Consider the following 144179-nt stretch of genomic DNA (forward strand, 5'->3'; position numbering starts at 1 on the left):
CTCGAAAAGACTTGTTAAAGACTGCAACCAGTGTGTGACGCTAAGTAGGTGCGAGGTCAGGCCCAGCTAAGTGCTGGTGTGTTTCTGGTGTGTTTTCCACCCTTGGGCCAGCTCACAGGAAAGGGGCAGTGATTTTGGGGAGCCATGCCTCACTGAGACACTCTGTTGTGCTCTCCAGGCGAAGCGGGGGGAGGAAAAAGAGGGAGGAGGACGGAGAACGCAGGAGGAGGAGGAGGAGGAGGAGGAGGAGGAGGAGGAGGAGGAGAAGAGGTACAGGCACATTACCCAAGATGAATCACAGCATGGAAGCCACGCTCTGAGTGATACGTCAGGTTCTCGACCTGATGCTGTGTTTGTCCAGAGTGAATCCATCCTCTGGATGCTGCCTCGGACAATATGATCGACTACGGTGAGTAGAGCCGCCTCTTCACCAAAACTCTCTCTCTCTCTCTCTCTCTCTCTCTCTGAGCAGGATTATCAGAAGCATGTGTTTCTGAACTGGAATCCACACTCATGTGTGACTGCAGAGGATACATGACAGGGGAGCATGAGGGAGCGAGTTGTGTAACTATCAAAATGAGTTGCAGAGCCGGGGAGTTCAATGATGCACTTGTTGGCTCCGGGTGTGTGTGTGTGTGTGTGTGTGTGTGTGTGTGTGTGTGTGTGTGTGTGTGTGTGTGTGTGTGTGTGTGTGTGTGTGTGTGTGTGTGTGTGTGTGTGTGTGTGTGTGTGTGTGTGTGTGTGTGTGTGTGTGTGTGATAACTTAATACAGTTGCGGGGTGTGGATTCACAGTCACACATACAAAGGTCTTTCATGAAAACAAATTGCATAACATTGTGCATGTCCATTCCAAGAGGACCTTTGGAGCACAAATAGCTCCAGTGAGGCCAGCAGTGGAGAAGCAGAGTTTCCTCTCCACTCTCCCCACAGCCACACATAAACTTAGATACCACATGGCCATTCACAGCACGCAGTCGTCATTCCACACCGATCTATCACAGGCCCGAGCGCCACATCATTTCTGAAGAACTGGAGATGAGTTGTGTGTCGTCCCCTTCGGATACTACTAAGTATTTGTGTGCGTGTGACTGTGAGACATTTTTTTCCTTCAGGTGGCTCTCCTGGCGGTCCCCTGTAGGCCCTGCTCTGTCTCACAGGCTGGAAAAAAAATCCCCAGCGAGAATTCCTAACAACACACACGTTGTTCGGGCCGTGCACGGCCACCCCGCCCCCAGGTTTTCTCTCAATCAGGTTCTGTTAGGAGTCCCTCTTCTGCGAATGCTCCATGCAGAAAGGATGCTTTCTGTGGAAACACGCACACACACACACACACACACACAGGGCTGTTTCCATCACTTCAAGGGTCTTCACGTTGAATTTTCAAGTTCCTGCACACCTAACTTAACCTTTACTGAAACTACTAACGCTTACCGTAACCTGAAACTAACTAATGAGTTAAAGGATTTCAGCTCTCTCTCTCTCTCTCTCTCTCTCTCTCTCTCTCTCACGCACACACTTGCACACAAACATGTGTATGCACAATGTTTACTCAGTGTTAAACTAGCATTTCAGCTCACTTTTCCTCTCCTGCTGACCTCCCCTTTTCATCACGATTTATATACACCAGTGTTTCTGCTCTGTGCCATTACAGTAAGAGTGTGTGTCAGAAGGAAAGTTGGACTCACTTTGTATTTCTACTGACATCATACGAGCCCGTCAGCTTCTCCCAGGCTCTGAAAAAAAAAAAAAAAAAAAGAAGGATTTTTACAAATCCAAGTTTTGAATCTATGGAAGGATTTTCAAAACCATGTGTGTGTGAAACTTACAGACTTTTTCCACGTTAAAAAAAACAACAAAAAAAACCCTCACAGAGACCAGACAGTTCACATGCATGTCTTCAACTTGAAGCGTGCCAGACTAGGAAAACTTAATTATGACATTAGCATCGACTTTTTGGTTTGTTGTTTTCCTGCCTTCTGTGTCTATGGTAGGTTCGGTTAACCTCACTAAGCTCCTGGAAACATGTGCAAAGATTTAGAAGAGAGTTGAAATACTGGAACCACCATTGAACCATCCTCGTGGGAATTCCAATTTACAATACTGGAACATTTCACATGAAGATTTTGTGTGTGCCTAATGACTCACGACTGACAAGTATCTCCTCCATATTGTCACCACTAAGTAAATTCAAATAGCAAAAGCTCTATCATTGTGTTTGAGCGGGTATGAGATAGAAAAAGAATGCATGTGTAATAATAACAGTAATAGTGAAAAATTATCATTAAAGCACCAGTAATAGTGGGAAAAGTCACAAAAAATCACTATAGTACTGTAATGTTTAAAAAGTATCAATAAAGTACCAGTAAAAGTCAAAAAATTATCAATACAGTAGCAGTAATAACAAAAAAGTATCAGTAAAATAGCAGTAATCGTGAAAATGTAACAATACAATAGCAGTAACAATAAAAAAAGTATCAATAAAGTACCAGTAAAAGTGAAAACAATTATCAATACAGTAGCAGAAATAGTGAAAAGGTATCAATAATGGCTGGAAAAGGTTAGAAAACTTAAAGGCTCAAAGTTTCAAATTGGTAGAGGGAAAAAGCACCTGAATAGTGGTAGAAGTTTCTGACTTCAGAATGGTGAAGCGTCCTGGCGTCAGATTGGGAGAATATTTGAGTGTTCTTCACGAATATCCAATTCTCTTTGAATGAGAAATTTTTTAAAGATTTTTGAGGAAACTATTTGCCAAATCATTAGTAAAAAAATTTTTAATTAAAAATAAGAAGACATAGACCACTATTCCCAAATTGTGTGCACGTTTTGATGTGCTTACTGTGTATGTGCTCCAACTCCGGCGGAAGAAAAAGAAGATTAAAGAGAAGGGGAAGAAGTAAAAGACCTTTAAATTTGTGCATCCCTAATTTTTTTTCTCAGAATCCTGCTTCTGCACTGTTCTATGACCTAAAGTTATCCAAACAGTCATTCAGGTCTCTGTTTAGTCCAAACTGAAGAAGACAACCATCCTACACACACACACACACACACACACACACACACACCCACACACACCCACGCACGCACGCACACGCACACACACACACACACACACACACACACACACACACACACACACACACACACACACACACACACACACACACACACACACACACACACACACACACACACACACACACACACATTAGATGAGATTGATTTCCAGCTCATAGCTGTAAGTGTTCCAGCTGTTCTGGCTTCCATCCAGCTGCAGAGTGTGTATAGGTTTATGAAGAGAGAGGAAGGGAGGAGGAGTGGAGTCTGTGAGAGCTTCTAGGCCTCCAGCAGAGAGATCCATGTCTGTGTTTCCTGTCTATCAGGACAACACAACAGCAGACTAATGCGCCATAATTGCTAACACACTTCCAGGGTCAGAACCAGTGATTCACCAGAGAAGAAAAGCCTTTCTTCTCCACTCATTCAGTGGAATCTGTTGCTCATTACTAATTTATTTGTTATATTTTGAAATTCAATAGTCATCTGTTGGCCTGCTTTAACTCCATTCAGCATACTCATCAGTGCATATGATTTTATTTTTTAACTCCTTAATGAAAATAACCACTGCATCCTGATTAACTACTTTTTCCATGCAACCCATCTCTTTGAATAATCATACTTATTTCAGTGCATCAGTGAGAATCCAGCCCTTTGCTGCGCCCCTTACTCATTATATGAAGTTGCTGTATTCCACCTGCATGAGATTCACATCACAGAGAGGCATTTGTCAGCACTCGGGTTGCCACATCACTGCTGAGCAGAAACAGATATTACTGAGCTGCATGAGCACACAGACTCATTCACCATGCCCAAACCAAAAACAGAAGTCCCCGTTGAAATGACGTGCAAGTCGGAAATTGACAGTCCCCGTGTCCACTCTGGTTATTTGAACTACTTACATGCGCAGATTCTTTGGAACAATGCAATTATCTTGTACGTACTCTTTAAATGTATGTCTTGGGTGTAAAGTCAAATACACTTTTACCATTTCCAATTAATATTACGTTGCACATTAGGAGGGTAAACTTGCCAGAAGACCTAAATAAGACCCACAGACCTATGTGGCCCTTTAGCCCCTGTTTGATCGGCCCTCAGGTTGTCACTGGGGAATCCTGTATCAAATGACTGTTATTATTGGCTTTATTACATCTAAAATGGTCATTTTTTCCACATTATTGGCCATTTTTACATTATTGGTTGGTTCCAGCCGTTGTTACCTCACAAAATTCTTCCTTCCGTTTTCGTACAAAATTGGAGTGTGTGTCATGTGAACTCTGGACGACTCATTTGGATAATTGTCTCTCTCTTTTTAAATTCTGATGTTCTCTTTTTTATTTCATAGTTTTTTCCATGTTCCGAAAAATCAATCAATCAATCAATCAATCAATCAATCACCCAATCAACCAATCAATCAATCAATCAATCAATCAATCAATCAATGGAAAAAAGATGAAAAAATATCATTTTTATTTTCTAATGTAGTGAACTTGAAATTTAGAAATCATGTTTTCCAGACACATACTGGGATAAACTGAGAAAAAGTGATGCAGAGCAACAGTAGCTCATAAAAATATATATCTGCTTTATATCAAATGACAATTATTATTGAGCAAAACTCAAGGCAACTCAGCCCTCAAGAGGGAAAATTGGTTGCCCACTCAAGTGACAGCTGAAGTTCAGGTCTGTGTGAGTCACAGACTGTTTCTGTGTGATGGCTCGTCTCTTTAACATGTAGAGTTTGCACATTATCATCAAATGTCAAAGCTTCACCCTTCCTCTCCTCGTGTCAGGAATCAGTGAATGAAGATACAAATCCTGCAACACGTCGACCTGCACACTCAAAAATACAAAATTCCTGCAGGATGTACTTCTATAAGTAAACACACTGCTTACGATAAACTTGTCAAACAAGCAGAGTGTATCTGATTACTGAGCCTCTTGTCTATTTGCTCACAGGATTTTGCGACTTAATAGCAAAGCGCGACCAATACATCTGACCACATCATGATTATAAGAGGTTTTACCATTAGTGTTTTCTTTCACTCGTGGAATTTAAGGGAAATATTACAAGCCTCATTTTTTATCTATACATTAAGGGGCTGTTGGTGTTTCTTTCTACGACTTTAACTGGATGTCGGAACATGCAGTTAAAACTCCGGAGGCCGTGCTGGAGTATCTGTCGGCAAAACTGTAGCAGTCTGGTTGCTACGTACGACTGTGTGTGTGTGAGCGCTTCTAACTTATCTCTATCACTGAGCAGTGACGGACGCGCGCGGGACGCATGCACGAAGTTGGCGTTAATGAAAGAGAGAGGAAAGGAGGAGAGTTCTGACAAGAAAGTGCGTTCTGATTCCCCGGTTCCTTCACACAGAGATTGGGGTGGCTTTTGGAGCTCCCTTGCAGAGCTGATCTGTTACGATCAGCGGTTTAATCCGACTTGGCGTTACGGGGGAGCTCGCCGCATCGCCGTCTTAACCAATCTCCTTGCGATGGTCTCAGGTTCAGCGAGCAGTCTCCTCCTCTGGGTGTGGCGGAGTTGGTGGAGCCCCCTGTCGGTGAGGAGCAGGGGTGCAGCTTACGGGAGGGGTCCCTTGAGGGGGGGGACCCGTGACTAATGGTGATTCTCACCTTGCGGTCACCAGGTTTTCTTTGTTCTGAGGAACCCCCCCCCTGCCCCCCCGCTACTCAGGAGAGACTGATCAACGAACCTTTGGCCCAACAGAACTATAGAAAACATTCACATTGCTGCTGAAAAGAAATGACAGCACCTTGGATTCAATACCTGCTGGCAGCAGCTCTGAACTCAACCAGCGGCTTTTGAAAGCTGCTGATGAAAACATTCAGGAGAAACGTTGTCAGCTGTGAGCGGCTCTCTGAGCTCACTTCTCAGTGTCTCTGTTGGATGTCGGTCTGGGCTCTCACTTTCTTTCAAAGATACTCCGTCGTACATTTACTTCAAAGCTTGCTGCCATTGTTCGGTTGCAGACAGCCACAGCTGACTTTATCCTGCAGGATACACTGATCAACTTATGAATTCATTTCCTTCCCATGATGGCGTGTCCAAGCCTTCAGGAAGCAAAGCAGTGCATAAGTCATCAGTATGAGAGTCTCTGGTGCCACAAACCTTTCACAAACAATTTAATCTTAATTTCATCTGTGCAACAAAACAGCTTGAAAACTCAAGCAGCGTCTAATCACGATGCACCCTTCACAGCACATGATCAGATTTTATTGCTAAAAACTAGGAAATCTCATGAGCATCTTTCCCACTCCGCTGTTGTGTGAGGGTATCATGTGGCTGCTGTATCTTATTTGTGTGTTGAGTCACTTATATTCTTGTTCCACTGCTTGTACACACGTCACACAGTCACTCATGTTACAGCTTTTCAAGCTCCAGCCGTTCACCATTACCACTGACCATCATGATGAAACAGTCACAATCAGGGTTAAGTTTATTAGTAAGTAACAAGAAAGTTTATTATTCTCTATCAGTACGTTTAGAAACAGCCATCCTAAAATGTGTATATTTAACCTGTAGACACAGTATTTTGACAGAAAGAAAATCATGAAAAACAAAAAGTTTTCACCACACATTCCTAAACATTCAATTGTGTGAAAGTCAAAACATTCTTGGCCTCAGAAACTAGTATTGCCGGCTTTAAACAAAGCAACCTCGTACAGATGTTTGGTATTGTAGCTTTTTAGTCACTGATATAGGCTTGCTAACATTTTTAAACACAAAATTAAACATTTTGCTCGAGGCCTTTATCAAAATTACTGCTCATTTCACAAGATTAAAACTAGATTTACATGTGTGCTTTGCCAAACCCACTTACCCACTCACTCTTTAATTCTTCTTCTGAACATGAAAAGGATGGTTGTCCTGCTGAACGGTCTACCAGGAGTTCAGCTTTCAGATTAATGTCTTCAGATAGGATTTCTTTGTGAAAATGCAGAATGCAAATTTATTTACAATGACAAAGATAACTAATGTAAAAAATAATAACATTGGGTTAAAATTGAAAAAGGCTACTGAATGAAACTGGCGAAAGTGAAAAATAACAAAATATCTTAAGGTTCTCTGATTTGACATTTGTATTTTGAAACTGTCGCCATATTTTCTTCTTTCCGATTACGTACTACTGGGGTAGATCATACATATTGATATCCACCTTTACGTTGATGATATACAGGTATATCTTTCTTTTGACAGTGTTCATCATTGGTACAGATTTATAATATAATCACTGGACAAAACCACTTCAATATAGTTACAATCAAGCTGCAGCGTCACTTTTAACTGTTGAAGTGGTTCTTAAGCAAAGTTTGTACATGTTGATTTAAATTTACGAGACTTGTTATTTGACTCGCAAAATTCAACCCAAAGAACAATTTCAGTCATAATTTTCTTAAATGTTTGAGACAACCTTATAGAGATTTAAAGATTAGTAAACCTTCGCTCATGGTCACTTCAACTTTTCCTCTGTAAAATAATTTTTTTTTTTCATAACCAGTCACACTTGTGAACAACCTAATTGGTAGCGAGATGGACGTCTGACTGTACGTAATTAGCGCCACTCACTATTACCTCCTTTTACAGTCCCAGCATTTTTGAGATATGTAGCAAATGAATAAATGGCCATTTCATTTTCATTTCATTTCATTACAGGCCCAAATATTCTCTTCATTAACTCATGTGTAGAGCCTTTGGGGAAAATCCGCCAAATCAGAAAAACCCCTCTCACTTGAGCTTTCTTTATTGTTTGACTTATTGAGAGTAACATTTCAACCTGTTGTTCCAAAGACATATCCATTCCCAGGATGGGCGCTCCAACTCTAACAATAAAAGCTACTCTTGAACCACCTCAAAAATCGTAATTTTAGCTTTCTAACACTTCTTCGCTGTCTGCGCAGAACAGGTTTTTAAGGATTAAATTGGCCCTTAGGCACACCACTACATGTTTGTCATTATAAAAGATACAGAATTTACAAAAGCAGAGCGAGTCAGAATTTGATGAGATAAGGGAACAAGAGAGGAATTCAGCCAAAGCATCAGCACCCCTCTCACCATGTACCAAATAATAAGGTCATAGTTTTGCACAAATTAAACGTGGTGAAGCCAGTGACATAATAACTTGCCAACAGCATAATAAAATATTTGAGCCAATATCATCATGACATTTTGTCAATAATGTAATAAGTTGTTCCATTATTGGCTGTGTATCAAATGCTTTGAAAATAGAATAACTGCAGTCAGTAATGTAATAATACATAAATAAGACTACATTCCGTGGAAATAAAAGAGTTTGTTAAATTCCTTGTGCAGTTTTCTTGTCAAAAACAAGCATAGTGGATGTCGTAGTCCAGATATTCAGATATTGAGGGTACACATAGTGTGTGCTCTCTCTCATTTATGGTTGTTATTTTAATAGTTTATGACATTATTGGCAGGTTGTGCTATTGGCTTTATTGCATTTAGAAGTTATTGTCCATTATTACATTCTTGGTTGCAGCACACCTTCAGATCAGAAGCTCTCAGTGAGATGGAATGGAGACGGAGCGGGAACAGAAGGTGCTGAGATAATGACATCCAAAGGCCTTATGGGCATCAGTTAAAGAGCCTCTGCTCATTGTTTACTAAGTGTTCAAGGCAGATGTGAGAGGCCATCTACACCAGCATGTATAATGCATTTGAGGGTCTTCCAATAGTGCTCTCAGGAGTGTGAAGCTCGTACAGACCAGTCGGCCCGTTAATGGGACGGGCTAACATCATTATGTCTTCTCACACGGTGTGGACGGTGTGTACATGAACAAACATGAGCTCTCCTAATCCAAACTTCCAATTTGTGTGGTCTGCGTGCGTTGTACTATTAATTTTATAGTTCTTCGCATTTCTCTCTACAGCAATGTGGTCACACTGCTGTCATGGCCGCCGAGAAAAACTTTTTTTTTCTGTCCTCCAACGCTGAGAAAGAAAAGCTCTTTTATCTCCACCAGCTTCCACAGTTGCCTCAGCGGTTTTTCTCAGAACACTTACACACACGGATGCAGTCAGACTGTCCTAACTGAATTTTCTAATTGCCCTCCAGAGCGTCCCTCTCCATTAGGCTTCGGGCCGGCTGGGAGGAGTGTCTTGACTCCCGAGCTCCCGGCGCATGCACATAACATGCACACACTGACAGCCATGCCTCAGAGATACTCCCACCAGAGGAGGAAAGCCAGCACGGCGGCTGCTCGGAGGATGGAGAGGAGACGCAGGGATCAGGGGAAAAACAGTAGCAAGAACCCAACTGGCAGCCACAACCACCGCTCCAAGAAGCTGGCCATGCTCTCCAGGTAACAACAAAACACACTGCCTGACAACCCGGGTTATACAGGAGCCTCCACACACAGGATGTGAAGTTGTTTACCTTTTTATCAGCGGGAAAAGCTGTTACTTCCTTCGTAGGGCGACAAAAATACTTATTTCTAGAATGTTTCCTGCATTGTTTGACTTCCGATAAAAGATAACTTTTAATTACTTCTGTCCATTTCAGTGCCGCTACATATTATGCACACAAGTAAGGCTTCAATAGCTGTTGTCATGTCTCAGATTGGCTGAAGTTCACTCTCTCCCCCTCCTTCCAGGTCCCTGATCCTGTGTCACTCAAAGACTAATGACGACTATCCGGAGGAGACTCACGCTGGAGAGGTCTCTGAGGGGTGCAGGACGTGGGACTCCGGCTGGAACTCCAGACCCATTGCAGGGGACCACGCTCAGTACAGAGATACCCAGAATGGACAGTGGAGGACGGCCGTGCACTCCCCTGTGGAGAGAAGAGGAGCGAGTGAGGCAGACAACCAGCAGCTAACCAGCTCACTCAGGGAGAATAAAAGGAGCGTCAGGAGGTCCTTCAGCATCAAGGTACGATGGCGAGGATGCTTGTTCCATTGGTTGAGAACTCAGGCCAGCAGCATGTCACTATGGAAGGCAATGTTGGACCATGAAATAACAAAAGTGGAACTAATTAGGTGAATGACTCATTGCACACATCGGCTTCATTCTACCACAATCAGCGTTGGTGCCCTGGGCCCAATTTACACCAACTTTTTGGAAATGTTCCGACTTTGTCTCCATGGAAACGGGGAGAAACACAGCTCCTGCGCACCACAGCCGTAGTAAGTAAATCTGCACATGCGCGATTCGATGGACAATTACAACGTTTCCTCCAGAGTCTCATGACTCCCAGTCCATATTCTCCTGGGACTTGGTGGTTTAATAGTTGACAGTCACCGTAATAACAATCCAACTTGGTCGTATGTCCATTCAAATGTCTGTGTTCTCCCATTTTAACTGCAAATCTTTTCAGAAACAAAAACCTAAAAACAATTTATTCAGGGTCTTAATGAAAGAAGGCCTGAGATTCAATTCACAATTAGTTTGGTTTTTTTGGGTGGAGTTTGTAGGTTCTGCCTGTAGCAACTTGGGTTTTCTCCAGACATTTCCTTCAAAAGGAGAAGTTTGTCAATTTAATTGATGACTATGAATCAGCAACGCTTGGATAGTTTAACAGATGGATGGATGGATGGATGGGTCAGTTATTTTGTTTCCACCTGCTTGTACATTGATGAATAACAACTGGTAAAGGTGTTGTAACTGCTTTAAAAAATGTCACATGATTTTGTGCAGACTGAAAACAGCTCCTCATGAAAGGGTTTTTGGGACAAACTAATGGATTTATACGTAAATGATTGGAAAATCTGAACCAATTTGGTAATATAGTCAGGTTATTTATATTTTACACTTTGCAGTGACATCAAAATGTTCTGCCTACACTGGTTGGGGTGTTATTCCAAGAACAGAAGAACTTGTGACCACGTTGGACTTTTAACTGAATCACACTGTTGTGTCGACCTTTAGTCTGTGTATGTAAGTTGACTGCAAGGTTTTGGGGGAGTAAGAGGCCTCCCTCTGATGCTGCGACTGCAGGCAGCACTGACAACATGAGCTGTGACCTAAATGATGGAACTCTGGTTTGTTGCTTGTTTGGATTCACTGTGTGCAGAGACAGAACTTTGCTTTCCTTGTCCCCTGACTAGATGTTTTGCTGTTGAACTATTTCTCCCCAAGTCACTGAGCTTTGCATTTTTTATATTCAGTGACCGGAGTTGCTTGAAGCTTTTCAGATACACACTCGGATATTTGTGCTATATCCTCTTACAAAGTAGGTTCCTTGACTAAGGCAATGTTTTTGTAATAACATGAGTTAATGGCTGTGGTCCTCCTTGTGCAAGATGTTTTTGAAAAGCCATAGACAATAGTACAGCAAATGTATTTTTACTTCAATTGACACAGCAGTTCAGCCGGCTTTATAAGTGCACTTGAAAGGCTCTTGAGGCAGATGCTTCAGCTGCTCTCATGACCATTCATGTCTGCAAAAGTGAATCCATATGTTGTGGCATGCTTGAGTTTTTAGTCTTTAGTCAACTGTAGTTCTACTCGTAAGCATCACCGTTGGGAAATGCTCACTTTAGCTTTTGCATTTGTAGTTCTGTCTCTTTGACGCCCCTCCCCACTCTCCTCTATCACTTACCTTTTTGCATGACCTGATGGATAGATTCATTTTTGGTGTTTCACTGCAGCAGCGGTGGTTAGAAGGGGGGGCCTCATTAGGATGATTGGTTACAGTCTATTGACGATACGGACCAAATGTCAGTTGGGAGCCACAACAAAGTGGGGATTCTTGACATATTGTAGCTGCAAAGGAGTAAAAGGCTTGAAGGGTCTCCATCCATACGGTCATTGTGATGTACCAATCGCCCTCTCATTCAGCCCAATTCTGGCCCTCCTCCTTCAAGCTCCGGTCGCCCAGGCAACCACAGTACCTGAGAAACATCTTTTAAAGGCTGTCTGCTAGTTACTGGTTTTAGGTCGTTTTCAGATTTCTGTCAACATCAATAGGATCCAGACTGGAGAGCATTTGACCCCAATCAATAAAGTAACTCCTATTTAATATTACCCATGGGTAAACCAGTGTGTTTTTTCATTTAACTTAATGTATTTTAACAAAAACGACATCCTATATTTTTCTAAAATGGCTTCAATTTAGAAGTAAATTGTGAGGTAAACATAATAACAGTTCAATCCTATTGGTGTAGACTGAGACAAGCCCCGCCTTCTTTACATCATCACTCAGATTTATGTGACACTGCGCATTGCAATGACAACCACAGAAACTTTGCTTATTGATATCGCCATTTTTGTCATTAAAGTACTGTAATGGCAAAGATGAAACATATTGTCTGTATATGCAATGAAAGATGAGACTTCTTCTGTACAGAGAGTAAATTGCAAAAAGATTTTCTTCTCCCCCTGGTTTAACAATGGCCTGTTTCAGAAAACCTTTTCTCGCTGAGACAGAAAGTTTGAAAGAGCAATGTCAAAGAGAACTGCCTGTGCTGTTCGTTCACAGCACGAGAAGCTCATCTGCGCTCGAGCGACCCGTCAGAATTGAGTTGGGTCGGCATGAATTAAAATAGAATTGCGGAGATTGTTGCATTTGATGCTACAACAGCATGAATTCAAAGTGTTCGACCATAAAACGTGACTTTATTAGATAGAAGCAATGTTACAATTATCTTGATGCAACAAACACTATGCTTGGTTATCTTGAGTGTCCTGAACAGAACTGTTTTCTTTCTCTCCAGGAAAGGATGCTAGTCATTTTGTTTAATAACTTCATTCTTGTGTTGTTGTTACTCACTGCTGCCCCTCGCTTAATCATTATGTTTCCCACGGACTGAGAGGAGTGTGTCCCTCAGCATCTGGGTTACATTAACTTAATGAGTGGATCTGTTTAGCCTGGCAGTCACAGTGCTGATAGAAATATAGTGTCATCAAATACAAACCGGCTTAGCATCCAATTAATCTAGAATAACAAGAAAGAAAGTCACGTACTTGTTATCACTTTTTCTGTGCCCACATTGTGTTTAGACAACACAGCTATAGAATGTCAGTGAGAATTCAAAGGTGAGTGTTGTGGTCAGAATACAACTTAAAATGTGACTGTAAGAAAAGTCTTAATACCAGGAGCTGGATATCAGTCCCTGAAAATAATACAACACCACATTTTCAAACTTATCTACAGAAAAAAACTAAAACCATTGACCATCATCTTGTACTTTTTTTTTTTAACTGTTTGATTGCATTTATTTTCAGGATGGATTTAACTCAGTATGCAAACAAGAACTGATTAGTCAAGTTAAATGAAATAAAAATCTTCATGACTTTATATAAATTTTCTGTAACATATTCAAAATCATGACTGACCATGTTGAAAACGTCTGCAGTGAGATCTCATGCTCATGTGTTCTGGAGTGATCCCCTTTTTCCTTTCACAGGAAAATATTACATGAAGCCATTTAGGCTCCATTTACATGTCAATGTTTCAAGTGAGAACGCAATGTTTACGCGTTTTCATTCCAGAAAAGTTTACAGAGCAACATTTTGAAGACGATGTCCGCATGGAAATGGTAGAAACGCTGAAAAGGTGTTGGTTGTTTTTGTCATGAAATTAACACATGCAGCAGAGAACAATACGCTGTAAACATTAACAGGGAGAACACGGGCATTCGTATGGACAGACGACAAAGTTGGATTGCCATTCAGGGTGATTCCCAACTATTAAACTACCAAGTCTCTGGAGAATATGGACTGGGAGTCATGACACTCTGGAGGACACATTGTTGTTATTGTCCATGTATTCGTGCATATGCAGAAGAAATATCTACTACTGCTGCGGTGCGCAGGTGTTGGGAGTTTTTTTTTTTTAAAGTTGTGTTTTCAGTGACTCTGAGCACCGTTGTTGCGTAAACAAACACTCAAAATGCAATAAAAGTTTCCGCTTGAAGAAAATTGTGGTGGCCTAAAACAGTTATGAATGGATGTGCGTTGCAACTATTCAGGCTGACGTGGCTGAAAACAACAGATTAGGTTTTCCCAGCCACATTCTTACAAATGAATCAAATTGCAACTGAGAATGTTTGTTAAGCTCAACTGAAAACACATCTACTGTCCAAGAAGTCTTTAACTAGAAGAAAGCCCCTGTTACATATTGACAGTATATTCAAACACAGGATGGTCATGAAGGAATGGGGAATGTTTCAACCATCAGTGAGCCAAAATCAGAGCGACTCCTACAAAGCATGAAACACCTGACTACATGGATCTACACCATGTATTCAGGTGGTACTCACCATTGACTATGGGAAAAAGGCAGGAGAAGAACGTGGAAACGCCATGCTGCTTATTCTGCAAAATCAAACATTCTGCCAACTGTTCTAAATATTGTGTATTTATTCCCCCAGAGGGTGCGATGCAGCAGCTGGGGGATAGTGTCAATAACGTCACAATTCATGCATATTCATGTGGACACCTGAATTGATTTGGAATCTTAATGACAGTCCACATCCAGGATAACTCCTGTATATCATCAGTTATCCAGTAAAGACATGGCGTTCAGTATTTGTATCTACGTTTTATAAGGCTGAAATTGTTGTTTTTTTTAAAAGTCACTTCTACAAAAACAAAACCTTACACAGTCAACAGTTTATTAAAGTGTATTTCCTAATGGTGTCTTCTGGCACGGTGATCCACATGCTACCAGCGGGCCAGGGACACTGCGAGGAGTGTTTCTGCCCTGAATGAAATGATGATCACATGCCCCGTGTTGGTGTGTTGGTAGATTAAGAGCCGCTGCTGGTCTGAATGTCAAACGCTCACACAAAGACGGGGTTTGTTGAGCTGCGCCGCTTCTGCAGCTCCATCTCGCAGCACATTCTGCTGATGTCAAACAGGGCCGGGCTGTCTCACACTTCACCCTACATAAATGGAAAATGATAAAGGTTATGGAGTAGTTAAGAGAAACTCCTTTATGAGACAAAGCTCACAGGAGGGATGGGAGTGTGGATGCCTCGGCTCGGCGTACAGCCCCGTTTTGTCAAATGATCCTCCTGCAGGCGATGAACGCTCCTTCACCGTCAGACCAGACAAACCACAAAGAGAAAATATTAGTCAAAAATCTAACAGAGGACTCAATTCTCATGCCAAGGGAGCGAAACCAAAGTGATTCACTCGAAACTCACACCGTGTAAATGGAAGGAGCAGACACTTTTCCTATTACAGGTAACAAGCGCATGCTCATAGTACTTTTAAAGGTTTAAGGAGAAGAAAACTCACTGCTTACTTCACTCAAAGCTGGGTTTTAATTGATGCTGATTCAAGAAAGCAATGTGCCTGACCACAACCTCAACTTACAAGCAACTCCGCCAGAGCACAGGGGCATTTAAACAGAACTGGACTGAAATTAGTAACACTTACTGGAGCACTCTCTCCACTGAAAGGGAAGCCTCACCCACATTGTGATGGAAATACTTTGCATTTCGCATTATTGTGTTTCTAATTCAGCTCAATTAAACTAAGACAACGCCGTCATTCCAAGTAACTTTTACAGAGGAATTCCACTGGAGACAGAAAGGACAACTCCTGTATAACAGGAAGAAGGCATTACATTATTTTACTCCCCCTAACTTTGATTATGTCTTGAAACTTTGTCTATGAATTGCAAAAAACATACATACTGGTTTCTTAATACCAGTTTGCTGCAGCTCATCCTGAGAGGACGGCTGCCAGGACAACATTTCAAAACGTCCTAAAGCTCTTGATGCCTTCCAGTCTGAACATAAACGATGAACACCGACACACTTCCAGCTCTTCATGTATCATTCATGACACAATGAGCGGCGCTGCTCTCTCGACTGACAACCCCCAACAAATGTCATGGCCAGTGTCAGTGAGAACTTTACAGCTCAGCTATACCACTTTATGGACTCCAGCCCAGACTGCTAAACAACCCTGACTGAAAGTGAGCTCAACGGTAATTTAGTAGGGTCCATTTTTTTCCTCTGGGCCTAATTCATACCAGGTTGAACATCAATCACTCTTAATCACCTACAGGGCCGAGGCAATATCACTGACATGCCCTCCTGGCTTTAAACACAGGGGCTAAATCCTTCACAGTCAAATACAGATTTATGAATAAAGTCTTTAGAAAAAGTCCAATCAAGCCGTGTTTTCATAAAAAACTGTTTGTTGAAAAGCACCCAGATATTCAGCCTCGTCAATCACCAACTTTATTTGTTCCACATGTTAACATGTTGCCTTTATGGAAGTGGATTCTGCATTTTAAGATTGGCACTCATTATTGAGTCACTTGCTCCTAAGTTGCCATCCTAAAGAAATATAACATGGCCTCAAACATGCAGCCTCCACACACTGTGGCCCAGTTCATACAGTATTAGAAACTCTCTGCTGTTTTCTTTTTCAGCGGCTCTGACCTCAACCAGTTTGTGATACCCTTGTAAAGACTGCCTTCCACATCCAAGTATAGAAGCCCTCTTTATGTCTGCTCACAGTGTGCATGCGTTTTTAATCTGTTTGTGTAGGAGAGCAGTATCTGGAGGATGTGCGTAGCCACAGCGCCCACAGACGAGGTACGTGGACCACAAATGGCTGATAACAGCGTCCAGACGGAGGACAAAGACACTAATGTGGAGCCAGGGAGAAACGGAGGGAACCTGCACAGGTAATAAAGCACATTACCACAACTCTAAGTGCTGCACTTCCTGTAACGTCCTTGAAAAACTGAAAGGTATACTGCAGCAGACGTATAAAAATCATCTGATTAGGCCAAAGGGAAGTGTGCAGCAGCAGAGGGGAAAAAACATCCTATCAATGCTAATTAAGTGGTAATTCATTCTGCATGCAGCTGAACAGACATTCATTCCCAGCACAGCAGTATAACCGGTAATAATGTGAGTTGGGTCACACGTTGGGTTCACGCATGCCGATGTGCAGTGCTAACTTAGCGTGGTCTAAATACATTTCCTGCAGACAAATGGGCCTCGTTTACATCCTCAAGTGAAAATGCCAAACTGTGGTTTTGGTGGTCCGTTTACACGATATCTACAGAAAAGCTGAGAACACTTACCTCACATGTAATTATAAATTCTTAAGCCTGTGGACACTTGTTTCCACAAGGAAGCAAGACGTGTATCAATCAAAAAAGATATATTTATTGTGTTTATACTATTATAATGTATCATATAAAAGTCAATAAGTAAATATAACTTTGCATATGGTTATTTTTCTCATTTTTAATATAATGTATTTCTTCAGGATAAGTGAATCTTTTTAAATTTATTCACTAGTTATAGTAAAAAACACAAACTACAGTGAGATTCAGACCTTAAAACATAGTATTTTTGTATAATTTTGAACTTTTTTCAATTGGCAAAATAAAAACTGGATATTTAAAACTAAGGAAACCAATAAAAAAGATTTTTGATTGAGTGAAAACATTTTTTATTCAATAAGAGTTGAGTACTTGTTCTAATTGTCCACATTAAAACAAAAATCTGATACAAAAGTCTAAATCAATTTATCACATTATATACCAATATAATATATATAATATATAAAGAAGTTATGATCGACTACATGTATTCGATTATTATATACTATTCATGCATACCCTGTGCATTTTACATTATACACTACATATGTTATGCATCTTTCACACTGTCGTAAGATAAAGTATAAAAGTACAAAATTACAAGTATTAACGTAGTTACTTTAAAACCGCATGTAATTACAATGTTAAACGCAGGCCTTCTATTTAATTTACCTGTATAAAAAAGACAGATAAAAATATACTTTGTTTAAATAAATATTGATTTATAGGACTTTTCTTTGTTGATTGGGTAAATAAGTCAAGTCAAAAGCTTTGAATATGAAGTAGATTACATGACTGATAACCAAAAATATCAGTTATAATGAGGTATATATATATCTTAGTGTGTGTAATCCATTACTTATCACTTTTACTAGTTTAAAGAGGGACTTTTTTTGAAAAATTTGTGTAAAATATGTGGATTTTACAGTTTTTAATGTTTTCTCCTCAGACACTGCAGCTTCCTGAGTCCAGACAAGATGGCGCCCTTTAACGGGCAGATTTTAAGCAGTTGTGCTTGGATCGACGAGGACGGAGTGAGAAGTTCTCACATTAGAACTTTTAATGAGGTAAAGGCCACATTACACATTTATCTCCTTTTGATTTACTCTTTATACTGTGATCAGTCCAATGAAATCATATTTTTCTGTTTGAAACGTTCTGGTCTTCTGCATGAAATATGACAGTAAATGGATTTTACTTCCACACTACAGTCATGTCGTCTATTTGTCCACAATTTCAAAGCATTTTGAGCAATCTGACACGCCGACACGTTCAGTATGTACTTGAATCAGCGTTACACACCAAATGGTGGATGACTAAAGCTGGAGACCAAACAAGTTGTCATAGATTATATTGTTTGTGGATTACTCTAAAAAGGAAATGAATGCAATTCTCTTTCTGAACTGATGCAAAGTTTAAACGCAATGATCTCTTTTAATGACTGATTCATGCACAATCGAACTGTTCAAACTACTTTTCAGGAACTTTATTCATATAATTGCAGCAGCTTAAGCTCAAAAACCTGCCACAAGTTAAATTACTCAACGTCTGAATGATCGAAGAGCGGAAAAGTTTTCATTTAGTACTGTATATATTTGAAAAAATAATATTAATAATTGCAGGAGAGTCATAAGTGGCTGCCTTCTGTCTTTTATTTATTTTATTATTCAAATGATCTTGCAGATTCTCTACTTGACCCACTAGATCCCAAATTTAAACCTTTTCACATACTCCCAGTTTCAAAAAGTCACAGCAAACTGAGTTTGTGTAATTTGGTGACGTAAAATAACACAATTCAAATACAGTGATCAGCCACATTATTAAGACCACTTGTCTGATACTGTGTGATCACTCTTTTTTCACGTCTCTGAAATTTTCAAATGGATGGATTTCATTATCTCTCTATTAAAAGCAACATTAACTTAATTGACATACACTCGCCTGTCAGATCGACCACAACAGCCCAAATGGTTGGGAATCACCGTTTTAGAAGATAAACACTAAAAAAGAACTTTTCAGATGAAAGTTTTCCTGTGTGGCGATTTCTGAAGCTGAAAATAACAGCAACTATTTCAGTGTGGGTGCGACATTCTCAGCAAGACGCAGTCACATTCCCAACCATCCTACACACACACACACACACACACACACACACACACACACGCACGCTTGAGGTTCATTTAACAAAAGGGATTGAAAGTATTTAGAAGTCAACAAAAAGATTGAATCAGTAAAGTCAGAATTAAATCACATTTGTCCGCTGTATGGCACTCGTGGAATGTATGAAGTGATATTACAATAACAGCGAGTCTTTCCATGTGAAGAAGAAGAGTTTCTGACGTCACTGTTGATGCAGGAACAAGAAAAGGTTGGATTAGTTTTTACAGCTGGCTGTGGAAAGTTAGAAAAATTGAATTATTACGCGCTACTCCCGTCCTCCTCTCATGCTGTAGGTTCAGTCACACGTGTTCATTATTATCAATCTCACTCTGCCGTACATGTGGCACCGTGAAGCTCGCTGTGCTTCAAAGTGCCCAAGCTTTTTTTTCTTCTTCTTCCTGATTTGAGTATTTTACTTGCTATGCGAGCGACTGAGACACCTTATCATTGTGCCAAGTCCATTGGAGTCCCTTTGAAGGGCCAGTGGAAACGTGAATAGTAGAAAGCAGGAGAAAAGAAAAAGCTGTAGGAAAGAATGTGTAGCATGTGACCTGGAGGCTCAGCTGACTCTGCTGTCAAAACGGATTCATTTTCTTCTTTTTCTCAACTCAAAATAGCCCTCCGTAAGCATGAAACTGTTTGTTAACAGTTGTAAATATTCTATTATAATAAAGGCCTGCATGCATTACAAAAGATACACAGCAACGTCTGCTCGTTCGCTGACTTCATCTCCAAGTTGTACGGGGCTGATTTCAGATGTTAAACTGTGCTGCTTTACTGAATTTGATTATTACTTTGTATTTGGGAGACTATTTTCTACTATTATGTGTGCCACAATAAAATAGATTATGTATATGATATACGATATGATGTTACTGGATGAATGAATGAGCTTTATTTCAATTATAAGCTGGGGATTCAGTACAATAATACATAAAACATATAATCAAACGTAATAGATCCTTAGGAACTTTATTGTACTTACTGTACTGTATCTTGTTATAACCTTCTAGTTTTACAGTACAAATGAATTCTTTACACTGTTGTATAGTATACATCAGCATATATGTACAATATACTACTCACTGCACTCAATTGTACTGAACTTGTAATCTAGAAGCAGAAATAGGATATGAACCTTTTCTAATATTTTCTGTACTTGTGTTATTGTTTTTTTTTTTTTTACTTTAATTTTAGGACATTTCCTCATGTGAAGAGAATCTCCATCCAAACCGTATGACTACGAGCCCTCAGCATCCGGCTCTTTTCTGTCCCCCTCTATCTCTCCCTGGATATACTGATGAAGAACTCTTGGCCAATAACAATCACCTGAAGGTAACGACAGTTTAGGATCACACAGCAGTTTCTGCAAAACACATGTGTGTTTGTATTGTAGTTTTCAATGCACATAAATCTGTTTACCCTGATTCTGGTTCTGCCTCACAAAAAACGTCTTTATAATGTAAAACATTCCATTTAAAATTTTAAAGCAAATACTTGGTATAATGTTGAAGTATGCTATGTAGTAATACTTTTTAAAGTCCCAGGAAGTCTTCACTGTGTGCCTCACTGCACAGTTACCAATCCCAGAGGTGAATGAGGAGAGATGCTGGGACGCAGAAAAGACCGATCAGAGTCCAACCGACCAGACGGAGAGTGACAGAACGCGATCCAATTCAACCAGTGAGTGTCAAACAGGTTGACCACTGAAATGACCCATTTTCATCTGCCAAGACAAACGTTAACTCAACAGTATCTGATTTTAGGAAGAAAATCTGAAATTTGTCAACACAATATTGCTATATTGCTACATAATGCTTATTGCACATAGAGTTTTTAATCATACATAATGATCAGTTTTGCACTACAGTGACATGCAGTTTTCATTTTATAAGAAGAAGCAAATAACTAAAATGCAAGAAATGCAAAAAGGTTAGTGTCTAGAAAATATATAATAGAAGATCGTCAGCATAAAGAAACAGTAAAAACTCGGTTTCTCAGAGAAAAGTTAGGAAAGTCTGTAGTAGTGAACATGATAGAAAATAAAACTGATTGTTTATGACATATTGAAAGATGACAACGACATTTACCTTTTACCTTCATTTTTCTGTAAACCTATCAAAAGTTTGATCAGTATCAACTTTAGTGGAAGTTATTTGAGCTGCATGATTTAATAAAAAAATATATTTGCAATTTTAACAGACCACATTATGAACACAATTGCAATATATTAAGTAAATGAGTCTTTTTGCTACTTTTATCAAGGAAAACTAAGAGTAAGGCAAGGAAAGCTTATTTCTGTAGCATCATTCAGATACAAGGCCATTCACAGTGCTTTACAAGGAAATAATACATTAAAACGAGGTGATTAAGAATCTTAATCCTAATTTATTAAGGTTATTAAAACAAAGGGATTAAGAAGGGCATTATATTTTATTAGGATATATGAATATTTTAAGTGATGAATTTCATGATATTCACAATGCAAAACATACCAATAATAAGCAACATAAAAATACAAAACCAGAAGTTTCTACCATACTGTCTTCCAAATGATACTTTAAAATATAATTGTTCTTTCTTAGGGTAAAAGTAACCTCAGCAAAGTGCAAATACAGTTGCAATATTGTAAACTTAAAGGTATTTTTCCTGTTAGCCTTTTGTAAACCTGTTAAGAAGACTAAATACAAAAAACAAGAACATTTTACAGCACTGTAAAAAAAAAAGAATGAATTACAAATGCAGTGGCAATAGCGTAAACTTAGAGGCTATTCTGTAAACCTTGATCTGCCACTTTATAAAATATAACGCAAATAAATCATCAACGTCTCAAATTGTATTGAAATAAAATTGGGCATTTCTTTTGTAAAATACTTGTATGTTACTGATGTGGAAAACGAAGTAGAGAAGTGTGTCTGCGCTGTACCAGAGGTCTAAGGCTGCAGCTCTGTCCACTTTCAGCCTGTGAGGCAATGACTGATGTAAGAGGGAGACGGTGTGAAAGAAAATATGCTTCTAATCAAGTTTATTGTCTTCTGGGATGTGGGAGGCTCAGCACTGACATCCTCTTTACACCGGGAAACCACACGGCTTGTGGGAAATGTGAGAAATGTACATTCGCCATCTCACTTGTATAAAGGGGAACGGAAGAGTTTCTGTATTAAATCATTCTTAATGCAAGGTAGCAATTATCACTTTAGTTTCATACATTTGGATTAAGTTAGAATAATCAATTTAACCTTTTATCATCCTGAAATGACCAAACAAACAAAACTAGTGCTGGGTAATGAGAGGAAAATAAAGTTTCCTTAGATATCCCAAATTAAAAAAAACATCAATTGTCACTGCATAAAACTAGTACAATATTAGCCAAAGAAGTCCAATACTATCTGAGCCAGTTGTAGTACCTTTATTAAGAGTTCATTCATCTATATGTGATCTATTTTGTACATTTTTTATTTATATTTTATTCATACTTTTAATTATATGTATATACATACCCCCTTTTCACTGTACATATTTAATATCTAATACTTTGTCCCTACACTGTTGCACAACATAATAGTTCTTCTCCTTTGTTTAGATGAATGAAATAAACAATTTTTAGCTCGTGTAAATTTTCACTTTCTCTTTTTGCAGTGTTCAGTCAAAGCAGATGTGTTTTCTTTAAGTACTTTGTGATGATGAACTCTTGAAGTTCCTCTTTGATATATGTCTTGTTTGTGAGGTTATTTTCTATATAGGTCAATATATATAGTCTATTTCTATAAGCAGCAATTCCCTGTGTTGGACAGCCTAAATGTTAAATAATATTTCCGAAGCGTATTCTTCAACCCCTTTAACTCCAGGCATATTTTGTTTTGCCTCACGAGCGTTCTTCCTCTGGAGTGAACTCGGCCGTGCGCTCACTATCTGGGAGAGTAGCCACAGTCCCCGATGGTCTCCATTTGTGACCACGATGTCTGGTAGCTATTTAAGTCTGATACGGATCAACACTTCTTCATGGGAAGCCTTCAGAGAGCTTTGTGAGGAATGGTTCACATCAGTAGAAAACGAGAAATATTTGATGTTTTTACAAGTCAAACGAGTTCCTGACGTGGCTCAAATCACTGATTTCCCTTCAGGTTTACATAACTTCTTCTATTAGCTCGTCTTAGAATCATAAAAATCCATTTTTAACCACTTTCTCGAGCAGCAATTTCACTTTTTGATAGTGGAGTCCAATTTATGTCCATATTTGTGACTTGGATGTCAATAAAAACCAAATCATTACTCTGCTTTAGACTAAAAGTATCACGATCTATAAATAAAATAGTTTGAAAAATATATATTTTTTTAACATTTACAACACAACTAAATCAACACAATTGTGTTTAAGTTCTCTGAAAGCTCAAGGCTAAGAAGTAGTTCCTATACAGATGCAATACTGCAGTTGGCTGATCGTTGCAATTCTGGTTGTTTTTCCCACAACAGCATGACAACAGTTATTTACATCGGAGATGGAAATAATTACATCATTACCATTACTACAGAGACATCAAGTTTTAATATGAAAAACCACAAAATAAGCACATATTTAAAATGTAATCATTGCTATATAGAGGTGAGTATGTAGAAAATACAATAGTAGATTGTCAGCCTAAAGGAATGGTTCAAATTCTTTTTCTTCTCCAACATAACAGCAGAGTGAAAATAAATCTGACGAGCTGGCGCTGATAATGCTGTATTTACATCTAGGTGTTCATCCCTACTGGATTGGGGATCTGGACAGCATCATTATGAAGACCCCAGATCTTTACAGCAATCATCCTCATGGGAACGGCGGCCTGTATGGAAACAGGAAGTCTCTGTCCCAACAGCTGGAGTTCCCTCAATCCACAACACAGGTATCTGAAGAGGATTCCAGTATCAAAACTATTGTTGAGGCGTTCATTCATCCTAGTCTCTCCTCGCTGCTCATTCCTGATCGGATTAGTTTGGAATCAAATTGTCTCGCAGAAAACCAGGTATCACTTTTCCTTCCTGTGGACTAACCGGCGCAAATGTCTGAGGCACAGTGGCTGATGGGTGAAGCAGTGGGAGAGGTTGTTTTGTTTGTGCACAAATCAGTTGCATCAGCTGGGTGTCATTCACAAGAGAACCAGAGCTTCTGAATCCCTGAGAACAACCTTCAACAGAACAAGAGGTAGAGTGAATGTGTGTATGTGTGTGTTACAGCCTGCGCATCGTCCTTCTCGCTCTCTCAGCTCGGCCCAGTTGGTCAACTCCTGCAGCAATGTGCAAGCCTTCATCATCTGCAATATCGTGCTGATGAAGGGCCATGGAAAGGTAGGAATGATATATTATTTCCACCACTCCAGCAATAACTGCTTTAAAATCTTTAAATTCCTTCAGATAACATTTTTGAGTCTATTGCCAAATAGTGAGACCTACATTCTCAGACCACTGGGCACAGCGTGAAGCCCAAGATGCTTGTGCACGTTGATATGTCCAAGTGAAGTCTGGCAAAAGGTTCAATGGGTTCATTGGAACTTCAAGTAAACCAAAGAACGGTTGTCACCTTTTTGAGATATGAGTAGGTGGCTCGGGTCTCCTTTACATGACAAAGTTTCAAGTGAAAAAGTTTTTTCCATTTTGCATCCAGATGACAATGTTTTGAAAAACATGTCAGTTTACATGGAAACGCTGAAAACAGTGTAGTTTTCTTGTAAGGCCACTGTTCTTATGTAGTAAAACCGACTATGTGTGCTTTCAGAGAACAGTACGCCGTTAAACTGCCTCCCGTCACTGTTTTGTTGCACTCAGCATGTGAGAAAACAAAATGTGTCTCCACATGATCCAGATGATGGTGTAGTAAATGCTCACTTTATTGGAAAGGTGTGTTAAATTCAAGAGTGAACAGCACACACTGCATTCATTGTTATGAATGAATCTTTGTTGGGCATAGGCGGAACTCTTTACTACGACCATGTTGGGCATGTTCTGAAGCAGCGTTTCAGAAAACTGATGTGTGGAGTTTGACTTGCTAGTAAGATATTCAAGAATGCACAAGGAACCTGGTTCGACCACAACCCCAAAACCTTTAATCCTTTCACACTGGCTGGTTACGATACGGCACTGGATAATGGATTATTGAGCTGAAGCTAGATGAAGGAGGATCTTATCAGCCTCTATCCATCAATATTCTCTGGACGGGTTGCTTTTCCCTCACTGAGCTAACACAGAGGTACAACTTTCTGCATATCGGTTGCAGCACATTCAAACAACCACTTTTGACAAATGCAATGTTAAATGACTGTTTATTTGCCATTCGATGAGAAATCAACTATTCAATTTATTCAACTTGTTGCATTTATAGTCATTGAAATTATTTCAAGATTTTATTTTTTTAGTTATGTAACATTTAAAATCGGTTTATATATATATATATATATATAAACTAACATAATCGAATGTTTTCTAAAGTGTAAAACTGACAAAAGCTTTTGAAATCCAGTTGTGTCATGCTGCTTCACACTGGTGCTAGCGTCAGCCATTTCATGAACATTGGTGTGTTCTGTAATGTTTGTCTTATATTTAACAGTTTAAGAAAAACAAAACAATAGAAAGTTCCTACAATTGGTTGCTTGCCCGATAAAAGGCTAAATACGGCTTCAAGAAGTCCATTTGGTTTCAGTGTTCTTGCCTAAGTATGTTTTTCAACTGTTTTCAAATGTTCAAATGTTTTTTCTTCTCAGTGTTGACTTTATTTACACAGTAGTCATTATTCATTTCTTTTTGTAATTACACGTGGGCAATGTGCTGCTGTCTCCAGGGTTTGGGCTTCAGTATCGTTGGAGGGAAGGACAGCTTGTATGGACCAATGGGGATCTACGTCAAGACCATTTTCCCGGCAGGAGCAGCTGCTGCTGACGGACGGCTACAAGAGGGTGAGGGAGAACTAAGGCTTCGTTTACACGACGTTTGCACAGTTTTGTTTTGTTTTCAGAAGTGTTAGGTGTTTTACACTGAAACATTTTGAAAACGATGTCTGAATCTCTAAAAAAACAATGTGGTTTTCATGTAAGGCCACTAGGGGTTGCTGTTGGTTGTTTTGTAACGTTAACAATAGCATTGTTATTACGGTGACTGTCAACTATAAAACTACCAAGTCCCCAAAGAACATGGACTGGGAGTCATGACACTCGGGAGGAAATGCTGTTATTGTCCATCTATTCGTTTGTTATTGGTCAGCTACTGAGCATGTGCAGAAGAACTGTTTACTACAGCCGTAATGCGCGTGTGCAGTAGCAGCATTTCAGAAAAGTTGCAATTTCCCCTGTTTCCATGAGGAGATGGAGTCGGAGCGTTTTCAAAAAGTTGCCTTTTCAGTAACTCCGAGCACCGTTGTCTTTCAACGGAGACCCAAAATACTATAAAGGTTTTCTGTTTTCACTTGAAAACCTTCAGTTTCTCTAATTTCATGAAATCTTGACTTTTCTACAGGATTTTTCACAGAACAAACCACTGTATTGGATCTCTCGCTCTTTTCTTCTACGCTTGCGTTCAGACCAGGAATCTTTCAAGGATAGACTATTTCTAATCCACTCTCATTTACAGTTTAATAAATGGGTGTGCATGGTGTTGGTTGTGCATCAGGAGGCACTTTAATCTCCACAAAACTCTAATCCTCTTCCATCCAGCCACTTTTCAAGCTGTATGGAAACAACAGCAGCACATAATCCTACTATTTTAAAAGTACATACAATTTTTTTTTTTAAAGCTTCTTGTTTTTCTACTACAACCCTTTTCAGACCTTGTTTTTTTTTTTTTATCTGTGCAGGTGATGAGATCTTGGAGCTGAATGGAGAATCACTTCATGGGCTGACTCACGATGAAGCTTTGCACAAGTTCAAAGTAAGAAAACGACTGTGTGTGTTTTTCCCCACCAGGTTCAGAGTTTATGTCAGTGGTATACCATTTGGACGACAGGAAATAATTAAATAGTTTAGCTTTATAGATGGCCAAAGAGGAAAGCATTGTAGAATAATAATAGATACAAATTGGCAAAAGGTTTTACTCATGGAATATGTTATTTAAAAATCTTTTTTGTATGAAAAATATTTGATTCGAGATGGATTTTGAATTGTTCTTCACGCAGCAGATCAAGAAGGGCCTTCTGACCCTGGTGGTGCGAACCAGCCTGCGGGTGGGGGCCCTGTGCGGCCAGTCGCAGGCGGCCCCGCTGTGCAGGTCGCGCTCGCTCAGCTCAACCACAGCGATGGCCCGGATCAGCGCTGACATGGGAGACTACAACTACCTGAACGCGTGCAACAACAGGGTGAACATCCCGGGTCAGCTGGCAAAGCCCGGAGATCGCGTGGTGGTGGAGATCTGCCTGCAGAAAGGTGAGCCGTCTCAGGGGACTGGTTCCTAACCCAGGAGGAGGTCACACGGACCAACAAATCCTCGCTTTCATTCGGAAGGCTTCTGCTTTGATATGTCGATGAGGCCATTTGGTTCTTCAGTGGGTCATTTCTCTTCTCGTGTTTTTTTAACTTTTCATTTTATGTTGACTTTCAAGTGAAAAAGGAAAACGTTTTGTTGCGTTTTACAAAACAATAGTGCTCGGCGCCACTGGCAATGCAACTTTCTGAACAAACTTGAGTCGATTAAAAACATCAATAATAGCTACAACATTTCTAATGACATTTTGTGTGCCTGCTGCTCGCTGCTGACTAGTATCCTTTCCATTTTGTGCTTTTCACCAAAATCGCATCTGCCTTGGCCGGCCGACTTTTTGCAGTGTGTTGCAATTTTTGCAAAAACAGTTTGCCGAATTGTAAACAAAAGTCACAGCACTATATTACCTCTTCAAGAGGCAATAATAGATTCTATTTCCAGAAGCTTTTCAAGGCTCACAGAATGAATAAAACAAGAGACACATGATAGAATAAATACAATTAAAACAGTCTGGGTAAAATCAGGTAAGATAAAATGCAGCTCCCTATTAAATTTATAATTTCTCCCAAAAAGTTCCAATTACCACACCATTGTCTGCATAAGTGCAGACTCATTGCTTGCGGCAGGTTGGGGGGGGCTGTTAATGCAAACACTTTTTAAAACTTGAAGAGTAATGATCAGTGACGCTGGTTGTCATGGAAACAATGTGTGTGTGTGTTCTCCCAGAGGCGGGTGTGGGTCTGGGTATCGGACTGTGCTGTGTTCCCTCTGGAGACGGATGTCCGGGGATCTACATCCACACCCTCTCTCCTGGATCTGTGGCACACATGGACGGTCGACTCCGGTGAGGGAACAATGAACAGAGAGGCTACTTGGTGTCTGCCACCACCCACAGAATAGAATGTTACCTCTGAAATTGGGATCAAATAACAAATGAGATCATCCACATTGAATTCAATTAGGTTGCAGGGTTCTGCTTTTATATTTAGTTTAAGGTGGAAAGTTATCATAATTTTGTTTATTATTTACTAAACATGTTTATCTGAGCTCACTATGACCTTCTGCCTCAGCCAACGGAAACAACAGACAGTAGCAGTATGTTGCTTCGTTGGTTAACTTCCATAAAAACTATTTTAACTGTAATTTGTTGTATTCTTTAACAGTTTATCTCTGCAAACCTGCAGCTCTTGTGAGGCGTTTCCAGTGTTGGGTAGTCAGTTTCTATCAAATGTGGTCAAACTGCTGCAGAAGTCATTCAAAACTGGTTACTGCTCAGCCAACATGGCAACCTGCTGTTTTTTTTGCTGCAGAATTACTTCTGTGGTCGTTAAATTCGGCTTTACAAAGTAAAGCTAATGACTTTCACTTTCTCAATCAGCCGTCAGGGAACTTTCTTAAGTGAAACTTTCTGCCTTGATATTTTATTTTACTCAGTATTGTGCTGCTCTGTAGTCACACGCTGCTGCAGCCGGAGACGCTGCACATGCTGCTGCTCTGGGAAGGGAGTAAAAAATAAATAAATAAATAAAAAACGGAAGTAAACAAAACCAATTTTTTTCAACGAGTTAAACATTTCAAATCAAATAATTAAATTAACGAGTTATTTTTGACAGCACTGATATATATGTAGATAATATCTAGATAAAGCATCTTTTAGGAGGGTACATACATTTAGTTTAAATCTGTGAGTTAGCTGAGGTCACCTCTAACACCCCAAACAGGATCAAAGTTGGATAAAAGATGAATGAACATGTCTGTTTGGTTCATTTGTATGGATCATATAGTGTTTAAACTGTTTGTCTGAATGTGGGCAGAGTGATATTTTTAGAAAATAATGACAAAACAGTTCCAAGTCTCTACAATATCATCGGACCAGACCATATCAAAAAAATGTGACCATTAAAAAGTCGTTTTGTTTTTATGCTTCAGTCACGTAAAGGGGGTCAATATATGATATATTTGTATTCACAGCTTTGTTAATTGTAAATCTATTTTTCCAAGTCACATTTTAGCTGTATGCACTCACATTTGTCTAACCGATGTCTCTCTCTCTCTCTCTCTATCCCTCCACGTCGGCCCTCACTTCTAGGTGTGGAGATGAGATTATGGAGATCAATGACACTGTGGTGTACAGCATGGCGCTGAATGACGTCTACACGGTCCTGAGCCAGTGCACACCAGGTCCAGTCCACATCATCATCAGTCGCCACCCAGACCCCAAAGTAATCAGTGTCTCCACTTCACCGGTTCACTCAACATTTACGGGCTGTTTTAGCAGCGCGCAGCCAAAACCTCTGCTGACTCAGTGGGAATGTGGTCATCAGGGTCCAACTGTCGCTCAGCATGGACTTTGAACTCCTGGTCTCCTTTCTGTTTCTCTGTTAATGCTTATGAAAGGAAAACAGCTTTTGCCTTTTAATATGACCCCTCAATTAAACCTGTCTAAATAAAATTGACATTATATTGCTTCTTTGACATCTTATCTGAGTTTTCAGCACTTTGTGGGTCAGTCTGATTTACTCATTACGTTCCTCTGACTTCTGTTAGTAGGAGGGAGATGCTCTAAAATCTGGCGTTAGAAAGGGAACTGTAAATTAAAGACAAGCAGAAGAAGCAGCAAGAAAACAGCCGAGATAAAGGAACACATGCAGACAGAAACACATAATTATTATTAAGAGAAATGTTTTTATACTGCAGTCTTACATTTCTAATGTTGCTGCCAGAAGCTCTACAACCAATAATGTCATAATGAACAATAACATGAGATGTACTCATTATGTAATACGTCTTTTGCCTTTTTCAATGTAATAAATTCCATAATGAACTAACTATAACAGATTTTATCCAATATTGTAATAGGACTTTGCCAATAATCTTTTAAGTGTTCAAAATGTTCATATGATTGAAGTAACATTAAAGATCTCCTATTATGCAGCTTTTCAACTATTTCCCATGGGTCTCGTTGGTCCAAAAAGTCTGTATTCAAAGTTTATTGCCTCAAATCCAGCTTTTTCTTGATTGTCAGCCATTTGAATATTGGATCATGTGAGCTGCATTCAGAATCTGCTGTGTCTGTGTGAGCTGGACTGGCTTTGCCCACACATGGCCATTTTGGGAAGAGGAGAAAGTACTTCCTCTTGTGGTGCCATGTGCCAGAGCAGAGCTGCCTAATTGTGGGAGGGTCTAAGGGAGGGCCTACCTCTGATTGGAGCAGTTTTCAGTGACAGCATGTCATTTACTCTTAAAAAAATCTTTTCAAAAGACCACAGGAGTAACTGAAAATAGACATCTGGTCGTCGATGTCTGGAGATTTCAATGTAAATATAACAAAGAATCAAGACTTTTCATAATCTCTTGTTCTTTTTATCAGTAGAACTTGACCTGCCAACAAGGTTGTTATCTCTACTGTAAGATTGTAACGTTAACATTGTCCCTCACCTACACTTCCTGTCACAGGTATCAGAGCAGCAACTGAATGACGCGATCGCTGAAGCAGTGGAGAACAGCAAGCTGAGAAAAGACAAGAGCCAGTGGAGCATTGATGGTACAGAGATCCAGCCTCATACCAAACCACGTGACCGCACACAAAAGCCAGAGATGTGGACTTTAGTTTTCCATCATTACTTGTACTTTTGCGTTCCAGGTTTGAGGAGACTGGAGTCGTGCGCTCACAGCCGGCAGAGATGCGAACGCTGCCTGGAGCGAAGTTTCAGTCAGATGACCGTTCGGCGAGGGCAGAAGACCATCATGACCCGCTCCTGCAGCGACAACACCAACAACCGCTGCCTCAGCGTCCACACCCACCACACCCACCACAACAACCAGCAACATAACCCTTCAAGCCGAGTCCACAGCCTGGACACACCAAAGGTAAACACCTACGATGGATACATTTTTATAGATGTTTGTGTTGCGGAGTTCAAGTCTCTCATCAGCTTGTCTTCCACTGTAGTGTGTGACGGAGAAGGCATGGCCTGAAAACAGACTCTCTGTGCCCGTCTATCCAGATGAGGACTACAACATCCCGTACAACTCTCCCTCTGTCAGCCTCTCCAGTCCACACAACGTGAACCTGAACCACAGGGGCAACAAGGTACCACATCCATCCCTCCATCCATCCCTCCCTCCATCCATCCATCAGAACTATAGTTCTAATTTGCTAATTGTGATCACTTTCAAACACTTTGTCTCTTAAACTTGTGGCATTATTGTAGTGGTTATGGTCTGCATATAATTACATATATATAATAACTCAAATATTTAATACTGAAGTATATTTAAATCAGATGGACTCTTACTGACAACAACACAAGTTACTGGAGGAGAATCAGTTTAACATCCATCGTCCAGTCTTCACATACAGTAACCTCTGTTTATGGTCATTAAGAGACCCCTGACAGGAATGACTGTGTCCGTACAATAGGTCCAGGCACTTACTATGTTTTACTGTGTGCACATGACATATTTCTCATAGTTTATGCACAACATTCTCGTTAAAACCTTTCACCACTAATTAGAATCGGAATGATCCCTCCGGTCCTGTGACTCGCAGGATACATGCCAGAGAACGGGAAAACACTCATGATACTCAGACTTGTACATTCACTCGCTCCGAGTCGGCTTTTCCTGTGAATGGAATGGATTGGGGGCGTAAAAAGTGTCTGGCGGAGAAAACTGCAGTCCACACCGCCCTACACATGTGCGGTTTCAGATCATCCTAAGCTGCGACTGTTGTTTGTGTGTGTGTGTGTGTGTGTGTGTGTGTGTAGTCTACCTGCAGACTGCGGGCTGCGTCTCGTCGGCACTGCAGGCCTCAGGATGTGACCAGTGAGGAGGGCTATAACGGAGACTCCAGCGGCTCCAGCAGAGGGTCTCCAGTCAGAGACAAAGGACCAGACGCTCCGTCACACACCACCTGCCAGGTATCAGATGAGGACCTACTTCTTTCGATGTCGGCTCACTAGGTAGATGGTCACAAAGTGTGTAAAAAATAACCAAAATAAAAAGAGAGTCCAGCCAAAACTCTTCTTAGAATGGAAATATTAAGCATTTTAAAGCAAATTAAGACACACGTGCTTCAAACTGGTTTAAATCCACCTATAAAGTATTTAATTCATCAGAGCTCATCAGGTTTGATGATCCAGTTCATTTCGATATAGTTTATTCAATGCCACTTCCAAGTGGACCATCTCACTCTAATTAATATTTAAATGAATTAATAGCAAAAACAAGAACAAACAGTCCCAAATTAACAAGAAAGATAAGGGGAAATATTCCAGCAGAGCTCAGCTGAGAGGTAGGAAACAGTGAAGAGAGAAAAGACTTCAGGAAAACCACAAATAGCAAAATGATAATAATGCTATCATAATATATCAAAGGGTGACTTGATCAAGAGTCACAGATCTCCAGCAGTCTCAACCTAAAGTAGCATATCTCTGAAAATCACCAGGGATGACCTTTTATCATTTACTCTATTTGTTTTATCAATGTCACCAAAGTGTATTGTCTGTATATCAAGGTTAACAGAGAGAGAAAACACTCTGCACGACAATCTTTCCTTCCACTGTTCACCCCCTTTGCCGAGACATTTCAGAAGAAGCAGCAACGTTTCATCCATCACCTCTCAATGTGCTGAATACGTTTTCCTCTGAGCTCTAACCATCCTCTGAAGAAGTCATCACTCCTCTCACTGCTTGCAGCTCTTCAGCACCATTTTCAGGGCCTTGCGAAAGATCCTGAGGTTGCTCTTAAGAAACGTATGTGTGATGGTTTGATACTAAAAGCATGCTGTGTGGGTGTGTCCCTTTGTGTGCATATAATGGAAAACCGTCATTGCATACCCCTGGATTTGGACCAATTACACAGAATTTGTTAATCATTCTTCTTGTTTTTACACATTTTTGGTGTCTCTTTCTGTGGCCTCGTTTAGACGACAACATTTTCAAATAAAAGTAAAAGTTGCGTTTTCAGTGACTCCGAGCTCCGCTGTCGTGTAAACAAAAAAATGCAACAAAAGTTTTCTATTTTCAGTTGAAAATGGTGTCTCGTAAACGGGGCCTATGATCCTCACTTGATGCAAGAGAAACAGATCCACATCGAGACGAATGTACTCACTCACGTACGGCTCTACAGTGACAGCCAACACACAATTCAAACAATATGGCCTGAGCTACAACAATGATATTTATTAGTGTGAAAATGCAAGATTTCTGCATTCAATCAAAATGTACTACTTGGTACGAGACACAGCATGCATGGCCAGTTATTTTCTGAGTTTCATGAAGGGTGACAGTTGACTTTTCTGCTTTGCTTTGACTCCCGACTACATTTCTTTGACATGTTGTGTAGCTCTAAACTTTTGGCAAAGAGAATAATTCAGATCAGAAAAGGGTGTAACATGCTCCGTCCCCCCCGACCCAGTCACAGCACGACTGTTACATGGTTTGGCTTATGCTTAATAGGTCACTTATAATTCCTTCTGACGTCTGACATTTACAACTGCAGACTTGGAGAGTTTATATAAAGAGCTGCACTTTCCCACAAGAAGCTGTTCACATGTAGGACTCACGGCGACGACATCCAGCCCGCCTGAATGAAGCTCCTTTTTAAAGGTCTGAAGAGAAACAAGTTGTTTCTCCTTTTAACGAGTCCCGATGCAGAACCGGGGCGATCGTGGCTCAGCAGTAGAGTCGGTCGTCCAATAACTGGAGGGTTGGCGGTTTGAATCCCACTCTATCAAACAGTCATTGTCATTGTGTCCTTGGGCACTTTACCCACATTGCCTCGTATGAATGGTGCATGAATGTTTGTGGTGGTCGGAGGGGCCGTTGGCGCAAAATGTGGCTACAGCGTAGCTTAGCATCACTGGTGTGAATGAACAATGGTCTCTGTACGTGCTGTGAGTCAGCTCGAAAAAAGTGCTATATAAATCCAAGCCATTATTCTTATTAGAACCGTGTGGAAACCACTCGCCTCAGGTGTATGTAGCAGGTTAATGCTTACATCTGTTTGCAACCACAGTCAGTGTGAAGTCGTGTTGTAGTCAAGATCACCGAACCTGAGACCGATTCAAGACGAAGACTAGAGCTTCCCAAGACCAGGACTAGATCAAGACTTTAGTGAGGAGAGACCAGAGTAGAGCAGAGCAGCCCAAGACCAAGACTTGAGTTGCCAAGACCGTGTCAAAACCACAGCTCGAGCATCCCAAAACCAAGACAAGACCAAGATTCTAAGACCAAGTTAAGCCCAAGACCAGAGCAATACAAGACTAAACCTTTAAGGGCTGAGATTGAGTCGAGACCAAGCCCAAGACTTTAAGGAGCCAAGACCAAGACCAAAGCACCCAAGAGCAAGACAAGATCATGACTAGAGCATCCTAACACCCAAGACAAGACCAACATTTTAAGGGTCCGAATAAAGACCAAGACCTTGGTAAATGGAGTTCACTTTTATAGTCTGTGAACTCTTGACATCGTTAATCACATTCACCCATTTACACACGGATGGAAGCTGCAGCCATTCAGTGTCTTGCTCAACACTTCGACATCTGGACAGGAATCAAACCTGCAACCTTCCGTTGGGAGACGGCCGCTCTACGAACCGAGCCATGCCACCCCTGGTGTGAAATTCAGTAAAAGATGGATTTGCTTTTCCTCCTTTGTCTCCAGTCTTTGTCTCTACACAGTAAACTGAGTGGCAGGCAGGTCTCATCAGGCATAAATACACTTTAGAGTTTACAATCGAAATTTGATGTTGACTGACTTAGCAGAACAAAGGCATGTTAATATATATTTTTTTCCTATTAGGCATGTTTTTGCTCATATCTGTGCATGTGCATGAAATCCCTGCATGTTGAGTGATAATCTGCATCACCTTTCTTCAGGCGTTGTTACTAACCGACTCTGAGGGAGTGAAGAAAGTGATGTGGACGAATGTATGAGCGGAAGCAGAGGACATTATTTCACTTCTCTGTGGTTGCCGCTAGAGAAGTCGGTGTGATACAACACTTCCTGTTTGTGAGGCAGGAAGAGCAACTGAAAGAAGATTTAGAAGACGGTCGGACTCATCCAGACGCTGCAGGGCACACCAGCAACCGACTCCGCACAGGTAGGGCTTGAAATGTTATTAATTCAACATTTGAGCAGCAGAATAAAGCTTCAGAAGAGGCAGAGGTGCAGAGGTTCATCTGCAGGCTTGAGCTTTTGCTGTGGTTGGCAGGTTTTTTTTTTGGGGTGGAAACTTAGCTCACATTTCCTGTTACTGAGTCAGTGAGAAAATGATGATGCATTCAACTGGGGCAGGAATGGGTCTGCCAACCCCTCTGGTTCATCACACTAAAGTCATTAGGAAGCCTCAAACATAAAAACAAATGGTAAACTTCACGTTGAGTCGATTCTGATAAAGAAAAGTTTTCAAAATACTCTAAATTGTTCAACAGATATCAACTGATCTGCATCCAAGTCACAAATATGAACAATAACAGTGTGACTGGATTCAGGAGTTAACAAACTGGAAGTCCAATTAACAAAATAAGATGAGTCTACTGCCTCTGAAAATCTGAACTCTGAGGACTTTTTCTCTGGAACTGTTGATTTGTAGCACATGGAAGAGCTCAAAAGGACTGTGCCATGTGCATGCACTACCACAGTTGGACCAATGGGGCACACTCTCACACTTTGCTGTGCAGAATTATTACTTGAGTGGCAGCATTAAACAAAATTTGCAAAGTATGCAAATGACTTTCGCATTCTCCAAGACTTTTTTAAAGAAAACGTTCCTTTACATCACCTATCGTCACACATTATTCAGGTGCTGGGCGGCTCAGCTCGCTGCACAGACTGCTCACGTGACCAAAGGCTAGGGAGTGGGGAAAAAAAACTAAACGCAAGTAAAGAAAACTTATTTTTTTAAGTAAACAAAACTGCTTTAGGGTTTCTTCACGAGTTAAAAGTTTCAAATTAATCGCCAAAAAGTTCATTCTTGCGCCTGCCCTAGTGGCAAGGCACAAAGATTACTATCCTAGGCGGCTGTTTGATTTTATTAGTATTATTAATTTCTGAGAGATCTAGAATTTTCTAGTCCCACACCATTGGGAGCACGAATACAAAAAAGCACATCAGAACATGTGGAACATTTCGGGAATATGTCGCTATGTCTTTTGTTAAAGCTTCGGCTAGCCGTTTCCAGAGATCCTCGTCTGTTGACATTGAGACACTGAGATCAAGGCATGTCAGCGGCGAGAGGCAGGCACACAAACCTCTAGTTTACCCTCACATTCAAGAAAAAAAAAAACTAGTGGATCTGTGACTTTATGCGCAGTTGGAGTCATATGAATGAACAACTGTTTTATTTTATTTTATGTGTGAAGGTGATTCAGCAGCCGCGCTCTGCTCGCAGCCAAGGAGAGCCTTGAGGAGACAGGCTTGTATTAAACAACCCAGCCACGAGCCCCTCCAGGATCCTTGGGTTCGCCTCTCACACAGCTCCCTTGAAGAGCTGCCCGAGCTCAGCCGCAGACACACCGCGGAAAGCACGCAACCCTTCACCATCCGCTGCTTCCCCGCCGCCATGAGCGACGAGGAAATCTCCCCCGAGCTGAACGGCACGGCCACAGACGCGCCCTCAGAGCCCCTGTCCAGCCTGGCTCCCGACGACACATCTGAGACTCCCCCGGGTCCGAAGAAAGCCCCCCCGGTGGCACCCAAGCCCGCATGGTTTCGTCAGAGTCTGAGGAAAATCCGGGACGAGCAGGACCAGAGGAGGAACGTTAAGCCCTCGGAGCAGAGGCCCACGGCCGGCTGCAGTCGGAAGTTCGGAACAAGATCGGCTTCAACTGCTGCCAATCTGTCCATCAAACAAAAGATTCACTCCTTTGAGACTTTTTCCAGCCCAGAGAGTTCAGAGAAAGTTGTGCACAAGAGGCCCGCCGCTTCTTCTGCGTCTCTTTCATTGATGGAGAGGGAATCCAGGAGTATCGGTTCTGGAGATCACGAGAGGAGAAAACATGAATTACCCAGAGAGATCCAACTCATAGAGCAGACCTCTGCTAAACCTCGCACAGCCAACCATGAATCTTGTAGTCCAACAGCCAAATCCTGTAAAGATGAACTTCCTTCTATCAGGTCTCTCCCTGATCTTCCGACTTCTGACACCACCAGCACTGATCCGCACCGTGAGACCGAGGATTCTCACCCAGCTCCGGTCTTACAGGAGTCTGACCCTGAACTCGAGGCTCTCAGCAGATCTCCGGAGTCCCAGATCGTTCCTCCTGTGCCGCATTCGAAATATGATCAGCCTCCAGAAGAAACGGAGGTGGAAGCAGGACAGAGGAACACAAAGCTGCGAGGGTCCGCTCACAGTGCTGCTCCTCCCCCGGACATTAAGACCCCGAGAGGCCTGGAGGGGGAGAGCTTCGGGAAAATCATCGCCTTCAGTAATCAGGTATTTGTGTGCAGAAATCATCCTCTATTAATATGCTTTTGGGAAATATTCACACGAATCAATGGACACATCAGCAATTAGCCCACAAGATAAAAAGTTAGGAAATTCTTCGACATTAAATGATGTTAAATGGTAGATTAGTTTACAAACTGTCTCATCACCTTCAAGTGTTTTGCTACTATATATTGTAAAACTCTAATCTTCTGTTAGTTTTTAATAAATGTCTGGTAAGTCGTTATATACGGACTACAACTGTTGTAATCTTAATGGTTTTGAACTTAAAACCTGTTTCATCATAATTAATCGTGTTACCCAATCATTTGTTTTTAATATGATTTTCTCTTGAAACTAAAAGTGTTTAGAATAACTTAGTTGTTATTTAATTCAATTCACTCCAGTCCATTTTTTTCTATACTGCCATATATAACACGTCAAAGAAATACAGCACATTTAGATTATACATTCATTTCATCATTAAATCAAGCTTACATTGCACTTTCTCGCCTTTAAAATCACTTTCAATGTCACGTGGTTGTCTAAAAGTGGTTTGTTTGTTTGTTTATCAGGTGTCTCAGGCTCTGCTGCGCTCTCTTCCCTCCTCCGACTCTTCAGCCCCTCCGCTGGACCCCTCTGCAGGGGGTCTCACCCCCACTCAAGGGGCCGAGCCGGGCCTGGACCTCCTCCACGGGGGATTCTCCGTCAGGTGAGACTTAATCCGAGTGTCAGTTTCAAAGATGTATCGTGTTCCTTCACGAGGAAGTGAGCTCAGCAATAAAACCACAAAATTGAGATTCTGCTGCCATCACATGAGACTAACGTTTCACCTCACGTTTCCTTCTTCAAAACCCAGCCTGGCTGCACTCAGGGCCTGCGCCATCGAGCGAGTGGAGGAGGGGCGTCACCCGGACGCAGCGCCCACTTCTGCTCACTCAGTCGTCTCCGCCCTGCCCTCACAGGAAGTTCACAGCATGATCCAGGAAGTCAAAGTGCTCGATGAGAACACGCTGAAGGTTTCTGCAATTAACAATCAATGGAAAATAATTTCACTATTGGATTAACAGGTCAATATCACCACATTTAAACTAGATATTATTGAGACTGATGAGAAATAACAATCAACTGCATACATGTTGGGTTAAGAAAGCATTATATGTTAAAGACATATAATTGATTCTTTTCATTGAATTATTACTATTAATGCTTATATATTCCCGCATTCAGTTAGTTTGGCCCCCTGGTGGAGAAGATAAAAACTGTCGTGGCCTTCACAGTGATAAAAGCTTCCTCTCATGATGATAATGTGAATTTGAGAACGTGATAGAACATCCTGCTGAGGCATAAACTAACAAATAACACACTATACATGTCTTTTTTATTGAGGTACACTTTCCAGAGACTTGGTTTTACTTATTTCTTATTTCCCATGGGAAGTCTTTCTCCTCGCTGAGAAATGATTTGGATATTTTTGTTCTAAATAAATGTGTTCAAAAGCTTAAATGTAGTTTTAAATTGGTGTTATGGGTGCAACAGGTGGTAGAGGTATTCACTCATCTCACCTTCTCCGTGAACCCGTTGTACATAAACAGCTGTAACTTCTTTCTTTCTATATATATATATATATATATATATATATATATATAAATTTTTTTCCCCCACAGCAAATGGAGGACATCCACATGGTGATTCTGCACAAAGAAGAAGGCGAAGGCCTCGGCTTCAGCATCGCTGGAGGCTGCGACCTGGAGAACAAAGCTCCCACAGTAAGACTCTCTCCGTTTGGGTAGTTTGTGTTGTTTGGATGATCAAAAGGCTCAAATCACTTTTAGAGTTCACCCTTTTTTTCTTGCTGTTCAGGTTTGGTCTTTTGCATTGGAAAATAACAAAAACTTTTCTCATGCTGTCATTACGTCTGCCAACGTTCTCCAGGAGTAAAATACAGTGGTGTCATCTGCAAACAGAATAACTTGAGGGTGTCTGTCCAGGTCCACAAAGTCTTCCCCAGCGGTCTGGCGGCTCAGCAGGGGTCCATCCTCAAAGGGGACCAGGTTCTATCTGTGAACGGACAGACTCTGCTCGGCGTTGCGCACACCGCCGCTACCGCTGCCGTGCGACAGGCTCGTAGCCTGAAGCTCGCCGTGGTGGTGGTCTGGAGGAGGGCGGAGGAGTCGGGGATGGAGGCGGGAGAGGGGGCCCGGGGGCAGAGCCACGAGTCCGGACCGGCAGGTGAGTAACGAGGTTGATCATCTCCGGGGGGCCGAGCATCTCCAGATCGCCACTGCTTCTCTGACAGGACACCTCCATGTTCTCCGCCTTTTGTTGTGTTGCAGTGGAGCAGCGGGGGGCGCCGCTCACTGTTGAGCTGCAGAAAGGAGCCGGGGGGGTCGGCTTCACTCTGGAGGGAGGAAGAGGATCGATCCACGGAGACAGACCACTAGTCATCAACAGGCTCTTCCCAGGTACTGAAGATTTTAACACTGGGTGGCAGCACTGAGTCCTCATTCAGTGTCAGTTGTTGCCAAAAGCTTCAGAGCCCCTCAGATGTCTGATTCTCATGTAGGTGGTGTCAAGTGATCACTGCAGAGGCAGCTCATCAGCTGATGGAGCTTCATGTTGCCATGGCAACATGTTTGAACGCTACGTTTTTTACCAGGCTGGGCTGATCACAAGATCGGTGTCCAGAATTCAGAATCCACTTTGATGTGTCGTACACAAAGTCTCTTGAGTTTTCCTGCAGTTCTTTCTCGACACTTTACGTATGAGTAGTTGATCTTTGGCATGTTTTTAGGAAGTTATCAGATAAAATATCAAGGACCCATTAAGTCTGGGTTTGGTGGTTTCCTTTACCTTGTTTGATCGTAAGTGATATATTACAAGCCACAATACAGTCTTCTTTCAACTATGGGAGCATTCTCAGGTCAAAATTGTGAGTTAGTGGAGCATGTAAAGCGTTTATTTACCACTCAGAGTCCATCAGAGTGTTTGAATGAGAGGAGGCGCAAAGGTGGTGTCAGGCTTCGTTTACATAGACGTTTTCAAGTGAAAACAAAACTTTTTGAAAACTCTCCGACTCTTTACTAAACAGCACATGTGCACTCATCCGCAGTAAATAGTTTTTTCTGCACATGCTCAGTAGGCGGACAATCGGAACAATGTTTCCTCCCAGTCCCTCTTCTCCTGGGACTTGGTGGTTTTACAGTCGGCAGTCCCGTAATAACAATCCAACTTGTTCATCTGTCTCAACCACCAACTAATGGCCCAACATGCTTGTTGTGGTTTCTTCTTTTTGAACTGCAGCAATAGTTTTAGTGCATAATGTCGGGGGAACAGTTTGGTTATTTCCACGATGTCGCCAAACAAATCCAATAAGGAAGATGTGGAGAGCATTTTGGGGACTGTAAAGTACTCACACTGAACATACCTAATGTCCCTGTGTGTGTGTGTGTGTGTGTTTTGAGGTGGGGCGGCCGAGCTGGGCGGTCTGCAGTGTGGGGACGAGCTGCTCACGGTCCAGGGACTCAGCCTGCAGGACAACACTCGCTTCGAAGCCTGGAACATGATCAAGGCTTTACCTGAGGGTCGGGTCACAGTGGTCCTCAGGAGGAGGGACGCAGGCGCCGAGTGAGAACACAGCTGGAAGACGGTCGGGGGGGAAAAAGACGCCAAAAGAAGACGGGAAAGAAGAGCGTTGGTAGCATCGAGAGATGTTTTACAGTTTTACAGAATCAGTGTTTAGTATTTTTAAGATGTAAGCTGAGAGGGTCACTTCTTAGATTTTATTATATGAAGACAAAATGGAATAAGAGTTTTAATTAAGGTCGACACTTCCACTGATCCCGGTGCAGACACTCAGTAATGGTACGCTAAGTCCTGGGGATGGCGGCGCAGTGGTTGGCAGGGTGGGTTAGGACCAAGAGGACAGAGGTTTGAGTCTGGACCCTGTGCAGTTCGCATGTTCTCCCTGACGAGTGTCCCAGGCTGCATCCTGCAGGCGCCAGTCTTATCAAGCAAATAAATAAAGTATTAAGAGGAGCGGGGATTACTGTGTGTACAAATAATTAAAAGAATATTGTGGAAGAATGAAAACAAAAAAGGTGTGTACATTCCTTTTTTTTTTTTTCTTTATCACAGCTAACACAACATGGTCCCTCAGATTAAAGGCTGTAAAACACGCCGGACTTCTTTAACTATTTAAGCTCAAATATCAAGAACGTCTACAAAATTCACACAAACAAGCAGAAAAAGTGTTTAATTAATGAAACCCCGAAACAGCTGCTAGAATTTCCTTCCAAGTGCTGTCCTGGCTTTTTTTTTCTGTATTTAAATCGACCACTGCTTTATACAAAATACTGTACTGTGATTTAAGTATAGAAAACTTAAAGGTATTGCGATTTTGCACTTTTCTGGAAATCAAAAAGTCAGTTGAGTTTTCTTAATTACAATTTGTAATGTTTGATTTCTGTCTTTAGAAATGAGATTTCTTGAAGAGTTTCTCCCTCCGATTTGTGTTAAATACCAGCCACAATCCACCCCCTCCTCAGCTGGATTAAAGCCAAGTTACAGCAAACCTATAGAATAAATACATTTTAAAGTCCATTGTCAATCCCTGCTGTGACGTTTTAAGCATCGTAGTAATATTTAACGATTATATTTACACATCTACCTCAGAGATGTCTACGTTCCATTAATATAAACTGGGATTTTGTGCTAAAATTGTGCTTTTTAAATGGAATTTTTAATGAAAATATTGCCGCCTTATTCAAAAATTACACGTGTTTGTCAAAAGATGCAAACATTACTTTTATACTTTCACACTTACAAGCTGCAGCAGTTTACATGCGTGAGACAAACCCACTTGTGCAAAGGGAGAACATGCAAACTCCACTCAGACGTTTCAAAATTGAGCTCAAAGAGAAACTTACCGCGAACGTAGCTGCTATGCTTTCTGTTTTCGTTCAAACAAATTGATGCAAAAGCTTTTTGCGTGCAACTTCTGGAACAAAAAAAAATGCCGTTTTTTTTAATTATCCCCCAAAGAAGCATGAAACATGCAGCAGCAAAACATGTCAGCTGGTCTGAAAGTGTTTCTCTTCATGATCAGGCAATTTCTGGATACTTACATGAGGAAGTTTAAAAGTAGTTCAATCTAACAGAGGAAAGAAAGGAGATGTGATCCAGTTCTCTCTTTTCAACTTTCGCTGTATCACAAGTTAGTTTTCAGATCTGCAGTGTCATACTGTTCAATTCAATTTGCACAAATCCTAATGAGGAGAAAACCTGACAGTGTGCACAGGACATAGAAACAAACTTTAACTATATATTATATATAAAAAAAATATAAAAAACTTAGAAATGAGGGAATTCTTTGTCAGAGAAACACATCTATTTTTCTCATATTTATGCGACTGATCGAACACCGTCGAGCACTTTTCATGACTCAGCAGCTTCTGTTTTTACAAGAATCGCGTTTCGTATTTGTCCACAAAACACCGACATGATGAGAAAGTTAGTCCATGTGAAAGTGGAGCGGACTTTAAAGACGTGTTCATGTCAGGTCGTCTCAAAGGAACATTATAGAATTTTACACAGAAGGTGGAAAGTCGAGGTTTATAAATATGCATATACGAATCAAAGTATCAGTATTTCTCTAGTTTGTGTTTAAATTTGACATTTTCAGTCACGTTCAGCCTTTTTTCTAACGAAGGAAAACCAAAATGAACAGATTAAAGTAGGATCTCAAATTTAGAGGGTTTCTTTTTTATTCTGCTCATGTTAGAAAACGTTTTATTTTTATTTTTTTGCTTGACATTTTACTGTAACCATGAAGAATCTCTCTGTGAGCAAAGTAAATGTTCCCAGAGTTTATCTGCTGTAAAGACTTCAAACAGGAACTGAATAAAAAGGTTGACAACTGAGTGTGAATAAGTTATTTTCCATGCGGTTGGAGATCTTGAAATCAGAGGTCAAACCTCATCAAAATAGGTACATAACAAGCATCTTTAGCAGAATAATTTCACGAAAATTTGCCAATTTACCTTTAATTTAGTTAAAATGCAACAAATTACAAAAGAAAACAAAAGACTGAGAAGTTTAATTTATTCGTTTTAATGCTGGTGAAATACAAAATGATTGGGCGGTGAACAGTACGAGGAGGTAAACGTCTTCGAGAGGAGCAAACGAGTAAAAACATTGGACAGAAATCACTTTACATTTGTTCCGCGTGCCAGTCAATACTCAGTCTGAGCTCAGGACAGAAAGCAGCGTCCGGACGTTTGGAGGCAAAAAGGAAAGATAACTGAACAGGTTTGACCTGAACAAAATCAAAGAAGTGAATCAATACTGAACAATGCAGCAATGTGGAGAGAGCCTTCAACGTCAGTTTACAGTGAGAAGCTGCCCTCTAGTGGTAGAAACTCACTATAACACTAAACGTTGTCCTCTCATCGTGAGCAGGATTTCTGCTTTACTTGATTTACTATTCCCTGATCCATGTCAAGCGAATGTCCATTGTAGAGCTTTATTCAAGGATATTCAAGGACCTCACTTTATATATATATATCCAACAAATTATTTGAAACTGTCCAGAAAAGTGGAATTATATTTCGTCTTATCTGAGGTGTGTCAATAGTTTACAAATGTCTTTACTAGAAAAAATGAAGACAAGAGAACAAATGATCCAGTTTCAATTACAAATTTGAGCAGTTTTGAACCCGTTTCATGGACGTTTGGATTAGAATCCTTCTGACTTTTTGGGTTTTAAGCAGGGGGTGTCAGAAAAGTTACCACAGGGACAGCTGGCTTGTGGCGGCTAAGCGTTCATAGCGACGTCGCTTTTTGATCCTTCGATGTGGGCTCTTCATTGTGAAGCAGAATTCACCAAGCGTTGGATTGTTCACCACTAATAGGGAACGTGAGCTTGGGTTACACCGTCGTGAGACAGGTTAGTTTGACCCTACTGATGATGTGTTGTTGCAATAGTTAACCCTGCCCTGTGGAGTAGGGTAAAACCAACCTGTCTCACGACGGTCTAATCCCAGCTCACGTTCCCTTCTCTTGCTTCGACCCAAGAGCATGCACTGCCCTCTAGTGGATGTATGGATTAACAACCATAAGCACCATTTGAAATGCAAGCGTACAGTGATTATAGTGTCAATAAGAGTGTCATAAAGCTCATCCAAGATTCACTCACTAGTTTCTACCTCGGAGATCACGGCTTGTTTTCTGTCCTTCAGCTCAAAAACAACAACAAAAAACTAAACGCACACACACACACGCGCTCCAGTTCGACAGGCCACACAGGGAAACGTAAGAAACCAAACATGAGGTAAAAGAAGTTCCAGGTAAAGCAGGCAGGACAGTTTCTCCTAAAAGAAAAACTTGAAACTTATGGCTTCTCTGGAGAGAGTGCTCCTCCTGTCGGTCTCTACCCGCTGGCGTCACACCCGGACAGGACTGTGGCAGTTGTGAATTCACTTACATGTCATCTCTGCATATGATATCATCGCTATTATTATTATTATTATTATTATTTGGATTATACAAAGTTTTGTTTACATGAGCGACTGTTATATTGTTGAGGAATAAGATACAGCTTTTTCTTTCAAGTGCTCTCCAAGGTGACGAGGGGTGAAGAATTCCATCCCATCAAACCTAAAAGTTCTTTTTTCAAATGAGTTAATAAAACAAAACAGCGTTCCGTTATCACTGGAAATTAAATCACTTTTTTTCAGAGAACTTCAAATTCTTACAGTACATGGATTTTCCCTCATATAAACCTTTTAACTCCAGTATTATGTAAGAAACCTGAATGAAAACACAGCAAAATCAAAAGCATAAATACGGAATTTAAGTTCAGTATTTCCAAGACCACAAGTCACTTTTTCTTTATCTGTTCAGCTGTTCATGAAATTTAGGCTAAGAAGCCATTTAGATATCACAACATTCCATGTGTGACCACTAGATGCCACTGTATGACAGCAGAAAGCAGCTACAAGACTGCAGGAAAACCTCCGTTACTACCGGATTACATCGAATTCCCAGAAATAAATACATTGTCTTTGACAACATGTCAACTTGTATATACGTTTTTCCTTCTTCATGACGTATATTATGACAGATGTGACTTGTAGTCTGGAGAATACTGTATATTTGAAAGGGGAAACGTGGAAGCTACCTGCAGATTACCAGATCTTTATAGGAAAGAATTTGCCATCGAACAAATCTGACCAAATATGGGCAAACATGTTACTTAGCAACCAGATTTTTTAATTCCACCGAGTGTTTCTCTTTGGAAAAATTACATAAAAATTTAAAATCACATAAAAAAAAACCCAAAAAAAAAAAAACGTTGGGACACACTTCTGAATGTTTCAGCTTTTCAGGCTTAAGTGGTGTGTTGTGATTGTTTGAGTCTTAATGACTTTAAAGTAAAATAATAAAATATCAAACAACAAAAGAAATCAGTCAAAAAATACTTTTTTTTTTATATAAAGAAATCAAACTGATCTGATGGGAGTCGACATGTACTCAAGAGTTTTAAATCCTTAAATAATATCGACATTTAGACTTCAAATTAAAAGGTGGAAATCTCATTTAGACGTAGAATTTTAGTAAATTGAATTACGTTATGAATTTAAAGTTTTTACTATAAGTTTCAGCCATTTTTTAAATTTAAATTGATGATTAAGGCCTTTATTTATTATTTTTATTACATATTTGATGTCCTTTCTGGGTTTCTAAGCCGAAATACTTAAAAACAAAACTAGAAAAATCTTCAAATACATTAACTTATTTGGGATAAATATTCATTTGTAATTAATTATGGATTTTTAATTTTTTTTTGTTTTGTTTTCTGATTTTGTGAATATTTATATAAATGTCAATTTTCTTAAAACACATGTACAGGTACATGTTCAAAATACAAACTCAGATTCTTTTTTATTGATGAGATAAATATGTACTAACAACAGAAATTTCCAACTTTTTAGATACAATTTTTAGTTTCCACTGTGTCTCATGACTTCAACTCCACTATTATCTCAGGTAATCTGTCAAACGTCTGTTATTCTGTGGTAAATCTCATCACTTCTGAATAATACTCTTTAAATGTGAACGCTATCAAAGGCAGTTCATGACAATCTTTCAATAAAACACAGATTACTGACTAAGAAATCTCGTATGTGGAGGATTAAAAACGGGGAATTATGAACAAAAAAAGACTCGATGGTATAAACATCCACATTTGTGCTTTTCTACATTATTGGATTTAAATCAGGTTATCGGATCCGTTCTAATCCTGTTTTTTTTTTCCCTTCTTGATATTCAATTTTAATATGTTCAACGTTAAATATCTAATCACTTGACTTCACATGTTCACTTTGGTTCCTCTGTGAGTAATAAAACCTTAATTTATACACATTAATGCATTTAAGTGCTGTACGGTCTTTAGAAGGGTCCTTTACTTCCTCACTTCTGGACACCTTGTGGCTCTTTAAAAATGTATATTTTAAACAAGTCTACGGTCTTTAGTGTGAGTGAAGCTCGCACTGATTAAATTCAAGCATGCAAGAGTTTTTTTTTTTGTACAGAGACGAACAGACGTGGCAGTGAAATGTCTCCCGTTTCTTTTATATTTTAAGCTATTTTTAAAACTATTTGTGCACCGAGCGGCGATTTTTCTCCATAATCTGGCTCTACAGTACATGTGACGGCTGTTTTTAGTTCTACATTAAATCCCTTTTGCATTGAGGAAAAGCCAATAAAAGCACAGGAAAAAAAAACAACCTGGTTTCCACTTTTAGTGAAGCCAGAAAAGTCACTGTCATGATTATACCGAAAATAATAAAATCCCTTATTGACTCAGAGACTGCTAAAGAGAAAAAGCACCTGAACTGAGAAAGAAAAAGCTGCCTTTGTTTGCTGTGAAGAAGAAGAAGAAGAACAACAACAACAACAAAAAAAAGGCCATGGGAGTCATCCTGTGAATGTTTTCAGTGATGGAAGAGGACAGCAACCGTGTACGGATGAGTTCAACTATGGCATTTCAAGTACAACACGACTAAATATGAGGTGTGAGTCAGTACGAAGCGACCGGCTGGTACCAGCAGGGGGAAATTAATCCATGCAACATGCATGTTTACTGTACACACTGTGGGTCGCAGTGGGAGGAGGACGCCTCGACTTCCTGGGGGAAAAAAAAAAAAAAGAGGTGGGGGGATCCATCCTTTCAGCTCGTGTACAAATATAGATCTGACATCTATTTTTGAAGGAAAGAAAAGCTCCCGACCGCGGGAATGTGAAGGAAGTTTTAGTTTCAAAAAAAAAAAAAAAAAAAAAAGTAAAGGAAGTTTAGGATCGAATGCGAGCCCTCGTCCTCATCAAATATGGCTGCAGCGTCGTGGTGATAGTCCACCGCAGCGGCTCCCAACCCGAGGTCCGCCAACCCCCGCGAGGGGCTTTCAGGTAGCAGTTAGGTATTGGACATACTCAGGGTGTGATCGGTGGGAAAAAATAAAATAAAATCACTTTTTGACTGACTATACAGGTTTAATATGGGATTTGGCTCCTAAACTTAACTTAACCAACGTTTCATGATTTTTAAGAAATAATCGAGACAGTTATACTGCAAACTGTACGTGAAGAGAGAAAAGCCTAAAGTCTGGACGAATTTCATTCATGATAATTAACTACAGGAAAGGTCCTGTACGTGTGTTATGGAGCTAACGCTTCAGGTTTAGGGCCTCGCTTCCCTGTTTCCAAGTAAAAACAAAACCTTTGTTGCCTTTTTAAACGACAACGGTGCCTATTGTGCGACAACTTTTTGGAAACAATCCATCTCCATGGGAATGGGGGAAAAAATGCAAATTAAAAAAAAATTATAATAAAAAAAAACTACCTTTATCGCCATGGAAACGGGGGGAAAACGCAGCTTTTTTTTGGCACTGCTGCTGTGCACGTGTGGCTTCATTACAACAAACAGGAGGGCCAACTCGTAACCCAACAAGGCAGCGACACCGTTTTCAGGAGAGTTTCACGTTCACAGGTTAATGTTTTGAAAACTGAAATCAAAAACACAAAAACGATGCGCAACTACGCTCATCGAAAGTAAAGAAAACTGTACGGCAAGTGTAGCATTGTCGCGAACAATATCAAATAAGCAATTGTCAAATTGTTCGGTTTTCAAATTAAAGCTGACCTCCTCTGCTGACCGTGTTTACGTTGTAGAAAAAAAAAAAGCTGCTCGCGTTTGTCTTGTGAGGGTCAAACATACAGCCTTCTAACTTCTCTGTTATTGTTGGACATATTCAATCAGTGATGAAACATATTCGACTAACACGACCGCCGCTGTAGTTTAGAGCTCCACGTGACGCAGACTTGCCTGTTGGTGCAGATTGTGATGATTTCTCTTTAGCTATGGGTCAGGCGCCTCTTGGGGGTCAGACGAGTGCGAGTGACACTGCGTCTGGACGGACGAACACGGATTTTACCGAGTGAGGCTGCACGCTCGTCAAAGGTCTTTGAGGGACTTGACGGACTTGGCCAGGTTGCTGTAGAACTCCGCCATGCTGGAGGGGAAGAAGGAGTCGACCACGGAGCGGGGGAGCAGGCCGCCCAGGTCCGTCTGGAAGAAGCTGAACACCTGGGTCTTGTTGGGCTCTCTGGGAGATGGATGGGAAGAAAAGAGAATGACCTCGTGTTGCGGTTGCTGGGAAACAATGCAGTTCCTCAGTTGGCCACACGGTCGTAGCGTCAGTCAACTTCATTTTCTAAACGTTCTAAAATGTGCTCGCTATTTTACATGTGAAAACATGACAATTTCCATTTTTCATCTAATTTTTATTAGAAAATTTTCTTTTATCCTTATTTTTTTTAATAACATTTTTTCATCCTAATTTTTAATCCGTTTTTTTTTTATCCTATTCAATTAAAAAAACTTTTTTTTAATCCCAAACATTTTCATCCAATGTTTTAATTCAATTTTTTTTCCATCAACATTTTTCTATCCAACTTTTTAAAAAAAATTTTTTTAATTAGTAGATTTTTATCAGTTGTTTATCCTATTTTTTCCATTCAATTTTTTTCATCCCAATTTTTTCTTTGCCCATTCATAATGTTTTTTTTTTTTTTAATTTCCCCCTTGCAAATGTTTCAAAACAATTATTTTATGTTTATTTTTTCAATTCATTAACTCTTTCAAACCTGGTTAGCCCGAGTGCAGAAGTCAGAAGCACAAACATGAAGGTGAAATGACCAAACACAACAAAGCAAAGCCGCCGCTCCTCTCATGAACTGAAATCTGAAAGCAAACAAATTAACGTCTCAAGTATTATCGTTATCATGTTTACTCATCAAACGTGACTCGATACCGCAAATCGAATGCAGCGCTTTATGTTTCATGACTTGAGTTTGTTTATTAGGTCACAGTCTGTGATTCATTTGGTGAAAATTGGATGAAATGTGTAGAAATATAAGAAAACTCAACGAACAAGAAAACCAAAGAGATCTTCAGATTTATTCTTTTAAATAACGGCGCTCTTCTGTCAGTAGATTCAAATCTATCATTTAGTTCATCGTACCATGAGAGAGAATTAGTCACATTTAACTTCATATTTAAAATTTTGAATTTTCCACAGCATGAACTGGTAAAGCCAATAGTGCACGTTGACACAGTGATAATACATTTGGATTATATTGTGCAGCCCTGATAAGATCTAAGCTAAATACTTTCTACTTACAGGAGCCAGTTTAGATCAGATTTAAGTCCAGGAGGCTGCTGATTCACCACGTGAATAAGACGTCTATCCCATCTGCTGGACTAATTTTTGACAAGGAAACTGGACAAAACCTACAGACAAAGCTTCAGTTTCCAAGAAATTCAGTCTAATTTATGCATTATTATATTATTGGCTTCTCTTATTACAGTTTTGAATGGATTTTTTATTTTTATTTTTTTAATGCTCCAATCATTAGATTATAGGATAACGGCTCAAATATCCTTTTACACTACAGGTAAGTTATCACACCGTTTCCTTTATTCCATTTAAAATGATCACTTTTACAACATTGGTTGTCACTGGCACGAAAGAAGCTTTGACACAGGTTGGAGGCTTCAGGATGAGCGACGTGACAGCGGAGCGATTGAGATTTAACAGAACGCTCTCAGCAACCGTTGAAACTAAAGAAAAAAAGTGGTCGGGTTCAGTTGTGGCGTCTTCTCTCACCCTGAGATGGGCACACAGATGCAGCCACATGGGTGGTTGAAGCCTCTGACGTAGCCGGACTGAGGAGGACAGCTCTGGTGAGTCACATTGGAGGCTGAAAACAAACACACACACACACACCTGTTATTTTTTGCATATGAAATCAAGATGATAAACCTGCACAGCTTTCTGTCTTTCACACTAGGTTTCATTATTATAGTAGGTTTTTTTTAGAATTACATCAACAAGACATAAAATATGCAGCTTACTTCCAATTTTCATAAAAAAAAAATATATATATGGTACTCGTACTTGTGCGAAAACAGTATTTACTGCCACCGTAGTTCTGCACGTAGTTTTTACCGTTTACACTGAGCATGCATTTGGGAAAATGTTGGGTTTTCTGTGACTGACGGTTCACACTCTCTCACTCAAAATGTTGTAGTGTGAACAGGACCCCCAGGCAGCTTATAGCTGATCAGGTAGTCGTCTTCATTATCCACGAACCGATTCAGACCCGCAGCATTTATACACAGAAACACTTCAAAACAAAATCAAGACAGCTTAAACCCCAACTCGGCTAAATCAATTCCCACCCTACAGTGAACTCCCTGACATACAAGCAGCAGAGGAAGCGAGGGGGTCCGTTACCCACCATTGGATGAAATGGTGCCGTCTTCGTATTGCTTTACTAAAATGACATCTACAAAGTCTCGCGGAGCGATGATGCCCATAGCGGCTGAGGGCGTGACGGTTCGGCAGATCGAGACGTCCTGGAAGACAAAACGGCAGCGAATCACAGACTGAGTTCAGGAAAGGCCGACGAGGGAATCGGCGCTCGCTTAAAGCTGCATCAGGGGTCCCCGTCTCAAAATCTCCTGCTCCTTAACATGGGCTCTTTAAGTACTACGTCACTGTCATGAGATTTTACTAGCGATAAGCTTAATGATCCCACATGGTGGTGTCGTGGTTCATCACACAGCAAAGACGTCCATGGTTCAAATCTGACCTTAAATAAAACTAAATAAATATATAAATACTCTTGTAAAAGGAAGTAATTTGAAATGAAATAAAAAAAAATTTTTAAGGTGAGACCTGACCAAGAGATCAGTACAACACAAAAGAACACAAAGAAATAAAAAAAACTTAAATATAATTAAGACAATACAACTACGGCTTGAGGGAACTTCCTGTTGTAGAGTTTGCATGTTCCCCCTTGGCGAGCACAGGCTTTCGTCGGGTCTTAAACACGAGTGTGAGGTTAACTGATGACTGGAAATAGTGTGAATGTGAGCGCGTGTGAACCAACACAGGTTACTGTGGATTGTGGTGAGAAAACTTTAAATAAAAAAAAAAAACCCCGATGCAGCTTTAAAATCGAGCTTTAGCGAGATCATATAGGAATAAAAAAGAAAGAAAGAAAGAAAGAAAATGTAGGCACAATCTAAAAAAAAAAAAAGAATACATAATGATGGTGAGAAAAGATATTTGAATGGAAGGTTTGAACATGTGAGTGCAACATATCACACCTCTGTGATTTGCTCCAGCAGCTCAAACTTTTTGACGTTGTTGTCCCACTTGACTCGGAGCCCGTTGGGTACCGGCTTCAGACACTCCCACACTTTGTCAGGACTGCCGCATACAATCCCCTCCCCCTTATACCTGCCACAGTCACATCAAACAACACGGGAGCCCATTAATCGAGTTTGATCCGGCTGGAAATGAAATCAACGCATTCATCAGTGGCGACCGTGCACATGGATGGAATCTTACTGTGGTCAGTGACCTCGGAATTTCAGATCAAATAATCATGGATGACAGTTATGATGTACTTCCTTGTCTTTTAGATTTCCCAGCTTGTGGTTTAAGCGGCATGTCTCCACACTTTGAGAGTAAACTCGGTGAAGGGAGGAGGTGAGCCACTGCAGGAAGCGTGCCACAAGTGTGCAGGAAGTTAGTGAAAAGTGTGCAGGAAGTAGGCCAAAAGTGTGCAGGAAGTTAGTGAAAGGTGTGCAGGAAGTTAATGAAAAGTGTGCAGGAAGTAGGCCAAACGTGTGCAGGAAGTAGGCCAAAAGTGTGCAGGAAGTTAGTGAAAAGTGTGCAGGAAGTAGACCAAAAGTGTGCAGGAAGTTAGTGAAAAGTGTGCAGGAAGTTAATGAAAAGTGTGCAGGAAGTAGGCCAAAAGTGTGCAGGAAGTAGGCCAAAAGTGTGCAGGAAGTTAGTGAAAAGTGTGCAGGAAGTTAGTGAAAAGTGTGCAGGAAGTAGGCCAAAAGTGTGCAGGAAGTAGACCAAAAATGTGCAGGAAGTTAGTGAAAAGTGTGCAGGAAGTAGGCCAAAAGTGTGCAGGAAGTTAGTGAAAGGTGTGCAGGAAGTAGGCCAAAAGTGTGCAGGAAGTTAGTGAAAAGTGTGCAGGAAGTAGACCAAAAGTGTGCATGAAGTAGACCAAAAGTGTGCAGGAAGTTAGTGAAAAGTGTGCAGGAAGTAGGCCAAAAGTGTGCAGGAAGTTAGTGAAAAGTGTGCAGGAAATGGGCAAAAGGTGTGCTGGAAGCACGTCAACACTGTGCAGCACGTAGGCTAAATCTGTGCAGGAAATGAGTGAAAAGTGTGCAGGGATGTAGGATGAAAGTGTGCAGTAAATGAGCAAAACGTGTTAAATAGTGTGCGGGGAAATAGATTTAAAAAATGTGCAGGAAAGGAGTAAAACGTATCCCGTGGAAAAGAGTTAAAGGTGTGCAGGAGTTGGGCTCCAGCTGCACAAGAACGGGTCGAAAAGAGGAAAGGTTTTCTCACACATTCCCTGGGAATTCTGCTGAAGGGCGCCAAGACACCACCACGTCATTCTGTTGGAGAAAGGAGACAATTCGGAAGCGGTTACATTTGAAATGCTGCAGTGACCCGTCCAAGTACAAGCTCCATTTCTCTGAAACTCCACAAACATACATCACTCCACTCCAACTGGACAAGAAGTGGTGCAATAACTACAATAATCTATAAGAACGTATTTACTATGTAAAATACATCCACTCCCATATTCTGTACATGTCCACACTTATAGGCACCGTGTGCATATTCTTCTGTTATATTGTATTTTTTATCTGCTTTTTTAGTTCCTGCTATGTGTGCTTCTTTCTCTGTACTATCCTGCTGTACCACTGCAAATTTCTCCACATGCGAGATAAATAAAGGGATATCTTATCTTATCTTATAAAACAACAAAAAGAGCAAAAGTTGGGTTTTCAGGGTCTGTAATGACATCATAGATAAAACTTCACACAAAGCCAATAAAACACGGCAATGTGTGTGAAGGTATATGGCATATGTTCCTGTTATACGACACCAAACTGTCTCCTCATAACACCCTGAAGTGACCAGCTTTCCCACTGGGAAGTTTTCTGTCAGGAAGCTATCCGATACATTTTTTTCCTCGGAAGTAGGAATGTGGGAACGCACGGTCATCAACGCACGCTCAGTTCTAAAAAGTCCAAAAGAATGTTTAATGAGTTCAAACTCCAGACACTTATCAAGGCTAAACGGAGATAAAATGTGGAGGGGAAAAAAAGGTCTTAACACCTGTTTTACTAAACTACTGGTCAGAATTAGTGAAGTGCACCTTAAATCAAATCCCTTCACTGCTTCCTGTCAGGTACAGTTCATAATGTAGGCCACAACACGTGGCCCATTTCCAGGCAGAACTCCCAGAAGCACCAGAGAACTGCGCTACAGAAGAGGATCGGGGACATTCCAAAACCAAAGAGAATACATAGTCGAATACTTATGTTAATGTATACAGTCGTCTGTTTTTACTACAACTTTTCCCTCAGAATCCAGAAATTGAAATCTGGGGGGAAAAAAATGATAACGTCTTCATTCTGAAAATTCGGAGATAAAGGAAGAAAATCCGACAGTATTATGGGAATCCGGAGGGCAAAAGATGGAATAATAACTTTAACCTGAGTTAGAAATAGTAAGAAATCTAGTATTCTTTATTCCCAGAATTCTAAGACGACAACAGAAATCAGACTGTTTTGTGATATTCTGAGGAGAAAAAAAAGTGAGGATTATGAATCTAATGTGAATTGGGAAAAAGTGAGAATACTGGCTTTTTTTTTTGCAAGAATTCTCACATTTTTCTCCAGAATTCCTGGGAAAAACAGACAATATGCTGATTTGTATCGGACTGATAACAAGTAATGTTGGAAAAACTCGGTATTCCAATTTTACTCTCACCATATTCACCATAAACTTCACGTTTCGATGAGAATTAGAAATATTAATCCAAGGTGGGAAAAGGCAGAATGGTGATGAAAGAAAATTCCCACATTATTCCCAAACATTTGAAGAAACGTTCTAAGAAAACAAAGTGAGAAACGCTGCGTTATCCATAGGAATATACCGAATTTCCGACCTGAATCTCGGAGTTACGAGAAAAAAGTTGGGATTCTGGTGGAAGAAAATTGCCAATATTCCCACTTTCTTCTTGAACATCAGAAGACAGAATTTCAACCTAAATCCCAGAAATTGGAATCGGAAGTCGGAATTCTGAGGAAAGAAAATTGCCAGTATTCCCACGTCGTTGTCAGACGTCAGAGTAAATTAAATCAGAAATCTGACTCCCACCCGTAGAAACGTGTGGGTGGGAAAAGGCAAAATTCCGACGTAAATCTCCAGATTCCGAGAACGCACAAAAGTCGGAATTCCCAGAGGTTTTCGGGGCGGCCTGTATCCTCCATCCAGCTGAGGGGACAGATGTGATTTGATGACGCTGCAGACTGAGATTAAGAGTCAACATTTACCGATTTTTTGCAGACTTTCCAGCCGGACTCGTCCGTCTTGTAGCCCATCAGGCAGTCCGCCACGGTGCTCGCTTTATGCTCGTAATCCATGACGCTGTCCCGGTGAAGAAGTCCCCGGAGGCTGCCGCTCACCTGCTCGGGTGTCTCCCGCCGCCGGGGAGGAGAACGCGGGGCTGCTGGAGAGAGAAGCGACGCTGCGTTTGGATGAAAACGGGCAGACGGGACTCAGGTGAGGCGAAGCTAGCGTTAGCCACAATGAATGAACCGCAGCATCGCGGGGTAAAGTAGCGCCACCGGCGGAGGGAACACGTCGTCCAAGGCCGCTGTCAGTCGCCGCGGACACACACCGGGAATCCTCCGAGGCCTGGACACCGCGACAACCGGCACATTTCACACGACCGACGCGTTAAAACCCAGAAATAGTCCGACGAAGTCCCCGAAGTGCGAGCGGCACCGAGCACCGAGAGAAGTCACGCCACCGCGACAAGAAATCAACTTCCGCTCTGCGCTTTCAAAAGAAAATCGCCCCTCGCGGAAAATGAACGGTGAACCGTGTTAAAATGCCTTAATTCCGACTTTAGCCTGGGAATAATGAAATAATCACAAAAATCGGATTGTCCAGAGAGTCTGAGGCAAAAAGGGAGAATTCAGACTTTAATCTGACTTTTGGGGGTGAAAAAGGGAAGAAATCCAACTTTGTTAATAATCACGGAACTCTGACCATACTGAAATCCTGAGGGAAAATAGACACAATTCAGATCGTATTTGAGTCAGAAAAAGTAAGGAATCTAGGGAATTAAGTCAAGGCTCAAACTGTATCCTCACAAATCTGAGGGGGAAATGTCAGCATTATTATTTTAACCTGATTCAGAAAAAGCAGGATGTCTGGTAAAAAAAGAAGTCAGCACTGCTTTCCCACTTTATTCTCTACAATTGCTGGAGAAATAAAAACAGAATTTCAACTTGATTCTCAGAAGAAAATGGCAGAAATCCAATTGTATTCTGAGGAAATAAAAAGCACAATTCTGTCTTTAATCTTACTTGGATAAAAAAAATTTCAGAACTCAGGTGGAAAAAAGCCAGAATTCCCATTTTACTCTCCAGAGTTCTAGGGGGCAAAGGCAGAATTCCAAAATAATGAATAACATCAATAATGCATCACTGCACTTATCTTTTGGTTTTGGGTTGGAATTAGCAATGAACTGCTTGCTTGAAGAAAAAGGAACACTTAAATAACCTAAAGGATCACATTACTTTTATTTTGAAGCAAAAAGCATTGGCTCCATGACTATTTCCTGTAGTTGGTCCGCCCCTGCATACAGACCACCTGGGAAATGTAGTTTTAACTGAAGCTTCTGCCCACATGCTTCATTATGGCTGAAATATACCTTGTGTGATGATGTAAACTGTATATATCCTTCCAGCTCACGAGGTTACAGGAGGGGGAATAATCAAAATGGTTTTATTGTCAACAAAAAGGCGGTTTGAAATACATCACCACATACACAAACAAAAAATAAAATCACATTCATAAGTATACTTGTGCTTTCAATGCAATAAATACTCGTAGCATACACTATCTATACAATTCTGCCAGTGAAGCGCTTCAACAGTAAATACATACAGGAGGAATGTCAAACATTGGAGCAGACCAGGTCATTGGACTCAGCACTGTTTAGATCAAAGTTGGTTTTTGATTTCTTTTTGGCCATCTTTCCTTGCCTGGCCTCAGACTTGAGGTATCGTTCCTTGTTGTGGATGACTTGGATGTACTGGTCAGTGCTGCTGTTCTGCTGGTCGCTGCTGGAAGCCACGGAGGCCGAGTCCGACTCGGTCAGAGGGGTCTCCAGCTTTGCTCTGGCTTTAGGCTTCACGTAGGACTCCACGTGTCGGGTCCTGCCTGGGGACTGACTCTGTCCCGCTGGAGAATGGATGTGACGCTTGGCTCGCACGACGACAGGGTCAGCTGCTCTCCCACTCGCCTGGGACCGAGATTGCGGCCCGGTGTCACCCCAGTCCCTCTCTCCCTCGCCATCTTCCTCTTCGTCATCTTCTTGACCTCCATATCTTCCCCGAGCTGAGTGATCGTCTTTAGCTGAGGCCATGTGGCTTTCTACGCGGTCGCCGATGAAAAACTGTGTCGACTGGTGGAGGTCAGAGAGGGAATGGGGTCGGTGGGCTTTCGCCAGTGACACCCTCTTCCTCCCTCTCGCCTGACCTTCCTCCTCCTCCTCCTCCTCTTCGCTCAGATGCTGCTGTGACTGGTGGGAGCGGTGAGGGTGCGGCTGGTGGTGAGCGGGGCGCGCCGCGTAGCGTCTGATGTTGCGCGGGTACAGTTCCAGGATTTCTGCGGGCTCCTCCATGAGGTAATGGCGTGGGATCCGCGTGGCGGAGCGCAGCAACTTCTTCCTGGGCTCGTGCTCGTTGACGATCACGTATCGCGTGGTGTGACCACGCCGTCCCCCGTAACTCTGTGCCGTGATGATCCCAGCGGCCTCCAGGGGAAGGACGGATCGTATGGTCTTCCTGTACAATGGGTCAGAGTGGATGCTGTCAACACAGTGAGATGGGGGTTTGTATGCCATATGGTGGTAGGATTTGGATCTGCAGGCTCCACTGGGACCACCAAGAAACGGCGGAGGCCTGTTATGAAAGATGAAAATGAAAGCAGTTAGCTTCTGCTACTGTTGTTTTTCACGAGCTTCTCTGGTATATTAGGATTGCAGGCATTAATAATGAGAAATGTCTGCATCAACATACAACTTATGAGTCGGACAGAATGGAAGCAAACATTCATAGTGATTGGGAAGTGGGGGGAGAGATACATGGGGAAAAAATGAGAACTCTTTGTACCTCTGACCAAAAAATGGTCTAAATCAGGGGTGTCAAAGCTATGTACAGTCCAGTTTGATCACTATTGGCCTGAAATAGCAAATTAGAGCTTATTGAATTGTGCATGACAGTGCAAAAAAACAAATACGTCTTGACAAGGTTTCCATTGCTTTATCCAGAGAAAGGTGAGGGTAGGAAAAGACAAAATTCCTGCCTAAATGTCTGAGTTCTGAGAAAAAAACTCCTGTATTGCCAGTATTCTCATTTTGTTCTGTAGCATTCCGAGGAAAAAAGGCCTAACTCTTGTATCAACTAAAATACATTAGTAAAAAGTCCCACGTCATCTTCATAATCCTCATTTAATCAGAATTAGAAAAGAATCAATCAATCCAGTGTCCCTACTTTATTCTCAAACAACTAAGTAAACATTTTAAGAAAACCAAATCAGAAATGTGACTATACTGAAATTCTGAGGGGAAGAAATACAGAAGTCCAACTTTAATTTGAGTTATAAAATGTAGGGAATCGAGGAAAATAATTCAAGTCTCCAACTTTATCTTCAGAAATAAGAAGGGAAAAAAAGATCTGAGTTTCTAAAACATTCTGAATCCCCCGAGGATTAACTCGTAACAGTTATTTTATTTAAGTACAGATTTTTCTTTGTCAGTTGCAAAGTAATCCCAGCGAACATTTGCACCTTCCAAGTTTGACACCCCTGGTCTTAAACATGCCAACAAAACTGTATGATTCCCATACAGTCTGTATCCAGGAGGTTCAATTCAAACATTTCCATACCAGAAGCCATTCCAGTAACTTACAAGTAACCAGTTGTTTCCACAGAAAATAACTCTTTAAAAAAAAAAAAACCTGAAACAACATTTAGATTACTCTGCTTTGCTGACACACAGTTTGTTGTTGATACTGAGGCAAAACCTTTTTCTATTAGTTTACTCTTTGAAGCATTGAGGGTATATTCTCTTTTCAATGCTTAGCTTATGAACCATTGCTCATTTCAGCCTAATGCATTTGAATACATAGAACTATTTGAACAGGAAATACAGTGTATTTGCACTAATGAGTGTGCTCGTATTAAAATATAGTTTAGTCAGAAGTCTTGGTACGTTGCTATAATTAAGTAAAGGCTGCACTATTGACCTCATTTAAAGGTGAACAATACAAAGCGCTATAAAGTCACCATATAAGAAATAATCTATTCAAACGTATGAAAAAAATATGTTCATTCATAATTTGTTGACCAATGCAGACAAAAATGTGATAATCAGTTAGCCTAATATTGTAAGACCGTGTTTTAAAAATAATTTTTGGTTATACCTATCATCAAACATTCATGTGCTGTTATATTCCTCAATAGTCAATTAAGCTTCAAAACACACGTTACGGTTCAGTAGTATCATTAAATGTCGGTCTGATTTGCCCGGCTGATGTCACAGTGTGTGTGAGACCTGTTGGGGATGTGCTCCAGCCGGTGTTTTGGCAGGACGGTCACGGCTGGACTCCTCACAGAACCGGCCACGCTTCCTCTGCTCAGGTCGGGCCGGGACGCCGACTGGGCGATGGTACGGATGCTGTTTCCTCGGTGAACGGGGGACTGGAAGTTCGTGACGCTGCCGTTCCTGTGGGGCGACGGGCTGTGTGTGGACGTGTCCTGGCTGGTGACGTCGCTCTCCTGCTGGTCGGGTGTATTCTCGGCCGCGGCCTCGGGTGCTTGCAGCCTCGCTGTTGGAGGGACAAAGTCACAAGGTCAACACCCGGCATGAAATCATGGACAACAATGAGGAGGACAAATGAAACGTTACCTGCGGCCATCTGGAAGACTTTCTTCTTGTCATCTGTACGCTCCTAACACCCGTGAAGAAACAAATCCACCTTTAAATTTCTTAGGCGGGCCCTTCATTATTATTTAATTGCAGCCAATGTTAACTTCATTTAAATACAGTGTGTTTATAAACCACATTACAGCAAACTTGCCTTTGTTTAGATTGAGAGAGGCCCCCAGTGAGGACAAGTGTTGTACTTTTGAACAGTTAGTGAACAGAGAGCACTTATTAAGACTATTTTATGAACATACTTGTAAACAAAAACAAGCAGATGCTTCATTAGTTCCCTTCAAGAAAATGAATGTGCTTTGGGGCTGGTTTATTTGAAATGACAGTGAGTTTGAGTTTAGGGAAAACAAAAGATATATCAGGTATCAGGTATATATTCAAACAACACCTGCTTAGATTCGTTGAAAGAAACCTCAAAAAAAGAAGTGCAAAATAAATCGCTTTTTTTAGCACTTAAGATTTTCAGTCATGAATAAATATGAGCATTTTTAAACATTAACAAACCTGCACACATTTGCAAAATTCTCAGGGGGAGGGGGCGCCCTCTATTGTTTAGCCGCCACTGCCTGTAAGCCTTGTTTGAGAACCAATGCCTTAAATACTGATTTGAATAAATACTGACTTATAAATGGACAACAAAACTAATAAAATACTCATATTTAATTAAATACACGTTGAAAGTAAGTAACAACTAGTAACTATTCAACGCTCGGAAATGATATGACCTCCTTGTCCTGTCACCTGTTAGTGGATGAGGTCTTTTGGGCAGTGAACGTTTTGTTTTTAAAATAGATTGCGAGGCAGAAAAATATGCAACTGTATAGATTTGTGCATATCTGCTCAGGGTGAGCTCCTGTAGGGTGTAAGAATCTGCAACACAACACAACCTCAGAGGTCTCAAGAGTCCATAATTCCATACTAGAACTCACGGTCTGGAGCTGCATCCTCAGCTGGTTATTGGTGAATTTGAGGGATCTGGCGATGGCCTGGAGGTAGTATATCGACATGCTGAAACACACATCCGATACAGGAAGTCAAAATGGCCCAACGACAGGTGGATTATAGTGCTTGCGTCTGTGACGCGTGCGGCCTTACAACAGCAGCAGCAGCCCCGGCAGCACGACGACAGGGCTGGTGATGTAACTCATCACTTTGCTGAACCACAGCGGGAAGTCACTGGCCACGGTTTCAGAGATGATGTCGTAAATCTTCTCTTGGCCACTGAAAAAACCCCAAAACAACAACATTTAAACACACGCATTCATACACGTTCGTGCATTTAATTTCAGCAGGTTGGATTACTGAGACGGCGTGTTTACAGGTTTCAGTAGTAAAATCTGTCAGAATGATGCAGCTCATCCAGACTCCTCACGCCTCGCTTCTCCGGGCCGTTCAGAAAATATTGACGTTTTCATTTCCAAACTCGATAAACTCAATTCATCAACAGTACCTGAACCATGAAGTGTATAACAAAGATACAAACTAAGAAACACAAGTCGCAGACAATGAGGTAAACATGGTTATTACGTTCATACTCAAAGGGGATTTAAAATATAATTTAGAAGTAAAAAACTGTTTCTGTGGGTTTCTTTATCTTGTTTTTCTGAAGGCGTAGCATCAGATAATTGTGTCAAAATCATGTCAGAATCTGCATTTTTGTCTACATCGAACTGAAAGAGTTTAGCCTCTGATTTGTGTGGAAGGTAAAAAAAGACTGTAAGCAAGGAGCTCCATTGAAAGAAAATCCTAAAGCTGAATTTATAGAATAATAACTACATCTATGAGGTACAATGAAGCTCTACTGAAACTTTAAAGTGATCACTATTAACTTCTAAATCACTATAAAAATTTAAAAGGATTGTAAGTATACATATTATTTGCAGGGTCTGCTAATTTACACATTTTTGTTAATTTGATTTCGGATTTGTAGTCAGTGATTATAAAAAGTATGACATGTCTGTGTGACCTGGACTTTAATTCGCACATTTAGAACAGAGCGCATGATGTGTTGTAGTGATCTGAGCTAGTTGCTCTACCATAACTGCTACTGATCCTTGACTTCAAAAAAAAGGAAGAGGTTTCCTTGTCAAGACGTTTTAAAGCAGTCTAAAACGGGTTTACCTGAACGGTCCACAGTGCTGTGACGGTCGATATCTCACGATGGCAAAGATGGTGGGCAGCATACACAGAAAGAGCATGAAAAGCAGCATAGCCAGGTAGAAATTGTTTGATCTGAAACAGCAGAGCACAGATAATGTAGATGTTAAAACTGCATTAATATACAAGTTCATGCTTTAAACAATGTAAGGTACCATGCTTCGTCCAAGTCATATACAATTTATAGAATGTAAATTAAAACCTCAACTTGTAAACCTACGAAGCCAAAAAACAAATTTGTCAAACTCAGGGGGACAAATACAGGCAAGTTTGACTTCTAATGGGCCGAAAATATATACTGACAAAAATCAATTAACAATTAAATGAAGTTGACTCCAAGTTTTAGTGCAAGTACATTCTGAAAAAGTTAGCATTTATTGCAGTTTTCACAATTTCTACCAGTAACAGATGGAATTGAATGAGTACTCTTTGCAGTTCTCTTCATTTTTATTAAAACCTGTTAGAATAAGAACAAGATAATCTTTATTGTCGTTGTAACACAGGTACAACGAAATTCTTTTTGGCAGTTGATGCGAAAAGCGCACCAACCCACCGAGGCAGCCAGCGTCGCAGCGCCGCTTGTCACCTCTCATGCCGCGTGATTTCTGCACCGTTCAACATGCACGTTTCCTCAAACTCATCCTCACATCTTCCAACAATCGTTTCTACATTTCGATTACAACTGTGGGACACTCAGCAGTTACTTTTCGATTTCTACATTTCAACACTATTGGAGCTCAACCTGCACAAATGTGATATTCTGGTGGGCCGGGCTTTGGCTTCAAGTTGCATGTTTGACATCCCTGCCATAGATGAAATAGAAAAAATATTGCATTTTCTCTTCTGATAATAGTTTTTGCGCTAAAATCACAAGCATCCAATAGAAAACGACTTAACTAGATTCATTGAACTGTTTAGAAAGTGTACATAACAGACTTTTCTATATTTATTAATCCAGAAGGCCAGTAGTTATGAATGTCAGTGAGTATGACCGTGTGTGTTTTCCCTGTAATAGAATAATGACCTATTCAGGTATATACTACCCTTCAGTAAAGCGACAGATGATGAGTGGATGATTTCATTATCCTTGTCCAGTGAAGTCTTACTGTGAAATTGTCACGTTTTCTTTCCTTTTGCTGATTCAGCCTGACTTTTCTACATTGAACTAGTATTTTCCATGAAATAAATCACCTTAGTTTTAACATGTGACCGTTTGTAGCTTCTATTCTGATTAAATCATTGTTTTCATTGTTTATTTGTACTGTCAATTTGAATACTTTTAATACCTTTATGGATTTGTTGTTGTGCCCCAGCTTACAGAGTAACAATATGAAATATTGATCTCTGGAAAAAGGTCTCTCATTGACCTTTTTGCACGTGCACCATGAAGATCAGTGTGTGGTCTTTATGTATATAGTGTCTCTGACTCTACTAACATTAGTTTCCAGGTTTGCACTCAGTCAGTAGTTACTCAGGTGTTCATTTTATTAAGAGTTACTCAAGTGTCACAGTGAAATGTTTCATGTCTAACAACACAGTAGTAAAGAAAGAGGTTAAATAACACCTGGGTGAGGAGTTGAATTTATAGGCTCCATATTTCAAAGTCGAAGCTCCTGCATTCTGTCTTTAAGGTGGATCAGAGCTGCAGTGTCTGCTTTGTTCTTTAACACGAAAAGTTCTTCCCTTTTTGTTCTAATTAAACTGCTGCTGGACACAAGGAGACATTTCTCCTGAGCCAAGATGTTTCTCACTTCTGTTTTACATCCAAAGCAAACAATATAGACCTTTAACAAAGAAACACAGTGGATTTAATGTTTCAATTATACCAAGCACACAGTGTAAATCCTGCACTGCAAGTACATTTATTTAACTTGTCTAAGTTCAAGTATGACGTGGTAAAAGTCAATTATTAGCTTTTTTTTTTTTTTGCTTTTTTTTTTTTTTTTTTTTTTTTTTTAAGATGTCACCTTTCAAATATAAATGAACTTGAGAAATATTGGACAATTTCACGGGTTCAACCGTCTCTTTATAAGATTTGTCACCATTAGGAGTAAATTTTATATATATATATATATAAAAACTGTGTCTATCCGCATTCTGATATAATTAACATGCTAATATAAATTACAGGCAATTCTTGGACAACTCAACCATTGCTTTAAAGGCGCTTTCCTCATGAAAACATATTCATGAATGAAGTTCCTCTGACTGGTCTACCTTAATGGTGAAGAGACAAAAGTCCACCTACGAAAACATTGTCTGCATTTTTCTCGTTCAAGTGTACAGGTGCTCTGTAATTATGAGTCAGGGGTGTAAAAAAGGAGGCTTACTTATTGCTCCATTAACAACATGTCGCTATCAAACCCACTCTCCCCCAGCAGAACTGAATTTAATGGCTGTCACATGAAATGTCCTCTCGGTTGAATAGTGCTCTGTGTGTGTGTGTGTGTGTGTGTGTGTGTGTGTGTGTGTGTGTGTGTGTGTGTGTGTGTGTGTGTGTGTGTGTGTGTATGTGTGTGTGTGTGTGTGTGTGTGTGTGTGTGTGTGTGTGTGTGTGTGTGTGTGTGTGTGTGTGTGTGGCTGCTTGAATTTTCCACCACATCTGGGAGTGACTGATAAGGACTGAAAGAGGCGATCACAGCCGTGTTACATAAATCAGAGCTGGCTGAGCGCCTCGGGCTCATGTATATGCATGTATGTAAGTAAGATGCATGTACTTCTCTGTGGAACTACACATCGCAGCCGAGCTTGGAAAGGGGCTGGGAAACACAGCCAGTAAGAAACTGCTGCTGATGTGTAATAATGCAGTATAACCTTTATCAAATAGAGAATCACATGTATTAGAGAGGGCAGAGCACAAATTGTGAGAAACTGTACACATACAAACATGAGCTTCTACATATGGAGGGGAGAAAATGAGTGTGAACCCTTTGAAAGGTCAGTTTGTGCTGAAAGTACAAAATAAACAACAATAATACCATAATAGCGACTCTAATATTTTACTCTTCTAGTTGTGTCTTTAAATTTGCTCTTTATATCGAGGTTTTTAAATATGTAGAATACGTGTCTATATTTTTGCAAAACCAAACAATTACTACAGAAAATTAGAAGAATCTCAACATGAAGCCATTTTTATTTCTAAATTCTGGTGCAAAATACAATGAAATGTCCATAAAAACGTCTCCGAAAGCTGTTGCATTATGCATATTTTTATATTTTATTATCATTTTTATAAACTCACCCTGACAGCATGGCTGTGAGGCGACTACTTGTCTACTCACACTGATTTCAGGGTCTCAGTGTTGTTGCATTTGCTCCACTGAAATATATATATTTTTTTTTTGTATGGGATTGTATTTTGTTTTATACCATTGTTTTCACATGGTCAGAATGATTGAATAATAAATATAAGAAAAAAACACAAACAAACAAACTGTAATGATTTGTCAGATAAGTATCATCGGAGCGAAGTGGCTCAGTACTACAAATATGTAATTCATGCAATTGAAAAATAGAAAGATTTGAACTTTTCTTTGGCCACTGTACAAGAAAAGATTTGCACATTTTATCACGACTTTGGGTATAATGTCCACCTTTCTATTTTGGGGCGAACAAAACAATGATCAGAATTATTGTAACTATTGTGATTTCCTGATGTAGAATCACAAGAGCGTTTAGGTGAATCCTGCTGACAGGTCCCACCTCTGCCAGCAAATCACAGGACTACAAACACACCTTACACTTGTTTTTAGTCACTCATTAACCCAAAACATGTGACTTTGGGGAAAAACTAAAGAAAAAACATGCATGCACAGACGAATCCACGGAGAATCTCATCAGATCATCTCAGTGTGGGCCAAGGGTTCTGACCACCTTTAAAAAAAAAAAAAAAAAGATTAATATCAATGGGTCAACATTTCTCCCCTTGTGATTATCCAAATGTGGGACAACTCTGAATGAGCCTGCTCAGCCGTGACCTCTTCACGCTGCTCTTTTATTGATCATTTATTGTCCTTGACTGTCTGTCCAAACAATGTAAATGTGGTGGTGACATAAGCTTTCCTTGTTATTGTTACAGTGCCACACCTGCACAGTTTGAGGATTAACTTGGGCACTGGGTGCTGTGTAAACATCATATGGAGGTTATTTGAGTTTAGCAGGCAGTAAAAGTAAAAGAAAAAAAACTGAAATACCCGTGTGTGTATGTAGTGGCTTGTGGATGCATGTTTAGTCTTATAGTTCTTCTTTCTTTGGAGGATCTGAGAACTGGAAACACAACAGAAATAGGGCTCCAAGTACATTTTTGTGGTTCATAATATACCATGGTGTTCATGTATTTGGGGATTAAGTTTTTGGTGAAATTAAATCAAAGTCAGAGTTAAACCTTTAGTCGTGATGGACGGGTTTAATGAAATAGATCAATGAGAAAACAAAAATACTGGTGTGTGTGTGTGTGTGTGTGTGTGTGTGTGTGTCTGTGTGTCTGTGTGTCTGTGTGTCTGTGTGTCTGTGTGTGTGTGTGTGTGTGTGTGTGTGTGTGTGTGTGTGTGTGAGAGAGAGAGAGACCTGGAGGCTCTGAAGACCTGCTGATGGGGAACATTACAGGTGAGCACGGCCCAGCTCCTCAGGTACATCAATCCGATCAGCTTCAGCACGTTGAAGGCGGGAAGACATGGAGAGAAAAATGCTCCCATCCTGGCGGCGGAGGAAACAGAGAAACGTCTGTATCACACAAACACACACACACACACACACACACACACACACACACACACACACACACACACACACACACACACACCCATCCAACCACCGGGGTCACGCCTCATAAAAAAAGCATTCACTGGGTCCTGGTTTCACTTCATTATGTTTATTGCTGCAAGGCAACGGGTTGGAAATTGGTTGAGAAAATACTGTGAAGCCAGCCACAGAGGTGGAATAGAGAGACTCCAAAAGGCCACAGTCCTTTAAAACGGGGTCCTGGAGACCAGACAGACCATTAGCACAGGATCAGGTCCGGTGGTATTTAAAAAAAAAAAAAAAAAAAAAAGTTTGTCAGACTTACCAGATCATTCCTTGGTTATATATGAGATGCAAGACATTCTCCGCTATTTTGAATTCTCCATATTCAGGCTGAAAAATACAGAAAAATACATAAAAAAACATGACTTTTTTTTCCCCCCTTGTTCTGTTTGGGAGCTGAGGCAAACAGTGTCGGAACAGTTTTTTCTCTGGTAACAGGAAGAGAGCTGGAATCTCTCCCTGTTGCTGCCTTGAAAATGGCTACCACAACAAAGAAAAAGGGTCTAAAGGTTGTTATGGCACTATTTTGCCAGTCCGACATAAATTAAAATGAGTTTACCAGATGAATGGCTTAACTCACTTCATTTTTCATTAGTTACAATGCATTGGATGATCACTCTATGATATCATTGTGTTGAAAACATTAGAATGTCTTGAGGAGCATTTATAACAGATAGAAAGCAGATTGAACTAACATGTTAGTCTCTGACACATCTACTCTCCTGTGGATTCAGCCGCAACCAGATTAACAGGGTTACAACACAGAGCAACTTACAAACTTGCTTTCTAAATCCCAACAGCAGCAGTCGCTCAGGTAGCGAACCACCAGGCCTCTGATGAAGTCGATCAGCAGGATGCTGGCCACGGTGAAGATCATGTCAATGATGGACAGCTTCAGCATCTCCTGGACAAACACACACACCCAGGCGTCAAATCCATTTAGGGTGCTCATTTTCATTGTGATGGGCTCTTATCTGAAGAGTTAATGGAATTACATGAATTAATCAAATGAAGAGGGATCTATACAGTAAATAAGTACTGAAGTCAATGACTTGCATTTCACTTAATTTTGGGATATACCAGTTCATACTGGAGCTGTGTTTAGTTTCACTTCTTTTTAATCAATAACTGTGATAAAGTATTCATTTTCAGCATCTCTGAAATAATATGTAGGTCATGCGTGGTTGCTTTCAAGGTACTTTTTTGATGGTGCACTGAATAAAAACAGTAATGTAAAAGTATCAAGTCTAAATTTAGCCATTGTTCTTTGTCTATATTTGTCTATACTGATATATTGATTCATACTGTAATATCATTTTTTTTAAACCATTTTCTTTAGAGCTCCTTCCGCTGAATGAAACGCAGGACAAAATCTACAAAACTACAACAAGTGCTTGAGTCAGAGGTGGAAACCTGTCCGACGTAGGTCTCCCAGCACGGATCCTGCTGAGATCGGGTGTTCTTCTCAAACAGAGCCGTCTGGTTGGAGACCAAGCTGGAGCTGCTGCTGCTCCTGCTGCTGCCGCCACCGCTGCTGCTGTTGGTGGTGGCGTCCAGCACGGTGGTGATGGTGGCCATGGTGCTGTTGTGATGCCCGGACATAGAGATCTCCGACACCAGAGTGGAGAGGCTGTCCACCTCGGGCTGAGAGATGGTGGCCAGGAAGGAGCTGGAGTCAGTCCAGTTTGCTGGACTCGCTGGGACCTGGAGGAGATCAACACTACAGTCCAGCCATATCGGTGCTTTGTGATACCAGTTCAATGGATTATTTAACTAGTCTCACTCAAAAAAAAGGGGGTAACTGAGACTTTTGCTCCAACCTCACCTGCTGGAACGTCTTTGAATTGATATGTAAGGTGCAACATACAGTCACGTAATCTATATATGCCACACTTTCATGCCAAGAAGTCATTTTTGCTTGAATTCCAATATACAATACAGATGTGTTTCTATTCTGGGAGTTAAGCAATGATGAACTTAAATGTAGTAGCCTAGAAAGCTGTAAAATACCGAATGATTAAGGGTTACAGTTCAGACTCATGATGAGAGAAAGAGATTATCATTATTAATATTATTGGGTTTTTTTTTCTTGTTTTGTTGCTTTGGGTTTTTTGTTGCACATACATTAGGTTATTCCATAGAATTCAGAAGCCACTGGCTTCAGCCCATTCCTTTTCTTCGTCATTTAAAATGAACAGTATTTGTTGGTGTTTGGGTGTACTGTGTTGAAATATGACCACAAATAAACCATTAATATTTTCCACCTGCTATCTCTATCCAAAACTAACAATCCAGCAATAATATCTACATAAGTATCATATTTAAGTGGCCCAAGTCTTGATGCAGTTTATCATTTATAGTTTCTACACTGTTTAGTGAATGCTCCGTGTCTTCATGTGTGTCAACCTGGAAATGGGAGTAGTCAGAAGCATTGCAATGTGAAGGCAACGAAAGACCACATCCGTTGGCGCAGGCTCTTCAAAGTGTTGGAAGAATTGCTTATGCGATGCTGTTGCTTATTAAAGATGATGTGTTTTGTTTCGGCACCGTGTAGTCAGGTCTCTCTCACCAGTATCTAAGAAAACCTGGTCCAAGCCAAACTAACAGGATAACAGGATTTTCACAGACGAGGCAGAATCAGAGAAAATTAGGAAGGATTCAGAACTTCATGACACTTATCTTTGCCTGCACGGAGACTCAATTGTTGTCACTCCTCAGAAATAACTCTTCAGACAACTGCAACACAGCACTCAGATGAGGTTGTATTTGTGACTTGTCTCCTTGATGCAAGATTTTACTAAATGCTTTTTAAATCTTTTTCAATTGCTCTCAGTCTGATTTCTCTGAACGTCGTCTCCTTGAGGTTTTACTTTAGGAATCTTCCTGACACGGAGGCATCAAATACCGTCACAGATTACTCCCAGTAATGCAACAGAATGTCAAATAAGTGGATCCATGTGTAATTATGCTGGTAGCATTAATACCATTGTTTTCCTTTATGAGGACAGAATGAATCAGGATCTGACCAAAAATTATGTTGCATAGTTTTTTTTCTCTTCAGTCAGACAGGACAGCTATAATCACACAGGAGCAGTGTATTTGTTACTGAATTGTCACTTTCATTTCAACTTGGCAGGTTTGTTCTGATTATGATCATTTTCTTTGGTGACACCACCAGATGGCAGTGTAAGTATCCAGATTTGTATACAAGTTCCAGTTAGTATGGGTCCAGATAATCAAAAAATGTGATGTCCACTTATGTGGATGCCAGGTTGTAGGAAGATACTGAATCATCTCCACATTTCACCGGGGAGCCGTAAGCTCTGCCTGCTCTGATGCTGTCAACTCCAGAGAGTTTCAAGAAAGAAACTGAGCGATCGTTCTATAAAAGTGTAAAAGATTAACACAAAGTTTCAGCTTGTTTGGTTCAAAATGTTGGAATGATAGAGCTGCACGTCGCTGACTCTTCACTCACCGCAGAGCTCATACTGTTGACTTTGTCGAGCAGGGCAATGATGAGGCTGTACAGGTTCCCCAGGTACAAAACTAACACTCTGGAAAACAAAAAACACACAGTTAACGTGCGGCGGTACCGGCAGCTGCAGCCGGGGTGTGCTCAGAGTACCTGGCCAGCTGGAATCGAAGGGATGTGCGTGGGTGGTACATCTCCAGCTGAGCCACCAGCTCGAAGGCAGACGGAGCGATCATGGTGATGAGAGAAACCACCACACTCACCTGGACGACCAACAGCCAAGAGAAACACTAGTACAGGTTAACTGTATTGACAACAGAAAGTTTGAACTATCGGTATTACGAGACTCATTAAAAACATGATGTATAGACAGTCAACCTATTAAAGAGACGACAGAACGCTGAAAGAAACGAAGCTTCCGCTGATGCTCAGCGGTTGTCTTCAACAATCAGCCCGTTGCTTTGATGGGCTCCTTTGAACTGTATCACATGTTGGATAATCTAATCGCACTAACGAGGATGAAGACGACGTCAGCCCTGCTCCTCTACCTCGTTCTTCTCCCACAGCGTCAGCTCCGGCTTCTCCTGCTCCAGCTTCTGAGAGCGGTCCACCACAAAGTAGATGATGTAGATGCTGCCGGCGAGCGACAGCAGCACCAGGATGTTGGCCAAGATACGCAGACTGATGAGAACCGCCCTGAAGAAAGAGAAGCCGTCCTCATCAAATGATCAATGACGGTCTCCTGATACAGTATCAGTGTTTCTCATGTTGCGGCGTTTAAAGATGGATATATATATATATATATATTTGCAGATGTGCTCACTCTCATCCCTTGTGCAACTTGTGTTTTAAAAGCCAGAAAGAAACCACACAAAATAACGTGAACAATCTGAAAACAAGTTTTTTTGAATCGAGCAGGAAAACAGGAAATGTACTGCAGTGAGATCTGATGTAATCCAGTTTTATCCATCTTCATTATGGGCCAATAGCAGGGGGTGTCAAACACGTTTCAGTTCAGGGGCCACAAACAATTTCATCTTGAGTCGGCAGGACCAGTAAAATATTGCCATAATAACCTTTAATTCACACTTTAAAGGTTTCTTGGTTGTGGTGCAGAGTGTATGTGATGAAAATGTCTATATTTCCACAAAACCAATTAATCATTACTGAAAATGACTCCAATCTCAATATAAATCTAAATTTTAGTGACACCTTTCGGTGTAAAATACAGTGGAGGGTCAACAAAACGTCTCGTATTGAGGTTGCATTATGGGAGATTTTACAAGCTCACCTTGACAGCATGGCTTTGGGGATAGTATCTCACAGTAAGGGAGCTATTTTTCATGGTCGCATCACCGATATCTCAGCTCGGGTCTCGGTGTTGTGTTGCTCCTTGTTAAAATTTGAAATTTGTTAAAAAAAATGTTTACATTTTTATTAACATTTTTACAGTTTGCTCGGTGGTTTGGCTGGATTGGATCCTCTTAGTAACGGGCTTTATGTTTGACAGTCCTGCTCTTAAAATAACCTAATCTTCCTTCAAGACCAACATCAAAATTAAAACTTATTTAATACCTGACTTCTACATATGAATTTATTTTATTATATATAGTTTTGTTCTTGCAGATTTTCATATGCTAGTCATTTCATTACTATTTTTTTGGTATTTTCATTCACTTATTCATCTGAATCTCAAAAATCATCTTATATGTATTTCAATCAAGTGTAATTGCACTAAGTTTTAATAAAGATTTTTTTTTTTTAAATACTCAATGAGCCTTATCTTGTATCCAGTGTCTATTTTGCTATATTTCTTTAGTTGATATGACCAGCAAGAAAGGTGCTTTACAAAGGTTGAATGAAAATGAAACTTGTCATATTTTACATTGAGGAAATACACATCAAGTCTGGGAGAAAACACTGGAAAAAAAACCCAATAAATAAAAACAACAGGACATATCGAGAGCAGACACGTACAGACTTGTATCTTTCTTCTTTTCCTGTTCTTCCACGATGGCTTCCTGTGCAGAGGGAAAACACGAGACGAGATTATCGGTCAGTTATTTGAATAAAAACGTTCAGATTTTGACAAATGATAGAAATGATAGAAATATGTTCCCCCCTCTATCATGCTTGAGTGTCTTGCAGCTACATTATAATGCTGTACCAGCCAACAGAGTATGATTTATGCCCTTGACAGCCTCCTAATTCAATAACAGAAGTGCCACACTGGCAATCAGAGAAACCATTTATTACATTTATGGCTAATAACCAATTCCCGTTTCAACTACAGTTTTGGTGATTTGATTTGCTGGCTGCTTATTTTTAAAAGGTTTTACAGTCACTATCAATTAACGATTGTATTAGATTAAAAATCCTGGCAATAAAATGTACAAACATACATTTAGTGTTTAATTGAAGTTTTTGCTCTTGTCAAAACAACATACTTTTGGAATCATACGTGAAATTGAGCTCTGCAGCTACTAGAGGCAGAGCTTGAGATCAGCTGCGAGCCAGAGTTGGTTGTGTGTGTAGTTTATTGTGCGTCTCTGACCCTGATGTTGTTGACGATGGCGGCTCCTTTGCTCTCTGCAGCCTCCGGGTTTCCGATCAGGTAATCCCAGGCACAGAAAACCCTCCAGCAGAAGGTGAAGTTCTCGTCAGAAGCACTGGCCAGGCTGAGGCGGGAGTTCTTAGCCATTCTGCAGGAGGGCACATGATGAAATTTGACAATGTAGTATAAGACAAAGCTTGTTCATCTTGAATTTGGGAATGTATATTTTTTTTCGTATTTGGGTCTATCACCACACTTTCTCGTGAATATACTTGCACGGCGTGATAAAGTTACGTCGCTGCGGTGCTCGTGGTTCATGGTGAAAATGTGAAGCGACTTCAAAGTTGCACTGAGCTGCTTTAGGGATCATTTTCAAACAAAGCGTTTGCAGCTGTTCTGTCGATATCAGCAGCAAAAAAGAAGAGAAATTCAGCGTCGCTCGGCGCAACGCTTTCGCTTCTTCATATTTTTATTAACACAGTAAAAAGTTAACAGGTTACAGGTTTCCAATGTAAGCCCAGCAGGCCAGTAGCTGCCTGTCTTATAACACTGAAATCCTTTTTTTTTTTAAAAGATATTCTTGTGTAATTTGTTCATTTTAACAGGATAATTGAGTCCTATTGACATCAGGCTTCTAATGTTTCTACTTTATGAACACCTTATTGTTTTCACTCATGTCTGGAAAGATTGTTAAGAAAAACAATAAAACGAAAAAACAAAGCATGATTACTTTCGTAACAGAATGATGAAACTGTAAGCGAAGACGGCCATCCCAACCAGGAAGTAGGCAAGAGGTAACCGGTATCCCGCACTGCCGATTTTCCTCACTCTGCCATAGTAACCGTAGAACAACACCGAGTACTGTAGGTAGCCCTGTGGATGGTCGAGCACAATACATGTTCACTTTAATCACAAAGATGCAATAGAAATACAAAGTTTACCCAGGGAAAGGCTTGAAATCTAGAATTGTCCTTTTACCTAACCATGTACTCAGTTAAGCTCATTATTCTGAATATATGAGTGTGTTTATTGCCATATAAGCCACGATACAGTGGGCTGTGAGGAATCAAGATATGTGCGTTAAATAGCAAGAAAGTTGATTTAAAAGCAGCTGTGGAGACCCAAACTGCACATTAACTGGCCAGACATAACATTATGAGGTTTCTTTGTATTTTTACTCTGACATATGACCACTTGACCTGATTTAACTGCTGAGAGATTTCCATGTCTGCACGCGATCCACATCATTTATCAGATCAGACCCCTGTCTGATGGTAATCGGTGCTTTCAGTTCTGAACGGTGGTCAGTCTGGTCAACCTGGCCTCCAAAAGTAGCTTCTGTGGCCGTGTGAGCCACGACAGCTTGTCTTATCCGTTGGATTAGACATTTTTGTTTCCATGTGCATTGTTAAATGAACCTTTGCTCATTGATTTTCTTTTCTTGGTACTAAGACACTAACCACCACAGACTGGGAACAACCCAGAAGACCTGCAGTTTTTGAGGCTTAAGTCCTTGACACACATCAAATGTTGCGCCGCTGCCAAATTACCATGAAGTCAGTGTTATTTACTTCATCCATCAATAATCATAGTCTTATATCTGATTGGTTCAATCGAAAAGTCATCGTTTCCAGGAAGTGCAGAGTCAGCGTTTTACTTGAAACAACAATGATCTCTCCATTCAAGTAAATGCCCTTCATGTTAAAGGACTAATAAAGGTATGATATTCGGGACAAAGCCTATAACTGATAATTGCCCTTATGTGAAATGTCCTGTCGCTATGGGGATCTTAGAATGATGTCTGTTGCAGCCTCGAGCTTTAATCCAACTCTACACCTATGTAACGAGTGAAGAAGGAGAAGATTAAATTGCCCCTGCAGCCGAGGTCAAGGTGGCAATAAAGTAATGTTCAAATAATGGTCCATTGTATCTCTAAGTAATGTGCTATTGACAGAACAGTAAAAGGAAAAAGAGGCTTACCCCAAGAGACCAGATGGTGTCCAAGTCCTGGGCTGAAGCCAGATGCTCTTTGGGGATAGTTTTACTCCTCGTTGTTCCAAACGGAGCTCCTGCCAGCAGCTGCGGTGCACAAAAAAAAAAAACGCTCAATGCACTGTAATGGGAATACGTTAAATAAATTTGCTGTACATTCCCTTTGATTAAATTTTCACGTGGTTTGATTCAATTCAAAGCCGAAGCACAGGTCAATTTTAAGTCCTTAAACACAACTTTTCTTAATTTGCACCAACAAGTCAGAGTATTAACACCCGGAGCCTGTGGTGCATGACGTGCAATGTAATCAAAAGATTAAATGAATGAGCACGGTTTAGGTTTAGTTTTGTACCCTAAATAAAAAAAAAAGAGGAATAAGAAGAAATATGACAGAGTGGCGATAAAAAGTGTTATCGGATCCTACCATTGCATCTGCGGTCAAATAATTCACAGCGGGACTGAAACACAGGCATAAAATCTGACAGATCATCCATGATGTTTGATGGTGGATGATATGACTCACTAAGCAGAGGCGAGATGAAGAAGGGACGTGTGAGAGGAGGAGACCGGGGAAGGTTAGTTCTAACAAACCATGGAGGGAGGAAATAAATGGAATTGTAAGATCAGGGCAGAGGGGATGATGGGATAAGTCACGTCTGGGGAAATTGCTTGTGTCTGCGTGTCAGTGACGGACATAAATCCTCCAGTTTTTCTTTTTCTTTTTTTCCACTGTACTTGTCTACAATTTGCATTTTTTTTGGGGTTTGTAAATGTTTCTAGGATCTGTACTGATCAACACAGGCACAAAGGACTGACATGTGAGACATTAAAAAAAAACAAAAACAATATGACTGAAATATGACCAAATTTTGTAATTTCTCTTTGCTCGACTTCTGTCGTGCTCAATTCAGCTGTCGTTTACTAGAACCATGGTTTTTTTTAAACATGCTTGTGAAAGTAACAATGAAAGCAATGATCGGCAAATCACAAACGTCGTAATGGCTGACCTCCGGCAGGACGATGAAGGCTCCAGTCATGATGGTGAGGACGATGTTGATTCCAAATAACCAGCGGAGGAAGATGAAGTAGGAGGCAACGCCCGAGCCAAAGTGACCTGAGGAGGACGGAAAAAAACCAGAGAGCGGCTCTTTCGCATCTGTCAAGCTATTCTAACGTCTCTTATCAAACAACGACGTCAATCATCCACAGGACTGCTGGAAGACGACGGCTCCAGAGAGCGAAATGAAGTTTGATGAGTTAAGATTCTGAAAGAATGATTAGTTTTGTTTTGGCCAAATAATTTCACAAAATAAAACACTTCAAATAACAAAAAGGTGAAAAGCTTACAGTATTTCTGCCTATTATGTTTTGGCCAATCTGTTTTGATGGTAAGAGAAAAATAAATGTTTTTTAAATTTCCTCCCAAGAAGAAGCGTCGATAAAGGAGAAAAGAGCAGACAAAATCTCTGAACACTCTTCATCAATAATTGTTCATGTGCATCTTATCAATCAATCAATCGACTTTATTTGTATAGCACTTTTTTATACAATTAAAGTAATGCAAAGTGCTTAACATGATTTAAAAGCAGTGCAAAGATACAGTAGATAAAGTGAACACGCATGTGCACAAACACACACACATGCAGACATGCCTAGTTGTATGGAGACATGGCATCTTAGTGGAATGTTTTTAAATCAGAGACCTTTTTGGTGTTTCAAGCAGCATTGCAAATGTTTAATGGTCACGTTTAATAAAGACATACAGTATTACAATTGTGTGTTGTGTATTATGTTAATCACATTGTGTTGAACTTTGATGAAGAGGAGATAACATATGACAATACATGCCTAACAAAACGTTTTCTTTAGTTTTGCTGGAGATGCTGACAGTATGACTGATAGTGTTCATCATGAAACATAAGAACAATCAATCACAGACGGAAACGGCGTACATTTGGTGATTTGGAAAAAACTCACTTTCGATCTTCTTGATCCGAACTTCCCAGGGAACGAAGAGAACCACAACGTTGTACAGCACTCTGGAAAGTTTTTTCAGCAGCTGCAGAAAAGGATTTTCCGTTTTTTTTTCCTCATTAAAAATGAGAAATATTGTCAAAAAGTGCAACGTTATGGCTGTGATTGTCCTCAGAGCTAAAATGCATAGAAATAGTCACAAAACAAAAAGTAAATGAGGCGCCGTCATTCATGAGAAATGCTGAAAAACTAGGGGATAAAAATTGAATTTGCTAATTATAAATGTCTATAGCTACAGATTCAATAAATCGATTAAATAGATTTTTTGCCCAGCCCTACTTTTGTGCACGAAATTTGGCAATAAAATGTCACTGGAGCAATTTGAATAATAATTTGCAAGTTTTTTGGGCATTTCTGAGGGCACACAAAATTTACCAAAAGTTTGCATTTTCACTTGAAAATGTCACATAATCAGGACCCTAATAAGTATTACCAAGAACTCCATGTCCTACAAGAGAAACCTGGCTAGGTTAACTTCCTAACTTCCATAATTGAATGACAGATGTCAACACAAAATCTTCCAATTATTTGTTCATATTCTTAAAGTTCCATGAAAAAATGCTCCATACTGAACATTTAGATTGCCAGAGAAAGGAGAGTCTCAATGACATTGCCTTCTACATGCAAATTGTCTTCAAAAAAATTTGTCATTTGTCTAATTGTGAGGCGATACGAAGCGACCCCGCAGCTCTTCACAGAACTGAGTTGGTGATTATCAATCAAGATGAGGTCGGCTCAGTGATTCTGATTTTCAATTAAGTGGGAGCCAAACAGAAGAATTAATAACTCATCATCAGGCGGCTCACTAAAAGTCAATTTATTCTAATGGGGCCTGAGCTGCCTGAACACTTTAATTAAACAGAGCTATAACAACAGACCATAAATTCAGCCGTGCTGTTGCGCTACTGCTGCATAGCTATTCCCACACCGGCCATCCTCCTCACTGTGAATGTGAGAAACACAAAATGCACATGTCTGTTGCACTGCATGTAAGACTATGGCTCTACGACGTCAGGTTACACAGTAGAATAGAAATCCAGCATGTTTTATTACTCCGGCTCTGGTGATCAAGCCACTGCAGTGCAGTGAAATAACAGAGAGGCTCCTCTCAGCGTACACCTATCTTTCTGATGTTACGCACAGCTACTGTGGCGCTTCATCTTTATATATTTGATATTTCTGTCTCATTATTGTGAGTTTTGGGAGTGTTGATCACTTTGGTGCGATACATTGACACCTAAAGCTTCTCTTTCATCAGCCACTTTATGAACACCCACAGGAGAAGTGAATGACACTGGTTCTACTGGCACCTTGGCACAGCGAGACACACTGTACGACATCAACCTAATAAAGTTTGGGCCACGACATGAAGTTCGCCGTGTGCAGATTACAAGCTGAATCGCAGCCTACGACGAAATGACGTGAGTGCGCAAGAATAACACGTCGACGTGGGACCACCGGTTTTTGAGCCAAGACCAAAGATATTGCCACCATTCTTTCAAGGTTATTATTTATAATCACAATGAGTAGTTGGCATTAAAGGTTCTGCCGCCAACATCCTGATGCCAAGTTGGTCATAATGGTATGAATACTTGCTATATATGTACAAGCATAAAGTCTGACAGCTCAATGAACAACAAACTTTTATTTTTAAAAGTGCAGGATACTTGGTGATCAGTGTTTTCTACATGTTGATTAAAGCTTCTGAGGGTATGAGTGAGGATGAGTGTGTTCCTACATCGGCTCCAGCTGTCTGGTAACCTCTGGTCCTGGTCAGTCGGCCTTCGTACCTCAGAACAATCTCTCTGGCTTGCCTGTGACACACACACACACACACACACACACACACACACACACACACACACACACACACACACACACACACACACACACACACACACACACACACACACACACACACACACACACACACACACACACACACACACACACACACACACACACACACAGAGTCAATAGAAACGTTTGACGCATAGTGTAAACTTAAATCTTCAAATTGTATAAGTTCAATGAAATATTTAAAGACTATCCGTCCATGTAGCATTCAGGTTTTAAATGTCTTTAAATCTTTAAATCAGCAGTAGTAGAATCAACTGCTTGTTGATGCTTTGCACAATTGTCCACTGCTTTTTGACATGATCAATAATTAAAAAAATAGTAAATAAAAAATAATAATTCAAAAGAACTAACAACAACAACAACAGTGGTGTAGCAGTGCCTGAAGTAGAAGCAGGTAAATTTTGGCATTCTTTACGCAGCCCAGAAACACTTTTTTTTTTTTAGAATCAGAGGCAGGTAAGACAATTCTATTTCAGGGAAATCTGTCCATAATATTTGCTCACTGTCACATCATTTGGTTTGCTTCTTCATGACATTAACCAATTAAATCAGTGAATGGAGCGAGTACTAGCCAATTAGAAGAGTAAGGCAGGTTCATCATCTGAGAAAAAAATAGGCAGTCTGGCTCGTAGATACTGCTGAGTGGTGCATCATGGGTGATTTGGACATGAGTGGACAAGACGACGACTGGAAAGTAAGTAGGTATACACCATATACCTGCGTATACCGCTGGTCTACACCACTGCGACTGAGGGTTCATTAAGTTAACAGCAGCAGACAGGTCTTCTGAAAATGAGCCAACACAGCAGATACTGTTAATGTTGCTCACAAATGCTGTTTGTCATGAAGACTGGATTAGTTCAGTATATTAGTTTAGGAACAGTGCACTCTTCAAGACCAAAGAGATGTCTCCATCTCCAACTTCAGTTACAGTTGCTGAATTCGTAACAAAAATCATTTACTTGTATATTACAGCCGAAAGTAGAAACACCCCAGTGACACATTATTTAAAGCTTGATTCCATCCGTTGCTGTTCATGTATCTAATAATCGAACAAAGAATGAACGAGACTTGACAGCTCAGTGGAAAACAGGAAACTTCTCTCTGTTCAGATTCTAAGCAACTAAACTAAACGTGTATACATGAGCGTTAAACATGACGGACTTGCCTTGGGAAAGTTTTGCAGGACAGAAAACATTGAAACATTTTAAGAAGCTGATGCGCGTTTTTACCGTTTTGTGTGTCTGATCTGCTTTTGAATCATCTTGTGTGTTTTACAGTTTTACAACATGTTGCTGTCTTTGTAATTTACATTTTTATTGTTTCGCAGCATCAGCAGCACTCTCGTCCTTGTTATTCAGCCATTTAGGCCGGTGTACCATTTAAAGTGATAGACTGTATACAAGATGCAGCTGTAGCAGTCTCATAAATACAGGCGTGTCGAGCTACAGGCAGAATATATTTGTTCTGTTTTCACATGGGCGCCTGGTTTCTAGTTAATGTCCATTTGTGGCCAGTTAGTGCATTCTAAACAGTGGATAGTTTCACACTTTAATCTGAGCAGATAACAGTCTCGTTCTGCAAATCATAAACTAAACTAGCACATTCCTACCCCAGTCCCTCCAAAAGCAGCCACAGCAGACTGCCTCCATTAATTACAATTTATCGCTCAGAGAGGTTTCACACCTTTACAGTCTATAAGAAACCTGCTCATCCGTCCACCGCACCGGGAACAATTCAGAGACCGATCAACCAAGGCGAAGACACAAGTCAGACACGTTCACACATGACACACAACTTTCATAACTGCAAAATCAAGTTGATTGAGAGGTTTCAGACTCCAGAGTCCAAGCCGGCATGACGAAAACTTGTAAGTAAATGAAGCTCGGAGTCCCTGATTTGTGACCTGAAATGCAAGCTGTTGTTGCAGCGGGAAGAGTAATCAGTGATATTCTGCCTGAGATTAAAGAGGGTGTAGAAACGCAGACTTGCATCCCGTCCCTGATGATGGTAATAAAACCTCGGCGGTAATAAACTGCCCATATAAAGCCTGTTATCCGTGGCACATACTCAGCACATCTCTATCAGCTCCAGCTCTCTGTGCTCAGCTTCTTCTCGATCTGATAGCGCGCACGCACGCACGCACGCACGCACGCACGCACGCACGCGCACACGCGCACACGCACACGCACACGCACACACACACACACACACACACACACACACACCGTGTGTGCTTTTCATACTTCATTATTACATTTTTTTATTATGTGCTTAAAATGTTTACTTTTCTACTCTTAATATTAAAATTGTCATTTCGGTGTGGAATATGTACAAAAAAACTTTCCCAGCACATTAAACTGTGTAATTGTTTGTGACATATAAAGGACACACGTTAACTGTAATTTTGATGATTAATAATTAAGGCCTAATTAAGGCACATAAGTGAAACTAAGGCCAAATTTACACAACGTTTCAAGTAAAAAAACACATTGTTTTTGGTTCAAAGAAGTTTCAGGTTTACAGGGAAGGTTTTTGAACATGATGTCTGTTTACACACATACTGTATATGGAGGAAACACTGAAAATGATGTAGTTAGTATGCCAGGCTACCAGGTGGCACTATTGGTTGTTTTTGTAACGAAATCACAAACACAATACCCTATCAATATTAACAATGGGAAAACACAACTTTACTCCTTTTTTTTTTAATACTGTTCAGAAAATGTTGAGCTTTTCAGTTGAACACTCAGCAAGTAGAGCGCCCTCCACATTTACCAGTTTATTCAACTGCATTTATTTTTTAATTCAAGTTTAAAAAAATGAGTGCCAATTTTGGACTTGTTTTCAGAGTGCTGCTTGCTATTTCCTTTGCCTGAGTGCTGCAGATTCACAAACATTTGACTGTAAAGACGAAGAAAGAATGACACAATGATCAGCACGGGTAGTAGCTACCCCTAAAAAAATATTTTCAAGAAAGTCCATTCAAAAAGCCAGAGGAGCTTGATAAGGATTTGGACTGATGCTGGAGCTCAGAGCGTCAACCGACTTCAGACAAACATGGAATGAACCTAAAGTCCCACAGTCACAGTATCTGAGCCCTTATCAGCCGGAAGCAGCATCAGAAGAGGAAAAGAGGAGCTAAATCAAAGTCCTATATTCACATGGAAGTCAGTGCCGGCGATCACGGTCCCACAGTTGAAATTTACCTTCGCCGCGATATACAACTCAAAAGACTGAATACACTGCAGTAAATTCCATGTCTCCAAGGCCCGTGCATTCACGCTCCGCCTCGCTCCCCCTAGAACACGTTGATGTATTTCACCGCATTGCTTTAACATTATTTCATAGCTGTTGACAACAGGGCAGACGTCGGAACCGCACAATTAAAGAAAAAAACAACAACAATATTTCCGGCTGTGGTAATCCAAGCAATCCAAATGAGGTGACGGCTACTTAAGGAGCTTGAGCTTGGAAAAAAAATAAAGGGAGCTACTTAGACTAAATGAATGGGCTGCACACGTTTTGCAACATTTACACAGCTAAAAAAAAAATGAATATGCTTGTTTTCATATAAAAAGAAAAGAAAGAAAGTTGGATTGTTATTACAGTGAGTCTAAAACTTAAAACTTCCTCGTCCCAGAATATGGAGAGGCAGTCGAAGATCTGTTGTGTAAATGGACCAACAAGAATCAACAAAAATGTTCAGTTTTCCCTTGAAAACAAGTCTAAACAGTCAGCAGGTACAATTTGGTTGAACAACAGACTCCCTGCATTTCCAATATATATATATATATATATATATATAAAATTAGAAATGATTTAATTCGTTTTTTTCTTATTTTTTTGGTATAAAGGCCATGATTTGATTGAGTCAACATTCAATCGTAATTCATTTATTTATACCATTTTGAAGTTTCTCTCACGATATCCACGACGCATCAGCATCCAGAGCTTTAATCATAAGTCACACCCAGACTGTTTACAGGAATAAGTAAAGCAGCATTAAACTTGAACGGTTTAATGTAAGAGTTAAAAGTATTTTTTAAAAAAGGTGTACTTAAGGACTTTGAGCTTGCGTCTCATTGGCCAGGGTCGTGTCCGGATATTGGCGATGATCTCTTTCTGGTACTGAATGTTCTGGAACATCTCCTCCGGGTCGTTGCTCTCCGCTCGCTCATCCTCTTTGTCTTCATCATCTGAAAGGCTTCACAATGAGACACAATGGAAAAATGAAAAAGGAGGACTGTTGTTACTTTATGGAGTACTTAGATACATTGAAACACCTCAACAGCTTGATGGTTACATTGTATTCTACATACCAGCTTATCTACCTTTGTAAAAAAAGAGTCATATAAAGACAATTATATGGTTAATAAAACATCTACGGACACAACATAGACTTGGATAAAGATTTTCACTGAAATTAATTCAATTTCAGAAAAAACAGATTATCTTTCATTTCTAAATTTATTTGCAAAACTGTAATGTTAATTTTTTTTTTAGAGTAAAGTTAAACATAATCACCCTGGTAAGATTTGACTTAATTATATGGGGTCACTTCAACTTGTAATTTGTAAACTAAAATACTCTGGACGTTGTTATTTACTCACTGCTTCACCTTCTCTCCCTGAATGCGAAGCAGAAAGGATTGCTTCAGCAACCCGTCAGAATTGAGTTACATCGACATATATTATAGTAGAAACCTTTAGTTTGTTGCATTTCATGCTACAACAACATGATTTAAAAGTGCTTAACCACAGAACACACAAATACAGGTACAATGATTAAATGCTATAAGAGCAGGGGTGTCAAACATAAGGCCTGTGGGCTAAACTCGGCCTGCAAGAGGCTCCAATCCGACCAAACCACCAAGCAAAGTGTGAAAACCAAAGAAAATATAGATTTTTTTTTTTTTTTTACATAAACACATATCATAAGAGTAGTGGACACAACACAACACTGAGACCTGAGCTGAGATATCGGTGATGCTGCCATGAAAGACCTGGTTGTTATCAAACTGGCCTGAGAGCCATGGTGTCAGGGGGAGTTTGTAAAAACACCCATAATGCAACAGCTTTAGGAGAATGATTTCTTTTTTTTTGACATTTCACTGTGTTTTGCACCAGAAGGTTTCATTGAAATTGGTGTTGAGATTGTACGCATTTTTTGGTAATAATTGTTTGCTGTTGCGGAAATATAGACATTTCCATCATGTATACTCTGCAACACAACAACAAAACTTTATAACTTTAAATTTAAAGGATATTTTGGCACCAATTTACTGGTTTACTAGATAAACTTTGGCTGAATGTGGCGCCTGATTTCAAATGTGTTGGACACCCCTGATGTTCAATAACATAAGAATCTGCATCAACATTGCAACTTACTCTGTTCTAATGAGCTTATATTATGCTATAATGTCATTTTTCCAATATGAAACATCCTATATTTTGTTCCGATTTTTGACAAACCTGGTCTAGACCCATAAGTTTAAGAGTGCGATGATATCCGGTACGATAAGAGTTGGTACTTGATGTGAGACCAAAGCTTGTGTGGCAGCTTCCTGCGGCTCCTTCATGAGGCTGATGACAGAAGTGCTCGCAGACTCAAATGGATTTGTGGTGACCTCAGTCTTTACTGGCAGTGCCAGTAAATAAGACGACGATCCATTTATCCATGCATATATATTTTACCAGTAGCTGTCCAGATTCGTGCTGAAGCCACCTGACTGAGTGCAACAGCGGCAGTAATGGAACAATCCTGGAATTAAACATGTCAATCAATCTGCCCTCTGCTCATCACTGAATGGTGACGGGGAAATTCATTTTCAATTTTTGGTGGAACTCTTCTCACTTTGAGCATCAAATTTCAAAATAATGGACTTTGTTTTTAACATCTTCTTTCACCTCTTTTTAATAATTAATTAAATGTGGAATTTAAACGTTGTGCTTTAAATAGTGCACTTTAATATACACATTTTGTTTTTATTAAATGATATTAGTTATAAAAATCAACCACTTCATCTGATGCAAAATTCAGTCCTCTCCAGACACACATATGCAATCCAGTGTTCTTCCTTTATCGTTTCACTTTACTCAGGTTGGCTGCTCTTTTCTTTAAAAATTGACTTTAACTGTTTCACTGTTTATAAAATCTCTTCATGCATCAGTGAGTACATAAATCCAAATATTCAAAATCTCAAACTTAGACCTTCGAATTCATCACTGGCCTATATTAATTATTGTTCTTTTCATATTTTTCACCTTTTGCCATTTTAGACTTTTTTTTTTTTTTCATCATGGCTCTGATGGCATTTATGATTGTAATATAATTTGCCTACTTTGTGAAATTATTTTGTGGAAGGTTATGTTTTTGGTATTTCTGCTGTATGTGTAATGAACCTAGTGTAAATGCCCAATCTGCCCGATTTGTAACCACGTAAATGAATAGAAATGAAAAAGTGCTCATATTTCTGATGCAGCTGTAGAAATGAAAAAATATTAATGTGATACTAATGTTTTAAAGATTTCACATACAACTCACCTGTCTACTCTAAAATGTGATTTTATAATTTTATGACCCGATGTTAGTCTGTTTTAGTAGTTATTTTAATTAATTTTTGGGGTCTTTAAATACTAATTTCAAGTATGATTTCTTTTTTTTACAATGCTGATACGTTTAAATGTATCTATATGGTTGTATGTATTAAAATGACCTATATCTTTTACTCAACTTGCAATGATTTTAATTATGAAATTGACATATTCTATGATTTTTCATATTCATGTCATGCATGCTTTGTTCTCAATGGTTAATACAATTGCTCTGGATATTTGTTATTTGTTTGTGCAGATTTGTAGACGTACACGTTCAAATACTTTTTACTTCAAATCTTCTTTCAAAGCTTCTTTTTATAATTGTGAGAAATGTGCCATGTAAAGAAAGATTCCTTAATGAGACTTGAGCTTGAGGACCAACTCATTCCAGGCACTTCTATATCCAGTCCAGCTCCACTCCAAAGTTCAAATTCAGCGCTGGGAAGTGACATGTCAGCCTTCATACCTACAGTACATGTGTTTCTTCATGGTAAAGCTTTAATTAAAGACTTAAACTCAATCATGACTAAATGGATAATAAGGTGGACGGGACAGAATGTCCCTGGATAGAAGCGTAGTAACAGCACACAGGAAACTCTTTGTAGTTTTCTCTGGTGATTCGATTTCCTACATGACTAATTGTATAACCGACAGGAGGCCAATTAAAGCTCAGAGAGATGGCACCCTTAAAGTTGAGACTCAGACAAACCAAAAAGAGAAGCACAAAGGATTCCTGATAAAAGTACTCAAAGAACAGCAGAAGGAGAGGACTCACCCTTGCTGGTCCTGGTAAGATGAATAAATCCTTCTGGAGTTCTTCCTGATGCTCTTGTGCCTCTTGGCAGCAGACAGAGACCTGCTGCTCCCAACCAAAGGTTCAGACACTGTACTCATGCTCTCTGCAGGTCAGTGTGTGGGCAGACGCAGACCTGCTGCTCAGCCTGACTCCTACCAGTGAGTGTGAGTGTGTGTGTGTGTGGTGTGTGGTGTGTGTGTGTGGCTGGAGATACCTGCTGCTCTGGAGCTTCACACAGCAGCACAGAGTGGAACACACACACACACACACACACACACACATCTCACCAGTCCAATCACAGCTTGGACTGACTGCTTAAAGGGCTAGTAACACACACACACACACACACACACACACACACACACACACACACACACACACACACACACACACACACACACACACACACACACACACACACACACACACACACACACACACACACACACACACACACACACACTAATTAATTAATTTCCTGCAGACCTCCACCAGCTAACCTTAACCATATATTCTCCTTGCGTCACCTTGAGCTTAGCCAGAGAGCGTCAGGGAAGGCGCAGCAGTAGAAAACAAGCGTGGGGTCAGGGGGATGACTTTTCCAAAGAGAGAACTCAGCTTGGTCTGGACTCAACTCAAACTTATGGTCATCAGGGCCAACTATGATGGGACACTTGTTGTCTCCTCCTTACTTCAAACTCTGTCCTTGCTGTGGCTTCTCAGGTGGTTTGCACCAGGTATGAGCCAAAAACACATATTTTTACCTAGTACTGCAATTCTGATCTTTTTTTTTTTAGCATTGTGTTGTCTGGGAAGGTATTACTTGACTTCTCTCCTGCATCTAATCCTAAACCTTTCAGTGTTTTAATAAGGTATGGTGAGGCAGGTTCGTTGGCCCTTTTCACCAATGCTCTTTTGCCCATTCTCCCGTTTTCTGTGTTACTTTGGGTTCTTTTCCTCCCTTGTAGCTCATCTTTGGGCCAGTGGTTGCTTAGAGAAATGGATTTGAGAATGGAAGTTCACAGGTTCAAATTTCACTGCTGACATGTTAAGCCCGAAGGTCCCTGAGCAAGGCATTTGGCTCTAACTGCTCCTCAGGTGCTACAGTATACCATGGCAGTCACTGCTCCTTGCATAGTTATACTATGAATAGGATGGGTCACGTGCAGATAAGTAATTTCCTCAAGGGAATCAAGAAAGCTTCATGTTTGTTTTTTAGTATAATATTTTACCTGTCCTTTTAATTTCTTTATTTAATAAATCAAGCATAATTTTATACCAATCAACCTAACCCAATACACCCACATACCCACCCTCCCATATTCCAGTGCATTTCTCACAACATGTGTCTAGCCTATATGGATTGAACCCTACAACAACTTCCTTGGAGAGGGTATATAAGACCGACAGTTTGTTTTGAGGAATTCTTTGAGGTAAGGAGGTGGGGCAGCACTGCTGGTATTGTGGCGGCTGGTTGCAGGTTGGATTCCTATTTCCGCATGCTGACATGTACTTGAGCAAGACACTAAACCCCAAATGTTTCCCAATAGACTGATAGCCTCCATTGCTGCGTGTGAATGGACGGATGTGATCAATGATGTAAAGCGCTTCGGGACTGCTCACACAAAACGCCATAGAAATGAAGTCCATTTAAGAAAGTGTCCAAATATCATAGTGTTCATTGTGCAGGTGCCATGAAAAGCAACAAGAACTTCCCCCGCCTTTTCACAATACAGAGACTGATTCATATTTTTTGATCCAGCCATTAGAAGTCTGCGCGCCGTAATGGTGGGATGTGCCGTCTGTTCCTTTGGCTCCTGACTCTGCCCGGTTACCAGGAAAGCGGAGGGGGGAGAGGATTATGGGAAGGACCACAGACACTAAATGAGACATTGACGGCCAGACAGCTGTCTCATGTTTAATTGCTGTTTTACCGGACTCTGCGGACGACTTCTGGCCACTGTCGCTTTTTTCCCTGAACAGGAGTCGCATTTCACAACTCTGCATAGAAAACCTGGATGTTTAACTCAAACAAATATCTTGAGAGACTCAAACAGCAGCCGGAAGCTTGTAAATAAGAATTGCACCAAAAATATATGTCTGCTTGTTGTGTGGACTGACAGGTTGTAAGGGATCCGTGGAATATTAATTGAAGTTAAAAGATAGGCCCCGTTTACACGGTGTATCCGCAAAACTTTCTTCACTTTTGGGGGGTCCGTTTACACGACACCAGTTTGCGGATGCACTGTATCAAAACGCTGCCACTGCATATGCACACCTTGGCCATAGTGGTTCTGCACATGTGTCAGTTGATGAGCAATAACAACAACGTTTACCTCCAGTGTCATGACTGCCAGTCCATCTTCGCCTGGAACCTGGTACTTTTATAGTTGAGAAACACCAGTAAAAGCAATCAACTTTGTCATCTGTACAAATGTCCATGTACTCCCATTGTTAATGTTTATAGAGCATTGTACTCTACCTGCTCGTGGTCCTACAATAAAACAACATCAATTTCAGTATCTCTGTGTTTCCGTGTAAACGGGCATCGTTTTCAAAATGTTGCTGTGTAAACGAGAAACTTTTGTGAAACAACAACACAAAAACACTCATTCACCAGTAACATAAAGCTACTTATTGTGAAGTTAGTGCTGAAAAACGAGGCAGTTGTCCTGTATTCTATTACAAAATCCATCCATTTTGTATCCCATTCTATCCAGTCCAGGATTGCGGGACATTGGAGCTGATTCCAAGCAAACAATGGCCAAAGGTCATGGGCAGGTAGTCAAAGCATTACAGGGCCGACAACAAGAAACTGATTGCCCGAAGATTTGGTCCCACAGTTAGGCTCAATTGTGTGTTTTTTACACCAGGAGGAAACCCGAGTACCTGGAGGAAACATAACCATGCACAGGATGGACATGCACACTTGCACACACCACAGACCTAGCGGTCCTCTGACAGAGACACTAACTAGCAATCCCAATGAAAATGTTAGGGCCACAGCTTTTACTTTTATACAAGTCCTTTCACATGATTTCGGCAAACGTCTATTTTCCGAATTTACTTCACCAAAAGAACTACAGTATGATTTCAACACTCTCTGTTGAACTAAAATGTCTGGTCTCCTAAAAAGCATATGGTTTCACCTCTTCGGTGTGGTTAACAATAAGTATGGACAGTGTGGCAGTGTATGAGGCCAGTCTTGTAACCTGAGCTTTACTGTACAAATGACCTCATCATCCTCTGAGCATCAACCTGGGCAGACTGCGACCTTGCTGAGAGTTAGAGGTTGGACTACCAATCACACACAAACACACACGAGTGCCAGCAGGTGTTAATGATACTAGCCCAGGTTGTCGTCGTCCATACACTGCACTCCGTGTCTTTGATTTATACCAGTCATATAAGTTGTTCTCATTGTCTGAAATTCTGCAGATACTTTTGTGGTCACCTGTACAAAGATCATCCTCTTCCACAGTTGATTGAGTTGGGACAAACCTCTGCCGTGAATCGTGGAGCTTGTGTACACAACCTGTGAGCGACTCCCCAGAGACCAGAACAATCGTTTCAAAGTGCATTTGCTCATGACGATAATACGATGAACACTTAGCTTTTGTTGCCGTTAGAGCTTCAACCTCTTAGATTTTCTAAAATAGAATCATAATGGGTGGAAATGATTGAATTTATGGACACTTAGTTTTCTATTCTTTTGTGACCTGAGCTGAGATGTTTTGACAATGTAATGTTGCCAACATTACCGATTATTCTGATCGCACACATACAACTGACCTAACCTAACCCAAACCTATAAAGTTCAAACTTTGAAGAACCAAAATCTGGACTTGGGCGTCCTGGGTATTTAGAAATGTCTACAGGCAGAACAATCAGGGGCCTCATCCACACTACGGAAACATAAAAAGATAAAACGGGAAGCACAAAATATTTGACAAGATATTAAACAGGACAATGGGAGGAGGTAATGTCTGGATTAAGAGGGCAATGCATTGTAAACCGTATGAGAAAAGACACCATAAGAGACTAACACGACTCTATTTCTAATCATATTCACTGTATTTCCTTCAGTGAGGTATTTCTGCCACATCACTCAAAGAGGCGATTTCCTTTGGGCTTATGTTTGATCTTCAACACCATCTGACAATGTATTTTGCTCCTCATGTAGACGGATGTCCACAAGAGATTCTTTCTTAACGGTTCTAAGAACTGAAACAGGCATGATTATTTCATCTATACCAGCTTTACATAAACTTAAGAATCAAACCAGGAGTATCCTCGCTGTGAGGAATAATCTAAAACACCCCCCATGTATCTGTAGACTGTTGGCTGTGTATTATTATAACATGAACGTTAAAAGGGGCAATTTCTTAACTAGTGACTCTCAAAACTCCGGTCAATTTGAATAGAATATGACAGCAGTGTCTGACCCTGTTGTGGATTCTTGTTAGGTTTTCTTAGGAGCTTGATGATCATTAGATTCACTTGTGTTGAAGCAGAGGCCCTCCAGGACTGGACCTAATGTTTGTCTCTGACTCTGTGTTTTTGACAGTCTATGAGCTTTTCTACTAATCTATTTTCGCAAATCGAACACTTTTTCTTTGCCTCGTTCCCAGCCCTTGTTCTTTCTTCCTGTGTTGACCTTAGTTTTGTTCCACTGTTTTCTACTACGTTTTGGTTACCAACCTCGTCTTTCAATGAACTATGCCTTCACTAAGTGTCAGCTGGGGTTGGTGCCTACACTCCTTTACCATGAGCTGGATGAAGTGATACAGAAAAGGAAGATGGATTTTTTTTAAAGATCATTTTTAACCATTTTTACCAAATCATTTTCACAATAGCGACAAGAAATCACAAGCTGAAGTGGAGTCAGGAGGTGATCAGATGCTGAACCTTTAATGTATCTAAATCATATCAAACTGGAACAAACACACTGACCAACAGTTCAAAGCAGCTATTTGCAGTGTAAAACCTGATCAGTTCATTGAACTAAAAAAAAAAAAGTGAAACTAATTACATCAAAAATGTTAAGTGCCACAACTCAGAACATTTAAGTAGACGGAAATGATCATTTTCAAGAGGCACTGACTTCAACAGTCATTGATATTATGAGTTCTGTTACTTGAATTTTCTTTGTCAAATTAAGTCAAACGCATTCAGTGTGGGTTTAGATTTGGCAGCAGTAATAACTTCATTCCTGCCTTTTTAACCCCAACAACTTTAGATTGTTCAGTTTGGCTTTACAACTGTGGTGTTGTTAATGATCCAGAATAATAACAATAAATATTTATTTATTACAACATAATCTTATCTAAACTCTAATGTTAAATCAAGAATAAGAATAAGAATAATAGATTTTATTCGTAAACACACTTTACATTTGAACAATCTCAAAGTGCTACATAAAACAAGTAAAGTTTAAAATGTATGTAAAAATCAAACATTTATCATGTTTGAAATAAGTCAAGAAACAATGAATTTGAGGCCACATTCCTGAAACAAATAAAGATTAAGATCAAATAAAAAGCAACCACTGCAAAGCCAACTGTGAATATCTATTAGCTTGACATTAATGCAAATGCATCATTTATATCCGTGTCAACCTTCCCACTTTTAAGGGAGAGAACTAAATCTGAATAACGCTCCAGTGGAAAATGATCAGAGGCATATTACTGTCGAGCTGTGCAAAGCCATCTGCTTAGAAAAACAAATCAATAAAATGTACCAGTGAGCATCCTTCTGCGTGGACATTATTTCACAAGTCCTATTAATCAGCGGAGCTCTGCAGCATTATGGGGCTGCCTCCTGTTAGTGATGGCAGACACTGCAGTTCACCTGCCTCTGTCTGGACTAATGCAGCTAAAGGACGCCCTCTGGTTGTGATATCAAGTTCCTGCTGTTAGTAGAGAAATATGAAGTGGGTCCACAAATAACATCCAGTTAGTCCCAACCTTTTTTCTTCAGGGAACCAAATTATTAAGACTGTAAACCGAGGCGACACCACCACACTACTGTATAAAACAGAAGCTGAAGGAACCTCATAACACACTACAGAATGTGTGAAATCATTTCTTTATAATATTTGTAATAATGACTTCCTTTTTCTCTGAGGATAAACTCTTTGGGTTTACACCAGTGTTTGGTGGACTGGACCCACTTCGGTTTGCAGTTTCAAACTATTATTCACCAGTTTTTCACCACAAAATAATGAATTCAGCTCTAATTTTGTCCATTGCTTCAATGAAGCCGTATTCTATTCAACTCCCTTGGTGCACTTGCACCAGGAGCAACTAGTTTCATTTAGTACGAAAATACTGTTTAAGAGCCAAAGATGTTTGGTCCAGTATTATTTATTTGTTGATTTATTTATTTTTAAATCAATTTATTCATTTATCCATCAATCCATTTTCTTCTGCTTATCCGTTTCCGGGTCGCGGGGGTGCCAGTCTGAGCACCGTCACCCAGATCACATTGCACCGATTAAGAAAATTCCTGCAGGTGGTGAGCCCACGGGAAGGTGGCGCCCGGCGTGGGACATGAACCCACTTCCCTGAGATTGTTAGTCTCATGCTCTACCAACTGAGCTAGCCGGGGGACTTTACTTATTTATTTATAAAGGTACTCCAATTGAGACACATTTACAAGAGCGACCTCTTTTGGACAGAAGATAACATTTGGTTACAAGAATACAATCTAGAGTACAATACATACATGTAATAAATAAAAACATGCACTTTTTTTTTTTTTTTTTCTTCAAACTAACTTGTTTATCTTTTTCGGGGGATTTAACCAAGTATGGTAAGTTCCTGTTTTGTTGTTTCTTCCAAACTAACAAAGAACGCGCTCTATTTGTCACGACCCTGGTACCATGTGGTGATTAATATCTCAACAGGATTATTAAATATTTTTTGAGAAGTCCAATGAGAATTTGAGCCTATTAAGAGCTTTTTTTTTTTTTTTTAGAAGTAGTGAAAACACATACATATAATGACATTTTGTGTGTTTTTACGGCTGACTTTAAAAAGTCACAAATATAAAAAAAAAAAGACATTGCAAAAGTCTTTACCAGCATCTGAGTGGAAATTCCCCATTTCTAAATACTTAATGAATGTCCTATAAAAGGTGAAGAAGAAACAATTCATTGACGATCACTAATTGTCAGTGACCTTTGCAACAATAAGCTACAGCTGGGTAATGTGATACCACGGATCTATTTTGGAAATCCAGAGTGCCAGTGCCAACAGCATTATAATATCATCATATCACCTTCACAAGGTAAGTGGATTTTGGAGTGATTCTTCTCTCCTCGGGGGCCATGAGCTCAAACTGTGTTCACATAAAACTGTGTCATTTACAAGAAAGATGGATATTAATTTGTTTAGAGTAATATGTCAGGAGAGGATGATTTCATATCACTACAAATAGTAAAACCCAAAGAACCCAAAGTGAAGGGCAGATTGTGGCTCCAAGAATGAACCACAATGACTATTGTTGGCGGTTCGCTCACATGTCACTGTTATCATCAAGATCGGCATTAATTAGCAACTCTAGAGTCAGATAAAGGTGAAAAATCCTGCTTAAGTCTGGTTTCTTTTTCTTGTCTGTTTATCAGACAGAAGAGTTTATGATCGCAAAGCAAAAAAAAAGTACATGCATGTCTTCTTTTCTCCAATTTCCTATATGTGGGCTTTCTCGTCTCCAGCTTTTTTCCCTTTTTGTTAGAACATCTATACCACAGACCTCTTCAGGTTTGGAAAACCATCTGTAAAGATTTGTTTCCATCCATTTTGTATCAGCCCGTCAGGAGTCTTTCTCACTCTGACACTGATGCCTCTCTCTCTCCGCTCGCTCGCCCTGCTTGGTGAACTTGATTATTCAATATGGTTCCAGACCTCATTTTAGAAATCCATCGCTGATACTGATTGTTGTGAAGTAAAACAATATGTGACTAACAATTCCAACAGAAACAATCCTGTGTGGGGCCTTTGAATGTATTCAATCTCACTATCTGGATCCAGGACAAAGCGCTTACTTTAACTTTCACACAATCCAAAATCATGCATCTTAGGTGAGTTGGACTCTGTTTACTTTGTTGATATGACACAAATGGTAGTTTATTGCCACAACGCCGCCATGGACCTTTCTGCGTCAAGGTTGGATTGCAAAGTCATCGATTGCCATAACGTTAGGAGGCAGCGAATTTCTGCTGCTTCTGTCGTGACATCGCATGAAACTGGTTGGTGGAGTGTTTAATTTCTGGTAGGAGACGATGTGTCAACAAACCAAGTTTTATATTTTACCCCCAAATTTGCTCCCAATGGATGGATTGGGTGCCTTGCATGGCAGCCGCCTCCATTGGTGTGTGAAACGGGTGAATGTTACTAACGATGTAAAGCGCTTTGAGACGGCTCAATTTGTCTCCGTGGAGTTGGGTACTAAAATTAGACCTTTAGGTGAGGTTCTTTGTGTGTCTGTGTCAGGCCCCGTTATAGGCAACAACGGTGCTCAGAGCCACTGAAAATGCAACTTTAAAAAAAAAAAAAAAAACAGCCCCCAAGGTGGAACTTTTTGGAAATGTTCTGATTCCATTTCTGTGTAGACGACGGAAACCCTGCTACTGCACATGTGCACCACAGCCGTAATAAATAGTTCTTCTGCACATGTAAATGGTCAATAACAAACAACGTTTTCCTCCAGAGTGTCATGACTCCCAGTCTCTATTCGGCTGGGAGATGGTAGTTTTGTAGTTGACTGTCACCGTAATAACAATCCGACTTGGTGGTCTCTCCCTATGAATATCTGTGTGCTCTTATTGTTAATACCTACAGCGTGTGCAAGTGTGTGTGGTTTCATTATAAAAGCAATCAACAGCACCCACAAGTGGCCCAACATGAAAAATTCATGGTTTTCAACATTTCTGCTGTTGTCATGTATAAGGACATAATTTTCAAAACGTTGCCGTTTCAGCGTGAAACCATTTCTTCAATAAAAACACAAACATGATGCATTTTAATTTTAGACACTGCCGTATAAACGGAGCCTCAATCCTGTTGATGGATTACGCGTTTTTTTCCAGAGTGCACCCTGCTGGGTCAGCTGGGATAGGCCCGACCTACCTGCGACCCTAATTTGAGCGAGATAGAGTTGATGGATGGACATGAGGTCTCTGAGGCCCCGTTCACACGACAACGAATACGAGTGTATCTGCAAAATCTTTCTTCACTTTTGGGAGGTCCGTTTACACGATTTCTACTTTTTTCCCACAGTTATGACAGAATCCAGTTCACTGCTGTCCTTTTATGGATAGAAAATGGATGGAGAAAGGTTTTTAGAGTGCTCGGCCCTTGGACCATGCACCATCAATGGCTTGCTCAAAGAAAGATTGAAGTTACTGGAGACGGCTGCTCTTGCACCCCCCCACACACTCTGGGATATCTACAGTAAAGTGCCTCATGTTTAGCCTTATCGGATAGCAGACATCAGCGAAGAGTAATAAATGGAGACTCCCCTGCACCGTGTAACTCCAACAGAGTCTGCGAGCTGCTCTCCTGTTAGTAAGGCTTCATTATACTCACTATCGTCCAATTATACTGAGCCCGAGGCGGCGGGCCTGTGCTGTAGGCCTGCTCAAATTAAGATAAATTGGCTGTAAAAGATTTAACAAAACACGCCAGAGACAGACCAGACGGGGAGTACGACTCAGTCTGGACTTTCTCTGCAGTTCAGCTCTGCTGCTCCTCATTTCTCTGCGTCTGTCAGTAGTGAGAGGTGCGACCGTGACTAATGACTGATGTGTGAGCATGTGTATTTATTACGGCTGTGGGGACTTGGAATCTCCTCACACAGTCAAATGAAAGGGATTCCTCATCCTTGGAGAGACAAAAAAACAGGTTTGTTTAAGCGAAGTCAGTACAATATGTTTTAGTCAGGTTAACCCTTTATAGGACACTGACACAGTTAAAAAAAAAGGACAACAGGAGATGTTACAATACATGGTTTTGCACAATGTATAGTTTAAGAAATCTAGACCAGACAATCTCAGTGGATGTTTTTAAAAAGCTTTCACAACACTGTTGTCTCATCACCACATGGTACTAGTTGTCATGAGAGCAATTTCATGTTTGGTATTCTCTGTATTCCTGAATTGTTTTTCCTGTTTCCTGTGTGTTCCCTCTCTTCCCTTTTTTCTCTTATGTCTTGTGAGTCCACATGCGTGCTCCCTTTTTCTGATTACCTCTAAGTGTTTTCACTTGTCTCTTGTCAACCCCATCTTTCCAGTGGGTGGATACCAAAGTACTGAGGCCTCGTTTCCACAGCAACGTTGTTTTTTGCGTTTTTGTTTTAGAAAAGTTTCACGGTCGCACTGCAGTCATGCTGGAAACGATGTAGTTAGCGTGCCAGACCACGAGCTGTTTTTGTAATGAAACCACGCACATGCACACACTGAAGAATACGCCATAAACGATAACAATGGTGAGTACACGGACATTAGAGTAGAGCAGTTGTCTCCCAATGGGAAAGTTGTAGGTTTGATTTCCATCTCCTCCTGTCCACATGCCAAAGTGTCCTTGAGCAAGACACTGCTCCCAATGGATTGACAACGCCTTGCATGACTGCAGTCTCCACCGGTGCATGAATGTGTGTGTGAATGAGTGAATGTGATTAACGATGTAAAGTGCGTTACGACTGCTCACGCAGTTGAAGTCCATTTACTCAAGCATGAGCGGAACGGCTATTCACTACAGCTGTGGTGCACAGTCGCAGCGATTCAGAAAAGGGGCATTTTCCTCAATTTACTCCTCTGGAGACGGAGTCAAAGTAGTTTCAAAAGGTCCACCTTCGGAGCCGTTTTTAAAAAATTCCATCTTCCAGTGATTCTTTCCACCTGTGTTTTGTAGATGAACCCCAACGTGTAAAGGAAGTTTGCCATTTTCATGTGAAAATGTTGTATGACATGGGCTTTTGTTGAACTCAACCCTTTATTTCAATAATTGTTTGCATTTTTAAAATAAACTCTAAAGCCCTTGCTGTGTCAGTGCAATCTGAAACCTGCAGGAACTCTGCTTATGTTGAAAATAGATTAACTCAGTGGTATACAAATTGTGGGGCGTGCCAACCCACTGAGGGGTTCAGCAAACTTCAGAGGCACCACAGGAAACAAAATACAATCATCTGGTTCGCTAACTTTACTTGTGCTCGGGGCACAATGCATCAATTTATGGGCACGACGATTACACTGGACAGCTCGCTCAGTTGGTAGAGCATGAGACTCGCAGTCTCAAGGTAGTGGGTTCATGTCCCACGCTGGGCGCCACCTTCCCGTGGGCTCACCACGCGCAGGAAAGCTTCTTGATTGGTGCAATGTGATCAGGGTGACAGTGCTCAGACTGGCACCCCCGCGACCCGGAAACGGATAAGCGGGTGAAAATGAATGAATGATTACACTGGCAGTCATTTACAAGAAAGTGCTTGTTACTCAGTGGGAGACCATTCAGACTATATTACTCAGATACTTACATTTGGTCACCAAGCCAGTTCAGGTGCAGGTAAACCTCATGAAATCAACAGTTTATTGTCTGATATAGTAAAAACATAGATATAATGTTGAGATAATGACGTGGAAAGAGCTTTGTATGGTCTACAGTGATGTTATTTCAATTCTAAGTTTGATGCCTGTATATCTTATTCTTTTAAGATGGTAACCTGTTTTGCAGTTTCTGGACAGTGAAGGAATGATTGAGGAAAAAAAAGACAATAATAGACTATAAGTGTGAAAAAATTAGAACGTGTGAAAACACAAGGCTGAATGTAATGACATTTTTATACAATTCACAGTTTTTACTTTAAACACTTCAAGTGTTTGAGGAATAAAGTTTGCACTACAATTGATCTAAAATGACAAAAACAATATTTTCGCTCTGTGTTGTTTGTGTGGCTTGAGTTTAGGAAAAAGTCATGACACTCTGGAGGCTGCTATTTTTGTAATCACAGTTGCAGTGTTTTCAAAAAATTGCATTTTCCCTCGTTTACATGGACTTGGAGCGCTTTGAAAAAGTTCCATTTTGAGTGACTTTAAGCATCATCATCATGTAAGTGGACATCCAAAACGCAATGGAAGTTTTCTATTGAAAATGTTGTTATGTACACGGGCCCTAATCGGACCAAACTTCACAAGTCTGAAAAAAAAAAAAATAATACTTTCTCGGCCCGTTTACACGACAACGAATTAGAGTGTATCCACAAAACTTTCTTCGCTTTTGGGGAGGTCCGTTTACATGGCACCAGTTTGCGGATGCACTGTATCCGCAAAGTTTTTAATCCGGCTCCCAAAATGGAAAGATTCCTTCACGGAGCAAATCCCTCCTGCAGAGACTGCCCCGAGGCAACAGAGCCTGTTACTGCGCATGCACCTCCCTCCTGCTCATTCAGTTGTAAACAAACATGGCGGCCGCGTACTGGTACGACTCACGGTCCATATTCTAGTTTTATCGTCCAGATCAGTAATTTAATAGTTGAGACTCACCCCTGATAGCATCCGATGTGTCATCAGTCCATGCGGATGTCGGGTGCTTTCCATTTTCTTCATGTTTATAGTGTCTCGTTCTCTGCACACACGTTTGTGTAGTTTCATTACAAAATCAAGCAACTGCGCCCTCCAGTGGCCCGGCATACTAACTCCATCATTGTCTCTGTGTCCGCTGCTCCAGTGTAAACACACTCCTTTTGTTTTTTAGCGGATTAGGTGTTGTCACGTGAAACGTTGTCGTGTAAACAGGGCCTTAGTCATAAAGACTCTTCGCTCTTTGTCCAAGTTCATGTACTGAAGAAGCCAGTTGGATAAAGGGGCGAAACATCTACCGAGACATATGACCAGTTGACCTGACCTTGAAACTCTGGATTTCTTTCAGATGAGGATGCAGGAATGAGAATGAGAAAAAAACACATTTACTTGTTTGTGCTTGGCATCTTTAAGTTTTTCGGAGTAAAAAAAAAAATCCCCTAACTAAAGACGGTTGTTCCCTTGTCATGGCCTGTCAATGGTACCTTTGGCAGGAAGACACCAATCCCTCCAACTTCCTCCTTTGGAAGGCAGGAGATGCAATGGTATTTATATCAAAGTACTGACCGTACACTCACTGAGGAACTGCACTGCCTTTATCTCTTAAGAAAATACTTCATTCAGTTTTTCCCTTCATGTTTTGCCCTGGGTCTCACCACTAAATGGCAGCAGAGAGCTGAATATGGCAAGCTCTGCTTTCTACATCTTCTACACACATTGTAGACTCACATTTTATATATATGCTTTTTTTTAATAAACAAAGATTGTTAAATGGAACCCAGAAAAAGGAACTATTGCATCTATATTCTATCAAGAACAGAGTAAACTTGTAAATAACAAGGTGAAATCAAAGTTGCTGTGTTTGTATTTTTCTAATAGATTAAGAAGTCAGAGTAGCAAGCTGATTATGCTTCCAGAGGACGACATGTTCAAACAGACTGAAACGACTCCAGTCGCCTCGCTTGGAGACATGAAAGAGCCGAGTGAGTCGGAGGCGAGAGCCAGTGAACTCTCAGTAAACCCTGTTTCTTCATCTTCAGAAGGAATGACAGAACAATGAGGGAGGAGGAGGAGGAAGAGGAGGAAGAGGAGGAGAAGGTCTCACGTAAGACACACATCAGTGTCCCTCCACACTGTGACTGACTGATCTTCATCACAGTGAACCATCTTTTTAAGTATTTATACTTTTTTCTTTTTTTTTTAATAATCTAATAAGTGCATGACAAAAACTAAAAACAAAGAAATTGCGACCGCACAAGACATCAATGTGATGCCTTCAGAGAAAAAAAAAGAGAAGAACTGCTCTGTGTGTTGATTATAAGTTTAAAAGTCAAGTAAAAGTGGTGCTAAATAACAGTGACAGTCTCAGATTATAGTGTATTGAAGTACTGCTGCGCTTAAGTGCACTTTCATTGTGATTATACTGGCAATTTCAACTGTTTCTTCCTGTGTGTTGAGACTGCTTACAGTTGGGGAATTCCCATGCCAACAGACTGATGTCTGAGTGAAGGAGAGAGGATACACATCAAGCAGCTTGATTCGGCTGGCGGGCTCCTTCTCAATCCACTGTATGGTAACAGCGCCAAAGTCTTAGATAGAGAGTTCTCACAAGAATGAGATACAGGAATCGTTAAAATGTTTTTGGATTAAAAAGCTTCCAGATTAATCAGACACATCTTAACTTTTCCACTTAACAGAAGTTTCATCTTTTCATTATTTTCGTCTGTGTCTGTGGCTCATTTGGTAAAGTGTTATCTTTGAACCCCATAAGCTCATGGTTCGACCTTTCTTCCTGCCTCGTCCACGTGTTAAAGTGTCCTATAACAAGGGGAAGGACTCATAAGAAGCACAGGGGACAGGGGAGGTGCAGCAAGTGGCCAACATAGCCATGCTGTCGAGACAAAAATCCAAAAAGTCCAAACACAGAGAAAAGCCTGGAGCACAAGAGATGGGACACAACCATCCCTGAAACACAGACGAACCGTCAAACAAGGCACACAAGAAAAGCTCTAACATATATTAAACCCACCAGGTGAAGACAATCACACACTCAGACTGGTGAAACACATCAGGGCAGGGAGAAGCAATCAGACATGACAATAACAGAAGAAAATAAACGTGAACCATGACAACAATCTCACCATGACGTGAGACAGCTAACCACTACTCCATTGTGTAACCCCTTTTATTTATTTATCTATCTATCTATCTATCTATCTATCTATCTATCTATCTATCTATCTATCTATCTATCTATCTATCTATCTATCTATCTATCTATCTATCTATCTATCTATCTATCTATCTATCTATCTATCTATCTATCTATCTATCTATTGATTTGTTTGTTTATTTACTTACTTTCCTCATTAAGAAGTAAATATAGTGTTTCCTCAGTAATCTCCAACACATCACATGTTCTAGTGTAAATATGAATAAATTGTACGGTGACGAGGAGATGGCCTTAAGTCCAGATTCTCCTGGGACTTGGTAGTTTTATCGTTGACAGTCAGCATAATAATAATCAAGCTCGGTCGTCTGTCCATAGGAATATCCATGTACTCGTGTGTGTGTGTGTGTGGTTTCATTACAAAAAAATCAACGGCGCCAAGTCGTGGCCTGACATGCTAATTACATCTTTTCCAGCGTGTTTGTCGTTTCCATTTAACGGTTTTTAAAATGTTGCAGTGTCAACGGGAAACTTTTCTGAAACTAGATTGCAATAACCGTGTTTTCACTTGAAACGTTGTGTAAGTGGGGCCTGAATGTCGCTCTCACGGAAGTTCATATTCTGCAGTTGCTTTCCTTCACATCATTCCAAGGTAGAAACAATAATACTCACAGATTAGTGTATGTTGTGGATTTTCTGAGTTTCATGTGCAAAAGAGAGTTTGATTTTGATGGGATTTCTTGGTTGAATGAATGAATGAATGAACGAATGAACGAATGAATGAAAAAGATTAGTAAAAATGTGCTGATGTTCCATGGCGTGCATTCGATTCTAAATCCATTACAGTGTGTTCAAGAGCTTTGCTCCAGGACATTCAAAATAATACAAGTGTGGCACATTTTACTCAAATGTACTTTCTATAAATACATCCATGATTCATTTCTTCTTCCAAATGAGAGATTTCTCTCTGAGGAAGAGCAAACCAAATGTTATTCAGCCAGCAGCAGTCTGTGTGTAAAAACGCTGCTTCTCATATCTGCCATCAGCCTCAATCAACAAGCTGCGCCGGGACTCTTGATCTTTCAATTTGGCGTGACCTTTACAGGTTCTTTCTCTGAGTAGGAAGTTTGCTTTCCGCTGGCTGGTCTAGTTGTCTGTCTGTGAGGTGAAACACAAATTGCTTATGAAGGTAAACATAAGCTAAGGATATGGATGAATTGTAATAAAGGTTTGACTATGTTAGGGGTGGCTTGGCGGTGCAGTGGTTGGCACTGTCACCTCACAGTAAGAAGACCTGAGTCAGATTAGGGGCCTGAGTTTGTGTTCCCATGAGAGAGAAGACCAGATGAAATACACCATGTGACTTCATTCAGTTACACGATAGCAATGTGTTTGCTACGAATATACTCACAGATCCACAACACATTACACAAGAGATGTCAAACTCATTTTAGTTCAGGGGCCACATACAGCCAAAAGTCATGTTGAATGGGCCAGACGGGTAAAACAGAGCCACAGGAAGCTAAAGGAATGATGGATGAACTTAAGCATTTTAAAATTCTGCGTATATTCAGAGTGACGTACTGGATTTATAGCCCTTACATTTTGTGTGTCGTTCCTGTTTTGCTAGATTTTCTTCAAGGTCTCTCGTTTTCTTTGTTCTTCCACAATTATGAGATTTGTTGGTAATAAATATGTCCAATGAGGAACCGGGGACCTCTTGAGGATGCACTCTGGCGAGAACCCAGCGTCTGCTGAGATAGACTCGCTTCCCAGGAAGCCTGCTTGTTCTTCTAAACGTTTACGGACGAATCATGTCCAAAACAATAAATGGTTGTGAAATGTTGGAATAATAATAGAACACTGTGAATTGTCCTTTAGTTTTTAAACCTCACTAACAGCACGTTTCACCTCCCCCAATACTCCTGCTTTTTCATAAGCACACAGCGGGGAGAGGTACGTCCTTTTCATCCGCGTCCGTGTTTCTTTCTGAACATGAAGTGAAAGATGAGGAGTGGGCAGGAAAGAGCCAGCCAACTGTAGTGTGGATTAAGCCCCGAAAGCCGGCGTGCCAGTCACCGAGGCCCTGCCGTTCCAGCATGACGAGCTTAAAGTCAAAGCCCTCGAGCCAGCATATATCTATACCAGCAGAAGGTTCATCCTTTCAAAACGACAGCCCTCCTAAATTAGGCTGATGAGTGAAGTACCGGCTCAACGATTAATGCCACCTAATCTCATTAAACAACCTTAAAGCTAACAGTGAATATTATCAATCCCCCGCATATGTGATCAGATGAAAGGGATCGGCTGACATTTGTTTCCGTCTCTATCCACAGAGACACAAACCTGTTCCCGTCACCTTTCTCTGTCTTTTCTGAATGGTCAGAAACATGTCTTTTTAATTCATCTTTTGGATTAACAACCGAGGAATAGCGGGTGGCTTAACGAAAGTCTTCCTCAATTTGTATGAGTCATTAAAATATTCTGCTACAGTAGAGACCAAAGTGCAGCAGGATCATTAATTCTACTTGTCTCCCGACTGCTACCTTTGAACGGAATTCATAGTTTGCCGCTGAATCAATCCTACACAGCGGTCAGAGAGTGGAGTAGCGGTTACCTCACAGCAAGTAGACCCATGGTTGGTTCTGAGGCGGGGCTGCCAAACTCCGTTTACGCTCCGTTTTCAGTGAAAATGAAAAACCTTTGATTTGGTGACCGTTTATACAACAATGACACTTGGAGACAGCGAAAATGCAAATTTTGGAAAACGGCTCCCAAGGTGGAACTTTTTGGAAACGCTGGGAAACTAGGGAAAACACAACTTTTTCAAAATGCTCCTACTGCTCAGGCGCACCACAGACATAGTCACAAGTAGTCCTGCACATGCTCAGTAGATGGACAATAAGAAGAACGTTTCCTCCAGAGTGTCATGACACCCAGTCCATCTTCTCCTGGGACTTGGTAGTTTTATAGTTAGATCGATAGAAAACTTTATTCATCCTCAATTGGGGAAATTCAGAACAGTCACCATAATAACGATGCAACTTAATGCTTAACTTAAACTTTATACTCTCATTGTTAATGTTTGTGACGTCTTGTCCTCTCCATGTGTGTGGTTTTATCACAAAAACAAACAAACAAACAAACAAACAACACTCACTAGTGGATCAACAGGAAAATGACATAATTTTCAGTGGTTCTGCTGTTTCTGTGTAAATGGACAATTTTTTTTTTTAAATGTTGCCACGTAAACTCAATGTGTGAAGTTTGCATCTGGTCCTTTCTTTCCCTCTTTCTTCATCTCATGTGGCATTTTTTGAGACAGAGCCAAAGATGGGGAATCAGGATTTTGACGCTGCACGGGAGGTTTTATTCAGGATTGCAATAGGATACTCTCGTCAGCTGACTGAGCATAAAGCTGCTACTCAGAATAGAATAGCAACTTATAGCTGCCATTGATTCAGTTAACATAGTTTATACAGACAATAGTCATTAAAGTGAAAATATATTGATGTCAAAATATATTCCATATCACTCACGGTCCAAAAATGTGCATGTTGGATTAATCGATTACCTGTATTTGCAAGTACTTGTGTGTGTGATTCTCTCTCTCTCTCTCTCTCTCTCTCTCTCTCTCTCTCTCTCTCTATACGACGTTTCCGATTCCGATTCCATTTTCGATTCTGTTTAACGATTAAATTCTTTATCGATTTTGTTTTTAATTATTATTATTTTATTTTTTTAAGGGAGAATTAACAGGTAAATTACTCGGAGTGAGACGATTCCTGAGTATTTTTTTGAGGGGGATAAAAGTAGTTTTACAAAGTCTTCTGCACCAAAAGGAACAATTTTATTTTATACAAACATGAAATTTCAATTATAATTTTTCCCTTAAAAAAGAACAGTCAAATGTGTATTTGCCTTCACTGGAGTTTTTGATTGCCCAGACTAAGTTGAGGACTGTGCATTTTTAATGGGCTTGTGTCACTTTTGCCACAGCAAGTGATATTTAGGCCCCATGTACACAACAACACTAGAAGTGCTAACGCATCGTTTTTACATTTCCGTTTTAGAAGATGTTCTCTTCATAAAATGAATTGTTAGTGTTTTTTCCATGATGTGAAAGGGGTTAAACGTTAAGAGTTTCAGGCCCTGTTTACACGACAACATTTCACGTGACAACACCTAATCCGCTAAAAAAAAGAAAGGCTGCCAGTGGGGAATCCAAGATGGCCGACAATATGGCTGCTTCCGTGGGAACGCTGCCACGTTGTTCCGCCATTTTGTTCCGAATCACCACCACAGTGCTACTGTCGGTGGGAGGCGGTGTGGGTACCAGATCTGTCTGGTGTAGGTACCAGATCTGTCCGGTGTAGGTACCAGATCTGTCCGGGCAACTAGATCTGTCCGGGGCGGGGTTTGCGCATGCGCCTGAGCTACCAGAGTTCTCCAGGGCGGGGCTTGAACCCGCGCGCGGTGATGACGTTTCACATTATGATTGGATATGATGGCGTTTCGCATTTTTACTGGCTGCAAGTTTCTCCCATCACAATATGAAGCTAACATTAGCTTTCGCAGTTAGCTTCGTAGCTCCGTGAAAAGCTAACAAGGCTGTGTGAGGTGAACAGGACGCTACGAGTGGTTTTATGTCTCTGAATGTCCCGATGCAGCAGTGATCTGTCCGGTATAACTTAAGGAGAGTTTATGGAGAGTCTGGCGGTGCTTCGTCTGATTTTATGAAGTGTCCTTTTTTGCCCACTTAATGCTGTAAAGACCTGTGATGGGTGACAGTGACATTTAGTCTGTTTCTCATATCTCAAGCACGTGAAACAATAAACGGAGTGTTTTCTAAGACTGAAGATAAATATTGTGGCCACATGAATGAGAAGGAATGTACAGATATAATGTAGAGATAAGTGACTGTTTTCATTATATTACCAAATACATACACAATATTATAATATTGGACATAGCGACAAAGGTAGAATTCTTATGAAAAAGTTTATCCATCTATCGATCGATCGATCCAGCCTGTAATATAGTTTGTTTATATGTAGTTGCCGTAGATCATATTGTGTGTGACGTCATTGACAGGCGCAGGCACGAACTCCGCCCGGACCGATCTGGTAGCCTGACGGCATGCGCAAGCCCCGCCCCGGACAGATCTGGTACCTACACCGGGCTACCAGATCTGTCCGGGGAGGGGCTTGCGCATGCGGTCAGGCTACCAGATCGGTCCGGGGCGGAGTTCGTGCCTGTACCTGTCAATGACGTCACACACAATATGATTTACGGCAACTCCATATAAATAAAAATTACATTACGGGCTGGATCGATCGATTACGGAAGAGTTTTAGGGCCACTGAAGAAAAAAAAAATTCGAAGGCTAAAAAAACCCCCAAACCTTCGTGGACTCAGAAAAAGTTGAAAATCAAAGTCGAGATTGTTTTTTTTCACGGAGAGACGTCTATCCATCTCTCATCATTTCCCCATAGATGTGAATTCACATTAAATCACTTAATTCTGTCTATATCGGGTTGCTTACTGCTTATGGACATGTGATTTCACACAGGATGTCCTTGATTAATAAGAACACATTTAAATAAGTACACCGGGATCCGTGCCTTTGTCCTTCGTACTGGACGAACTTCACCGACGGAACAAGGCAGCAGGCTGCTCTGTCTCTTCTAGTCCTGATACTGATGATAACTGCACCGTGTTTATGAGCTAGATTCTGTCCTGAAGCATCTTTTCATCACTTCATTAAACCACCTGATATGCATTTTGAGGAAGCAGTCACAAGCGCTGGCATGTGGATGGACGGACTTTTCTTTTCCACCATGAAAAAAAAAAATCTCGACTTTGATTTTCGACTTTTTCTGGGACCACGAAGGTTGTTTTTTTTTTTTTTTGCCTCCAAATTTATTTTTTTCTTCAGTGGCCCTAAAACTCTTTCGTAATCGATCGATAGATAGATAGATAAATGTTTTCATAAGAATTCTACCTTTGTCGCTATGTCCAATATTATAATATTGTGTATGTATTTGGAAATATAATGAAAACAGTCACTTATCTGCACATTATATCCGTGCATTCCTTCTCATTCATGTGGCCACAATATTTATCTTCAGTCTTAGAAAACACTCCGTTTATTGTTTCACCTGCTTGAGATATGAGAAACAGACTAAATGTCTCTGTCGCCCATCACATGTCTTTACAGCATTAAGTGGGCAAAAAAAGGACAGTTCATAAAATCAGACGAAGCACCACCAGACACGTTCTGCCTCTAAACTCTCCTGAAGTTATACCAGACAGATCACTGCTGCATCGGGACATTCAGAGGCATAAAACCACTCGTAGCGTCCTGTTCACCTCACACACCCTTGTTGGCTTTTCACGGAGCTACGAGGCTAACTGTGAAAGCTAATGTTAGCTTCACACTGTGAAACTTGCAGCCAGTAAAAATGCGAAACGCCATCATAGCCAATCATAATGTGAAACGTCATCACCGTGCGCGGGTTCAAGCCCCGCCCCGGACAGCTCTGGTAGCTCAGGCGCATGCGCAAGCCCCGCCCCGGACAGATCTGGCAGCCCGGGCAGATCGGGTCATAGCCAAGTGGATTGAGGAAGGAGAAAAAAACCCCATCATATTCCACATTCAATTTATAAAAACTGCCGAGAAAAAAATTATTCACTCTCCTGATGAATGGGGAAGAATACTTAGAACCATAAAGTATAGCGAAGGAGCTCTTGAATTTCTTTAGATACCTGTATGTATCTTCTTATTCTAAACCAAATGCTGAATTACTTTGTCATTTATTACTTTGAGGGAATAGTGTATTACTGGAAAGGAATTATTGTATAAATATGTCTAAAAATGACGGTGATGCTGCTCTGTTTGTGCAGGACGTTGACGTCACCCTGTTTGACTCGAATGAGAGGAGTCCGGCAAAAGAGCTCAGCGCCGCGGAGCTCAATTTTCAGCTCGAAACGCTCCTGGAGGAAAAGGCAGATAATCAGGACATCATTGACTGGGTGGAGGTTCGTTTCAGTGTGATTTAGATCACGAGTATTCCCGGAGTTATCCGCTCTTCTAAAGCATTCGTTGGCTTGTCATGCTCCCTCACATGCTGTTCAATGGAGTCTCTAACCTTGATTAACAGTCCGATGACGGATTCGCTCTTTATACTGTACTGAAGTTACAAAAGTCAATAGTTGGTGCTCACATGTTATTTTGATCTGTTTGAGTTGATCAGACTTTTTTGAAATCAGATTTATAAAATGGCTCCTGACCGATGCATTAGGAACATTTCGGTTTAGTTCGGACATGCACTCAATAAAACAAAAAATAAAATAACACAAAGAAACAACAAAAATAACAGAGCAACGCAAGCAAAACAAAACGAAAAAAAACGTAACAGATAACTAATTAACTGATGGCCCGTCATATCTGAAAATCAACAGTCATTCGTACTCCTGTTTTCCTACTCTGCTCATGTGTGTGTGTGTGTGTGTGTGTTTGCGTGTAGACCAACCTAGTCAAGCAGAAGACGTCAAACCAGTTCACCAGGGTCTTGATGACTTGTGTCTGCCGGGCCACCATCATCTGTGAGTCACCTCCCCACCAATATGATTTTGATTTTGAGAAATTCACTCATACTGATCTCAGAGTGCAAACTCTTCCCTGGCAGGCAAGAAGCCTCACAAGCTGAGCAGAGCAGCAATGAAAGAAAGAGCCGGGCTGCTGCGGCACTTTCTTACCGATGACCAGAAGGAGCTGCAGGCGCTCTACGCTCTTCAGGCCCTCGTGGTGGAGCTCAACCCGCGTGCCAGTAAGTGGAACACATTTCAGTATTTCTGCCGTTTCTGTGTAAACAGACATAGTTTCTTTGATTTGTCTATATCTTTTTAAATGTTTGTGTCAGTGATGGACTGAGTCATGGTAAAGTTATCTTTAGTGTGATTTGCTTAACATGGGAACAGCAGCTCATTACATATCATATATCATATATTCCAGAGGAGTTACAACACAAACTCAGAGCAGCTGAATTCAAGCTGTGTTTTGATATTTCCATACGTCGACTTGTTGCATTATGATTAAACCGTCTCTACATTATGTAACCTCGGAGGTGTCTCTCTTCGCGTTTCAGATCTCTCGCGGATTTTCTTTCAATGGCTGTATGACCATGAAGTCATCGGGGAGGAGGCGTTCTTCTTGTGGGAGGCCAGCAGAGACCCCAAGGAGCAGCAGGGAAAAGACCTGGCTCTTAAGTCCCTCACCACATTCCTCGTCTGGCTCCATGAGTCAGATGACTGATTAAATGATTCGGATGCAACCCGGCTCACAGAGTTCCTTCTGTCTGCATGAACTGCATGAACAAAAAAAATAAATAAAAAATATACGTATATACGTATATATGTATTCTTCAACCGGGAGAGATTGGATTTTGGATTGAATGTTTGATCACTTTTTGTTTTTATTTAGTTTTTCCTGCAAAACTGAATGTTTATTTTCTTTTACAGATGGCTTCCCCCCATCTCGCCACGGCAACACATTTCAAGATGTTTTTTGCTTAGCAACAGATCTGGTGTGTGTGTGTGTGTGTGTGTGTGTGTGTGTGTGTGTGTGTGTGTGTGTGTGTGTGTGTGTGTGTGTGTGTGTGTGTGTGTGTGTGTGTGTGTGTGTGTGTGTGTGTGTGTAGACCAACCTAGTCAAGCAGAAGACGTCAAACGAGTTCATCAGAGTCTTGATGACTTGTGTCTGCCGGGCCACCATCATCTGTGAGTCACCTCCCCACCAGTATGATTTTGAGAAATTCACTCATACTGATCTCAGACTGCAAACTCTTCCCTGGCAGGCAAGAAGCCTTACAAGCTGAGCAGAGCGGTAATGAAAGAAAGAGCCGGGCTGCTGTGGCACTTTCTGACCGATGAGCAGAAGGAGCTGCAGGCGCTCTACGCTCTTCAGGCCCTCGTGGTGGAGCTCAAACCGCGTGCCAGTAAGTGGAACACATTTCAGTATTTCTGCCGTTTCTGTGTAAACAGACATAGTTTCTTTGATTTGTCTATATCTTTTTAAATGTTTGTGTCAGTGATGGACTGAGTCATGGTAAAGTTATCTTTAGTGTGATTTGCTTAACATGGGAACAGCAGCTCATTACATATCATATATCATATATTCCAGAGGAGTTACAACACAAACTCAGAGCAGCTGAATTCAAGCTGTGTTTTGATATTTCCATACGTCGACTTGTTGCATTATGATTAAACCGTCTCTACAATGTGTAACCTCGGAGGTGTCTCTCTTCGCGTTTCAGATCTCCTGCGGATGTTCTTTCAATGGCTGTATGACCACGAGGTCATCAGGGAGGAGGCGTTCTTCTTGTGGGAGACCAGCAGAGACCCCAATGAGCAGCAGGGCATAGACATTACCCTCACCACATTCCTAATCTGGCTCCACGAGTCAGACGACAGTGATTAAAGGATTCGGATGCAACCCGGCTCACGGAGTTCCTTCTGCATGAACAAAAAATAAAACAAAAATATACGTATATACGTATTCTTCAACCGAGAGAGATTGGATTTTGTATTGAATGCTCGATCACTGTGTGTGTGTGTGTGTGTGTGTGTGTGTGTGTGTGTGTGTGTGTGTGTGTGTGTGTGTGTGTGTGTGTGTGTGTGTGTGTGTGTGTGTGTGTGTGTGTGTGTGTGAGAGTATGTGTGTGTGTGGATGGGTGGGTGGGTGGGTGTATCAGCTAATAACCAACTTTGTTGTTTAACGGCTATAGTCAAAGACGTTTTAACAGGAAAGACTGCTGAAGCCCGATCGCCCGACCCGTTATGTCTTCAACCTTCACATCCAGCATGAGAATTCAGCTCCTCCAGCCGTCTGCAGTCAACCAGTAAATTACTGGCTGTTTGAAAAATGTGTCCATTGTTGCATTGCTATACGGATCGTTCATTTTAAGAATCTTCTTCATCTAACACACATCAAAGCAATCAAAAGCATTCGATGTCAGATAGAAAATTTACATTGTGTGTGTATAAGTAGAAGGAGAAAGGACAGACTAGATACAACAGCATCAGTAGGGTGATGGAAGAAAAAGCAATGCTTATATATATATATATATATATATATATATATATATATATATATATATATATATATATGTTTATTGTTTTAACCTTACAAAAAAGCCAAATTCAGAAATCACTGATCGGAACCCTTCAAAGTTATACGTGGTGTTTCACACGCCTGTTATTACAGTTACACCCCTAGTTATTTAAATCCTCCTCATTTGGAAACATTTAACTTATTGTCTTCCACTTCTTCTGTTAAATGTCTCCCAGTCAAATAGCTTGTACAATTCAAAATCCTGCTGTTAACGTCCAAAGCTTTCTTTATCTCACCAAGCTATTAAACACATACAGTGTCTACACGCTGAGTGTGTGTGACCTGCCCGACATAGTGAGCTCGTTGGTTCAGGGACAGGTTGTCTCGTGAATGACTGGAACATGTGCCACAAGCCATCGCACGCTCATCATTAAGTGTGATTGTTTAGCCCTTCATTTAAGAAAATGCCTCCATGTAACGTCCTGTACATTGTTGCTCAGTAAGTTCCAATTGACAGTGACTCTCTTGTCCTCCACAGATCCGTGCACAGGTCCACGCCCGCCTCCCCTCTCTGATGTAGAAGACGAGTGAGTGCAGAGTTGTCCACGTCTCACTGTGTAAAGCTCGTGGTTGTAATAAAAAATAACAAGTCTGAAAGGATTTCATCTTGGGTTTGTTTTAAAAAAAAATAAATAAATAAAATAAAATAAAATAAAAAATATATATATATATATAATGAGATTCAAACCTTCCACAATATTGAAGCTGCAGGAACAGCTGGTTGCTCTGCTTCACCCACTCCGAGTGGTTATCCTGGTGGCTAGTGCTCGCTGACCAGCTGGGACTCGCGTCTGAATTCTTCGTCTCTTGATGACGGCCCACCTTTCTACTATGTAGATACTGTTACACCTCAGTACTCTTAAAGATTATCATAGCTGCTCCGTGAGCTGTCATGCATGAATGGGGGGGGGGGGGGGGGGGGGGGGGGGATTATCCAGGGACTCTAAATATAAAGATGAGTACAAATCGATTGAATATTTTTCTTTTTCTTTAAATATTTGAAGCATAAATATGAAAATATTATGCAATGTGGACGATGCACCTAGTGACGTCCAGCTGGAACTCATTGACCTGCTGTCTAATGCGATACTGACAGAGCACTTTAAGTCATGGCCTGCTTTACAGAAAAGCGCCATGAACTTCACATTTTTAAGATTATAATTAAATGATTTTAATAAGTCGTGATCTAAAGTGGGCCGGTCTGAGATATGAAACTCCAGGGGTTAGAAATGAGTCCCACTCCAGCCCTGCCTTCAAGTTTATGAAATGGTTAGGATCTGAGGGGGGGGGTGGAGGTTTTACAGCCATGCTTCCCTTTGTCTTTGAAAACAGTGTCCAAAACATTCATTCTAGTGAAATATTTCAATGATCTTAGACATTGCATTTAAGGTTTTCATGGCTTTTAAGGTAAAATTCTGAAAGGTTGAATAAATCCAGTCACCCGGTGTCCCGCCAGTCTGACTTGAATGAAGCGGTGCAGAAGGTATGAAAAATGTATCAAACTTTATTTTATCAATTAAATACAAATAACCCAATCCTGACCGGGCTTTTTTTTTTTTTTTGTACAAAATGAACGACTTTCAGTATTTGCTCTAAAACAGATGGACATCGACACCTTTTTAACTGATGAGGAAAACTGGAAAAAAACAACAAAAAAATGCAGAACTGCAGTTTTTGTTATCAATATGTGACAGGGGTCACAGCCGACTTACTCTTGTTTAATGTTCTAAAACAAGCAAATACAGAATTTTTAAATGTACAGTCCTGTTAGCACTTTTCTTAATTTACAGTGAGGCTATTCATCGCTTTAACCGGACTGAACAATTTCATTAAGAGAGCATCTTGTATTAAATACTACAGGGTAGGTCTCTGTCTTTGCATATCCCAAATTTAGTGGACTGCCATCTGTGCAGAGCTCGTCCACGCGGTTGTGTTGGAGAGTAGTCCTTATGGAGGTGAGGCGGGAAACTACTGTTATTTTGCAACAAAAGGTCAAATAAGTGTGTTTTTCTTAGCCACACTCGTGTGTAGTACTGGAGTTTGCGACCTCTTTTCACAGAGTTTTATGTAAATGGGCATTTTCTTTCAGATTTTTATCCCATTGTGAAAAATGCATTTTATAAATCAAAGAAAGTAAATAGTCGATAGATAGTCGACTACCGTATATAGGATAGTATATGTTTGTTTGCTGAAAAACAGATGGAATTATTATTGCACCTGTTTTTACTGTATTTGAAATAAAAGTGCAAATTAGCTGAGCCTTTCTCAGCTGGCTCCCCACCCCTTTTATTTTGTGGCTTTATTACAAGATAAGTAATAAGCGTTGTAATCTCAATGTGTTGCTACCGTTTGTCTTTTTTTCTGCGACAGAGCATCTCACATGTTGTTTTTATTTTTGCCCTTTTCCCAAATTCAGATGTATTTGCTCCGATTAACATTGTCCACTTTCCAACATGTCCACTTTCATGGTGCCAATTTGTTTGTGTGTAGATGCTTTAGTTGAACTGGCAATATGCAATATATCTCCTTATAGACACAACACACATCAATAATTAAAGGATTAATCTAGTTGAACAAAAAAAGTGTTTCATCACTAAAGGATCTGTTGTAGACATACACCATCTATCAATTATCACCCACAGGGTAGAAGAAGTCAGTGCATGCATTGACTGCAGTAGCTATACAATTAGCGTAGTTCAGCGCTATCATTGAAAAATGTATTGATTTAATGAGCCATTCATTTTGGAAGCCTGTCATGACTCTGGCATGTTTACTGAAATAGGAAAACCTCGGAAAAAACTTAATGTAGATGTATTGATGGTGGAAGATCGTCGTAAATCATCCATCCATCAAACTTGTGTACTCAAATATAACTATAATTTTTCTATGCTATTTTGTACATTCAGGTCCACCTTGCCTGTTTTAATGCTTAACGCTTTCAGTGCTTCACAATGCAGTTGGTTTGATTTATGCCACCACGTGTGAGTAGTGTGCAACATTTCCCACTCACCTTTCTGACCATTATGACTTTCCCTCCCAGGCACTCACAGCATGTCCGCTGGCTTGACGGGGGTAAGTGCACTTATGCATTCAAAATGGCACATGTAAGTGTGAAAGTACATGATTTGAGAGCCAGTGTTATTCAGGTGGACCGGAGTCTGGATCAAACCGCCCTGTTAACCCAGTGTGAAATCACCTTCAAGGGAACTTGCTCTCGTTCACTAGCCGTTGCTTTTCCTCGGCTGTCACTGGCACCGCCATGGCCTTCACTAGGTAAGCGCATATGGGTTTATTTCTGCGACATAAACTCAAATATGACAGGAAGAAAAAAGTATTTTCCTTGTACGTCTAACTACTACCGTTAGATTTGTGATGCTTTTATCTCTTGATGTTTTACCGTGAGGTCTTTCAAAAAATGCATAATACAAGACTTCAGTATCCCACTGACCCTCCGAGTCAACAGCGCTGCCCTTCCCCCTCTTGGCCTTGCCATTCATTCTGTTTCGCCTTCAGAATAACACTGGCCAACCTCTCACACAGCATGGTCACTCCTCCCTCATCTGTCACCAATACCGACACCTCCCTCTGCTCCCACAGGGCGTTAGTCAGACTTCTGACCTTTCCGGTGCACCCTGGTGCCCGGATCTGGATAATAAGACACATCAGTCTTTGTTGTTCTTCGCTTCTCCCCCAGACCAAATGAGGCCAGGTCTACACACACACACACACACACACACACACACACACACACACACACACACACACACACACACACACACACACACACACACACACACACACACACACACACACACACACACACACACAATATTAAATGACCTAGATGACTAATCAACTTGTTTTTATAGCTCTTAGACTGTTTTAAACTGTTCCTGGTGACAAACTTCTCTCTCGACAGAAGAAAGGTTCGTCTACCAGTCTAAAAAAAGAACAAATTTAGAAAATCATATCAATCATAATGTACTGTCAAGTATTTAAAATTGCGTCCTTGAAAGACATTGCGTGCATTGTGAGCCATTAGAAGCAGTACACTCGGAGTCTGCATGTTGCATCCATGCGTCATGTATCATGTTCAGTGTATCCCATTAATTTCCTGCAGCTTTTAGCCCTCCGACTAAGTGGAAACAGTCCTTGCAAGGCCATTGTTGTTATCTTCTCAATCTGAGAAGGATAACAGCTTCAAAAAATGTACTACCCTGAGTGTGGGGAGCTCGCGTCGTTATCAGCAGCAGTCATTTGGTACAAGTTAACATAGAAATGCCCACGTTTCCACAAAAATGTTTTAAGTGAAAAAGCATTTTTTTGGATTGAATTTTTATGTTTTCTTTTCAGAAAAGTTTCGCTTTTAGATGGCAATGTTTTTGAGAATGTCTGTTTACATGGAAATGGCGAACATGCTTAAAACGATGTGGTATTCCTGTATTGTCACTAGTGGGTGCAGTTCTTATGTTAAAAAAAATAGATAAATAAAAGCCACTCCTATGTTTACGCTGTCTGAATATACAGATATGGACCATGTTTGAATGTGTGTGGGATGCAGTTGAAAGTTTACGTTGTTTTAAACATTCAGGAAAAACAGTTTGAAGTCCACGTCAACTTTAATAACAAACAAGAGCAATCAGAGATTGCCAATGGGAGACATGGACACAGGGAAATGACACATATTCCACATCAAACTGCCTTATTCAGTTTATTTAGTTTGGTGATCCCATGCATTTATTTCATATATTTGAAAGAACACAAGATAAGACAATATTGTTATCTTCCTCAACGTTATCATCCGAACTGTAGTTGAGAAGCCTGGCTTATTATGGAGTTTCACTCACTAACTCGTGGCTTGTGTCTGCTGGTAACAGACTGGTCCGCTGGTTGGATGGAGGGAGGCGTTGAAGACGATGGTGGTGCAGAATTGTGGCAGTTCATTCCTCTTTTAGCAAACACTGGACTAACACCGGTCATTTCACACACACCTACAGTACAGCACTGGAACGCAACAGAACAACAACATTCTACACTTCCGGAAAACCAAAACATGCAACAACTGTATTTCCCATTATGCACTTGTCATTTAAAGTGACAGGCTAAGCACGTAGGGATATATAGTGAAGTGAAAACCGACAAAGACAAATAAGCGCGGGTGATTTTATGACCTCCTTGTCGGAGGTAATGAGAAATACCTCCAGATTCACACCAGGCTTCATTTTGATTGGACCAAACCCTGTGTGGACGGAGAGCAATGGGCAGAACTGTGGGCAGCTGAAGGTAATTCGATCCAGAACTGAGCAGCGTTACGACATTCTCTCGATGTCTTTTTGTTGTCTGTTTGTTTTCATGCTGATGAGGTCAAGCCAGGTCAAGGTTTCAGGCTTCAAATGTGGAGCATAGAAGGAAGAAGAAAAACAGAGGTCTCTTCTGAACAGGGCAGACGTTTGGCCGAACCAACTAAGTGAGGATAAATCTTTTTAATGCAGAGGTGTATGAGTGAGGGACTAAACTGTCAAAGTTCAGGGCAACCACATGACGAGCAAACTATTCTATTGTCACGTCACTGGTGGGACTTATTCTGTTTGTGTCAATAATACCTGCGTTTAACCTTTGGCAGCTTCAATATTATATTCATTCATATGAATCCCAAAAATGTCCTTGACAAATATTTCTGTTCCAAGAATGAAATGGAGTTCCTAGCCTTGAATAGGATAGGATAGAATAGAATAGAATAGAATAGAATAGAATAGAATAGAATAGAATAGCCACAGTCAAACAGAGCATACATTAGCTGGTGCACAGTTGATGAAACTCTTGCAAAAGCTCACTATTGAAATGAAATGGATGAATGAAATGAAAAACAACGACCCATAAAATGTAAACAACATTTTTTTTTTAAAACAATAGTATTCGAACTAGTTAAAAAAAGAAAGAAATATATTTACAATTCCTATATACACACACATAAGTAAATATACACATATACACTCTTGCATATGTACACATCCACACACATTTATTGCCCAAGTGAAAAGTAGCAGCTGCATCTAGAGTGAGAAGTTCTGTAGTTCGACTCCTGGCTCGAGAGCCTTTCTCTGCAGAGTTTGCATGCTGTGACTGTGTGCATGACTTTTCCTGTTGGAAATCTGGTTCCCTTTTTGATTTGGGAAAACAGTGGCTGTGTGTGGTATCATTTCAATACTACCCCCCTTTTTTCTTTAACATGTCCTCATTTTCTAAACGATAACTATTGTACTTCATGTACATCATGAATCAGTACGTCTGCTTCACCACAGGGGGCAGGGCTGAGCACACTTCATTCACAAGTAAAGGTAGCACCATCCACACACTGCAGTTTACACTTCCATCAGTGTGGAGATTGTACAGTATGACAAGTCAGTGTTTATTTGATCAATTTTGAAAGAATATGCGCCCAACCGGCACAGAGCCTTAATGCACATCATGTCTGATCCTGTGTGATGTCTCTGCATTGGTTAGAATGTCTAAATATATCTATATAAATAAACACAACCCAGAAATTGCAATAATTCTAGCATTTATTCACCAGGAGTCTTTTTCTAATTGCTGCTGTCTAACCAGTCTGATTACACATGATTCTCCTGCCTTTAAAAAAAATCCCTCCATATTCTCAAGCTCCAGTGTTATCCAAATAATGACACCAGAGTGGTTGTTTATGCTGCTCTGAGCCGGGAGTCTGCTGTGGGACCACTAGGGGTTGCTGTAATACCGACTGCCACCATGTTATGAAACCTTTGTTCCCCTTTGTCTCACTGCAGCACTGCTGCAATGTAGACAGACAGGGGTGGGGACCCTCTCCTACTCTCACTGCTCTGTGTCTCCTCTGTGACTGTGTGTGTGTGTGTGTGTGTGTGTGTGTGTGTGTGTGTGTGTGTGTGTGTGTGTGTGTGTGTGTGTGTGTGTGTGTTTTTTTTTGTCTCACTGCAGCAGTCCTGTGCTGTAGACTTTTTTCTGGGGCGGGGTCTCTCTCTTTCTGTCTGCTTTCTCTCCCTCAATACACTTCTCCACACTACATCATCACTACATGTGCTGGTGTATTGTCAGGACACTTCGGGTAAATACCTGATAGGGCGCATGATGGAGAACAGCATGTGGAAGCATTTTATATCTCTGGATTTCATGATGAAAATGATTTCATTTAAGCAGTGACGGAACGGGTTTCTTTAAATCCACATATATTCACTTAAAAGATCAACTGAGTCAAACTCTGAGCAGTATCATTATTAATGTCATGTCTGGCTCCTCCATCTGCTCCCTGGCAGCGGGATTAAACAGATATCTGATGCTCATCATTGATGAAAGACACACACACACACACACACACACACACACACACACACACACACACACACACGCACACACACACACACACACACACTCACACATAGCTGAACAGAGTGGGAATGAAGCCCACGTGCCAGAGGAGAGGAACAATGCCAGACAGGTGCGGTTTAAGCATTCACAACATGAACACTGATAGGAAATATTGGCAGAGATGTATAAACAAGAACTCTCCCAGCTTACATTCAAAGCGTGTTCGCAGTGCACTCAGCTGTCTTCGCTGTGACCTCAGTTTAACCCTCCCGCTCTGTCTGGCTGCTCGACGCTTGATGCTTCAAAGCAAGGTGCAGCGGCGATGACGTGCGCGACACATCGCCGCGCTCCTGGACTGAAAGGAGAGGAAGAGGGGCGGGTGGGATGACAGAGTGGTATAAGTAAACACTGCGGCACCCCCAGGGCCCGCTCTGTCAGGGCAGGTTAGAGTGCAGATCTATTTAGCAAAGAGCCATGAGACGGCCCGGCTAATTGCCGCTCATTATCCCCCTGAAGTAACTTTACTGGGGAGAGGACTGGACCCACTGACCCACTTAGACTGGGAGGAGTGGCTGACATCACTCACAGGCTTAAGACGCTGAGGAGAAGCAGAATATCACTGGACTCTGGGGGGTGTGTGGGGGATTGACCGATGAGAAACCAGTGCAGGTCTTAACTACCATCTATCTTCACCAGCAATACACTTTTTTTCTCTCAGTTGCTAACAATGAGGCCTCCGCCGTAAATAGTTATTCTGCACATGTGCGAGTAGATGGACACGAACAACAATGTCTATGTCATGACTCCCAGTTCATATTCTCCTGCGAGTTTGAGAACCCCCAATATAAAAAGTGGAGCAGCTTTATGGAGAGATCTGGGCTGGGGGAGTTCAATGGTCTGCCTTTTCATAAAAAGATTTTTACTATTTAGATACTCAGATGGGAGGCTATGATACATGATACCAAAACACGTTTTAGTCATTTAATTTATTGGAATTGTAAAGAAAACACATTGAAAGTGGTAGAAACACAAGTGTTGTAACTGTTGCAGAATATACAGTATGTGAAGACGTACCAGCTTCTCTCATTTTAAGCCGTAGAAGAGTTCCACTTTTATTTCCCTCAGATCTCAAAAACTGGTTCACAAATTACATTTATGTTTGGATAGATCAGGTGATTCATGAGATAATTAACATTTAGCAATTATCACGTCATATTCTTTTTTAAATTTAAAGGTGGCTTTACACTGTAAAAGATAAACAAGCTTGTCAATATTTCTGATTGTGGCTTAAACCATGCTCAGCTGCTATGAGCAGCCAATAGAAAGCATAGGGCAATGATGAAAACCAGTGACAATTCCAACAAGACGTGTTATAATCAAATAATCTCATCATCAGCCACAAGTGGCTACACTCCTGTTGTATACAGGAATCAGATCTACTCGGCAGAAACAAAAAGAGAATTGAATTATCGTCCTCCCAGAAGAACCAGCCGTTCAGATAATTGGTCGATGACAAGTCCTCCGAGGGTTAAATGTCACAGGATCAAACTGCATGGACGTGTTCTTTCAGCAGAGATCACAGCTCCTGAGACTGGAGAGACATCATTAAGAAGGAACCAGAGACCCTGCTCAGGAAAGTACCCACATGTTTTTTTTTCTCTTTTTAAACCTTTTATAATCTTGTTTTCATAAGTATTTTCTCCCCCCGACTGTCTGTAGAACAACAAACACACTGAAAAACAGGTTTGACCAGCAAGTAGCAAAAAAGGTCAAAGGTGAAGCCAACTGATATAATATATGATAGAGTATATACATCTGCAAAAAAAATGCTCTTGTTACGCTCACATATCATATCAATAGTCATGATTCACCAGTTTGTGTACTTATATGTCAGAAAGAAGTTTACATCGTCTTTAAGACTGTGACAGTCATAACCGTGATCACTTTGGGTGTATACATCCACTGCCAATAGCAACTTCATTGGCGGGTGGAGACATATAGCCATTAGGATGTAATTACACTTTTGTGTTACCTCATTCCACTTGACAGAATACCTGAAGTGTGCTCGTCATAACAAATAAACCAGTTCACGTGCATGCAATCGTGGAAAATCTGGATATTGCAGGGAAAGATGTAGAAATAAGTCCATCTCCTGTTAGACCCGACTGGCATGATCGAATGCATTCATCCACAATATTAATACACTACCCTAACCCTTTAGCAAACATTACTTGCAGATATATGGTTGTAACTTCTTGTTGATATTGAAAAGTTTTCGAATGGGAGCGAAATATTCAGTCCTGAATCCCGATCGGGTGTCGGTGACAGCTCAAAGTGCTCTAAGTACATAGAAAACAAGTGTCTCGCAGTAGTGAGTGGCTATGAAGTCAATCGTTTATCCATGACACACTTCCACTGATCAATAAGCAGAACAGCGTATCAGAGCACTGGTAAACCAATGAGAGGAAGACTCTCAAAGGTACAATGAGTTGTTCTTTGCTTAAATGGTTAAATTTTTCTCTTCCTCAAATGTTAAAGAGATCTGTTTTCTTTTCTTTTTTTTGGACAAGGCTTTTAGTTTTGACTAAACCAGCACCAACTATACTAGTACATTAGTTCAGGGGGTGGCTGACGATGACGAGGGGAGGCCCAAATGGACCGTCACAGGACGAGAAGCAAAGGCAGCCTCTCATCAAAGCGTGGAGACTTTAAAAAGAAAGGTGCGGGCGCAGTGCTGATAGGGCGTGCACCCCTTTCTCTCTTTCGCCGTCTGCTTTGTTTGTTGTAGCCGACATGAATTAGCTTAATTAGAAACTGGGAGCCTGGTAAAGATGTAAAGCCACGGTAACAGCTGGATGTGCTAATTACTCAGCATTGATCAAACATCGGCATCCCAGACATTCTGTGTCTGTCACTCTCACTGGATGAACAGCAGGCAGCGTGAAACACACCAAGTGTGTTTTCATTATTCAAAAGTTATTGACATGTCATTACTGGGAAACTGGGAATTATACTCTTCAGATGCGTCTTTGAACCCCACAATTAAAACTGGCCACACCAGTCTGGTCTGGTGATGTATTTGAAAACACACAGAAAATATTTGGGGAAATGGACCTTTACAGAATCAATGACGAAGAACACAAAGAATTAAATTGCATCTGCCGCTTGTTTGTCGTGGCTCTCCTCCTCCATGTACTCTTCCTGCATTTTGACAGTCACTTGTCCTTCTTCTTCATGTTCATAGGAACTTGACAGACATGTGATATCCCCCACACTGCTGCTGCTCCAGCATTCACAAAAGCGACAGCATGTATGAGTGTGCAACCTCAGCTCACCCCCAGCAACAGCTGGAGATATCTGTAGACATCTGGTGAACACCCCGCCTACACTGATTAGGTAATAAAAAATTGAAATTGAAACAAAATGATAAATATGTGAAAAATTGAATTTAGATTAAAAAAAGTCTGCTATCTTCTGCCATCTGAGCCGAAGTTTATCCATTAAAATAGGCCAAATGTATTCACTGAAACTAACACAGTGGGCGATCCGATAAAACCGAACTAAGTTTAAAGGTACAATACTCTTTCTCAATGTAAATCTTTACAACCTGAAATAATTGGAGGAGTGCTGTTAAATTCAAGAGTGAAGCGCACACACCACATTCCTACTTACAGTATGAATGAATTCTTCTTGCACATAGGTGAAAGGATTTATTACGGTCGGAGCGTTTTCAAAACGTTCTGTTTTCCGTTTCTCAAAGCACCGCTGTCGTGTGAATGGACACCCAAAGCACAAAAAGTTTTCCGTTTTCACTTGAAAACATTGTGTAAACAGAGTTCCAAGTTTCCTCCAACAGCCAAAAGATAAGGTGGCGCCACTAATTTTCCCGACGGCAGGTGAGTGATTCTACGTCTGTCTGTGTTAGTACAGTGATCCACGAGTAATCTCTCCACGGTGGAATTGACTGAAGCTTCTGGGAACCCAAAGTGTGTGAATAGAAGACGGATGGATGGAGGAATTCACCTGATCTACCCTGAACATTCCCAATGTCCTTATTTGACATGTCAGAAAGTAGCGGCTTAGAGCAAAAATGGCCAGTTTAGGATGAGAAAGAAAAACAGTTTCACTTCGCTCGTTTTTTGGAACAGCATGAAACACTATTTGTGTTGCAGTGACAACAGCTTAAGAAATCAATAATTCACAATTTGAGTTAATTTGTATCAATTTTAAAATCCATTAGCTTGAAGGTGGCCCGAGATATTGACAGAAGTGTCAAAAATTGTCCTCCCTCTGTCCTTTGTATTTTCCTCTTGTCCTTGTGCTTTGCTTTGGGAATGGGGGCCGCTGTATCGTCGGCGACGTGTCATCAAGACGCTCTGGGACTGTCCCTGTCAACCACAACCTGTGCTGCACTGGTATCCACTTCACTGTCATGCTGTCAACGACGCACGGACACAACATGCCTAGTCAACATCGGGATCTTTGTTTCAGGACGTGTTTTTCTCACTAAGTTCGCATGGGAGTTTATCATTTCACACACGTACCCCTCTCAGCAGTGTGTTGGGGTTTGTGGGGTTATCTACCGAGTGATCCAACCTTTATGTGCAGGGACGTTGCCTCTTCCCTGTGTTGTGCAGGAAATCCCTCCCAGATAAAGCATGACAAAGGAGGCTTCTCTGGAGCTTTCAACATGCAGTCGGAGTATTTCGAGGAGTGGATAACCGGTGAAAACAAACGTGTCTGTGTGAGTTTTCTACAATCAGTCCCAAACACCTGCCAACAGAAAAATTTGCATCATGCATGCCTACGACCTGCGGTTGCCCATGAGTTGTGGCATTAATGGTGCCTCACTATTTAAAGACAAGTTTAAGTAATTGCACATAAATTGCTTTATCCAATCCAAGGAGGAAGCGATCCCAGCTAACACTGGGTAAAGGCATGAACAGGTCAGCGGATCATCACAGGGCATTAGAGTCACCAATAAACCTCAAATAGAATTGGTTTTTTTTTAAACTGAGGAAGGAACATATATGTACATGGAATACCAATGCAAGGTAGAACACCCAAACTGCACATTAAAAGCTCTGGCCTGGGAGTTTGAAAAACTGAAAAGTACTGAAAGTACCATACCCAACTGTTCCCATTTTTTGTACCAAGCACATCGGTACGGGTTCCATAAGGAGGAGCAGAACAGGTATAAAAGAATCTCTTTTTTATGATGAGCTTTCTGATTGACTACATTTTACAGTAATAACATACCAAATAATATTGACAACTATAGTTGAAACCCTATTAGATGAAGTGCTGAGATTATTTTTTATAAATTTGACACGGCAAAACTGGACTTGGAAACTCCCAAAAGCTTGAGAGATAGTCACTGATTCAAAAATTCTAGATTAAACAGAATCACAGCAGAGACTGAAGTGCTTAGAAGTTGCTAACCAGAAAACCAAATTTCCCACAACTTTAAGCGAAATCCAAAAGAACGTTGACGACAAGACAGCGCAATGCCATGACTCATCGCTGCCCCCTAATGCACAAGACTAGGATTAGTTGAGTCTTACACATTGCACCATTAAGGTAATTTAGGTAATCCAGCACAAACAAGAGGACCGCAGGCAACCAAGCCTTGCAAAACATTAAAAGAAATTAAAAATACAACTAGGGACGCTTTCCACCACATCACAGTCAGTCAATAATGAGTTAGCCGAGCAAATTTAAGAAAACATTCTTGAAGCATGAAAACTGGCCTCATCCAGGGTCCTGTTAAAAAACCTTGTGTGTTGTGTTTCACATTTCAGTCGCATGTAGAACAAACAAATACTTCCTTAATATTACATGTAGGTAAGAGTTGCTCTGCTTCTTAATGTAAGTTTAAGTGTAATCTATATTTCGGATACAGGTTACCCACAGAATGGACTATTCATCTGGCCAGACCGCCCCAGGCAAACTTTATGTAAGTATGTCGCTCTGCACCATTCACAGCAACACAAACCAGTCTTTGTGCTTCTCACCCTTTAAGTCCTGACACAGCAAATTAAAACATGGAGACACACACACACACACACACACACACACACACACACACACACACACACACACACACACACACACACACACACACATACACACTTGCTCCCACACCCAGTCTAATGCACTCTACAAAAATCAACATGGGCTGGATGTTGGCAAATCATCAGGAGCGGCACCCAGTTTCTACCTTTGAGTGTAAAAGCCAGCGTGACCTCGCTCCCAAACACAAACAGTGGGCTCATGCAGGGCCTTGGCTGCCAGCGAGGAGGTCTCGTCTTGATCTAAGAGTCAGGAACCGCCGGCTGAGAAAGCCACATCCTCAGCGAACAAGTAAAGAGCAGTAGTTGATATTGACCACATTTCCAGGACTCTGTTTGTTTTAGTGCGGCTGATTTTTGTGCATCGTGGTAGGTTTATCACTTTTAAAGTGACTTTGTATCCATGAGAAGATTTTGAAATGTCTCTTGATTTAAAAATGAATGTAGTAAACAAACAGATTTAAAATCATATAAGAAGCTTATAAGCAGCATAAAATATTCTCCCCTAATGCAATCAAGGTATTTATTGTGAAAACACTACATCAACTTTACAGTGAAGCAGCTTTGATCACTGTGATATAGATTCCACCCCTCGCCCTGGAATAAAGATCATTTTGAAAAAGGGGAAAACATCAACCCGATGTGGAGTGGATCCCTCTCATACCTCCTGCTTACATTTAGAAATGTTCCTCTTCACCTTCGATGAAGTTGTAAACAGAAAACAGCTACATTGTTGACTAAAATATGATACGACAGTAGCTGCATTTACACGGTGACTTTTTTTGTCAATCTGATTAAATTCATTGTGATTTAGTTGTGTTTGGTTTTGTTAACTAAAGTGGCTGCAGTGGGGTAAAAACTGTGTTTGAGTCTGTTTGTTCTTGTTTTTATTGCCCTGTAACGTTTTCCTGATGGTAGCAGTCCAAGCAGAGAATTTCCAGGGTGGGAGCCGGCCCTGATTATATTGTGGGCTTTTTTGAGGCAGCGAGAACCGTTCAGTTCTTCTAGAGTTTGGAGAGGGCAGCCGGCAATTTTTCTGAGTGGTTCTGATGACTCTCTGGAGCGTTTTCCTCTGGTCAGCTGTGCAGCTGCTGCACCACACACTAATGCAGTACGTTAGGATGCTGCTCGACCTTCTTGAGCAGCCGAGTGGCGTTCACACTCCAGGTCAGGTCCTCCTCGATGTGGACTCCCAGGAAACGCAACGTCGGGCCTTTCTATTTGGAGCTCCCACGTTCTTCCTGTGTCTGCGTGGGTTTTCTCCAGGTGATCTTGTCCAGATCGTGTCCAGTTTTAAGCGGTCAAATAATCCAGCTTTCACATGGGTCTCGTTGGTCCCAAGAAATTGTATTTAAATTTCTTTTGCCCCAAATCCAGCTTTTAGTTGATTTTCACCCATTTGAATATTGGGTCATATGAGCTGCATTCAGAATCTGCTGTGTCTGTGTGAGCTGGACTGGCTCTGCCCACACATGCTCGTCTTGGGAAGAGGAGGAAGTACTTCCTCTTGTGGTGCCATGTGCCAGAGCAGAGCTGCCTAATTGTGGGAGGGTCTAAGAGAGGACCTACCTTGATTGGGATTGGCTGAACCCCCGATGACGCTATATAGGGTTTAATTTCTTTTTTTTTCGAGAAGAGAAAAGATTGAGGGGGAGAGAGGGGTGGGGGTGGGGGTGGGGGTGGGGGGATAACATACCCCTTGTTAGTGCTACATATATTATTTGCAGTTATCACACTGATCCAAATACTTTCCAACTGTTATTAGATGAAACCAGCCTGGGCAGCTCTATCTAGACACTAACATAGGGTTTGATTTCTGATTCGCTCGTCCTTTAGAAAAAAATGAAACAAGCCAGGGAGAGAGATGACAGATTTTCTTCACTTCTGGTCTGGGGCGTCATTCCCAGGTATAAAGACGCAAATGTCGAGTCTACCAGATTGTTTATTGTTTATTGCAAGTCTGGGATGGGCTCTTTGTTGTCATTGATTTGGAAATGCGCACACAATCCCCAGAAGTAATTTAACGCAAAGCCGATTTGCCATTTACATGGACTATGATCAAATCAAAAACTGGACTACACCACCCCCTACGATACCAGAGTACTTTTAAGCAGATGGTGCAAATATGATCATACTGACGTGTTTATATGGTGCTATTTTACTTAAGTCGTCATTTAATCAAATTAATCAATGTATGCACAGCTAGTGGGGGAAATACATCGATCAAGCCATCTCCGATAGGCGAGAGGGCGAACCACTGCTCCACCGTGTGGCCCAGTGACAGAAATATTAAATAAAAATGTAAATTTCTTGTTTTGCTTTCCAACCAGTAGATACAGTTAAATATGCAGAAAAAAAAAAATTAAAGCAGCAACATCAGTGAATCACTGCATGAATAAATATTAGTAATCTGTGCAGCATCTGTTGTCCACAGAGATAATAAATCCCTGCAGCTGTCCATAAACAACCATCACTTACCTCCGATATCATTTTGTCCTGTCGAACTTTCTTTCAAGTGAAGATTTCCCATATTTCAAGTCTTTTTTGAGAAACATTTCAAAATATATGATGTGCAATGTCACAATTTATTGAGGGATTTGTGGCGTTGTGGATACTACGTTATGTATTTGCTTTAATACCACTCCTGTTGGTGAACACTGGTGTGAAATTGATAACACAATTGGAATTACTGTAGCATCAAGGGACTTGTTAGTTTGGTAGGACATGAGAAGTGTTGGAGAGCTGCAGTACAAAGACCTCCACAGTTCGAAGACATGCTTGTTAGGTTAATTGGCGTCTCTAAAGTGCTGGTAGGTGTGAGCGTGATTGTCTGTCTCTGTTTGCCCTGTGATGGATCGGAGACTCGTCCAGGTTGTACCCTGTCTTTCATCCGCCGTAAGCTGAGATTGGCTCCAGCCCCTAACTTGGAGTGAACGTCCGTAGTAAATTGGACAATGAAACAAAGCCTCCCGCCGCCCCGTCCTACTAAAAGCTTTGAGTACGACTTGCAGGGGCTTCAGTGTTTGGACATATCTGTAATGTGCCGTGAGGAAACGCTTCCATCGAGCCAGTGCAGCTTGACTGATTACACCGTGGTTCACTGAACTGACCCCACTTCGAGGATAAACAGGGGAGGCATGAAAGCGTGGAAGATTTTAAAAATGCTAGATCCCTGAAGTAGAGCAGCCTCGAATCCTCCAGGTGCAAGGTCACGACATGTCTCACACAGTGTTTAGAAAAAGACACACATTTTTCGCAATGCACCATCAAAAGTCCTCCATTATCACTGTTCATTTGCTTTTATGTTCTTGTGGTCATTTCTTTCTCTAACCCAATGCTGATGAAATGTCTTTTTCCAGCGCAGGCGCTGCATGCTTGCACAGCTTTAGGTGGGACTCAAGCCGCGTTTCTGGATATTGAATTAAATGCTTTGCCAGGCTTCTCCACAAGCATCTGCAAAACAACACCATGAGGGAATTCTATGATGCTCGGAACCTGGGAACTTATTTTACTCTTTGCACAATGTTTTTTTTTTTTTTTGCTTGGATGTAAATTCAATCTGAAGACCCGACACCACTTCTGAGAGTCGGTCAGCATCCTGGATTGAGAATGCCCTGAAGTTTTTGTCTATTCCCTCTCAAAGAGCAAGCCGGAGGATAAATCCCAGTGGATATGTAGTCTGTGACAGATAGCAATATTGATGCCTCGACATGAGCTGCTGTCTTGTCTGGTGGTTAATGAGGCTGGCAAATCCCCAACTCCACAGCGCTGCATTGTCCTCGGTGCAGGCTGCTCTTACAGGGGTGTCCTCCACTGACCCCGAAACAGCTTTCGGGAGGATGGAGAACTCTGCCTTCTTACAAGATTAATAAAGATGATGAAATCAAACTCTTGTGTCATGAAACTGATTAGAATAATGCGTGCTTGATTAATGGCCGTGGGACTGCTATAAATGACCTTATCGTCTCAGAGCGCTTTATTATGAGACAAAGTCTACCTGACAGCTGATGAAGAACCACAGTTTAGTTCAGACCCGGCCAGCTTTCTCTTCAAATATCCCTAACTGGACTGCATGTGATCAATGAAAATGATGAAGGATATGAAAATATGTGAAAATGAAAGATAAAATACAGCTTTATTTCTCCATTTTGTGCAGTTCCTGCTTGTAGCAGTACATTTTTTCATTCTCACTGAGGTGAAAGTCACCGATCACTACTCGGAGACAAAACATGAGACAAGACTGATGCAATGCAGAAACAGGAGCTTGTTGAAACCATGTAACTCGCTGCTTTTTCATGACAGGTATTCACATTGAGCAGAATTGAGTAAAACTAATGGGTTGGCCCTCCACAGGTAGTCCAGCTTTTGATGTGGCTCCTCAGGAAAATGATTTGCTGGTATCGTTGGAGTGCCAGTGGGGAAAGTGCTTCAGTCTCTTATTCATTCACACAATAAAGACAACCAGTCCAATACAGACACTTGTGAAAGTAAGATTTAAAGTTAAAATAGGGGTGACGAGTAAAATAGGGGACAACTCTGTCACTGAAGTAAAAAAAAACACAAAAAAACACAGTTAGTTTATTAGCTGACATAAAGAAAATAATAAGATTTTACACCATGTTTTTTGTTTAAAGCGTTTTTAACATTTAATGTTGCGTTTACACATAAATGACCTAAATTATATGATTCAGGGAGGAGGCGCCAGGCGCCGTTACGGACAGTCGCGACCTGTTGTCATGCTTTACAATTAATAGCAACAAACAGTGGCGCACACACACACACACACACACACACACACACACACACACACACACACACACACACACACACACACACACACACACACACACACACACACACACACACACACACACACTGTATTGGTATTTTGTACAAATGAGATATTTTAGTATTAAAAGCTCTTAGTTTAGACATTTGTCTTAAATTCCAAATACATACGATGACATATGAAAACGCATTGGTTTTGTGTTTTCATTTGAGAAAAAAATTCACATTTACATGCAAACAGAAGAAAAGTTGATGTTTCCTCCATTTACATGGAGACTGAGTCAGAGCGTTTTGAAAAATTTCCACCTCGGGAGCCATTTTCAAAAAGTAGTGTTTTCAGTGGCCCGAGGACCTTTGTCAGAGCCGCACCCAAAACGCCATAAATGTTTTCACTTGAAAATATTGTCGTGTGAGATAAATGATAATATGAAAGCATCAGATCAAAATGTAACATTTTGAAAACAATTGTAATTGTAATGCCATTTAATAAGTACTCTTATCGGTACTCGGCATTAGCAAGTAGTTAAAGGTTAGGATTTCTGTTGTTTCCATGTAAACGGATATTGTTTTCAAAACGTTGCTGTGTAAACACAAACTTTTTTTTTGATACAGTGTAGTACTCTTTTTAGTAGAAATCCATCCATAGTATTTGGGATAGAAAAGAAAAGAATAGAATGGATCATTTTCAAGATGTTCAATAATGACTAAAATGACTTGAGGCGTTAGATAAACAGGTGATAGAAAGACATTTTTCAAATATATATTTTCACATTTATGGAGCCCAGTGAAAAATATTAATATTTTTTCATGGGAAACAAACAAACAAATAAATAAATAGTAAATGGTGTATAAAAAGACATTAAGTATATTTTTGGTTCATTAAAAATGTGTGAAAAATGTGTAAAAGTTCATGAGAGGGTTTTAAAATGCTCAAATGTATTAAATTTTGTTTATTTCGTAAAATAAATGTTCTATCTGTGTCTGAGGTCACCCTGCAGCTTACTTGATGTCGATTGGCTAATGAGGTGCAGGTGAGCATGTGACGCGCATGCCTGAGCAGGTGTCAGTGATTGACATGCCGGTGTGAGACGCAGCAGAGGAGAAGGTGACGGAACACGGAGATGCAGATGGCCTACAGAGTTTTTTTTTTTAAAAAAGGTTTTGCACTAAAGTGAGTGTAACAACTTGTGTTGATGGATCACTAGCAGTGCAACCTGCAAGAGGACATACTTCTGGAACTCGAGCACAACGTTTCAAGGCGGTTTTTGGAGGGAATGAACTGCTGGTTACTGGAGTGAGCAGAGGCACAGTTCGTCCTTGCCCGGACTGTTTGACTCCTTGTTGGATCATTTTCAACCAGAAAACAAGACGCATCCCTGGACGCTCCGAGTTCCTCTGGCTACCTGCTGGACATCACACCTTCACCCGCATCCTACTTTCTTTTTCTAACTCAGAGGCTGATGGAAGAGTACTTTTTTTTTTTTTTTTTTTGCACCACACCTCTCCAAAAAGGTACTTATTGGTTTCTTTGTGGCTCATTTGGTTTGACTTAGTAGTTTTGTGAACTTGTTTTAAAGGTGAAAATAATTTTTGAGCTTTTCAATCCAGTCCAAATATTTAGTACGGTCCATTTTTCCGCTTACGACATACCAACTGTAAAGATTGCAAATGCATTGCAAATTGCTGAATAAGCTGCCATATTGGAACTATACGTCCTCTTTATCTATCTGGATCTATTCGTCTATGTACTCCAGGTTCAGTGGACCACTGGCTCTATGCAGAACATGGGGGAGGTCTTTTCAAAGTGCAGCAGCTCTGACAGACTAATTAGGAGGTTCAGTCTCTCCTGTGACGCCATGTGCACTGCCCGCTATCCAGTAGAAACACATCCTGGGATACAGAGCAGGCTGTGCAAAAAGAAATCCCACTAATACTTCAGCCGGCACATGTGGTCTTTCAGGTTGTGGTTAGTAGTGTATAAAAAAAAAAAAAATCTGCCGTCTCTGAGAAATATCTTGAAGCGTAATTAATTGGTGAGCTCACATCCACTAGAACCTCGTGACACCTGCATCTTATTCACCCCCACTGTGTCCTCTGTCTCTGGGACCCTGTCGGACATTTCCAGGAGAAAGAAAACTGGTTGCTGGAAGAGAGAAGAGGGTGAAGCAGTTGCACACACTGCTTTATGTCGGGATAAAGTGTGTTATCCAGATGTAAATTCAACAAATAGACCATATGGGTTTTATTTCTGCAGCTATTTTCTTTTGTATACATCCAGACAACAAATCCAAGAAATGACTGATCTGGGCTTTCATGTTGTTGTTGGAGCTCCGCTCTGAGGATGATGGGGGCACATCGGTGTACTTTGTGAGTCATGGGAAGGGGGGGGGAAGAGCACAGCGGCTGATTTGTATACAAAGTACCACAAGTTGGTACTGCTGCCCTCCAACATCTCAAGGGGTGGCAATTATCCAAAAAACAGAACAAAGCGGAGAAGTTGGAACAGAAACTGAAGCACATTTATTAAACATCCATCCATCTTCTTTTTCCAAATTATACTTTATTTCAGCCAACGATGGATGAAGGGAGGATATATTATGGACACGTCCATCACATTAAAGGGGTCATATTATGCAAAATTCCCTTTGTAATGGTTTTCCAACGGTAATATGCATCCCCATACCTACAATGATGCCCCGGAAGTGAAAGTCTGACATCTCTCTCTCCCTGGCTTGTTTAAATTTTTATAAAGTGTGTTGCTCCAACGAGCGAATAAGAAATCAAACCCTAAATCGTATTTGGGGATTTAGCCAAGCCCAATCAATGTAGGCCCTCCCTTTGACTCCTCCCACAATTAGGCAGCTCTGCTCTGGCACATGGCACCACTTCCTCCTCTTCCCAACATTGGGCATGTGTGGGCGGAGCCAGTCCAGCTCACACAGACACAGCAGATTCTGAATGCAGCTCATATGATCCAATACTCAAATGGGTGAAAAGCTGGATTTGGACCAACGAGACCCATGGGAAATAGTTGAAAAGCTGTATAATATGACCCCTTTAAAAACACTGGTCTATAAGTTTCATGAAGACCAGGTTTTGAATCATATCTTGCGGGAACCAGTCGTTATGAGAGCTCCTCTTGGGCACTAAGTTGACAGTAGTGTTGACCAACAGGGTGTGTGTGTGTGTGTGGGCACAAGTGAGTGATAGAAACACATTAGGTGGTAGTATTATGGCAAAGTCAAAAAACACACACCTTGAACCAAACTTGGAATAGCTTTGTTCACAATGGCTTCTAGATTCAGATTAAAGGTTTTTCCTTGTCGGTGACTCAACAATCCCCCCCCCCCCCCCCCCACCCCCAATGGTTACAGTCTCCGTGTTTTTACTGTGTATACAGTTTGAAGTCCCAATACAGGGAGTGACGCCAACAAATTACCCTGCATAACACTTCGCATGAACGACAACATGCAAACTTGACACAGAAAGGAATAACACTTTGCAACTTATTATCAAGGTTTATACTTTATTAGGAAGATTCTGAAGGCGTTCACAATGTTATGGCTGTTTGGTGTATTTGCAAGTGACAATAGTCATTTCAGTCAAAGTCTGAGATGACAGCAGGCAGCGAGCAGTAAACCCCAAGAGCATCAGGGACCACAGGGATGGATAATGAGCTGACGGTGTAACCCCCCCCCACCATGGGTCTCTGTTCCCGTCAGCTGACTGTTGGCTGGTGTGGTGCCGTGCATGACTCACATTTTCTGCCTTCTGTAATGCAAGGCTTCATTTATGGGCTCCACTATTGATTATTTTCCCCATTTGCCAGTGCATGTGCTGAAAGCTTTTGTGCTGGACTCCTCTTGGTCGAGTTTCAAAACACATACACACATTCACTGCAGGTCATGCATTAAGTAGAAAACACACACACAGGCTGCTTCTCTGGTAGATGGCTGTGGTTTCATTTAGTAGAGCAGTCATCTCTCAATAGGAACGTTGCAGGTTAAATTCCCTGTCCCCTGCCTGTTGACCTGTCAAAGTGCCCTTGAGCATGACACTGCTCCCAATCGATGGATTCAGCAAGTTGCATGAATGCCACCTCTATTGGTGTGAGAATGGGTGAAAGTCATTAAAGGTATATAACGCTCCCGGACTGTTCAGACAGTCCGAAAGTGATATATAAGTGAAATTCATTCACCATTTATGAGGTTTTTACAAAACAGTGAATCCAAAGCAAAAAATAATTGAATGCTTTGACTCAGTTGGGCTGAGAAAATGCATCATTTTACATAAAACACAACCCTCACATTTATAGCTCATACCACTTTTATTTCAAGAGCCACATGGAGCCGATTTTGGGAGAAGTTGTCCCAATCAACCACAATAACCTGTATAAACACCCAACTCCAAGGTTTTAGCTTAGTTGATATGCAAACAATACAAGCACATCCGGAAAATTTTCACATTTAATAGTTTTTTTTTCTAAAATCGGTCGTTCGTCTTTCACTGTTTCACATTGCAATGCTTCCTTTTATGCATTGTTTCATTTGCACAAATCTTTCTCTCTGCAACGAGCTAGCTATATCACTTTTATTGACGGTGTGTTAAATTCAATTTCTCTCGACACTATTTTACACTTTAAATCCAGAAAGAACCCTCTCATGGGTTCTTTTTGCCTTCATGACGCATCTTTTCTACCTGTGTTTTGTCTTTTGTTTTTAAACAGCTTTTGTAACCAATGAATGGAACTATATCAGCATCACATTAGCCTGCACACCAGCAGTACCACAAAAGTACCACATTACCTCATAAGCTGCAATAAAACGGATCAGGAGAGAATTTTAGGCTCAATGAATTTCCCGCTATGTATGACAGGGGAGCGGCTAGACACCGCTGTCAAAAACTTCTGGCATCTCCTCCAGAAAGCCAAATTCCCAAGCATGTGGTGGTGGGGCAATTGGATGATACCATTTTAGGTTTTGATAAAATGTTTATAGTTAAAAGGAAATTCATTCCTGTGCTGATTATAGTACTTGATTTTCTTGAGTTTTGGGCTCCTGTAACATATCTTGTTAAATTGTGGTCTATAGATTTTTGTGTAAATTTTTGTTTATCATCCAGTTGCTTTGTTTTTGCATTTTCACATCAATAAATCCCGTTCTTCAATCTCAAGTTAATAAATTAATTTCAAAGAGCTTGGTTCATTGAGATGCTACCAATTGAAGCAATTCAATTAAGTTGTTCCGACTATTTTCTTTTTTCAGTGCATATACAGCAGCAATGTTTAAGAAAAGTTACTCCATAGAAAAAACATAACGTACACCTTGGAAGTCCCGGCCTAAAAATGGCACCAAGCACCATTGTGTAACCGGACATTGAAAACGCAGCGGAAGTTTTTCTGTTTTCACTTGATAAACCTTGTGTAAATAAGGCCTGAGGCTCTAACTCCAATCTTGGATGAAGTGTGTTAAATAGTATGCTCACGCAAAAATTGTATACTTTCAGCTTTTCTGCATTTTGAGCATCATTTTCTAAGAATAACACCATGGATCATATCGCATGCAAACGGGAAGATTTAAATTAGGGTCTCGTGCGCTTCGAACTGCGTTTTCATACGGACGATCAGCTGGAAAGGGTTTTGGTTTACTTGTGGTCACTATGGAATAATCTGCTGGAGTGCCACAATAACAGCAGCATCTCTGCTGGAAGCTGCGCCACCATTTTCATATTTGGTAACAACAAACAAAAAAAGAAATGTTTTCAGATTTAATAAATCAAATTGCCCTTTGGACATGAACCTGTTGGCATAAAATCCTCCCAGTGTTTTACGTAATCTGGAAAACGTGCCCAATATTCCATATTCATGATGAAAACACGCTTAACTGAATAGTTTAACTCTGTTTGCCCTTCCAGTGTGTGAGTGCAACATCGTGTCTGCGCCTGTGTTTAGACGCACAGGCCTTCTGATCAGACCCTGTTTGTCTTGAGAACTGATAGCCTCTTGTCAATACATGTCTTAAGAGAAGCGCTGTTAGGGTTCGTGCATATTGGACTAGAAGCTGACACAGACACAGTAGGGGAATGAAGGGTTTTTAATTGGAATATGGGGAGTCTGGAGAGGGAGAGCAGAGAGCAGATAACAGCTTGAAGGGGCTGGGATCCAGTGGATGGCTGCAGGAGTGAAGCGTGGCGTGGCTGGAGCTGACGCCAGGTGAGGCTGAGTGGCAGGAGATCCAAAATGGTGAGGAAACAAGTCAGGAAAATAATACATGGTTTTTCAGATTGTACAGGTTTTAGCATTAAAAAACGAAGGGATTGTTTAAGAGTATTTGTTTGTAGGCTATGATTCATTTTACTAGTCTGAGATGAGCTCTGGTTGTACTTGTATTCTGAACTAAAATGAGTTTGACACCCCTGTTTCAAAAAACAAACAAAATCAGATTTAAATTGTCATTGGTTATTTGGATTATATAATAAAGAATGATGTCTAAGGAGCAATGTGCCGCTTTCGAAGTGAACCAAATGATCCATTAAAGCGCTGTAAGAAAATTACTTTTTGAAATGGCTTTGTCTACACAAATAAGGCACACTGGAGATAATATCTTTGCCTCAGCCTCAACGTCCCTCCTTTCTAAATTTGGAAGGCCTTTATGCAGTTTCTGTCCAACTTGCAATCATGTTGAGGTTTTTTTATTGTGGGGGGGCAGTTGGGAAGTCATGACAAAACTGCTCTTTTGTCTTGTGCCAGTAAATGTTAGAAAATCATTCTGCTGAGCAATTTGTGTCTTGCTTTACTCCAAGTCAACTCTAACCTCCAATTCTGAGAATACAAGCACCTCCCAGGAGTCCCGGGATGTATAGGAAAACCATAGCTGACCACTGCCTGGTGTTTATGGATAACTCACCAAGCTTCTGCACACACAAAGTGGGTGGATAAGTAGCTTGGAAATCTCTGAGGTTAAATGCTGCAGGTGGAATGATCTCTGGTAAAACTACCTGAAATTGATGCTTTCTAGCTCCAGGAATTAAAGTGTACAATCAAGTAGCTGCTGTGCGCGTGGTCTGCAATGTATTTCTTGCTTGTTTTATTAATTGTACTGTTAAAATGCTGATTTATGCTCTACACGTGACTCCTTCTATACCTCTCCTTGACGCTTATGGATACAGACCACTAGGGGACTGTCACTGGTAGCCGTGGGGTAAGTGTTGAGATTAAAAGCCAAAAACAAATGTTCAGAGTGGCTCTGTGACATCTCAATCTGTTTATTGGCCTTGTAAACCTCTGCAATGCTCTCCTTTGTGTAAATAATTTATGTTTCCTTTCAAGCTTTCACTGGAATTCTGGAAATTGCCATTGTTTTTGACGATCTACTCATGCATGTGCAGAAACGATGTTGACTGACTGTAGTGTGCATTTGAAAATGAAATGTAAACGGGACCTCCACCTCAAACCAGCTGTTGGGGTTCCTTGCGTTCTTGTCAGTAAAGGGGGAGAGTTTGGCTGCTCATCACTGTTCATTGTGAAAAATGGGACTTGGAGCTTGACCAGGCAAGACTGAGGTTTAGAACAGGTGGACCGGGCGGAGGAAGCTGTGTGTGACCAACTGCTGGCTCTCTACAGTGATCAGTGTAACCTGGATGAAGAGTGAATGAAGTGTGGAAACCCATATGATGCCCTGCCAATTCAGAGTTCATAGTTTATACTGCCCAGTTGCGCCTCATGCAGAGAGAGTCTGCCAGCTTGCTTCTTCAATGTGCTTTGCTCCCGACCAGAGTTGGATGGATCCGTGTGCCGGTTTGCACTGACATGAATCAGAGATGGAAGACTGACATGCACGACTTGAGATTTCGCGATAAAGGCTTAACAGGGCTTTATTCAGAGAGGTCAAACAGGCTGGCAGGAGAAACGTCGGCCATGGAGAAGTAAGAGTGAGAAACCAGAAAACAAAGCTTACAAATACAAAGACCGTTTCAAAGAGACAACTTCGACCATGCTCATAACAAATATGTGTAAACGATCCAGAAAAACATCTCTGAAACATTCTATTCTGTTCACCCAGAACTCTTCTCAGCATGTTTTGTGGCCTCAGCTTACCTATCAGCATGTATATTAAACAACCGTGATTTCTTTAGGCAGATCCAAGACCAACACAGTCTAGGGACAAGAGGTAAAGTTGGAAAAGGCTAAGCTGCCCAGCACTAATACACAGATCACTAATCCAAATCAAACAATCAATCAAAGGCAGGGAGGAGACAAAACACATTTGGTAACACTGGGAAAACATGCCGGAAAGCCACAAACATGCAGGAATAAGCAAAAACAACTTTGCGAAGGGAAAAGCAAAACAAGGGGTGTCTACAGAATTGAAGGGTAGCAAAACCAATGACTGTGAGTAATGGAAAGTATTTGTGGATGATCGGATGAGTGGCAGACGCCCCACAATAGCTCACGAGGGAGTCGAGTTTGTTTTCTTGGTAATTGACTTTGAAAGGAATTTTCTCATTTTGCTGTTTACATTGCATTTCCTCTAAAAGCGCTCAGAGTTTATAGGCTTTGTATTATTGGCAGTTTCACTTGTAATAGGATTTCTGTTGATTTGTCCAATTACAGGCCTATGAGCCAGATCCTTCAGCTGGTTTTTGACAGTTGGATGTACACCAAAGTGTTGGTGTCATTACAGGGTCTTTAACACACACAGCAAGCACTGTGCTGTGCTGTAAAGCTTTATTCATTTAAGTGTGTGTGTGTGTGTGTGTGTGTGTGTGTGTGTGTGTGTGTGTGTGTGTGTGTGTGTGTGTGTGTGTGTGTGTGTGTGTGTGTGTGTGTGTGTGTGTGTGTGTGTGTGTGTGTGTGTGTGTGTGTGTGTGTGTGTGTGTGTGTGTGTGTGTGTGTGTGTGTGTGTGTGTGTGTGTGTGTGTGTGTGTGTGTGTGTGTGTATTTTTTGTCATTGGTGTGAATTGGCATGTGATTGGCTGATAGTGGAGAAGGAGGGCGGGACAGGTGTGCAAATGCGTCCGGTTGGAGGAGAATGAATGAGGGAGCAGCCGGTTACTCTCTACCAGTTCTGTTCAGTAATAAAGCGACTTTACAGAAAAGAAACTTGTCCTGTGAGACGCTGCAATAGTAACGCACAGTGACTTGGATAAGTGACTTTAATCTCATTACTGGTTTGGAAATAGTAACATGTTAAAAATACTCGTTACTGAAAAATGTGGTCATATTAGAGTAACGCCTTACTGCCATCACTAGTAGTACTTTGCCGGTTAACTGTTCAGTCTTTTGTTTTTTTGTTCACAGATGTCAAATCGAGGCGGCCGACACTAAACGTGCTGTTTACTGTCTTCCATATCGAGGTGGTTCAGTCACTTCCGGATCAACGGCCCATTTGCGCATGCATGGTGACACGTGCGAAGGTAAGGCTACTTGAACAAACTGCCAGATATGCATTGCCCGAGACATTTTGAGTAATTCTGCTAAGATTTTTAATCAAATAAATTGTGATGAACTATTTTGACAGCACTAGTTTAAATAAGAACTACTTTGCTGGTCCCAATAGGAGACAGCCACCCCAGTACATGGGTTAAGATATTCTATTTTCTAAAATAGATATACTTAAAACACATGGTGTGTTTAAACATGTTTAAATACCTATAATGGTACATGGATGTGCAACTTTGAACTTTTGGGGTCTTTACATACAGTTGTATGTATCTTTTCAGTGTCCTCAAGCTGTTCCTTGCAAATGTCAGCGTTCTTTGTTCTCATTCCTTGTGCTCCATCCTTGGTCTTTGGATGGAAGAGAGAATGAAACTGTGAGCTGCCGAATTCAAACACTTGAACAGTTTTATAGCGCCCAGCTCTCAGCCCCTTGGTACTATGTTCCCTAAATCATTGTTTGTCCAGCAGTTTGTTTCTGAACGCAGTGTGGGTCTGACTCAGTGAGGGATGTAGGTCATCCTCCAACACACTGTAATAAAACAAACAAAAAAAAAAAACCTAAGAGAAAACCATGCAGTTCATATGTCAGTGGTTTTGCTAGAGATTGTTTTTCTATTTTTTTCTCAAGCGGTTTCTTATGGAGGAAGCCTCAATAACTCTTCCTGTGGTCAACATTTAAAAAGGACTCTAACAGTGAATCTTGTGAGAAAAACTTTCTTGAAGGTCAAGCAGACAAACCCACAGAAAGAAGGAATTAAGGAACAGGCCCTCCAATTTCCCTGCCAAGCTGACAGATGAAGTTTGACAGAACTTTAGATTTATTTGGCTCGTCTGTAATATTCTGGTGTCATTGCCACTGAAACCTCCTTCTGCATTATTATTCATGGACATTTTAATCATATTTTATCACAAGCACCAAACAACACATTGAGCACTTTGAGTAATTAAAAGGATGGGCCATAAATCACTTCAGCCTTCAAACTACTCCCACAACTATTTCCCCTTATTTACATTATCCATATTTACACAGCTCAGGAGAGATTAACATATGGGAGCCATATTTGTGTTCCGTTTGTGGTGTGCAGCTTGGTTTAGAAATGCCTACATGGAGCTAATGGGATAAATCCACAGATGGAGGAGGTTTGCTACACTTGAAAAAAGAAAAGAAGTTTTCCTCTCTGCTGCCATGAACCCTTAGGAGGACTTCCCATCGCTACTTCCTGTGTTTGATGAGCGTTTACATGCAAAAATCCTGAACATCCCCATAATCGACAAGCATGCAGCTGTCAGACACTATTAAAGGTCTGCGAACACGTGGCTGGATGAAACGTGTTGGAAATGTCCACAGGTCGGAGGGATACAGGCTTCATTCAAATGTGAAAGGGAGTGTTGTCATATTAGTTGATGTTTTAAAACTCATTTAGCTATATGTTGATCATTAGAAATGTGCCAGCTTGAGAAGAAACCCTTTGGGGGAAGACTGTGAGCCCTCCACTTTACCCAGCAGAGCATATGTCCTCTGTGTTTTAAAGTGTAAAGCCTGTGTCAGCAGGAGAGAAAGCTCATTTGCTTCATCATACTGGAGCCATTAAAAAAAAAAAAAAAGATAATACGAGGTGGAATGATGAGCTCATCTGCGTCCCAACAAAGACCTTGTCTACGAAATGCATCCTTTAATTTGGATGGGTGGTGAGGCAGACTGGGGGAGGGGTGGAGGCTTCTAGAGAGGAGGTAACATCACGACACATGAATAGCATTAATGTGAGAAGGACTTCATACTGTATCTGTCTGCAGCTCAGCGCTGACATTTCAAGCCCAGTGGTTGGAATTATTTCAAACAGATGTGCTACTTTTAATTTAAAGGGGACATATCATGCTAAATCCACTTTTTTAGCCCTTAAATGCATTTTGTTGTATATTTAGAGTGTTTAGAAGTACAGAAAAGTTCAAAGTAGTCTCTTCAGGTGCTCCGTTGATATCTTTATATTCTGTTTTGGTCATATTTTGCAATCGGTTTCGATTTTTCTATTCTCTATTACGTTTTTTGAACAATGACGTCACAGTATTCTCAGCGGAACTGCCAAATTAGGACATCGACATTTCGAGTAATCCGCCATTTTTGTTTCTCGCTGCGATTTTGTAGTCCAACCGAAGTTACGAGAGGATAAGTGGAAATGTTCGGTTGTTGGATGTAGTAACCCACAAGCTTCGTTACACCGTCTCCCAGCATCAGAACCTTTTCGAAGTGCCTGGTTGAGTTTTATTTTTCACAGAAATGTACCCACATTTGTGGGTAAGATCATTTTTGTGTGCGCGAATCACTTTAAGGACGACTGCTTCAGCAACCTCCGCCAGTATAAAGAAGCATTTGCCGAAAGACTTGGTCTGATTGAGCGGTCAGTTCCTTCTATCTATGGAGACGACGAACAGAGCACTTCGGTAAGCTGTATATAACGCTAAAAAGTGTGATGATAAGACGTCCCTGTCATTGTTTTGTTAGCATTAGCAGTTGCACCGTCTTCATATGTTAGCGCTGTGTGCTCGTTTTAGATTATAATGTAACTTCTGTGTTAAATAGTCGTTGTAATACAGGCAGTATTGTAGTAGTGGGCATGGATGGAGAAGTTAGTGTAAATATAGTAACACACCATTGCGTTACATCCATATGAAGACGTTGTTCTGTAGGTGCATCATCGTCATTTTCATCTCGCTCCGCCGGGTCCGACTCTGGCTCCAACATGTATGGCTGGATGGACAAATCTTCCGTTGTTGACATTTTGTAAATAATGTGTGAATATAAAGTTTCTGCGCCGCTAGATAATTGTATCTGTTCTATCAAACTACAAAGATGGCCGAACAGGGTGGCGTTGAACCGAGTGTCACCTCTGCAACCTGGAGAGGAGGCGGGGTATGAAGTGTCTCATTTGCATTTGAAGAGACAGCCCCAAAACGAGTTGCTCTCAGAAGCACATCAGAAAAGGGGTAGAAAAGGGGCCTGTGGAGCTCTAATAATGAGGAATTCAGACCCAAGCATTGCAGTTCCGCGTTGTATAGACCACAACTGTATGATTTATATGTAAAAAGGAAGGATTTAAAAGCATGATATGTCTCCTTTAACTGATTTAGAGGCCGTCCACACGAGGAGCAGGTTAACCTAAACGAGCTATTTTTGGCCCATCATCCACACGAGGCGGGGCTTTAGGAGCCCAAAAACGTGTTTTTTTTTTTGTTTTTTTTTAAACACGGGTCCCAGAGTGAGTAAATTCTAAAACCCCGGCGTGTGCCGTTCACATCCTGAGGTGTGGAGTTATATAGAGGTTTATGAGCAGGAGTCTACTTCCAAATTTCTATGTGCTCTGTTTTCTTCTGCGTTTCTGGTGTGTTTGGTGAGTCACAGCGCCCCTAAAGGCCTGCTATATGTACTACATGCCGTGAACTCTTGTGTTGAGCTGTGTTCATAGTGACTTGTGGACGACATTTTATTTGAGAATCCCGGGGAGAAAAAATATTGTTTTGGCTCGTGTGGATGTGGCCTAAATTATATATATATAAAGCCACCCCCTGGAAGAAACCAACACAATAGACGACATGTCAGATCATGATTAAAAAAAAAATAAATCAGTAATGTGGCTCATTGTGGGTGCACACTGGTGTAGTGGTTGGCACTGCCACCTCACAGCCAGAATGTTGTGGGTTCGACTCCATGCCAGGCATTTTCACAGTGCTGTTTCCATGTTCTTTATTTGTGGGATTTGTTGGGTTTCCTTCAACATGCATTTGAGCCGAATATGTGACTTTACATTCCTCATGTGTGAATGTGATCGTCTGCCTCTGATTCACAGTCGACCTGTCAAAGTCCCAACCATTGTTGACTGTGATTGGATTCAATGAACTAAGATACTGTAATGGACAAAGCAGTATAGAAGATTGATGGACAATAATTCAGTTCAAGAGGAAAAGTTTACTGTTGTGCAACAACTCTGTAATCGTCTTAAGTGAGGGAAGCAATTTCTGGAGTTTTGGTACAGTAGAATTCAGCTTCTTAATAGTTCTGGGTCTTTTTTTGTTGGCATTTTCCAGGTATGATACTTAACATGTTTTCTTTGGTTGAAAGGTGTAGGCTGCAGGAAGGCTAGTTCAGATTTTCTGACTTTCCCACTCCTGCTTTGATGCAATGTGTGGTCATGTATTGCAAGTCCTTTGCTGAAAGAGGCGGAGAGAGGGGCTGTAATGGTGCCTCTCCACATGTGTACTCTTACCTCTCTGCTAACAAAAAAACTGAATAATCTCCTCTTTAGTGTGCAGGACACAGCAGCCATTGTTTCACAATAAAATTTTAAATTTTGAAGCATCTGGCCCTGAACAGATTTCCATTTTGCCTCAGTCCATTTAAATGAGCTTTGGCCCAGAAAGAAACACTTGTCGACTTGGCTTTTGTTGACATGTTTTTATGGCTTTCGTATTTGCTTTATATTTTTGCATTTATTTCCACTTTATTGGTACTTTGCTTCATAAAAA

General features: G+C 40.8%; 3 protein-coding genes across 4 annotated transcripts; 1 reads left to right on the top strand and 2 right to left on the bottom strand.

Annotated features, from left to right (window-relative positions):
* Positions 1 to 278: 278 nt before the first annotated feature.
* On the top strand, positions 279 to 43145 carry il16 (interleukin 16). 2 transcript variants are annotated; one of them, XM_080458338.1, is made up of 26 exons: positions 279 to 409; positions 9148 to 9394; positions 9686 to 9962; positions 16541 to 16680; positions 18059 to 18176; positions 20467 to 20604; positions 20811 to 20952; positions 24007 to 24155; positions 24487 to 24597; positions 26084 to 26198; positions 27092 to 27165; positions 27410 to 27656; positions 28438 to 28555; positions 29801 to 29933; positions 31168 to 31255; positions 31355 to 31581; positions 31664 to 31804; positions 32481 to 32633; positions 35736 to 35817; positions 37079 to 38151; positions 38718 to 38854; positions 39002 to 39161; positions 39810 to 39911; positions 40134 to 40374; positions 40479 to 40607; positions 41607 to 43145. In XM_080458338.1, exons 1-26 carry the CDS (start codon positions 397 to 399, stop codon positions 41771 to 41773), a joined length of 4722 nt encoding a protein of 1573 aa, XP_080314464.1. In that variant the 5' UTR covers positions 279 to 396; the 3' UTR covers positions 41774 to 43145. The 2 variants fall into 2 exon arrangements, with proteins under 2 accessions (XP_080314464.1, XP_080314465.1); XM_080458339.1 differs by having other exon boundaries at positions 281 to 409; positions 20847 to 20952.
* Positions 43146 to 47729: 4584 nt separating this feature from the next.
* stard5 (StAR related lipid transfer domain containing 5) lies at positions 47730 to 56647 on the bottom strand. The gene is made up of 6 exons (XM_080490911.1): positions 56141 to 56647; positions 54138 to 54187; positions 52877 to 53009; positions 52003 to 52120; positions 51369 to 51462; positions 47730 to 49805 (listed from the first exon to the last, which is right to left on the bottom strand). The coding sequence occupies exons 1-6, from the start codon at positions 56228 to 56230 to the stop codon at positions 49655 to 49657; spliced, it is 636 nt and encodes a 211-aa protein (XP_080347037.1). The 5' UTR covers positions 56231 to 56647; the 3' UTR covers positions 47730 to 49654.
* Positions 56648 to 57774: 1127 nt separating this feature from the next.
* On the bottom strand, positions 57775 to 87184 carry tmc3 (transmembrane channel like 3; the record flags this gene model as incomplete). The annotated part of the gene is made up of 22 exons (XM_080458830.1): positions 57775 to 58666; positions 60436 to 60709; positions 60790 to 60832; positions 61749 to 61827; positions 61915 to 62040; positions 62941 to 63051; positions 67543 to 67671; positions 68042 to 68109; positions 68555 to 68683; positions 69193 to 69483; positions 71255 to 71333; positions 71405 to 71514; positions 71800 to 71947; positions 73229 to 73272; positions 73806 to 73953; positions 74536 to 74678; positions 75786 to 75884; positions 76805 to 76911; positions 77775 to 77856; positions 79570 to 79645; positions 83752 to 83898; positions 87066 to 87184. The coding sequence occupies 22 exons, from the start codon at positions 87182 to 87184 to the stop codon at positions 57775 to 57777; spliced, it is 3444 nt and encodes a 1147-aa protein (XP_080314956.1).
* Positions 87185 to 144179: the final 56995 nt, after the last annotated feature.

The sequence above is a fragment of the Lipophrys pholis genome, assembly GCF_963383615.2.
Source record: "Lipophrys pholis genome assembly, chromosome: 2".
Taxonomy (NCBI): Eukaryota; Metazoa; Chordata; class Actinopteri; order Blenniiformes; family Blenniidae; genus Lipophrys; species Lipophrys pholis.

Bases quoted from the DNA above. Each gene is read 5' to 3' on its own strand.
- il16 (XM_080458338.1), top strand. The intron at 27,657-28,437 runs GTGAGCCGTCTC...GTGTTCTCCCAG, and splicing joins GGAGATCTGCCTGCAGAAAG to AGGCGGGTGTGGGTCTGGGT. The intron at 39,912-40,133 runs GTAAGACTCTCT...GTGTCTGTCCAG, and splicing joins TGGAGAACAAAGCTCCCACA to GTCCACAAAGTCTTCCCCAG.
- stard5 (XM_080490911.1), bottom strand. From the start codon at position 56,230: ATGGATTACGAGCATAAAGCGAGCACCGTGGCGGACTGCCTGATGGGC. The intron at 54,188-56,140 runs GTAAATGTTGAC...TTTCTCCAACAG, and splicing joins GGAAAGTCTGCAAAAAATCG to AATGACGTGGTGGTGTCTTG. The intron at 49,806-51,368 runs GTGAGAGAAGAC...TCCATCTCCCAG, and splicing joins ATCTGTGTGCCCATCTCAGG to AGAGCCCAACAAGACCCAGG.